Source organism: Streptopelia decaocto (genome assembly GCF_964273445.1).
Source record: "Streptopelia decaocto genome assembly, chromosome: 5".
Taxonomy (NCBI): domain Eukaryota; kingdom Metazoa; phylum Chordata; class Aves; order Columbiformes; family Columbidae; genus Streptopelia; species Streptopelia decaocto.
The window spans coordinates 72,553,626-72,668,287 of NC_138659.1; the positions used below are offsets into that span (position 1 = coordinate 72,553,626).

Here is a 114,662-nt window from a genome sequence, read left to right on the forward strand (position 1 = left end):
AATATATAGCAATGCCATCCTGGATACAGATATATAGCATACTATATAGCACATATATTAGCGGTTTCACTTTGTTACTCCTATAATCCCTTCTTTCTATGTAATATTAAGGATTGAATGTGAAGTTCTTAGCTAGGTTTGGGTGTAACTTTCCAGAATTTTGTAAACTGTTTTGTCCGTCTTTTGTTACTGTTCTATGGTGCCAAGTATTCTATATTGAAACTATAACAACACGGGAGAATAAAATAATAGTCTGCTTCAGGTAGCACCAGTAATGGGCACAGACTGTATTTGTACAGTGTTAAAGGAAAAAGGACTGTACATTTTCCTGGTTAGTAGCTCAGTGCAGCCTACAATATAATCTCGTTACAAACATTTTTCTCCCGCCACTAAATACAACATTAAAAGCTGATTAGGGAGTCTGTTGATGAAACACAAATGTATGTTTTATTGATTTAATTTAGAACACTACAGAGTTCATGGACTGCGTGATGGCATTAGATTGATGCTTGATTTTGATATAAATCACTACCATTTAAAATTACTCGGTGTCCGCTTGCAGAGCGTGTTCTCAGCAGCGGGCTCTGGTGTGTGCCCAGCCCGCTGCCCGGGGCGCCGCGGCTCCGCGGCGTCACCGCGCCGCAGCCACACGCGGCTCTGTGTAAGCGAACGCGACTCACGGCAACGTCCAAGGCCTTCAGAAGTGAGTACTCCGGTTCTCAAGCAATAAAACTGATCATGGTGAATACGGCTGTGTCTGTCCCTTTAATTTGGGCATTGGGGATTGTGGGGAAATTAGTAAATGGTCACATTTCTTATTAATGAGTTGCCTTTTAATGTCCTGCCAATTAACAGGGTTATTATTTTTCCCATGAAAACCTGTATAATAGAACGCAGTCCTGGTGTTGGTCAAAACACGGTACGAAGCGAGGAGGAGGCGGCCAGGAGCTCTCAGAGCGTGGTGCACAGAGGAGGCACCTTCATGGGCCGCTCCCGAGGTGCCGCTCGCCGGCCGTTCGGTCAGTGTGCACCGTGAGCTGCTCCGCGATTACCTCCGGTTCAAAAATAAAACATACAATAAAAACACAACTGCTGCCTTCTCAGCCTCTGGCTGAAGCCTCGTTTGTAGATGAATTCACCCGAGCTATGAACTGCAAGACCGTAAATAGCCCTAATCCATCTCGAGGCGTTAGTTACACAGGTGACCTGACAAGGCAAATTGTTGAAAGTCTCAAATTTAACCCGCAGAGGTTCAAGAGACGCATGTAAACAAGAGCCCGGAGGCGTTTTGTGGGGCAGGTGCTGTGCCCGGGACGTTTCCCGTCCGCAGGGCCCGGCCCGGGAGCGGCTCCGCCCGTTCGGGCTGCCGGACCCATCGCCGAGCCCGGACCCACCATCTGCCGGACCCATCGCCGAGCCCGGACCCACCATCTGCCGGACCCATCGCCGAGCCCGGACCCACCATCTGCCGGACCCATCGCCGAGCCGGCGGCGGCTCCGGGTGCGGGGGCAGCGGCCGCGGCCCCGCGCTGTTCGCCGCCCGGGCGCATCACAAAGCGCCCTGTGCTGTAAAGATATCGCTGAATACAGAGCTCCGAGTTCCTTGGGGCGCGTTTCGTTTAAAGATACACGGGAAGGAGCAGGTGTGACTAATCCGGCTTTCAGGTGCGGGTATTTTCCCTTAGGAGGCAGGAAACTGCCTCCGCTTCTTCATGCGGTTCCAGCGCCCTGTATCAGTGTGTTCAAAGCCGAGGCGAAGATTAGTTTCTAAACTTGATTTACTCCGTCTGTAACCCTGATACAACTCGAGTGAGGTCTCGCCAACCCACCGCTTTCAGTGAGTAAAAATGTGCGGGACCCCCTCCCTTCCCTGCAATCAGGCGAGGAGATGCCGAGATCCGAGTGAAACGGAGCGAAGGGGCGGCCCGGAGCGGCGGCACCTGCAGCCCGGGGGGAGCGGGGCTCGGCGGCCGCCAGCGGCACAGCCGGGCCGGGCGGCTCCGCGGCGCGGCGGGAACACTCAGAGCCACAACCGGGCCCGGGGCGGCTCCGCGGCCCGTTCCCGCAGCGGGAGCGGCACCGGCGCGGACGAGGGACAGCGCCGGGTCCAGCGCTTGGCCGGTGAGCGCTGGGCGGGCGGCTCCGCGGGCCTGGAGCGGCCGCGGCCGCAGCTGCTGCTCCGCGGGGCCGGGCGGGCGGGGGCGGCGCATCCGTGCTCGGCGCGGGGAGCCCGGGAGCCCCGTCCCGGCGCTGCGGAGAGCGGGTGCCGGGCGGCGCGGCTGCGAAACGGGAGGCAGTTGCATTTGCTCGGGCTGCGAAGCAGGAGTTAAGACATGGAAAGAAAATAATGTCTCAGTCGTTTGAAAAAAACGGCAAAAAAAGCAGCTTGCCGACGAGGCTGGCTTACACCACCGGGCCTCCAGTGTGCAGGGAGGAGAAGAGCAAAGCCTTGGGCAGCTGCGAGGCAGCTCGACGGCTGCTTGATTACCTGGGTCTCGTTGTGGGTGAACACGACCTGCAGGTGCACGGACGCTGCTGTGTGTGCGGGCAGAGGCGCATCTTCCCAGGAGCTCGGTAGGAAGGAGAGGGAAGGCAGATCGCGCTTGTTCCACCGCTAAGCTCAGCGACTTCGTATTCGGGTGTTTTGCAGCGGCCGCGTCCGGGTAGCGCAGTGGGACGTGTCCAGCGCCTGTCCCCCCCCGCCCCGGAGCAGATCACGTAACCTGCCGGTGGCTTTTCCGTGCCAGGACCCGGTGCGGTCTCGGTCCGCCAGCGGCTCCTTCTCCCCGGGCGGAGCGGCGGGGCCGGGCTCCGGGCTGCCCGCGCCGGCCGGGGAAGCGGAGGCCGCGGGCCCCGAGGCTGCGGCCCGGCCGGGCGGTTGCGGGCCCGGACAACCGAACCTCGGCCCGACCCGGCGGCGCCGCGGGGAAACGGCCGAGGCGAGGGCAGGCGCTGGCCGAGCGGCTCTGGAGAGAGCGGCCCCGGAGAGAGCGGCCCCAAAAATGAGGGCCCGGACTAGTAAAGCGAAAGTCAGAAATTGCCTTGCGACAGGCTCGCTGGAGCCCGAGCCCTGCGCTCCCCTGGCCCGTGTTCCCCCGGCCACATCCCGCAGAGCGAGGGCGAAGCCGCCCCCGAGGGCTCCGCAGGACGGCGACCCGAAAACCGGTAACGCGGAAAAAAGCTTGCTCAAGAGAAGCTTGTTAAATAATTTATTGGTTTATACAAAGTCTCTCCAGCGCGTGTGGAGACATTATTTGATCCCAATGTAAAATCAAGTGTCCATTTTTCTCTCGTGCTTTTTTGGGTTGTTTTCTCTTCTGATATTATTAAGCATAAAAATCTAGAGGCAGGAGAAATCAAACCGCCAAAACACTGAGTAGAGGGAAGGAGTAAAAGAAAACAGCCGTTTTTACACTAGAAATATACATCACAAAATCTGAAATTTACTATATACAAAGTGGCTGAGCTTGGATTTGGCGACCCATACGAAACAACAAAATCTGATTGTTAGGAGCAGGAAATCGGCAAGAAGGATAAAGGAAAGGGCGGGCAAACCTTAAAGCGACACAAAACTAAAACCAAAAAGTTGGAAAAATTCCTCTGAAATTTACATCGATGAGAAGGAAAATAATTTCATAACTTATTCTGTAAAAAATATATACATTCCACATACATCTTAGGCTGTACAACACACCACTTTAAACACCCAGTTACAATTCGTTGCAGCCGCCGGTGCCCTCACAAGGTGTCCGAGCTGGTGCTGCAGGGGCTGACGAGGGACAGGTTCGTGGATTTGTGCTTTTTCAATAGCCTCGTGATTTTTTCGTCGTCCGAGTTGGGGTCCAGGGGTTTGTTGTATTCGTCATCGTCCTCATTGTCCGAGCTCTCCTTCAGCTTCTCCGTCTCCGAGTCGTGTTTCTTCTTGGCCGACGCCATCTCTGCCGCGTGCCGCTTCCGCCACTTGGTCCGTCTGTTCTGGAACCAGACCTGGACCCGGCCCGGGCTCGGCTCAGCTCGGCTCGGCCCGGGCTCGGCTCGGCCGCGCCGCCCCCGCCCGCCCCTTCCCTTCGCTTGCCCAGCGGGGGCTCCGGCAGCCCCGGTGCGGGGCCGCGCCGCCCCGGACAGCCCGGGGGGATCGCGGGGACGTGCTCGGGTCACCCCGGCTGCTCCGGGACGGCACCGGGCAGGGCCGGGCAACAACAAAAGCAGCGCTTTTGCAGAATAATCACCTGTTGGAAATTGAACGTGGTGGCCAGAAAAATCAGTATCTCTGGCTCCCCGTGCACGTCAACGCCTCAATGCGCCTGAAGACTTCGGTACAAAATTTGCGTGACTGTGCAAAGTGAAGTCGTGTCAATTGGCCTCGGCTGGAAACCGACGCACTGAAAGCAATCGCTTGCGGGGAGCTTTTTGGTTTGGGGGCTGTTTTATTGTGGTGTTTGGCGTGTTTGTTTTTTTTTTTTTTAATGTGTGCGTAGGATTTTGTTCTATGTTTTTTATTTGGTGGTTTTGTTGTTGCCGTTGGGTTTTTGTGCGCTTTTATATTTTTTTTTTCTTAAATCGTTTGCAGCACAAAGAACTCCAAGCACAAAATCAGTTACGTAGAGGTTGGCCTAAAATCCGTCCAATATCCAAACGTAATTTTAATTATAATGGACTTTAAAGATATCCCTGTAGGATTGTAGAGATTCAACGGTCGCTGAAAATTACCGCAAAAACACAAGGTTACGGTGCTGCCTCGGCAGCGAGCGGGAGGTGGCGGCCCCGACAGCCCGTGCCCAGCCCGGGACCCGCGGGGACAGACCGACCTACCTTCACCTGGCTCTCGGTCATCCCCAGCGAGTAGGCGAGCCGAGCTCTCTCCGGTCCTGCCAAGTATTTCGTCTGTTCGAAGGTTTTCTCCAAAGCAAAAATCTGCTGCCCAGAGAAAGTTGGTCGCGAGTGTTTCTTCTTGCCGTCCTTGTCCAAAACCATCCCCGTCTGAGCTAAAAGCGGAGGAGAAACAGCTCCGTCAGAGACCGGGTCTGCACCGGCGCGGAGAGGGGCGCGGGCAGCCGCGGGGCTGCTGGGGTGGCCGCCGCCGCTCGGCGCCGCTGGCTCCGGAGCACGGTTTGGTCCGGGGACATCTCGGGGCGCCGCGGCGGGCACAGGTGACCGGCACCGACCCGCCTTCGGGGCGCCGCGCTCTCCTCCGGGCCGTCCGCCCCGTCTACCGCGCTCTCCCGCCGGCCGACCGGGCGAGGGGCCGCCCTGGCTGCAGGGTCGGCCGCCCGGACGGGAACCCACGACTCCGGCCGGGCGGGACCCCGGCCGGTTGCCCGGGAGGCACTGCGGGCCGCACTCTCCGCCGGAACCGGCCGCACTTACCGGGACAGGCGAGCCGCGGGTCTCTCCAGGGAGATCCCTGCACCACTCCCGGCCAGAAAATGGGGGGCCGCCCCGGCAGCTCCGCCAGCGGCTTCGGGTAGCGGGAGACGGCGGCGGGGTTGAAGTACATCCCCGCCGATGCCGCCAGTCCGTTGATGCGGGGCAGCCCGCCCAGGAGGTTGCTGGCGGTGCCCACGGGCCGCCCCAGGATGTCGCTTATTCCGTGCGGCGTCCCCAAGGGGAGCTGCGTGTTGAGTCCGCCCAGGGCCGGCGCCTTGAAGCCGGAGGGATTCTGCAGGGTGTAGGGGAAGAGGGAGGTCTTCATCTCGGCCATGTTGTGCAGCGCGGCCAGCGGCGTACTGCTGAGGACGAACGCGCTCTGGCGGTTAGCATCCATTTGCCCCACCGCTAACATTTGTGGTCATCAGCGAGCGCGGATCCTTCTCCAACCGCGCCGGCAGCCGCTGTGACCCCGCGCCCGGAGCGCCGGCCGGGCGGGGCGGCCTCTTCTCCGCTGCAGGTTCACAGCGCCAGCAAGTACCAAAGTTCGCTGAAGTAGGAAAATCCCGGCGTTTCTCCACCCGGCCCCGCAGCTCGGCGGCGCGCACCGCGAACTTCCCGGCGGGAGCGCGGAGAAAGACAAGTCGGGGCAGAGTAGCGGAGAGGGATCCTGGGGAGAACAGGCCCCGGCAGCTGCGGGGTCCGGCGGGAGGGGGCCGGGCAGCGCTGGGCTCGCACCTCGCCCGGGCCCGAGTCCCGGCGGCAGCAGCGGGGACGCTCCGCGCCGCGCCCCGGGGCGCAGATAACCGCGCGGGCACCTGCGGGCTCCGCGCCCATTGGGCGGCCGCCTCCCCGCGCCGGCGCCGCGGCCCAATCGGCGGGCGGCGAGCGCCCCCACCCCGATACGTCACCGCCGGACCGGGCGGCCCCGGGCGCCGTGGGAGCGCGCTGGCCCGCACGTGGCCGCGCCACGGCCGACGGGACCCCCGCGCGCGCCCCGCCCGCCGCGCCAGCGCGGGGCCAGCGCCGCCGGGGCCGCCCGGACCCGTCCCGTCCCGGGGCCGCGGCGGGACCTCCGCTCCGAGTCCGAAGAGCTCGGCCCCGGGAGAGCGGCCCGCGGCAGGGACCGGGAGGGCCGCCGAGCGGGGGGACGGCGGCTCCGCTGCCCCGGGGCTGCCGAGCGGGCGAGGTGCGCGTTCCCTCCCGACCCGCTGCCCTTCGGTCGGCGGTTCGCCTCCCTCTCCGGTTGCGCTGCAGCCGTTCCCCTTGCGTTAGAATCGAACGTTAAAGCACAGCTGTAAGACTGATCTAATGTCCGGGGAACAACTGTTTCGCTCAACCTCTTTGTGGTCGGTTTTGCAACCGGCGTCCGAGCGCTCCCCCGTTCCAGCCCGGCGGGGAGGGCTCACCCCGGGCTTTAAGAGGAAAAAGAAAGGCTGTTACATCATCGCGGAACGAAGCTCGTTCGTACAAATACAATTACCACTGATACTCTTCTTAATCTTCTTAATCGAAAACATGCTTACTTGACAAGAAAATAAGAATACGGATTTTAGCTTTTTATAGAAAATAATTTCGGAAACGGGATTTATTGTGCGTTCTTCGCCTTACAACTGCCTTCTATGGTTTTGATGCATTGTTAACCAAGGAAAATATTAACCACAGTACGTGGGGCAGCAAAACTTTTCAAAGTGTTCACAAAGTAAACACGAGTCGACTTCATCATATCAAAACAATTATTAAAAGGCGCGTTCGTTTGGATGTGGTTATGTCTGTCGTCAGAACCGTTTGCAGGTGAGTAAGGTTTCATTTAACCCTAAACAACAGCTTTAATGTCAAAGGAAGTTTGGGAAGCAATTACTCGGGCTCGATCAATGATATTTATTTTCGGTTGCTCTAACAGTCTGTGTGTTATTATATGCATCCTCGTAAATAGCTTAACGTATAAACGTGGAATTAAAAATCATGCAGCCCTTAAAGAAGCTTAATAAACGCCTCCGTTGCTTTTTCTGTGTTTTGAGCAGCAGCATTCTTGCGAGCAGGAGCGGGTTCGTGGAGCTCCCTTGACTAAGCTCCACCAGCTCTCTGTCCGCTCTCATTTCTGCAGCGCCCGCGAATCCCGGGAGGAGCTGGCGAGCGCCGTCTGCTCTCCCGTCCTGCGGCGCGGCGCAGCCTCCCCGGGCCGCGGGAGGAGGCCGAGGGCGGCAGGCGGGGGCGCGACCCCCCGCCCGAAATCCGCGGACCCTCTCGGCGCTTCCGGGGCGCGGGGGCGGCCCATCCCGGGCGGGCAGGAGCCGCCGCCCCGCCCGAGGGTTGTCTTGGTCTCTGCCGGTGCCTCCCCCGGTCGCACACCGCTGGGATTTCGCCCCGGCCTTCCCCGGTGCCGCCGCCCTCCCCGCCCCCGGTGCCGGTGCTCGGGGCAGTGGAACACAAGCCGGGGTAGCTGCGCGTCTTCCCGCCGAGCTCCCCGCACCGCCCGCGCCTTTTCCGCCTCTGGATGCGAACTCTCCCGCACTGACCGCTCCGGCTCGGCTATCGGGCGGGAAGCCTCTCCGTCCCGCTCGGGCGGGGGCCGGGCGCTCATCCACACACCGCACACAGCTGCCGTTCCCCGGGCACCAAGCCCCGCCGAGACTCCGCACCCTTGTACAGGACCGGTGGAACAGGGTAAGAGCGCGGCCTCCGACACCCGCGCGTCGGCGGGGGAGGATCGGCTGCCTCCGTCCCCGCGTGGGCTGTTCGGCTCCCGGTGTCCCGGAGCCCCGGTCAATGAGTCCCGAGGGGCAGGTCTAAGCTCCCGTCCTCTGGGTTAAAATTCGCGCTACAACAGCGCTCTGAGGCTGGCCGATAATTTATATCTGCCATCGGGGACGCTTGCTGCACATTAATGGTACGTTTGTCCTGTCCATTGACTTTCCTGCAATCTGGTACCCCGATTTTTCCAGGTGGAAATACGTGTGGTTTATTTCTGTAGACCTCGCAGCGCGGTAAAACCGCTTTTGCGTAATTTCTTCCAGCTCGCTCCGGGAACCCCGAGCAGACACCGCCCGTGCGGCCGCGCTGCCGGCTCCCCGCCCCCGGGCAGGTCGCGCGTCCCCTCCCGTCCCACCGCTCCCTGATGCCCCGGGGTCCCCTCCTCTCGGACGGACTGCCCTACCTGCAGGGACCCCCAGAGTGCAGCCCCAGACGGCTGCCCCCGGTGCAAGCACTCCCTAAGTCGTAAGCAAACCCGTTTTCGGCTGCAAAGGCCGTGGCGCTCGGGGACGGCGCAGCTGCAGGGCAGCCCCCGCGACGGCTGCGGGCGACAGCACCGTGCGCTCCGCCGGTCCCGGCCCGCTGCCTGTCCGCCTTTCGCGCCCGGCCCAGAGCCCGGAAACGCGCCCGGCAGCCGCTGGTCTTCGGTAATCTCGACGAAACAAACCAGGGCTTCGCGCCTGGGAAACGGGCCGTCCCGCGGATCCCGCTGCCCGGCGGGGTGCCGGAACGCCGGAGCTCACTGCTGCCGGGCATCACTATCCGAGGAGCCGGCTGCCTGCGGTCGAAACCGTTTTGGCAGGGGACTTGGTAGAGTGGAAATAAAACGGTCTGAGACGTCTCCGATTACCCGTACATTCCACTGCAGGTAAGGGGCCTCGGCCGATGAGTGTGGGAGCGCTAAAGCCCGCTCTGGCGTTCGCTGTACAAGACGTCGCTTCCCGGAGGCTAATTTCGGGGACAAAACCCGCCACGGGCCGCGGGCATCGGCGGTTACCTGGCCGGGCCGGCCCTCCAGCCGGGCCGCTCCGCCGCGCTTCCGCCACGAGCGACGGGCCGCTCCCGGGGCGCGGTTCCCCCTGCAGCGGGGCGCACGGAGCGGCGGGGCGCGGGGGGTGACCCTCCCGCGGGGGTCGTGACCGCCCCGCCGGCCCGGCCCGGCCTCGCCACGGGCTGGCGGCGCCCCCTGGCGGCTGCCGGGGTGAGGGGCCGTCCCCAGCCCAGCGCTCCCGGGCCCGCCGCTCCGTGCATCGCTCCCGCCGCTCTCGCACGGCGGGCGGGAGGCACAGCCGCGGCGCCGCCTCTCTCGGCCCGGTTGCCGCTGCTCTCCGGGAGCGGGCGCGTTGTGGCGGGCGGCGGGACGGGCCGCCGGGCCCTCGGTGCGAAGGGCTCCGGGCGGGGACTGGCGCCGAGGTCGGGCAGACCGCGGAGGAGCCTCCGGGCGGGGAGCCTCGCACAGCGTGGCTGCGGGGAAACGGAGCGTCCGCCGGTGGGAAACCGGAATGGGTTTGAGTGCGCTGTTTTGACAGGACGGCGTGTTGTGAACATGTTTGGGTGGAGCTCCAGGGTGGGCAGGGGATTAATTTCCACAGCGTAAAATTAATGAGCGCTTTGTTTTGCCCCTGACATGAGTAACCTTTCTAACAAAGACATGGAAGCAAAACTGAGATTAGTAACCTCAAATTCGTCTCAGATTTACAGATCCCAACATATTCAGAGTGGAGTATTGTAATGCATTGTCCAGTATTAAATACTACATGACAGATGATAACTTCAGATAAGTTCTGTTTAAGCTTCCGATACTTTTGGTCATGCGTACGGCTAAAGTACCTTTCCTTGTAGCTTTTGTGCAGCTGAAAATCAGAGAGGCTATGTACTGAAAGAAAACAAACCACAAATAAGAATAATATGTGTTTTACATCCATTGGGTGTAAATACGAGTTTTTCGCCTCACTTTATGGACGAAAGAGAAGTCAGCTGTGCGGTGCATGAAAACATACCCCGCTGTGTTGTGCGTTTTTGCAAGTGCAGCTGTAAATATCCATGTCGGAACAGAGGGGCTGGGGAGGGGGAACGCAGGGCAGCGCTGCACAGGCTTCCTTCTCTGAGCTATTCTGCTGCTGCAGGTGGGAGCAGAGCCACGTAGGAGACCGAAATACGATATCGTTGAACGAAGTTACTTAGCGTGTTAGTGCTAAGAGCAGGAAAATCCATGTCAAAGGTCTGTAACCACAGTTGTCCCTGCGCGTGGACAGCGTGGATGCTGCTCCTTCACAGCATACCTGACGAGATCCTCGTGTTTAAAAATGAGGGATGTTTTGGCTAATAACGCAGTCACTAGAAAACAAAGTCATTTTAGACTGGATGACCTCTGCTGAAGATCCTCACAGGATGATATATGTTCTGGGAAAGGCCATATTTAATATTTTTCATTATGATCCTTGGCACAAAAAGTAGGAATATGCTAATGGTGCAGAGCCGAGAGTCCTCATCAGTATAGAGCAGAATACAAGACAAACTGGATGACCTTCAGAACAGTGTAACAGAGATGTGAAGAAACATAAAAATGCAACAAAATGAAGTTATTGCCTTGTCGTATATTGTTATTACAGTATTGTACTGAGGGCAAATACAACCCAAAATCTCATACAGCTGTGGCAGAATTTAGGCTCTCACATTTAGGAGAGATATTTGCAGATTTTTTTTCCCATGGGCTTGAAGTTGCAGAGAGTATGTCTGCGATCTATGCCGCTATGAACAAAGCTGTATTACGTACTGCTTGTCTGGTCGTCTGGTAGTCTGTATTTTTATAGCTTTCTAATACAGTGCTCCTAATTACGTCCTTAAATTGGAGTATTGTGTTACAAGGTTGTATAAAGCCAACTGAGCACTCATTTATATGTAGACTTCAATTTGTTCTAACACTACATTTATTTTTGTAAGGCTGGAAGGAATCTTTTCCTAAATCTTATATCATTCTTCTTCTTAACAGTAAATTATTACAGAGTCTCCGTGCCAAAAGCTAGTTATCTTCAGTGGTGTTTAAGCCCAGAATTCCTGGTTAGCAAGTTTGTAGTCTGGCGTCCTTTGCCAGTGGTATTTGAGAATTAGCTGTATTGCATTAAGAAACTCATGTGCCAGCTGTCTCGCAGCTGAGGGACGCGAACCCGTGCGCAGGGTCCAGTCTCGCCCTGAGCTGCTGGGGTGGCTGCCGCTGGTGGCACCCGGAGCAGCGGTTTGGGGGCAAGGCCAAGGGAGATTGTTTAGCTCCAAACAAAGAAAAGCTTTCCCGTGGGCTGTTCTGTCTGCAGTGCATGTGAAGTAGACAGCATGTTTAGTTATTTTGCCACCTAGGCACCTGAGTTTTATCACGCTTTAAGAAAGCCACGGAATTCACAGATCTCCTGCCTTTTGAGCGTCCTCCCCTCCGGAAGGTGAGCGTTCGTGCCGCCGCGGCAGCGGGGGGGTGGGATTCACAGATCTGCCTTTTGAGCGTCCTCCCCTCCGGAAGGTGAGCGTTCGTGCCGCCGCGGCAGCGGGGGGGCGGGCCGGCGGGAGCAGCAGCCGCTGGGCGCAGCAGCGGATGAGCCCCCGAGCGCTGCAGATCAGCTGCACCGCGGTTTCCTCCGGGCTGTCACCCCGGGCGAAGAAACCTCAGCCGGGTTACCCTGGCACTGCGGTGCCTACAGCAGAGCCAGCCCGTTCACCAAACTCCTGCTGTGAGGAATCTCTTCTTTTTCCAGGCTCACTGTACATCCCATGGATAGGTTACGGGAACAGGTAGAATTCGGGAAGATGATAATCCGGGGGCTGGCTGTGCCCAAAAGCTGCAAGAAGGAGCACGATGCAATGGAGAAGGACCGCTTTTGTGTCCCGTCTTTGGTTTGACCTTCCTAAATAAGAGATTAATTCCTGAAATCACAAGCAAGAGTTTCTTGTCATACTGTTTCCCTTTTCCTGGCAAGTTTCAGGGGCTTTTTATGGTTTGCCTATTGCAAGGAACGGCTGTGGCTGTGTGAAGAAGTTATTTGCCCAAGTTTTCATCGCTTAACAAAAGAGCTCAATATAAAGCTGTCAAACCAGATTTTTTTCAAGCTCCTCTAGGCACATTTTGGCCTAAAAGTTGGATCTACCTTTTCTGTTTCTAGCCCAAGCCTCCTTAGGAAGCCAGTTAACCTCAGCTGGCAAGCACATAGATTAGATGCCTTTTAGTACTTTCTAGAAAGAAGAAGAGCAAAAGGCTCAGTATATATTGCAACCTTGTGCCTTTGTTGGTGTTACTCTATTTTTAAGCCTTTAAGCTCCTCTTTGAGAATTATTGGGCTGCAGTTCTCAGGCCTATGATTATTAACAATATATTGTTAATAATATATACTATATAATTATTAACATATATATTCTGTCTGTAAACCCTGTTCTGCCTGTTTTGTTTTTCTTCTGCCAATGGCCATTCTCAGCACTGAGAGCATTGCCTTCTCAGCTCAGGTCAGACCCGACTGACCAGCCTCTCCCCTTCCTTCATTCTACCAACATTGTTTTTTTCCCACTTGTCCCCACTCTAATGGTTTATCCTTTTAATGATAGAAGGCTACAAGTTATTCTTTCTAAGTGAGATAAGCCCTTGTGAGCTCTATTTTATCTAACCAAGACTGGGAAATCGTTTGCCCTTATTTGTATTAAACAGATGTATATACTTTACCGCAAGTCATTAGTGCTATAAAGAGATTGCCTTCCTATTGATAGCCTAGATGGGGGAATTCAGGAGTAAATTGCCAATAAATAAAGAGTGTGCTTGTAAGCACTATTGATTCTCTCTGAGCCACAGAGAAGTGTTTTGTTAGTAAAACTCTTCCTGAATGTGCAAGTGAGGTTTTAAAGAAAAAGCAATTAGTGATTACTGAAAGCAGGGTGAGGGGAGTGGGGATGGCTTCGGTGAGCAGCTCACATTGCTTGTCTTTGAGGGGTACAGTTTGTAAAGGCAGCTGCTAAAGAGGTAACCGCAATTCTTGTGGCCGCCCTCGAATCCTGCAGGCAAGCATCAGAAAACTGGAGGCCCAGCACAGCGCTTCTCATCACACATGACTGCAGAGGGGTAGGAGAGTTTCCCAGAGCACCCTGGAAGTGTCATTTGCATGGGAGATCACAGTCGGGTGGGATCCAAGTCCCTTTTGTCCTGTTTGTGTTTTGGAACATGCTGGAAATGACTTTCCTGAGCTGTTCGGGGATGATCTGACGTGCGCTGGTGCTCGGTGTGTCTGACCGAGGACAGCCCGGGGAGCGGGCCAGGCCCGCGCTGCCCTGGCCGTGCTCCTCGCTCCGTCCTGTTCCCTCGGCGCTGGGATCGGCGCTGTTCACAGAGCCGTCTGTCCAGAAGAGACAGCAGGACAGACCGGCCGGGTGGCGGGACGAGGCTGCGCTGCAGCGTCCTCTGCCCACGCCACTTCCGCGGTACCATTCCCACCATCTCCCGTGCACATGTTCCCTGACACAATTGATACGTGTAAGCTGACGGGCCAGTCCTTTAAGAGAATAACACTGATTATAATCTTACAGTATCTTTGGCAAACCTTTTAATTGTGGTCAATTAGAGGATGCTCCTGGTGATATGTCAATCTTCCTCACATTTATTTAAAGACAACATAAAACAGTGGTAAATGCTGGACATACAGCAACCATTTAGTTATATGATACATAATACTGGAATTACCCTGAATGTGGAGAAGTAGAGCAGCTAAATAAAATTCATTATACGTGGCTACTCTTTGTAAGAAATAAAATTGCCTGGACTGATGCGTATTAGAGATGTCCTGTGTCTTCAGCAAACTGATTTCCTCAGACTGAATTTCTTCTGCAAGGGTGGAAATGTTATTCATCACTAAAGATTGAACACCAGGAATATATTTTTGGTAACGATGACCTTTGGAAGGCTCATTAAAAATGACACTATGAATTCAAAAACTTTCAGGTTATACAACAGATTTACCACATACTGGTTTATTTATGCATTTTTTCCTCACCACTAAGCCATATTACATGTGAGTGTATTGAAGAAAAGATACACTATGTGTTGGTTTGGGGGTTTGTGGTTTTGCTTGTTTGTTTTTAAACACATATCTTGGCTTTTGTTCTGAAAAGCTCTGACAGAATTCACTACCTCTTCTCTCTTCTGATTTTATCTTCTTTTCTAGATCTCTTTCCTTCCCTCCATCTTTGTTCCTACAATCAGTGACGATGTCATTTTTTTCTTTGAGACATTTGTTAGATTCTTCCACGGGTATTTAAAAATGAGCAAAGAATGCTTTATAAAAACGATGAGTTTTCAGAACACTCAAGAAGAGCCGTCCTCGGAAACAAAGGTGCTTGTGCTGTGCTTTGCCTTGCCGTGTAACTTTCTTCCATATTCATCCAGCCTGCTGAAAATCAGTATTATTTACAACCTGTCTTTTTAGAAAAGAGGCAATGGACAGAGTTGAACTTCACCACCTGAGGGCACTGTAATACTACTGCAGGCTAATGAAAAATACAGAAGAGCAGTGCTTGAAATAGCCTCCTTTTTTCTTTCTCTTATGGTTACCATCAACTTCTAGAACAAGTGTAGCACTGAAATAAATGAAAAACATTTAAAAAAATAGATATGTTGTTGTAGGCAAGTATCTTGGAAACAAGGCCATCCTTCTCTCCCGTCACTAAAGTTTCCCTGTGCTTACTGTAGGATGATGGTAATTTCGAACACAATGCTATTGTTATTTCAAATGATGTTACTAGTGCGGCAGTGATCCTGTTTGCCTGGTTGTGCCGCAGGTTTAGCTGTGTACATTTGCTGCCCCGGTGTGTACCCAGAACTTAACTAGCATGTGTCAAAGTGAGAAAGGACAGAAGTAAGCAGCTCCCTACATGGACACTCCTGATTTGTCGTACTTTCTCAGTCTTGCTGGGTTTACCTTCTCTCATCTCGTCCTACACTGTCATCTTTCTCTTTTCCTTCTGCTTTACTCTCGTCCTTTCTCTGTCTCCTTTCTAGCCATGTCACCACCCTGTTGTGACCCAGCACAGTTCAGACGAGAAGGGCCGTGCAGGACCAGGATTTCTGTGCCAGGACGGGCTCCCAGACCCGGCAGCCCCAGTGCTGCCCGGTGTCCTCCCGTCTGGCTGCGCAGTGGCTGAGCTCTGCTCATATAACCCGTTTACGGGCACATCCTAGAGCTGTCTGCTCTGTTGGCTCAGCACGGAACACGGCGGAACTGCCGTGTCAGAAGCCATCCAGTACCAAGCCCAGAATGAGTGAGCGCAGCCAAGGGGACGCTGGGCTGCAAGGGCATCACAGCAGACAAGTCGTGATCCCATCAGCTCAGCATTTGTCAGGCCACACCTGGAATCCCGCGGTCGGTTTTGGTCCCCACTATACAAAGGTGTGGACGGGCCGGGTCATGGCCACAGAGCCGATCCAAGGACAGGGCAGCCGCCACGTGGGGAAAGGTTGAGAGAACGGGGCTTATTCAGCTGTGAGAAAGGAAGGCTGAGGGCAGAGCTCAGCACCACGCTCCGGTGCTTAAAGAGTGGCTACAAAGCAGATGGAGATCGCCTTGTACAGGGAATCCCACAGAAAAGATGGGGGTGATGAGTACAAGTTACTCCTGGGGAGATTCCGATGGGACACAAGAGGGAAAATTTTCCCGATGAGAACAATCAGCTGCTGGAATAACCTCCCCGGGCAGTGGGGGTCCCAGCGCTGGACACTTTCAGATTCAGCTGAACAGGTGCTGGGCAGGCGGGACCAGGGGATCATTGTGATCCCTTCAAGCTGGGATTCTATGATTCTATGAATCCGATCTTGTTAGAATAAGAACCACATGTGCTCCCATCAGAAAAACAAACAAAAATCCAAAACCAACAAAACAAAAACCTCAAGCCTGTTTGCTGCACTCATGTGGGAGGAAAAGGCCATCGAATGTGTCCTCATTCACATTGGCTTTTTAAAATATGCGTCCAGTTCCACGACAGAGATGCTTGTGGGATTTCTGTGCATTGAGACGTCACGTTAGAGCGTGGCGACCCTAAGTGCCTGTTCAGGAGCGAGTCACCAGGCAGTGTCAGTCAGTTGGTTCCAGTTCTATTCTAGGGACTGCCCGAGCTAGTTAACACAGTCTCGTGATGTCAACAACACTGTATTTTTTTTTAGTTTGGTTGTTTTAGTGTTCCGGAAGTACATTCAGCAATAGTTCTACAGATAATATATTCGTCAATTAACCAATTAGACTGGATCAAATAATTACTTTCACTTGTCCATGCTAATCGGGCCGGAAGCGAGCGGCCCGGCCGCGCCCCCACCACGGGGTTTCCTGGCAGCAAATCACAGGGGTCAGTGGGCAGCACCGCCCCCGGCACCGGAACTGCGCTCAGGATCCACTGACTGACAGCGCCATCGGCCAATGAAACGCAGCGGTTGAGAGAAGTTTCCAGACCGCTACCACAAAAGGGCGGAGCTGGGCTTCCGGCGGGTGTGAAGGCGCCGGCGGTTCGGGGCTGCCGGGCGGGCTCCGCGCCTCGCACCGGGACACCGGCGGAGGGGCCTGCGGGAGCACCGGGACACCGGCGGAGGGGCCTGCGGGAGCACCGGGACACCGGCGGAGGGGCCTGCGGGAGCACCGGGACACCGGCGGAGGGGCCTGCGGGAGCACCGGGACACCGGCGGAGGGGCCTGCGGGAGCACCGGGACACCCCGCCTGGTTGGTGAGTGGTTGTGTGTTCTGGCGAGCTCTGGGAGGCCTCGCCGCGTGTGGGTGCGGAGGGACGCGTTTAGGGTCACGTTCTGGAGGTTCGGGGTCCCGGCTCTGAGCTGTGTGGTGACCGAACTCCCGTCCCCCGGCTGAACGAGCCTGTGTGTTGTCGGAGTGCTGAATGATTTCGGATAAACCTCGTTTCTAGTTGGTTCTCTGCCAAACAGTTCTGGTTAGAATCAAGTCTGTTGGGAGCTTATTACCTTCTGTGATGGATAAAGTACTTTTAAACATACACTGGAATGACATATATTGAGGAATTACCCTGTATTAAAAAACATGGAGTAATTAAAGGAGTTTAAAAGTTGCATATTTAAACAGAACTTTGCCTTTAAAAGTGATGGTGTGAACCTTGTATTAGGGACAAGAATAGATATGTAGTTATTTAACAGATCTAAGATCTTCCAGTAAACCAGAAAAAGCCAAGAATATCTTGTGTAAGTGGTCATGTTGATGCTGTGCTTAAAGTTGTCTTTGTAGATGCTTCTTGCGGAGGCTTTCCTTTTTGGAAACCTGGTCAGGCCAGGATGTTATTTTCTCACGTTAAGGTCATCAATAAGGGACAGATGTCTTTGGCGTACCTGGAGCGTGGTCTGTGTCTCTCAGTTCCTCTGCCGAAATGCTGGGCTGTGGAGAAATTGAAAAGCTGGAAGGCTGAGGAGATGATCCAGTGCATTTTGAGGATCTCTGTGCCATCTAGAAAGTTGTGTATTTTATCTTAGGGGCCTGAAATGGAGCTCACAGGTGAGAAGTCCCTTGGCATAAGGTTTGCTAGTAGTTAAGTGGCTTTAGTTTTGGCTTTAATTTTTAAATTTTTAGCTTTGAGGTTTTGATGCTTTAGTTTTTAGTTTTGGCTCAGTGTAGTTGGAAATCGCATTATAGTATTTATGGGTTTAAATATAGAAATAAACTAAAACTGCAAGCCAAGGATACACTTGTCAAAATCACATGGAAGACATGGAGAGAACATAATCACAGAAGATTTAACTCCTTATAACAGGAAGAAAATAGCCAGGCACATTCTTCTGTGCTTTCTAAAAAAAACCCTTCAGCTTTTCCTAAGCAGGTGTCTGTTGATACAGTGGTAGGTGTCGATACAAATGACAGATCCAGAGCCTTTTGCAAAACTCTAGAGAATAGCAGTTGAGAATGGGAAACATGAAGGTAAAAATACAGCAATATAAAGGTCCTGTCTCCTTTAATCTTATTTCTTAGCTCCAAAAAAGCATTTATGAGGAAGCACTCTGCGTTCTGTAGCAAGTATTTATTGAATGAAATAGATGTTAATGCAGTCCTAGCAGATTTTCCCATATGTGATATTAGAAAACACTTTTTTTCTATATGCACATTCTCTATGTAAAATCACAAGGCTTTACTTCACTTTGACACAATCTAATGTCCACTTGCTGTCCTCCCTCATGCCACATGACCAATGCCTCTTTTTTTTTTTTCTTGCTCGCATTAATTTTTGCTTATTTGACATCCAATTTGCCCAATGAATGATGACAGTAATCCTTTCTTCTGTATTGTTGCTTCACCTTGTTCCATGTTATGTATTCAGGTTTTCTGGGGTCATTACCCCTTCCTGCTGCCCCTTGTTTTGTGTTCTGTAAAGATGAAATATTTGATTTATTTGTATTGATCAAAATACTTCTAAACAGTTTTACATTCATTTATGTTCAGATAAGCTGAATTACAAATATTAAATGTATCTTGTAACCTTTTATGCAGAATATAAGACTCTTTAATTGTCAATGGTGCAGAAAAACTTTATTAACTGTTTGGAAGGAACAAAATGACTAACAACATCTCACTAGAACGGGTTAAAATACTTCAGAAGCAGTAGTTATAAGAAGAAATGGAAAGAAGCGTTCAAAAGGACCTTCTCAGAGGAATAAAAGGTGGTTGAAAGATTTTATTATATTTTATTTCCAAAGACAAACATTTAGAAATGGCTACTTCAATATGAAAGGTATTTAGAATGGCAAATTAGACATCTGTAAACGTGAGGAAGGAAAAAAAACTACATGCATTTTGAAGAAAAACTTTTTCTGTAAAAACAATATTTCTCTTCAAATACATGAGATAATGTCCTAATTTATCCACAGAACAGTATGAAGTGGAAGGTGACAGTTAATTCTCCTGGTTAGTGTGTGCCTGTTTATGCAGTTAACACAGAAAATGAGGTGTCTTACTAAGTGCGTGCTCACCGAGCATCTGTAGCAGAGAAACTTATACTATCTACAAGCCCAGCAGTCTACCCAGGCCAGTCCCAAGCTAGAAGTCACATAACTGTGTTAATACTAAATCAGATTAGTGAGATCTGCTTAGTAGTAATTTATCAAGTTGCATAATGTGGTGAGTTTTTTCTGTGAGTTAAGGAGCTTACGGTATGCTGGATCTCTGTCTTAGCCTGACTGTTCTGAGTGGACATTTGTTTGTGGTCATGGCAGCCTGTGGTTTTTGCATCTCCCTTTGGTCATACAGAGATGATGTGCTGGGGTTCAACACTTGTGACAGAAAACTCAACAAGATTGGGCAGTTAGCTTTGTATGCTGCCTTTAATGGTGGCAGATTCACTGTTAGTTCACGGTGCATTCTTGCAGAAGAAAGGGTCATCTCTCTCAACATGTGTTCTTTGCTTTTTTCACCAAAGCAGCCATTAATAGAGGTGTGGTGGGGGTGGGGTGTCATGCATGGGGTCCCAGGGTCCGAGTTTGCCCACAGGCTCAGTCCTTGCCACGATTGCTGTCTAGAACCTGCAGGACTGCTTAGCGCACTCCATCGGCAGTTTCCCCGTCTGACTCCTCCAGGCTGGGCCAGGCTTCCAGAGCTCCTGGCAGTCCCTTCCAAGCAGCATCCTTCATGTGGTGGTACAGCCTGTGTCACTCCACAGCAAAACAAAGACATGGTGGCAGTGGTTCTTTGGTATATTTTTACCAATTCCCTGCATCCCATTTTCTCTGTTAAAGCCCTGGATTAATGGGACAATTTTAGTGAAGTAATTTAATGACATTTGGATCAGTCTAAGCCTTCCTTTTTATGGGCTGTAAGGGACGCTAACTTTTTATTTAGGGCTGCAGTAAATATCCTGGATTAAAAAAACTTAACCCAGAACAATCTCATGCATACAAGAATATACATCTGGGCAGAAAGTTATACTGGGAAGAAGAGAGTCACTGAACTGCCAGGTGATTGTTCTGTCTTCATGGAGCTCTACGTGTGCCACACAAGTGACATATCGTCTGGTTTTTATTGTACATAAACTCAGCAAAGCAGGTTGTTTTTCTCTTAAAGTGATATCTCAGAACATTCAACGTTATTCTCGTAAGTTCTCAGCAATAAGTGCTCTTTATATTCCAGTGTAACTACAAAAATAAAATTTATTAGCTAAACCCTAATTCAGATGGACAAGAGAGTACATAAAAGATGCTATGCCATCAGAAAACTCCAATCATAGGCTAAATGGAACATGGGTAAACTAAATGTGATTGACTAGTACTCTGGAAATACCTGCTTCAGCTTAAATGTAATACAGTGCATGGATTCAGTACATCACACAATCAGATCCTAATACATCATCCATCATGGATGTTGATTTGCATTTAAAGGGAGACAGGAAGCCAGTGGGTGTACGTAAGTAATGAATTCGGGTTTAAAAAAAACAGAGACAAAAAAATTGTAGAATGTGGTCTTCAACAAGAATTCTGTTAGGTGACTGCTGGCAGACCTGCTACAAGCTGTTAGTTCCAAGTGTTATTAGTCCTTAGTGTTATTAGTGTTATTAGTATGAAGAGATGCATCAATGTTTGCGACCATTTGTGTTCAAATGGGTGCTGACAAAAGCAAACATGGAGTTGGTATTTTTCTATAAATCAAGTCTCACTATTGGAATATTCTTAAAGAGGACAGTTAAAATTGACATAGTTGTTGTTTGGAGAAAAGTGCTGTTTTTTCTTTTTTAAAATCGACAGTGAAGGTTAAAAGCAGCTTCTGCTGTGCACCCTTTCCTTCCAAATATAATGAGCTTTGTTTTTACTCCCTTGCAGCCTGAGTATTTCCCTTTATAAAGTGTAGTGGTATACACAGTTATGTTTTGACTTTTGGAAACTATTACATGAAGTGGAAGGTTTGGCGAACAGGTCACATTAGTTTTGTATTGTGAAATTAAGTTTACTAAAATATTCTTGAAGATCTATGTGTGAGGTGGTAGTTTGTTAGAACTGTAAACTGCCAGCACTGAGTGGTACCTTTTTACTTAAAAATACAAATGCATGCGATTGAAGAACAAGACAGACATTGCATAGCTTTATCTGGCTTGCAAGAGATGTTGATTGTACCATGTCATATTATAAAATAATCAGATAAAAGCAGGCAAGCAAACCACTTTATTTCACATTATTTGTTCCTCCTCTATAATCCTATCATAAATTCTTTAAAAAAAAAAAAATCTGCAACTACTTCATGTGGTATGAAAAGAAATCTTCTCTAAGAATTCAGAGGCTGTAGTCACAGATGGTGTGGAACTTCAGCTTCCCGAGAGTCAAACTCCTGCTGAAGCTGCAAAGAATGGAAACTGCGGCACAGCCAGCAAGGCCCCTGAGCATCCCTGGTACCTAGGGACTCAGTCCTGCTGCCTTCTGGAGTTGATGTCTGGAGTCTTTTTGTTCGTATGTGTCTCATCCTCAGTTTTGCAGTTATTGCCACATGTAGGTAATGTCTGAACTTAATTTGTGCACTGTAATGAGTAGATTGAAAGAGAAATGATGGCTCATGGTGTCATTGCTGCACAGTAGCTGTCCATGTTCACTATGTTACTAGAAGCATGCAGTGGACTCTTTCCTGAGAGGTAAATTTCACATGACTCATATCAACTAAAGGATAAAACATGCATATTTTAGATACAGAACTGTGTCCTTTTGTTCAAATATGCAACTTCAGTAGTGTCACTGAGGTAGGCCTACTCACTGTAATCAATATAAGCATTTGCCTCAGCATTTGCAGGATCAAACCAGTAGGTTCTGATTCAAAAGGAAGGACTTCTAGCGGATTTAAGATCAGTTTTGTTTCAGGGAGTTGTATCTAACAGTTCAAAAGGGTCAGTCCCAATGGGCTGTTTGTGCAAGGAGTTCCAGGGGTGTAGAGGGACTCCTTTTATTATTGTGGAATACACCTGAAAGGATCTGTTTGCAGAATAGGAGCCATTCTGGTGTAATCAAACCTTTTTCGGCAAAGGTAGTGGTGCATTCAACTGTGTGAGCTCTTCCAGGCCTTGCCCTGGTAGCCGGAGAGCGTTGGCAGCAGCAGTGCCGGCCACCAGCTGCCCCCTCTGCCGTGCGCCCTGTCACATCTGCTGCCACTCGGAGAGAGCACTGCTCCGTAGCTTCTGCCAAAATAACCAGTCTTAGAGAGCTGGGTTTTGTTCAGTCAGTGCACGCTTAACTTTCAAAAGCTCTCATGATCGTTATTCATTGCAGCTTGTAAGAAAGCATTGCTGTGAACCTAAAAGTCAAGGCTTTGTTTAACATTATTTATGACACTAAGTGTGTTCACAGCATTATGATATAGTTTGCTTAGAGCATTTTGTGGTAATTTTGCCTGCATTGGGAAGAAGCGTAAAATTAAGGACCACTTTTTCGTGTTGGAAAATTAACTAGTGCTGAGCACTTTAAAGGCATTAAATTCAGAGGGGGGATTTTTTTCCTAATTATACTATGAATCAGAAGTACAAAGGAGAACAAAATTCTTATCAGTTCCTCATGCCAAGGGTTTACTTCAGAAGGCCAGGAATCCCTGCACAGTTGTGTATTCATGCTTCAAGGTTTTGGTGACTTAGTGTTGCCGGAGTTAACCCTCCTCTTGCTTCCCCGTGTGTGCTGTCTGTACACTGTGTGCCGCTGAGCTCCATCTCCATGGTCTGGCTGCATGTTGGGCCTCTCTCCTGGCTCTGTGCTGTCAGACCCTTCTCAGGGACACTGTTGTGGTACAATGATAGAAACTGCTTGCTGTATTTCTTATTAGTATTATTTGTATGGTTCAAGTGAGTTGTATCTAAACATGGTGTATCTGGGGACAAAGTGAAGTTGCTCCAGTGGACTTTTTTTCTGTGTTTGTCAACCCATCCTTCACAGCAAGTCAGCCAAGCTGAGAAAGGAAAGCAAGCAGTGTCATGTTTATCACTGATACTCCCTCATGGCTTAAAACTCAGATCCTTTAAGTTAAAAAATCTTGGGGAGCTTGTGACTGCAGATCGAGGCTGCTTTGCTGGTCCTGTAACTATTGATCTCTTCCTAACTCCTGCAGAGAAGGACTTTGTCGTTTGAATAAGCACAATTTCTTTGGCTTTGCCAGTGTTTTCTTTTAATATATTTTGCTGTATTACTGTGGCTAGTTGAAAAAATAAGTTGGTTTTGTTTCTATAATTTTCCTCTGGGTGGGAATGTTATGAGTCATTGTCGCGGTTGAGATGGACGAAAGATGAAAGTAATAGGTGCCATTTATTGCTACAGGTGCATTTTTATACAATTCTACCAGTTCATATGTCTTTTCACTATTGGTTACAAGTTACAGCACTAACATCTCATTGGTTAATTTTGCTATCATCCATGTTATTCTTCTATCCCCTCCTCTCTCACGGGTACAACTCCATACCTCCGGATACTCCTTTACTCCCATCCTTCTCAAGGGTAAATCTTAATATCTTCAAGGCTGATCTCTACTCCCATATTTTCTGTCAAGGATTCCACAGACCCGCTGCAGTTTCCCACAATTCATGCTTAGTTTAATGCATACATGGACCATTTTCTTGCACATTCTCCAGGGACTGAGGAATGTGTTATCTTCAAATAGTTAAAGTAATAACCTGTTGTTTTTAGGCTGTGGGACATGTGCCTGGTGATGATTCAGGGTTGTGTCACAGTCTTGTATTATTTGGAGAGGAAAAAAAACCTATGTGGTGCTTGGTGACAGAATGGATTCCCAATGCACAAAACCAGCCTGTGTGCTCACCACACAAAAGATAGGTTAGGACTGCTCCTCCTTGTACCTTACTCCAAAATGTCTTCAGTTACTGAGAATGTCAGTGGACTATGTCCCTCAGAACTACCCAAGGAAAGCAGTCATTTCCAACAAGCTAAAAGCTGGGGTGATTTAAAGTGTTTCTCCCCTGCAGAGTGAGTAAGGCCGCCAGCGTTGGTACAGAGGGCGGTGTGGGAGCGCTGGGCCCGGAGGGCGCGGTGTGGCTGCGGGATGCGCCCGCCTGGGGCCCTGAGTGGCCACCTGGACACTGGCCAAGACTGGGGAAAACCAGGCTGGTGACAGTCAATGGAATGCTTCTGTTGGTCTTCATGGGACTTGACTGGAGTCTTAACTATTCACTGTTACACTCTGTAGGGACGTCTCGAACCTTTTGTTCTGCTCTCCTATATTTCCTCTGAGACTTCTTCCCAACAAGAGATTATTTTCTTAAAACCTGTTACCTGGCTTCTTGTATGATGTTTGAGTAGCATTTTGTCTGTGAAAATCTGCTTTAAAGATAACTTGAAATTTCTTTCACTTAAATTGTGTTTACAATGAAAAGGAAGCTTATGGAAATGTGAGGAACTCCTTGTTCCTGAGGATAAATGCTCCATGATAGACAGATATATAGATGTGATGTTTTGTCAAATGGCAGATGGGGATTTAGTGTTTTTTACTTTTTCCTTGGGAATCTCTCCGGTATGTGCTAACACTTATAACACCATCAATCTCATAATGAAATTTAGCCATGAGAGAATACCTGACTTGGCCCCAAACAAGTATAAATAAATCTGAGTAGAAGGCAAGGTCATGGTATGTTTGATTTATATCATACTAATGAGATACCATTGGCTGGCTAGTGACTGATTTTGTTTCATCAGAGAATTGCTTTGGAAAACTGAGGAGCTGGAGACAGTCCTAAGGCTCAAACCTGAATCCAGAGTCTACTGAAGTGCATAAATACTGTAGTGTAGGGTTTGAGTAGAAAATGAGAGATGGCCCCTATTTCTTAACCATAGGTAGTTGTGTACATGTAGTTAAACAAATGGACATAACCAAGTGCATAGGCCAGTGGTGTATAGTATTTTTAGTGTAATTGTCTATTTTTAGAAATTGCAAGTACAAAAATGTTTCCCTTACTTCAGTTTCATGCTTCCAGCCAGGATGACAGATACCACAAAGAAAGGAGCATGGCATAGATCTGCACCAAGCGTCTATGCACTCGGGACCCTGGCCGTCCTCAGGACCCGTTAGCAGACTGCTGCGTGGAAGAAGTCGGTATTGTGAACTGTGTGTCTAAGTCTGAGGCCTGGCATGGGGCTGAAGGGTGGGGCTCCTGCTCAGCGCTGTGGGCACAGCCCTGTGCCACAGTGAGCACTTTTAATATGGGCAGCAGACAGGGCTTTCAGCAAACATCCTTCGTTCAAAGAACTTCAGCTTTCATGGATATTGGGACTTAGAGTCAAATACCCTGGTGTAGACTCATTTCTAAAGGAACTACAAATGAAGTTCCCGGGGCTGGTGCTAGTCTGGTGCAAACTGCAGCTGTGAATGGTGCTGACAGCCTGGGCTGTCCTCAGCTGCAGTGAGAATGTTAATGGGTTCGTATGGACTGCACATCTGTTTAGTTTGGCAAATGGAGCAGATCGCAGTTCACAGGGCCTTTGTAAGTGTTGAAAAACTGTATTTATGTGAATGAACAGAAGGTATTTGGGTTTTGGGTTCTTTCTGGGATTTTTACTCAGTTTTTATTGGGCACCTAATTGATCAATGAACTTGTGAGCTAAACACTTCGGAGCCTGCAGGGACTTGTCTGCTAAGTCTTTGTGTGATGTAGGACTGATGGCAGTGCTCACATAAATCCTAAAGAATTTAAAATCTTCTGTCTCTTACTGTTTTCCTTGAACAGGCAGTAACAGAAGGAAATGAATGTGTCTGTCTCCTACCAGGAGTGTGCAGCTGAAGAGATGTTGCCTCTGCTAGAAGCAGAGTGAAAGTCATCTTATGACCTGCTGCTGTTTGACTTGTAAGCATGATGAAAAATAGACTTTGCTTTAAAAATTAAGTTGAATGTTGTAGAAAGAGTTTGTAATGATTATGGGAGAAACAGAGAATGGTTTGGGTTTTTCGTTCTGCTTTGTGTGTAGAGGCTTTTTCTTGCTGCTGTTAATTGTTCAGTGCAGAGCCAGCTCAGGCTTTCCCAAGGGCACAGAAGGACTGACTGCTGCTGTGGCAGGAGTGGAGACAGTTTGGTACCACTTCCACAGTCTCCAAATTCCCAGCCAAAACTGGTCCCAAAGGCCTTTCTCCTGTGTCAGTCCAGGTGTGCCTGCTCCATCCAGAGGCTGGTCATACTGATGGCACCGCACAGCCAAGGGCAGGACTGCACTGGGCACCCTGCTGTTCGTCCCCATGGTCACCTCACCGCCCTTGGGCCCACCAGCGCGTGGGAGGACGAGATGGGGCCCATCCCTGGCCAGGCAGCAGGCCTGGATGTCACCTGTGCTGACGTGACTGTTCTGCATCACAGTCTCTCTTGTGACTATGATGCAGAAATTATCTTATTAGTGATTAAATGTCTGACAGCTAGGGTTACAGAAATTAAAAAAAATCTAGAAAACTTTTACATATAATCACTCTTGAAAAGATGATGGTGAGGGTCTAGTTGAATATTGACTTTAGGCTCTGATTAAACTAGTCATGGACAACATGTCAGCTTTTTTATGTTTACCGTAAATGTAACACAAATATCTTCATTTGTATAACTGTTTTTTTAACAAAGCTGCAAATTGTATTCTTACCTTAATTTCTTCAAATATTTGGTCTCAATCTAATGCCAAGTTTAGGGCAAATGCCACTGTCTTCAAGGACTGCAAAATAGAAGACATGTATTTAATATATTTAATAACAAACTTTAAAAAATAATGGTTAAGACTAAGGATTCACATGTACATAATCTCCCTCAGGATAGGATTTCTTGCATGATTAATTCCTCTCTCTTCTGAATGAGGATTTTATAATAGGAAACTTCTCTTAACTAAGAAATATCATGTGAACAGTTGTTTTTACATTGAGCTGCCGGGTGAATGTACTGGATAACAATTCACACTGATCTTTTGGGGAATACGCAATTTTTGGGGAAAACACACACAGCTGAAGGGTTCTTTTGGTAATTATAATCGCATGCCTCTTTCAGTGCATATTAACTTCATTGCTTATTGTTAAAACAATGATGTATTTTACTGAAGTGTTAACGGATTAGTATCATGTGAAAGCAAGTAGAGGAAAAGCTCAAACCTGTGGAAAAGCGTTCATAGCAACAGCAAAATAGTTCCAGTCAGAATCAATAAAAATATGAAAGCATTGCCTTTCACTCAGCTGCTTCTGTGTAATGCCCGGGGAGCTGGGTTTAACTGTGCTTTGCAAAGCACTGTGCTATCATAAATTAAACAGTCTTACCTGCTCAGGTGAGGCCCCAGACTGCAAGATGTTAACATGTCTTAAGTAAATACAGCCTGATAACACATTATTTCCTTTTCTGATGCTTAGTATGTGCCTTTATGAAATTTGAATTAGTTTCTTATTCATAGTTAATAGTGTGTTGTGTTTAGCTGCCAGCTTTGTTAAATATTGCTGGTTACTGAAATTCCTGCAACTATGCCGGTATCTTTCCCAGTGTAAAACGCCTCTTTTGTACACAGCTTTTATCTTTTGACAAAAGGAAATCTCTACTCCCGTTCTTTTAATGAGCAGGAGAGCAAAATAATTCTGCCAAGTCACTCAAAAGGGCAAGGACAAATTTTTCCATTATGATAGTTGTATTTTCTGAGACTTAGATGTGGAATTGCTGACTTTCAATAACTGTGAGAAAATAAAACTGCAGCTAAAAAAAAGGGTGGAGGAAATATTTTTAAAAAACAGGTGCCAGCACCTGGAGAACTTTCTCTACAGACACTCGCAAACTGACCACCTGGAGATGAGTGTGTCGGTGGCACAGCCTGATCTGTTGGAAAAGCCCGCTTCACTCACGATTTTTTGCATTGGCTCTTGGATGTTTGGGCTGTTTGTTAGATAAAGTGTTTTCCCACAGAAGCTTCTGAATGGGTTATATGAAGGTGCTTTACAATATCCTTATAACGTGGTACTGCACAGGAGTAACCGCTCCCCTGCTCCACTCCTGATGTGACACTCAGAATGGTTTTGGTTTAGTCAGGCCGCAGGTGAAGAATATTTGTCTAAATTACCAGAAGTTTCACTGAATAGAAAACCTGTTTCCTACATTCAAGTTTCAACAGATTCTAGAAGAGTGTGGGGCTGATACTGAGAGTAGATGTTAATGAGATTAATCACTGCAGTCCTCTAAGGGGGTTCTCAAGTAAAGTCTATTAGGTTTTGCAAGTGCTTTCTGCGAACTTTCCCAGGCATAAAAAGGTTAAATGTAACCCATAATAAACCAGATTTATAACTCTTACAATTAATGTGGAACAGTGACTAGTTTTTTACTCTTAGATTTAAAAAGAGTTTTTACAGGAAGGGTTGTGAAGCACAGGTTGCCCTGAGAAGTTGTGCAGTGTTCATCAATGGAGACATTGGACGTGTGCCTGGACAGGATCCTGGACAGCCTGTGGGGGCTGCCCGGCCAGCCTCAGCCCGTCGTGTTTGTGATTCACTGGGTCAGCTAAAGCATGTTCGCGTACATGTTCTGAGAGCTGTTGCTCCTAGATTTGTCATGTAATCTGTAATAGTCTCTATGCATGAATCATAATTTCTGCTTAATTTCTAATTGGAATGAAATGCTCATACACTCTCTTCAGCTTTTCCTGCCCTGCTACTGTGGCAGCCACCCCAGGCAGTGCAGCCAGTGTCCCTGGAGGGCCTGCCAGGAGCTTCCTCTGGATGGCCAGACCTGGGGGCTGCTCTCCGGTGCTGCCGCCTCCCCGGTCACACAGGCACGTCCCAGCACGCCTCCCTGCAGGAAGGCTTGTGCCGGAGCCCTGGTTTCAGGCTGGTTTGACACAATCTGCAGCACTGTCTGGCGAAGGAGAAGCACCAGCTGCAGCCCAGGTCCTGGCCCAGAGGCTCACTGCTCTGAAGGGCTGAAGTATTCGTGTCTGATGGAAGCAGTCTTGGGGGCTGTTGGTTCAGCACCATTTGCTCACAGAAATGGGAAGTGCCTGAATCCCTGGTTGGATTTTTTTTTTTAATCTTCAAAATATGTTAACTTATGGGGTGGCCAGGTCTGTCACTGAGATGGGCACTCAGTTTGGTTGTACCAAAGGTAGGATCCTTCACTTCAGATTTCCGCAAAACATCTGTATAGCAGAAAATGCTGTTTGCTCTAATTAAGTGTGACTAAACCAAATAATAATTGGGGATGAAGCAAATCTTTCACAATCCCTTACAGGAGCAGAGGCCACTGCTGTCAGTAGATGGCAGCATCTTGGGAGTGACTAGGATATGCTCAAAAGCTAAGAGAACCAATTCAAGTGCACCACTTGAAACATCGTACTGACTTCCTAGCTTGTTTCTCTGCTTGTGTCTCGTGGGAATGGTAAATTTGGGGCTAGATCACTAACTGCCACATACGATTTCAGGCATGAGATTTGATCTCAGCACAGTTCTTGTCATCCTGATTTTGTTGAGCAGCTGAGATTACTGTAGCCATATTACACAAGCGCTATTAATGACGTGTCCTCTTCACCTCACTGACTGTATGTTCCCTGCTCCAACCAGCAGCGGTTTAACCGTAGCCTGAGGCTGTTTTGTTGTCTTCCAGCTTACCTCTTGATATGAAGTGCTGATAGGAACACCTTGCTAAGAAGGCAAGTCCCGCCTCAATTCTGGCCAAGAAAAGGAAGACTGCAGTGGCTCAGATGTCCAACAGGCACTCCTCTGTTTGCATGTGCTCCAAGTTTATCAAAAAACCTTCAGAATATGGAAGTCTGGGAAGAGGAATTTGGCACTAATGGAAAACAAGACCTTAACAAAAGCAGCTGAAGATCTTGTGAGGTAAGGCTGCAGAACAGCTGTCTCTGAATGGAGGCTGCAGACCTGAGATGCTCCTGCTCTCCCTGTGCTCATAAGGCAATGATTTATCTTTCTGAATTTATCTGGTATTGATTTCAGAAACAAGTCTCACAACAAAATTGCCAAAATAAAATCCTTGTCTGTATTATTTGCACCAAAAAAAAGGCCTGTACTGCAAGAGGGGTAGCAGATGCGGAGCAAAGTACCAAATGCAAACCCGTGATGCTAGAAGAAGTGCAACTGCTGTAAGTTGCAATAAGAAAGTATGTCACAGAGAATCACATTCAGTGATAAAGTTGACCTGTTGAAGAGGAAAAACAGGGCAAACAGGCAACCAAGACAGTATAGGAATGTTTTTGAAGGATTCTGAACAAAGAGGCAGCACAAGGTAAAGCATAGAGAATGCATTTACACTGTAAACAAAGTCATAACTCATACAAACAACTTGAACAATGTGACAGTATAAAACAACAAAATAACTAGAAACAATCGTTATCCATTCTTTAAGGAGATTTCAGTGTACAGTTAGAAGATTTGTACCTTGGAGAAGTCCAGGTACTGCTTTCTCTGCTATATGCTAAATTCAGCATTCTAGTTTAATTCTGACATCCTCAAGAATTTAAAATCATATATCATTTCAAACATAATATTCAAACTTGGTTTTAAACTTGTAGTCCGGATATTCCGCTGCAGTATGTGGGCAGTGAAACTGTGCTGGATCATGCCATACAGGGACTGGCTGGAGGCATTTTGATGCTTCTGTGTGGTGATCATTTTTTACTTAGGACACTTAGAATTTTTTAATATTCTTGTTGAATGAATGTTATTTTGTGAGTATTTTTACTAGAATTGAACTACTTAAGCACTGTTTCTTTTCAGTTGACTATATATCCTAGCCATTGAGTAGGAGTTATCTTTTTTTAGTTCAAAATATTGTGAAATTTTCTGATGCCTAACTCTGCCCGTGTCCAGAAGCCCTTCTGATTCCATTCCTGCACGTGGAAAGATCTGAACCCATGTTAACAAAGCGTTTCATTTACAAACAAAAGCAGATATAAACTCAAGGGAAGGGATGTACAGGCAGCGTTACTCATTCTCGCTCTCACTCCAGTTCTGGTTTGTTTATTTGTGTGTGGTATATGGTGTGTGTCCAAAGTGTGAACTTTCCAAGATGAACTGGATTGCTTTTGTATTTTTGACTCTGGTTAATATGCTGGGGCTCTGGTTACCAGTTACGATCCCCAGTGATTACCTCACAACACAGCTGAATGATTTCCACATTCTTGAGATATCCAGCTTAATATGTGGAATAATGACTGACAGCCCTTCAGAGTGAGAGTACTGGAATATCTGTCGCAGAATTGGCTCATTGGGGTGCAGAGGTGACCGAGCTACTTGTCGTGGGAAACAAACACAACTAACCCCGGCTGCTAATGATTATTAAAGAGTTTAGATACATCCAGTCATTTTTATCAGAATTATGTGACTAGCTATTAATTTTCCCACTGTCTATTGTCATGCTGTACTGATTTTTATTTCTTTTCAGGTATTTACAAGTTCTATCTTTAAAATATTTTTGTGCATCTTTGAGTTTTTAGTGCTAAAGCTGCAGTTACACTGATAATGTCTTCATCAGGGATAATGGTTATGCTATCTCCGATAGAAACTCAAGTTCCACTGAAAAAGTAGGAAAATTACTTAATTTGGAGCTTAAGTGGTGAGGCGTGAGCTGCCCGAGGTGCGGGCAGGGCTCGTATTTGTGGCGTGGTCTCCCTGCCCAGCTGAAGCTGCGGCGGTAGCCCAGTGTCAGTTATGCAGGGCTGCCCCTTTGCAAGGGAACGAGTCAGGCGGGAGCTCCCCTGGCTGTGCTCCCAGCAGCACAGGGTGTGAGGGAGATTTTAACAAGGGGAAAGCTTCATTTTTAGTGCTAAGGTCAGGGAGGGATCCACGCAAACGCTTCCTTTTACCTCACAGAGCAGGAGTGATCTGAGGGATATTTCAGCACTGCTGTTGGTTGCTGCGGCTTCTGTGGTTGGGTTTTATTATAGACGAAGACACCACTGCAGGAGACTTCTGACAGAGAGGGACGGAAGTTGTTCTAAGAGATTATCTCGCTCATCCCTGTCCCGCATTCGCTGCACAGCACGAAACTTGCCTCTGACCAAAACTGTGGACTGTTGCTGGGAAGCAGGAGCACGGAGAGTTTGCTCACACTTCTGTTGGAGGCAGCAAAATTCTCCCTTTAATCCTGAATATTACTTATAAATTGGAAACAGTATTATACAATTTTGTTTTTGCCAGTGAGAGGAGAAGAAATGGATGTGTTCAGAGCACCCGAAAATGAGTCGCTGTTGTCCAGTCCCTCTGGTCCAGGCAGATGGGATCCCTTCCGTGGTCCCTTGGACTCCATCCCGCCCTGGCACTTCCGGCTTCTGGCAGCGCTCATGTTGGTGGTGACCTCCCTGTCGCTTGCTGAGAACCTGGCTGTCATCCTGGTAACTTCTAAGTTCAAGCAATTGAGACAACCTGTCAATTACGTTATAGTCAACTTGTCTGTGGCTGATTTCCTGGTTTCACTGACTGGTGGCACCATCAGCTTTTTAACCAATCTAAAAGGTTATTTTTATATGGGATACTGGGCTTGTGTACTGGAAGGATTTGCTGTCACATTTTTTGGTAAGCTGGATTGTCTGTGGTTGTGTATTCTTTTCACTTCTTTCTACTGTTCTAGTAGCTATCCTGCGGCCTCCCCTGTCACTGACTTTGCATGCCTTGGAACTCACTGGTTCTTCCCCCAGTTACATATATTGTGTAGTGGACCTGGCGTGTGAGTGAATAACATGTATTGCTATCTCTGTCATATGTCAGTGGTTTGTTGCGCGTGTACTGATCACTGAATATGTTTAATGAGAAAAAGCTGGTTAATAAGTGTTGCAGGGGTTTTGGTTAAATGATGTGAAAAAGCCCCCCTCCCTATGTGTAACTGTCTTCAAGGTTTGTGTTCAGGTGTGTGCATATGTGGATAGGTAAGAGAATGAGAGTGGCTGCTGTTAAACTGCGAAAACCATCAGGGCACAGAAACATGTTAGCTACCCTGCAGTGGTTCGGAGGAACGGTGACACACCTGTGGCACCTACATCTTTTTGTGATTCTTTTTCTTGGCTTTGTTTTATTAACTGCAGAAAGAGTATTGAAATTGCTCTAAAAAGGAAAATCCTCACCACATAGTTCCCTGTCTAAATACAAATCTGCAGAATAAATGGGAAATTAGGTTAAAATGGGACATCCATGTACTTGAGGGTGACGTTCATTCCTGCCTCCCTGTTCCTGAAGCTGCACAGTAAAGCCAGCCTGGTAACTGTCAGTGCTCTAAACACACGCTGTGCTCATCCTCAGCCTCGACAGGAGTCCCGCAGTTGCTCTCAACCTGTTTAAGCTGCAGAGAGGGAATACTGGTGAGGGACAATGCTACTAGATCAGTTTGTGACATGTAAGCCATGTCCCGTGGAGAAAGATCTGGCTGTTTCAAGACTTTGGTTGCCAGCCAGTTTATTGGTGCCCAATAAACTCATAATTTTGTGTTGTGGGCAGCTGTCTGTAGGTTGAAGTTTTATGACAGTCTGAAACACGACATTTCTTGTAAAGATACTGTTTTGAAGAAGTAGTTTGTTAATTTGGAAGCTACACAGAATTTGCGGGTTTTTTTAGAGCAAAATGAAAAAAGAGGTCACTGTCAGTTAAATGGCCTGATCAGCTTCTTGGCTTTGTAGTCATTGTAGTATAGAGTGACAGACTAGACAAATATGAAAATCTTGTGCTCTTAACAAATATTAGAACAATGCACATAAATTGCACATCCTTTCACAGCTTGGGTGGATGGAGAAGGTGCCTGATACGGTGGGCAAACACTGGAACAGGTTGCCTAGAGTGGCAACTCGTGTGGAGTTTCTATCTGTGGAAGTACTCAAAACAGAACTTGGTCCTGGACAACCTGCTGTATGGCCCGTGCTTGAGTGTGAGGGGTTATTGAACTCGAAAACCTTAGAGTTGCCTTTCAACCGAAACGGTTCTGTAAGTGTGGGTGGTGTCTGCTTCTCAGTGCATCTCCTCAGTTGCTGATGCTGTGTTTCTTCCTACAGGCATCGTTGCTCTCTGGTCTCTTGCTCTGTTGGCTTTCGAGCGGTATATCGTGATCTGCCGCCCACTGGGAAACGTGCGCTTGAGGGGAAAGCACGCAGCCCTGGGTATTGCCTTTGTCTGGGTCTTTTCATTCCTTTGGACCATTCCACCAACAATGGGTTGGAGCAGTTACACAACCAGTAAGATCGGAACTACTTGTGAGCCTAACTGGTAAGGCCACCCTTGCAGAGCATGGTAAAGAAATGAAACTTGCAGCTCAGGATGTCTCAGGGGTGGGAATTTTAAGGAAAGGTTTGAAGATTATGTCAATCTCTGCAAAAATGAATGTAAAGGAACTTGTAACAAAACTGAGAAGAAACTGCCAAGAACAGATAAAAAAATCTAAAAAGAGTAGGTTCCATCTCTAATGAGAATAGTCATCTTGTACCTTGTGCTTTTTGTCAGGGTCCACAGAGGCAGATTTTTCAGCAGACTGCCCCGAGCAGCCTGGTCTGACCCCACAGCTGACGCACCTGAGCGCGAGGCGGGACACAGGCGGTGCCCAGCCGACTGTCCCACAGCTCTGGTGGCCGTGGTGCTGTGCTCGCGGTCCCAGGATCCCAGCCCAGGCTGGGGACGTGGCTCAGGGCTCCATCTGCTGATACGATTGGAGATGGCTTTGGACAAAAATAGTAGTGACAGCTTTGAAGAGCAAAATCAATACTTCAAGAAAATAATAAACACATAATAGTAATACATACACAATGTATTCTGTGTTTTATACAGGTACTCAGGAGCTTATACTGACCATACATACATTATTGCATTCTTCACCAGCTGTTTCATAGTGCCTTTATCGGTGATTTTGGTATCCTATGGAAAACTGATGCAGAAGCTAAGGGAGGTAAGATGAAGCACTTATAAGTAAACTTTGAAAAAGTGTATGTTTGCAAACATTTGCAATTTTTGTTTGATTTTCTATAAAGATCAGACATAAGCAGATTAAATTTCCAGGCAGCAAATGCACTCTGTTACCAGTTCTTGTTATATAATTATCCTTACAAACAGGAATTTATGCTCTGGTCAGAAATGATTTTCAAAGTGTGCAGTTTGCATCACTTACCAGTACATCTCATTAGCCAGGTGTTGCAAAGAGAATGTCTGCCTCATGAGCTGGGTGACCCAGAATTGGTTTATTTACAATTATACTTCCATTCAGTGATGTTTAAGGCTCAAATCAGATAAGTCAGAATTTAGCTTAAAATTACTGCATTTGTAAATGTTAGGAGTGCTGGCTAATACTCTGTAACACCTACATGCAGAAAAACATGTAGCATTTGTAAATACTCCAATGCTGTTGAGTAAATAACATGCTCGATTGTCCAGGAACATTTAAAAGACTTGAGAAAAGCTTTTGAGTTTTACTTAATGATTGTTATCTGACTGCAGTTTGATTTCCACACAGATTGCCCTAGTAATTGCTTTTTGCTCTCACTTTGACAATAAAAATACAAAGATACTTAAGTAAATAAAAAATTGATAATGACAGTATACAGTAATGCCACACCCTGTGGTTCAGTATCAGGATCCTTTTGTGCTGTCACACTCCACAGGAACAGGTCTTCCCTTGTAGATCATTAGCCTGCTCACTGGGTTCAGTGGTTGGAGGCCTTGTTTGTTTTCTGGAATCTTCTGTCTTTTCTTTAAAGGTGTCAGATACACAGGGCAGGCTAGGAACTACAAGGAAACCTGAAAGACAAGTGGCTAGAATGGTGGTTGTTATGATCGTTGCCTTTCTGATCTGCTGGACGCCGTATGCCGCCTTTTCTATCTTAGTCACTGCGTACCCCTCCGTTGAGCTGGATCCTCGCCTGGCAGCAATTCCAGCTTTCTTCTCCAAAACAGCTACCGTTTATAATCCAGTTATTTATGTCTTTATGAACAAACAGGTACTGTATGCTCTCAGTGTCGTTAACATTCATTTTGTTGTTTTGTTTTGTAAAGAATTATTTCTGCTTACCTACATGTTAGTTAAATAGCATTGCAATATCCAACATTTAGAACTTAAGAAGTCACTATGTGTCTGCCTCTTGGAAGATGGTGTAAGCCTCTGTGCATTGTTGAAATATGAACATTAATAATTATTAGGTTTAGATACAATAAAGGAAAATCAGCCCTTAGTTAACATCAGTTTTCCATATGAAGATTCTATTTTCGAGACTTGTCCCAGTACATTTTTACAATTCTTCAGGAATGCCATGGTAGTGAGTTGGTTTTTGAGGTGGGGTGGAATGCTCCAACCACTTGAATTGGTGTCATGCTGGGTTTGTGGCTGTATGTACAGGGAGGGCAGAAGCACTGCACGTGCCTGTGGGACGGGGAGCGTTCGCCTCTGGAATGGGGTGGAGGATCGGACGTAGAGACGGGTTGATGAGTGTGCGTGATAATAAACTTGAATAGATTTATGCGATGAATGTAGCTACTAAGAGTGGTGGCATCAAGCAGAGTATAAGCAAATAGGTGAAAAGAACAAAAATAGTAAAGTGACTGTTGAATGAGAAGTGATGAATGCATGTATTTATGTAGTCCTGCAGGGGAGCTACTGCTTGTATGTCACACGGGCGGTACCCTGACCTCCCAGAGCTTGGCAGATGTGTGCTGGTCCCCCCGTTAGTGGATGTGAATGCCATGGAAGCAAACCAGCTTTGAATAGCTGGGTATTGGCACATGAAAGCCACTCACAAGCCTGGGGAAATGCCCAGTTCTGTCCATTAGTTGTGGTTGGTAATAAGCAGAGGAAAATTATTTTTAGAGCAAGATTTTCAAGTAGTCTGGGTCTTTTTAGCATGTCATTATTTCTCAGAGTTCTTATGGTGCCACAAGCAAATACATTTTATGGGCCTATTTCTTTACATTCCAAACTCACTCATGAGAATTTCCAAAGTTTTAGCTAAGACACAGACTGCTTTATAGAGAATTTCTAAATTCCTTATGTGTTTTGATCTCCTTTTTCTTTCAACTTTCTAGTTCAGAAAGTGTCTGATTCAGATGTTCAGCTGTAGCGCCATAGAAACTGCGGAGTCCAACGTGAACCCGACTTCAGAGAGAGCAATGCTAACCCAGGACAAGAGAGGCAGCGAGATGTCCACCATGGCAGTGCGTAGCACCCTTTCTAAGAGGAAAACTGGAGATCAACACAGAAATTGCCAATCTTTTGCTCAGTTGTCAGCTTTGGAAAATAAAATCTGTCCCTTGTAGGGTGGGAGGTACAATCATTAATGCAGTGCTACAGCATATTTCCTTGTTACCATCTCTTAATAAAAAATGTTGTCAGTGGGGGTGTTACGTTCCTGTGGACACTGGCTTTTGAGATTCCAGGCTCCTGAGTGCATACAGGCGTTTCTTGGCTCCGCAGTTACAGTCAGACACCCTGCCAGAAGGTGGGTCCCTTTCTCTGCTGTGTTGTGTTCCGTGTCCACAGCCTGCTTGCTCCTGAGAGTAACATCAGGAGCTGTGCTGGCACTAGGACAGTAAGGATGGGGAGTTGTGTGCTGATGACAGCTCCTTGGTCAGCTGGACAAAAACATCGTGTCATATGGCTTCAGTGTGCAAATGGATGAATAAATGATAGATGGCACACAGCTGGCTCCATCTCAGCCAGTGGAGGTGCAGGGAAGAACAGGTCTGAGGGATTTTTTTTTTTTGTTAGTTTTGGTATTTTTACTAAAAAAAGAGGCAGAAGCTTCTGCACTTACATCTGTCCTTAAGAACCTCCTCTGGGCTGCTGCCGTCTCCAGCAGCTCGGGTAGGCCATCCAGGCTCCCAAGCACTGTTTTAATGAAACAAGCCCTAACAAGAGCTGGTCATATCCTCTCTTTGCATCCCTCTTTGGCAAGAAAATCTGTGCTTGTGGCAACTTTCAAACTAATTTGGACTAAATGATCATTGTGGGTCTCTTTTAACTGGGCTGTTAACTCAGCTTTAGGAGTCAGTAGGGTCTAGGAAAGTACAACTATGCAAGAATTCTGGAGAAAGGGCCAGCAGCACAGCTTAGAGTTGTGAAGCTAAGCAAAATTCTTTGAGATTTTTTTGAAAGCACAGACACTCGTCTTGCAAAGTGGCTGGTGCTGCGGCTCCCGGCCCTCTGGGCGCTGCCGCCGGCTGCGGAGGCACCGCGCTTAGAGCGCCCGCGTTGTCCTGGCGCGCCAGCTCGCGGCACGGGGCTGCTCTGAGCTCTTCCAGCACAGCACGGAGACAGCGGTGATGTGCGGGGGGTAACTAGGAAGTAGAGGAGTGATGTTATAGTCCTGTGATGCCAGCCACTCGCACATACATATTTGAAAGTTAAGTGGCGTGTTGTAGCTTTAAAGATGTTGTTTCACAGCAAATATTGGTATGTTGTTTCTCTGGTAGAATTACATATTCTCCTGTAGTTACGTAGTATTTAATTTGTCGGGTTTTGTTTTTCTGAAGCGGCATATTTAAAGGAGTTAATTCCAGATAACTGTAGATACTGTACTTTGAAAGATACTATAAATTACCAAGTGTTAATGTATTCATATTGCAGCATAATGATTTCATAAGAGCAGTTGTGTGTAACACTCAACATGAGAGCCTATTTTGCTACCATTTACATGATACAGATTGAGTGGGTCACTAAGTAATCTTGTTTTTATGTTACAGTGCATCATTTGGTCTGCAGAGCTGCCTAGAAAGAAACACAGTATTTCACTAATTCTATACTTTTAATTATTAATACAAGCATTTCCATATAGTGGTTCAGATGGAAGAAGTTTGTTAATTTTGACATTATGAAAGTTTTTCTTGAACAAATGCCAGAGCTTGGTTAAGACTACACACAGCTAATTCTTGACAGAGTTCAGCTTGTAAAGTTACATTTTTAAATGTGTTTTTGGAGGTACTTTCTGTGAGGTTCTTTTTCATGCAATATTTTGTTGAAATCTGAAACTTACCAGCACAATATAATAGACATGTAGCAGTCAGTAATTTTCAATTAAATTTGGGAATGACGCAGCCAGACTCTTAGAATGGGTATTTTATGAGGATGAATAATGGCATAATTTGAGACCTTTATAGTGTTGTGGTGCCATTTTGGCTGTTAACCTGCATTTGAGGAGTTCTTCCCGAGTCAGTATTTGTAGAGCTTCCACATGTCGATGTTGATGTCAGGAAACGCTGCTCCCACCTGTGTCTGGGGTTCTGCCAAGGGACGTCAAGGAGAGGCTGGACTGTAGCTGACTCACACACTAAGAGGAGCAGATCTTGGGTATGAGCACTGTAAGCACGTCATGATAAGTCACGGTAAGCCATTGCTGTAACTGCCTAATGAAATTACACAAGGCCAGTGTGTTGCTTTCTGCTTCACAAATCACCACACGTTTGCTGTGAGGTTTTCTTTCCAAGCATGACAGTTAATTAATTTCAATGGACTGTGTGGATGGGAGGTGGTAGAGCAGGTAGAGGAAGGAAGGAGTCCAGTGCCCAGTTCTTTACAGGTCCTTGGATACGTTTGTACTGCCTGCAGCATAAGAGCTTGTTGCACTTACCATTTTTTTTTTTCTTTGTCACCCTTATGGCCTGTCCTGATACTCGTGTTTCATTTGGCTGATGACTGCAAACGTCTTTGGAACCTCACCAGCAATGCTGCACTTCAGAATGTGTTCAGTCCATCAGGACTGAACACCCTACCAGTACAGAATTTCAATTCAACTCCAAGTGCAAAGGGCTTAAATTCAAAGTCGAGTTTAGATACGTAACCCTTTCTGTTGTCTTCATGACTGTAGTGTTTTATCTCATAAAATCTGCCATGACTGAGCAGTTGGAGATCATGAAGGCCTAAATGCTTCATTTGGTGTCTTGGTGTCAGCACGCTCGGGGAGCTTGCAGGATTTTTTGACTCTTTCCTGGGATGTCCTCTGAAGGTTTGGGTATGGTGGTTTTGGTTTCTGTTTAAATCGTAGTTGTGCCTGGTGACATACAGTGAAATGGCTTCTTTCTGCATGGGCAGAAACAATCCACGTGCCCTCTGGCATTCGTCACTGCGGGGGTATGCTTTAGGAGCCCTCAAGACAAGGACAGGAATGACTGGCCATAGCTTTTCTTAGGAATCTTAGCTGTCTTCAGGAAGCTGTTTATCCTTGCCTCTGGCTAAGTGACTTTGTGCAGGTATGTTTAATATGGAAGTGTGCGTTACATAAAGCCCGACTCACAGCCCCCAGGTCACGCGGTGGGAGAGCGCCCAGGCGCGCTCGTGGCGCAGTAACGACAGTAACGACCCGCGGCCGCGCTCCCCGGAAAGGGCTTTCCCGGCCTCCAGCCGCAGCGCGCGGTGCCGCCCGCGCCCTCCCTCGCGCTGTGTGACGCGGTTGCCATGGTACCCCCGGCGGGGCCTGCGGCTGCGGCGCCGCTTTCGGGCCCGTGACCGGCGGCGGGGGCAGCGCGCGGGTCCCCGGGCCGCTCGGGCGGTACCGGGGAGCGGGGCAACGGGCCCGCCGGCCCGTCCCCGCGGACACGACCCGCCGCCCGCAGCCGGGGCCGCGCGGGGCCGCGTCGGCAGGTGCCGCCGCAGAGCGGTTCGGCGGAGCTGCCGCGCGTCCGCCGAGGCCGCGGAGAGGCGGCCATGGAGCGCTGGGTCCGGGAGCGGCTCCGCGCCGCCCGCCGCCGCCGAGGTGAGCGCTGCCGTGGGGCCCGCCCTCTGAAAAACGGGCGGGTAGGAGTCACGCTTGAACACGGGAACTGCTCGATCTTAACCAGCTCTGTTTCTAAAGAGAAGCTTTTAATTGCTGCTTAACTATGAGAAACAACCGCTATTGTGCTCTTAATTTAATCTGGTTTTCTTCCAGTCAAGTTTACTTCATATAAAGGCGTTAAGGATCGAATCTCAAATTTCCGTGTGAGCAGAAGGTCCCGTCGCGTCCGGGCGCCCCGGGTCGGGCCCTCAGACGGGTCTGTGCGCTGGCACCCGCGGTTGTCAGCGCCGGACAGTTGGTGCTTCACCTTCGAACCGGGCTGACTGCTACAGCAGCAAGGGAGAAACAGCATGAAGTCATGGAGCCACGTCCCTCAGCGCAGCTTGAGCGTGAATTCCCTGTTACCTTCTTTGTTCCTTTTTATTTCAGATGTTCAGGCTTTGAAGGATGCTTATGAGTTGATCAAATCAGCCACTCAAGGAGCATCTGTGCTGGACTCATCCGATAATTTCAGCACTGACTTGTATGTTTTGTGTGCTGAACAAGCATTTGAGGTTTGTAATTTAGGCAGTTTATTCAATAAAAACATTTATATGATGTATTGTATTTACAGGTTAAAGTTACTACTTAAAAATATTCCCAGAAGTACCTGTGAAAAATATTACGCTGTTCTGGTTTTGGAGAACAATTCTCTAAACATGCATTTTCAGTTAAAACCCGGCCTCTAAATTGTCACTTCTTTATAATCAGTTATCAAACCGGCTTGTGAAGTTTGTAATTAGACCAAAACATTCAAGGTATACCATAGTAATATAAAATAGTTTGCCATGCCTGTTTGTTCTTGTTATGGAAAGCTAACATTACCAATTTGGTTGTGACCAAAGAAAATGAGTGTGTGAACAGTCCCTACTGGGCAAAAGAGGAAAAGATGACATTTTAATTATGAGAGACTGTTGCGAGTTGAACTGACTTCTATAAAACGTGGTAGAGGTTCTTAATTTTGAATTATTGTTTAATTTGCAGTCCATGGGTACAGGTGATTGGATTTCAAGCAGATGGACTTTCTGATAAAACATTCTCTTCCCCTCAAGTTCCATCTGTTGTCTGAAAACTGAGATGCAGCACCGACATCCCTCTGAAATCCCGCAGGCTGATATCTGTCCTTCCAAAAAACATCTCTGAGAATTTTGCCTTTATGGTAAAAACTCTGTTAACTGACATTAGAAAGTGAAACTTTTTTGTATACTGTAAGGGGTTATATGACTGAGTGACTAAGGAACCTTTAAAAATAAAGGACCCATTTTTCTACACGTTTGTAATGACAAAAGTCTCGCTTTAAATTTTATTAAATCTTAAGGGGTTTGTACCAGATCTGATAGGCAGCTTTATGGAATATTGTTTGCATACTGCTATGCAGTTAGATGTTACACTTTGAGTAGCCATGTCTTTCTAAAAACTAACAACTCTAATTTAGTTGTTGCATTTTTTAAATGTTGAAATGCTTTTCTTGGTCTTAGCTGGGGCACCTGGAAATGAGCGGTGACTGTCTGCAGATGTATTTTAAAGGAAGATTTCCCGTGAACCAGTTTCTTGGCAGAGCGTATTTGTGCCAAGGCCAGTTGCACACTCCGCTCTCTACGGATAATTTGGTGAGAAATTTTAAAGAGTATTTCTTCCTGGGTTTTAACGTTCTGCTTTCAGCCATTTAAAATACACAAGGGTAATCAGGATTGTGGGAAAGGTCCAAGGGAAATATCTTAATGGGTAGTTTGGGAGGAAACAACACTTACCAGCTGAATTAGACTGAAGTTGCAAATACTTTGGGGAGGAAAAAAAAGGATGCTTGAAAAATTTTTCAGACGGTTGGTCGTTTTAAAGTCAATCTTTTCACTCTTTACATCAAGGTGGCGCTTTCAGATGGAGGTGAAGCGTACCTGGTCGAACAGCTGCGGGCGCTGCGGGACGGCGCCCGAGGGGCGCAGGGCGCGCCCGGGCCCGCGTGTCCAGCGCGGCCGCTCCAGACAGCGCTTGGGGCGGCTCTTTGAAAGGGGACGTGACGCTTTCTGCTCAGCGATGCCGTGTCCGTCCCTGATCAGTTTTCACCTCCTGCTGAATGGGAAATGGAGTGGGATCCGTTTTCTGTTGTCAGCATTTCACTCGTACTGTGGTCAGTCACCTTCACAATTAGTCAGTGAGCTCTGACCCCCTAAAATGCCCTTAACAGATGTTTATATTATTTGTGTTCACAGATTTCCCTGACAGATGTTGCTGTAGTTTCTTTGAATGATGTATTTGAATTAACTTTCAAACTAAAATCTTTTCCCTAGTATGTTATTTCTACTTTCTCTGCCCTCTCTGAGCATATGTGCATAACAACTGGTCAGTGGTCCCTCTAAATTCTGTACACATACAGAAAGTATTTTCTAATGCTCAGTAGCCTTTTATGTTTCTAAATTAAACTGACTCTTCTGTGATGTTTTCTAAATCTCAGCCAATTTTTCCTGTTTTCTTTTTCATTTTTGCTAATGCCTTGGAAGTTAAGAACCATCCCAGGACGTGTTCGGTTCTGACTTGGTTCCCTTGTGGTGTGTGTTGTAATGCGCTTTTCAGACACGCTTTGTATCCGTTGTAAAGTGTTTTCACGGATGTGTTTGTGGATCATGTATGAAAACAGGAGTGGCACAACATTTCATGCAGTGTGGCTGGTAACCATCGTTCGCTTGGAAAAGATAAATGAGTCCTCACTCTGGTTTCCATCCAGGGAGTCCTGGTTAGCTGATTAAGATGCTTGTGTTCCTAAGGCCCAAGTGCAACTTTTCTACTTTAGTACCTGCCGTCTCTCAGACTCTTCATCCTGTTTTTCTCTGTATCTGGGCGGTTGCCCCCACTGTTCTCCTGTGCCAGTCCCAGAGTCCCCTCGGTCAGTCCCAGCTCTCGGAGTTTTTGGCTGTTGTGTCTCGCTGTGAAGAGCCCTCTGGTGTCATCCTCCTCCTGCCCCGCTGGCTCCACATCTGCATCTTAGGCTTTCAAAAATCCCTTTTGATGGACCCGTCCATCTTCTCACCGTCCCTTCGGGTGTTTGTACGCGCCGATGGGATCCCCTCCTCAGCTGACAAACGCTTGTTGGAGCTTTTCTGAAGAAAATAACGCTTCTGGTTTTTTAATGGTACAAACCATTTTTTTCCCTGGCTTTGCCCTTGGACGTTTCTGAGCTTTCTTTGCTGAAAGCTTAAAAAATACACAGCTTTGCCAGTTTGGACATTTTCAGGCCTGATAATTAAAATTTGGCAGAAATAAAAGAAACCAAAAATATAGGTTTAAAATTTGAAATCAGGAAAACACAGCATGTTTTATTTGAGGTTGATCTGAAAATAAAAATCCTGAGATGTGAACATATTGAAATAGGAAAATAACGTACTGATTTATAAAAGCCACATTCAGATTGCATTAACAATGTTTTTGTTCCATTTTAGGAAGAGTTTGAGAAGTTCGTGCTGTGTTTTATGAAGGCAATAGATTTTGCCGCCCAGGATCCAAGGTAGGCCCTGCCTCCCACGGCCCCGGAGGACGTTACCGAGTCAGGCTGTAGCAGTTTCTCCCGCTCTCACCAGGTGGCCTGGCGCTGCGTTCTTTGGGGTGTTTTACTTCCGTGCGCTTTCCTCCCGTTGTGCCGCGGCGCTCGCGCGGCTGCCGCGGGTGCTTCGCGGGCTTCAGCGGCGGGACGGAGCCCGGCTGAGGCTGGTACGCGTCCCAGAGCGCTTCCGCTGCCGCTGTGCTTGCGCCAAGTAGGAGAGCACCATGTCAGCCCATTTTGAGTGGCTACTGGGCAGAGTGTAGTTGCAAGAGTTGCTGTGTTCTTGAGCTGCACTTGTGTTCTCAGTTCTTAGGGCTGGTGCTTATCTGGACACATAGAAAAAGTTCCAGTTCCTGATTCTTAGAAGTGTTTTAAAGTACTCTGTCTGTACTTTTATGTTTATCTAAGTCCGTGAAATAACTAAATTCTTGATTTTTGCTTTTCAGATACTATTTTTTGATATATAATGCCTCGGTTCTTTATTGGCAACTTGTGAGGCCATATCTTCAGCCTGGATTCCGCTATTGTCTTATTCCCAGCCTTTCTCAGATTGTTAATGCGTTAAACCGAACTGAAGAGCAAGACAGCGAATGGAGAGCAGAGCTCATGATGTAAGTGTGTTTTCCGTATGGCCGTTCGGTAGTCTCTTGTACACGTGGCTGCCACCTGAGGTTGTCTTTAATAATGCGTGTTTCATTGGTAACACTGGAGATACGTTTGTTGTGGAAAGCTTAATTTATAGCTTTTTAAAGATACAGAAATGCACGCTTAACGTAAAGGGTCCTTCATTTTAATGTTTACTTTGGGGTTGAAGTGTTAGTGGCAGAGGCCGTGGGTGCGATCTGAAGTATCACAGTTTCGGGTGTAGTACTCGAGTCATTGTTTATGTGCAGCGCTTGTAAGGGGGGAGAAAGACGGGCTCCTGTTTTCTTCAGGTAAAGAAACGTACCCTTTAAACAGATAAACAGAGACCTTTCTGTCGTCCGATCCCTGAAATGAAAGAAACAGCCAATCTGGGAGCGGTACCTTGGATATATAGAGTCTCTTGAAAAAATATCAATAAGAATTATTTCAGAAAGCATTAATAAATGTTTATACAAATTTTGTTTGATCTGCAGAAATTTACTTGAGTGCTTCCTCGATGCTTCAAAACTGAAAGAAGCAAGAGAGTTTTCATCTACGGCAGCTATCTTTATTAAGGAGAATGTTCCAGATAAATACCCTCAGCTATTTTCTCTAATGGTAATGCTGTAAAATATTTTAAACTCTCAGTAAGACAGGAGCTTTCTCTACATTTCATAAGGTGATAGTTATAATTGTTAAATATGTTGTCTCCATTTAAATTCTGAGCTCCCAAACAATACAGTAAATATGCAGATTGTTACCAATCTGTGTATTTTTGATACTAAAAGCTAAAGAGCTCCCTACAGCCACACGTTATTTTAATACAACCTAGTATATAATTACTATTAACACAGAAGATGTAGTGGGTGCAGCTTAACCCACCTTATGCTATTGAGGGTGTATTTAGCATCTGTTGACTTTTCTTATGCTGATGAATACTTAAACAACTCAACTTGAACCCTATAAATAGTTCTGGAAATCAGAGCATATGGCAATAGTTCACATTTCTTGCATGCCCTTAATTTGGGAAACAAGAGGATGAAGACAAATGTGGCAAAAGCAGAAACAGGCAATTAAACTTGGAAGTTGCCTGCAGTCATATTTGCTTTCTTTCTGCGACATTGTCTATTGTCCTCCTCTGTCTGCTCCCAATCACTGCGTTTCGAAAACATACATTTGTAAGATGAAGTTCTCTAACATTTCAATTAAGAGAACCAATATACAGCCTTCCAAAGTGCAGTATTAACGAAGCGATAACATTTAGGCAAGGTCACAAAGCCTTTTGTATTTTTCAGAGGCACTGTTGAGCAAAGCTGTTTGACAGCGGCCTCAGGCAGAAGGAGGAGGCAGCTCTAGAAGGGCCCTTGGGCCGCGTGTGACCCCGGCGCGGGCCCTGGGGACGGGCACGGCAGCCCCGCCGAACTCGCTGCTCGAGCGGCCGCAGCGGCGGCGCTGACTGCGACGGGCGCGTGTTCGGCGCGGAGCTCTGCAGTTAAACTGCAGTAACTGCAGGTTACTGCCATTTCTTCTTAACATTTCTTGCTCTTTGTAATTTAGAGTTACAGATAAATTTAAATAGGGCTCATTACTCTTAGACGGATGAGGTAATTTCAGAATGAGTGTTATCAAAGGATATTATTAAAAATGCATTAATCAGAATTCTAACTCAGCTGTTAGTTCCACATTTAGGTTTCTGCTAATACTTCTGCTCCTCACTATGTGAAGATCGGTGTTAGTATAGCTCTACCAGGTGACCTTGGCAGTATCATCAATGATCATGGGGTCTCACTGCCCTTAAAGTCCATGAGAAAGCCTTCAGTCAACATACCTGCTTCGTTTTGAGCCCTGTGGAATGTCTGTCTTATGTTTGCTTATTTAGTCAATAATTAAATTATTTTGTAGGTATATCACAAACTAATGGATATTTCCCAGCTAGAGAAGGAAATACAAAATTCCATCCATCTTGCAGTTGTTTATAAAATGCAGATGTTAAAATTGTGAGTATTAAAATGTATCCTTCCACTTGTACTTTGCCTGATGTTACAGGGGTGGAGTCAGGTTCTGGTGTCCCATATGTGGGTAGAAAAATCTACTGCAAATATTAGTTTCTTAAAAGGAAAACAATAATGCCAGTTTGGGCAGTGACCTTCGGGCCCGTCTGGAGAGCAGCCTCGGTAAAACGTGGGGGAGTCCCCGGGGACGTGGGGGTGGTGGGTTGTGCGGAACGTGGGGGAGTCCCCGGGGATGTGGGGGTGGTGGGTTGTGCGGAACGTGGGGGAGTCCCCGGGGACGTGGGGGTGGTGGGTTGTGCGGCTCTTCACCGCTGGGAGAACTGAAGAGCTCGAAAGACGTTTTGTTCCCAGCGGATTGCGGTTCCGTGCACCGGCCATGTACGAGAGTGAAGTGGGAGATCACACCTGAAATACAATGCAAGGATGAGACACATAATGCTTGTAAAACTTCTTAAAGGCATAAAACAATTTTGAAAATTGGACTTCATAACAAAATCTCATTTATTTTTTTTAATGTCTCAACACCTCCCCATTTTAAAAGTATTAATTATTTTCTTAGTAACAATGGATTATATTATGTTGACGTTATAGGAAAGGAGTTTTGCATACTATTTTTCTTTGCTTCTGGAATAAAATTTGCTGTCTGAAATATTAATTGTTATGCTGGGATGTTCCTCGTGCTTCACATCTGTCTGTCTCCGGTAACTCACTGGCACGCTGAATGAGGTTTTGTTGACTTGTTTTGTGATTTTTGTCTTTGATATTTCAAAGTATCCCGCTGATGCCGTTGGACTACGAGCCATCCGTTCTAGAGCTAGGAGAATTATTTCAAACTTTTAATGCAATGATATTTCATGTGAAAAATTGTGATCGATTCTCGCTGTATTGCAGGCAGTGGGACACAGGTGAGTTCCCAAGTGATGCCGCCGCAGATCTGAATTCTGTGTATGTGCTTTTGAAGCAATACGATGCGCCTCCAGCAGCTGTTCTCAGCGTCAAGTGAGTGTTACTCGTCGTGTCGGGACAGGTGATGCTGAAGCTGGTGCTGGTTCCGCAGATTCTGATGAATTCCTGTGACGCTGAAGAGAGAGAGCTCAGTTATAGTAGTTTGTGTTGCATTGACGCCTGGGTCATCTTAAAAAAAGACAAAGGTCCTATCAAGCTTTAATAAAGACCCCAAGATTGAATATCTTCTTACATATATTTGTTTGTATAACATGATTAAATCTTTCCATAAACCTTTCTTGTTGATAACAGGAGATTTTAAAAGCCCTTAGAATTGACAAGTGCTTTTCAGACTTCAGTTCATTTTTAGCTTTTCCTGGGGCCCTTCCCAGTTCTTCAGCATCACTTTGAAATGCAGACTATACTGAACTGTCCGTTGCAGTAGTTACATCACAGCCGTGACATATGGCAGTGACACGACATGTTCACTCATGAAGGTCACTCGTCTTTGACGCTCAGGTATCTCAGTACTCCTGTCCCAGACCGCGCTGTGCTCGCTGGGCTATTCCTGGAGATTCAGACACGTAGAACAGTCTCCGACCGTGTGTGTGTTGTGGGTTCTTAGTCCCTAAGTGCCTGACCAGCAGATCTCAGTGGTTTGTGTGCCACTTGGCTGCATTGTATTTACATGATTACCTGCAGTATTTGTTTGCTATTTCATCATCTTTGTGCTGCATACATTTCATTCTGTATTTTTAATTTTCTTCAGGAGCAGTTTGTGCGAGAATACAGTAGAAGTATACTAATTATACTAAGTATTCTAATTATTTTCTGTAAATACAGAAGTTTATCATCTGCTTTTCATGTAGCCAACTTTACTATTTTTCTTTTTTCCTTGTTAACCGAGCATTGCTATTATAGCATAATCACATCCTCTGATATTCAGATGACTTCATAGTTTTCAGATATATTGCACAGATTTACTTTCACATAGTGTTTTTCTAATTCCATACAAGAGCAATATCAGATTCCCTGAAGTGATGTTTTCCTGTTTTTGAAGGATTCCTTTGATTCTGGAGTTAGCTCGTTTTTCTCTGAAAGTTGACTGCATTGAGCTTGCCCGTGACTGTGTCCTTGATTTGAAGAGAGCTGGCATTACCGTAAGTATTAATGTTCATTACAGTTGATTTCCTTTTTTTTTTTACAAACACCCCACCCCCTTGTGATTATACTTTAAAACTGAAACTGATAGTTCTGGGATTTCTGTCCATCTCTGTATTGTTTCAGTATTCCTTAATGTAAATAACTACTTAGATAAGTGATCTATGGAAAGCTAAAGAGAAGGTGTAAGGTTGGAAGGTAGGGTGCAGGTAGAAGAGGGTAATTAACAAGACTAGTTTTGGCCAGTACATGTTAACTGTAAATTTTTGCCCACGTGTTTTCAATGATGCCTGTGGAACAGTTTCATGGGAAGTTAAACGCTGCCTGTTGAGTTCTGAAGATTTAAGCAGTTTACCCATTGAGATTGTGACGGGTCACTAAGATGTAAGCTCTAAAAGCAGCTCACGTTACGTACATGAACGTGGTCGTTATGGATGCAATATCACCCTTGCAGAACTGCATATGCCTTCAAATTTTGATGAGGGAAAACCAGAGCATTTGTCTGGAGCGTTAGTGGGGGACTGGTGGAAGGAGGAGCTCCAAACCTTGCAAAGAAACAAACCCAGACCAAGTTGTTACCTTAAGCAGTGCAGTTCCCATCGGAGCGAGAGACGTAGAGACGTTGTGCCACAAACCACGCTCCCTGATCCTTTCCTTCGTGTGGATCTTTCCTGATAGCCTTTGTTCCTGTACGTGGCCCAGAGTCCTTTAGTAGGAATGATTCATTTCCCAGCAAACTATTGTTTGATTTGTTATTTGCTAACATAATTTTTACACTTCTTTAGTGTTTTCAGTGTAATGTAGGTGTAGCGGTGTTCTTAGATTAAAATTCTGTGCAGTCTCCCTAATAACCGGTCTCTCACTGTGTATGCCCTTTTGGTTCCCACACCCAGCTCTGAGGTCCGTTCTTTCTGTTCCTTCCCTGTTGTGGTGGCCCCGGCTGAGCACCACGCAGCCGCTCACTCAGCACCCTCTCAGCAGGGCGGGCAGGGAACCAGGAGGGTGACAGTGAGAGAAGTACTGGGCTGAGATAAAAACAGCTTCATGATTTAAAGTAATAATAATAATAGGAAAATAAGAGAAAAAAAGATAACAGCCAGAATAAAAGCCAAACAAAGACAAGTGAATCAAGTGAAAACGGTTGCTCACAGCAAACGGCCGAGGCCCAGCCGGGTCCCAAGCACAGCCCCCTCGCAACCTTCCCCCCGCTTTATTTGTGAACAAGATGTCATGGTCGCTGGGGTCACCGTCCTGGGCGCGCCCCCCGCTCCCCGTGCGCCCCCCGCTCCCCGTGCGCCCCCCGCTCCCCGTGCGCCCCCCGCTCCCCGTGCGCCCCCCCCGCTCCCCGTGCGCCCCCCCCGCTCCCCGTGCGCCCCCCCCGCTCCCCGTGCGCCCCCCGCTCCCCGTGCGCCCCCCGCCCGCTGCTGGCGGGCGGCACAACGGCCCCTGGTGCTGGGCAGGGGCTGCTCGGCCACAGCGTCCCTGTGTTCCGGAACAAATCCCAAACAGCCCGCACGAGCTGCCATGAGGGAAACTGACTCTACCTCAGCCAAACGAGTCCACCCACCGAGAAACAGCTGTTTGTCACTGTGTTCAGAAAATCAGTATGTTTTAGATACCAGAATGTATGAAAAAGTGCCTGGTTGTGTTGTGATGATACCCATGAGTAATTTTTTAGTTATTGGAAATATGCGTGTAAGGAAATATTAGTGGCAAATACTGCCAAATTCCAAAACATGTTTCCAGATTTCTATTATAGTGATCTTACTTTGGGTTACTTGTAAATTTCACTTATCCTTACTGAAATAGTTTTATTCCAGGTGGCTGCTTCAGGCCTGTTCTTTCTGAAAATTTCCCGCAAGTCTAAAATCATACCCGGTTCCGCAGCATTGCCCCGAAGATGCGTTTCAGTTCCCCAGATCGAGGGCTCGCGGGGAGTCAGTGTGTGCACGGGCAGAACCGCCAGGATCCCCCCGTACCACCCAGGCCCTGCTGCTGCTCCCCCGCTCCTGCACAGCGCGGGGCGTCCGGCTGACCGTCCCCGGGCGGCGCGGGGCGTCCCGCTGACCGTCCGGCTGACCGTCCCCGGGCGGCGCGGGGCGTCCCGCTGACCATCCCGCTGACCGTCCCCGGGCGGCGCGGGGCGTCCCGCTGACTGTCCCGCTGACCGTCCCCGGGCGGCGCGGGGCGTCCCACTGACCGTCCGGCTGACCGTCCCCGGGCGGCGTGGGGCGTCCGGCTGACCGTCCGGCTGACCGTCCCCGGGCGGTGCGGGGCCTCCGGCTGACCGTCCGGCTGACCGTCCCCGGGCGGCGCGGGGCGTCCCGCTGACCATCCCGCTGACCGTCCCCGGGCGGCGCGGGGCGTCCCGCTGACTGTCCCGCTGACCGTCCCCGGGCGGCGCGGGGCGTCCCGCTGACTGTCCCGCTGACCGTCCCCGGGCGGCGCGGGGCGTCCCGCTGACCATCCCGCTGACCGTCCCCGGGTCCCCTGGCCGCGTTCCACAGAGACCACAGCAAAGGGCAGAAATCCGTCTGGGGTTCCAGTGCCTCGGCTTTGCCGAGTACGGGCAGATTTCTCAGCCATAACACCGATTCCATCTCCCTATGTGTTTGTTGTTACCTGATGGTGGCAGTTGTACATTCGTCTGGGTTTTTCAGTGTCTCATCTGTTTTCCACTCGTGGGGATGTTAAATGAACAGGTCGTGCACAGTGATTTGGCAGCAGTTCATAACGAGTGATGGATGGCGATGCTGTCTGGCTTTCCCTGCTGCCCCACGTGAAACCAAATACAAAGTACCTTAGACGATCCATACGTATGATTTGTATGATTTAATACCCAGATCTTTCCTGAGCTGTTAAAACCTAACCTCTTTTTTTCTCTCACAAGTTACATTACCCATCAAGATGAATCCTTTCTCTCTTGACTAGCTCTTATTTATTCCAAGCATGTACCTTTTTAATAACATTAGTGAGAAAGAATCTACGAGAACTGAAGTCAAAGCACAGTGTAGGAGAAATCAAGTGTACCCTGGCGTCCTTAGTGCGGAGTCTGGCAGTGAATGACTCTGAAAGTCCCGGTAAAGTTATTTTGCAGCTTTGGTTTAGCAAGAAGTTACATCCATTCAACAACAAATTCTCCTCTTCATTGTTTCAGTTAATTACCTTGTACAGTGGGATTTTTAGCAAGAAAGTACGGTGCTGTATTAGTGTAATTGCATGGGTTTAATCTGCCTTGTGTTCCTTTTTAATTATCAAAATTAGCATTTTGTATATTAATTCTTCATAGGAGCAAGGGAAACTTATTGAAATAGAATGCCTGGAATGTGAATATGAAGCAAAAAAAATTGGCACTAAAATTATGACTTACACCAAAGGAGTTGTTGAGGTATGTTCTTTAACATTAACTTTGAGAGAAAAGTACAAGTTTTAATTTGTTAAATGAGGAAAATTGCATTAGGCTTGTGTGTTTTTATTATGTTATACTGATGAGAAATCATGTTAAGCTTTATATTCGTTCTGGTTGGGCTGCCAAGAGGAAAAGGGGCGAATAGAGCACAGTTGCGTGTCCCCTCTCGAGGCGCTGTCCGCCTGTAGAGCTCGCGGTGCGGCCCTCCCGAGGGCGAGCGCCGCGCGTGGGGCAGCGCGCCGGCCCTCCCGGGCTCACGCCGGCCCTCCCGGGCTCACGCCGGCCCTCCCGGGCTCACGCCGGCCCTCCCGGGCTCACGCCGGCCCTCCCGGGCTCACACCGCGCGTGGGCCGGGCGCACCGGCCCTCCCGGGCTCACACCGCGCGTTCACGGGAGGTTTCCATGGAATGGCTGCGGTTGGAATGGACCCATAGGGACCGCGGAGTCAACTCTGCTGTTGTTGTGTGTTATGGGCAATCTCGTACAAATTTCTGTGTCAGAGAAATGCAGGTTGTTCCTGATAAATTGTCACACTGGGGAGGATCTTCTCTCGTTTCTCTAGTCAGCTGACTCAGTTATAGTTGAGCCCATCGAAAGCAGAAGCCTAAGTGGTCAATATTATCAATGGGATTAGACAGATGCCATGAACAATTGAGAACAGCTGCTGGGACAATTAAAGTTCCTAAAACAGAAAGTATGAACATGCGTCAGGGAAGCTGATAGTGCATAAACCTACTCCTGTCTCTGACTGTTCTTATTTTAGGATTCAGAAATTTCATTCACCTTTTGAAAAAAATAAATTATTAATTCTTCATAATATGAAACACTACTAGTACTGTTTAAATAAGAAATAGGATTTTTAGATACTTAGGTATTTCTAAATACACCTACCACAGTGTACACAGAGAGCTTTTTGGTGTGATTTTTAAATTTTAGTTAGTTATTTAGTTCGTTATTTTAATCAAGTAACCTGTAAAAGAACTGGGCAATCAGTGATTATCTGTATTGCAGGTAAGGATTTGCTTTGAGATTTGATAGGAACCGAATTTAATTGGCAGCATGGCAAATGCCATTAATATTTCATTTTTTCCTGTGCTACACTGCATTTGTAATTTAGTGTTAAAGAGAAGATCCAACCCTTCTGAATTCACAGATACTGCAGTTACCGGTTTCTGTTGGTCACAAGGAAGGGGAGCAGCTGACAGACTGCTGCCTGGAATCCGTAGTAGCAGCACCTGAGAGAAATACCACATAATTATCAATGCCTGTTAAAATAGAAAAGGTTTTAATAAATCATTTTAAAATGGAGCTTCTGAAGCTGGCTGGCTGAGGGGCTGCTTTCCATTGCATAGAGGCTGAAGGTTGAAATTGGAGGATCGTGTAAGAAGTTGTAATCATGCGTTCATTCGCGATGTGTGCTAATTAGTGTTTCATTTGTGTAGACGCAGCTGGCGTTGGTGCGGAGGCTGGAGGCGACGCTGCGGCGCGCGGCGGCCGCGGGCGACCCGGCGGCGCTGCAGGCGGCCTGCTGCAGCCAGTGGAACGTGTGCCTGCCCCTGCTGCAGCGCGGGCTGCGGCGCCGCCTGCGCCACCCGCTGCGCTCGGTCGCCGCCGTCCTGGAGGAGGTGGACAGGTCGGTGCCCGTGCGCTGCGCCTGCGTGTTTGCCGCTCCGAGAGGCCGGGTGGTGGGCGTCGGAGCTCGGAGAGCTCACGCTCTGTGCTGTTAAATGCTTTGGAAAATTCTCTGCTAGCTTGTAACAAGTGAACATCTGTATATTGCTTACATTTCCTCATTAATCATTTAAATATATGTTTCTTTCAGGCAAAGTCTTATGCCATTTAGTGGCCTGTAGCAAATATTGAAATCTGTTAGGAAATGAAAATAGTTAATCATGTGAGAAAATTCCAAAGCGGCAGTTAGAGTAAATGTGTCGGAATGGGGTTTAGACTATTGTATTAACGTAACTTCTATTTGTTAAAAACATACAATTTAAAAATTATTTTTAAAAACCATCATGGCTGGGGCAGAGGGTACCAGGGGTCCCTGGGGCTGGGGCAGAGGGTACCGGGGCTTAGAGGTGCTGGGGCAGAGGGTACGGAAGGTCAGAGGTGCTGGGGCAGAGGGTACCGAGGCTCAGAGGTGCTGGGGCAGAGGGTACCGGGGCTCAGAGGTGCTGGGGCAGAGGGTACCGGGGCTCAGAGGTGCTGGGGCAGAGGGTACGGAAGGTCAGAGGTGCTGGGGCAGAGGGTACCGGGGCTCAGAGGTGCTGGGGCAGAGGGTACCGGGGCTCAGAGGTGCTGGGGCAGAGGGTACCGGGGCTCAGAGGTGCTGGGGCAGAGGGTACCGGGGCTCAGAGGTGCTGGGGCAGAGGGTACCGGGGCTCAGAGGTGCTGGGGCAGAGGGTACCGGGGCTCAGAGGTGCTGGGGCAGAGGGTACCGGGGCTCAGAGGTGCTGGGGCAGAGGGTACCGGGGCTCAGAGGTGCTGGGGCAGAGGGTACCGGGGGTCCCCGGGGCAGCTGCTGCTGCAGCGAGCGTGTGCGAGCGTGTTCACCGCTGAGCCGGGACAGCCGGGCTCCGTGTTACAATTTGCTTCTACTTAAACCTCACGAACTTTTAGCAAAAGTGGCCACTCTCCAGTACATCCTGGTCTCTCTGAGGGTTAATAAATACCTGATTTGCATTCCTAAGTCTTAACTTGAGTGTGGTACTGGAAAAGAATTCTGCTAATACACAAAGATGAGTTAGTTTACAAGATGTGGTGCTTCCTCATGGCTGTGTTTTCTCATGCAGGGTTAATGGAAGCAAAATGCAGTTGTATTTTCTAAGTAATTTCATTTAAAAAGTCAGGGTAGTGAAAATGAGAGTTAAAAAGGGAATATGTTTTCATACTGGAGTAGCTTTTAGTTATTGAGTTTCACTTCGCAGTAATTTTTAGGTCTAATTTTAGTTTGCCTCATTTTAATGGTTTACATTTAATTTCATATTCCTCAGCATGTTGGTTTTGTTGCGTTGCCAAGTTCACATGGAAATAGCTCGTATTGAAGAGGATGGCGACAGAATAGAGGCTGCCGTGGAACATTTGCAAAAAGCTTTACATCTAAACAACGGCGGGCAGTATGAAGAATATTTAAAGTTGTCTTTGAAACGTCTTCAGTTATGCACCATGCTGTATAAGTCGCCTGAGCGTCTAGAGGATCGGGCAGCGTTGCTGATTGAACAGGTAACCGTGCAGAATGAGGTCGGCAGCCGGGGCAGGTTTGCTGCGGAGCCGCCGTGCGCGGGGCCCGCGGGGCAGGTTTGTTGCGGAGCATTGGCAGTGCAGGGCAGGTTTGCTGCGGAGCCGCTGTGCACGGGGCCCGCGGGGCAGGTTTGTTGCGGAGCATTGGCAGAGCGGGGCAGGTTTGCTGCGGAGCCGCTGTGCACGGGGCCCGCGGGGCAGGTTTGTTGCGGAGCATTGGCAGTGCAGGGCAGGTTTGCTGCGGAGCCGCTGTGCACGGGGCCCGCGGGGCAGGTTTGTTGCGGAGCATTGGCAGTGCAGGGCAGGTTTGCTGCGGAGCCGCCGTGCGCGGGGCCCGCGGGGCAGGTTTGCTGCGGAGCCGCCGTGCGCGGGGCCCGCGGGGCAGGTTTGCTGCGGAGCCGCCGTGCGTGGGGCCCGCGGGGCAGGTTTACTGCGGAGCATTGGCAGTGCGGGGCAGGTTTGCTGCGGAGCCGCCGTGCGCGGGGCCCGCGGCCCCGGCTGCCGCACGCCCGCCCTGGCGGCCCCGAGATGGCCCAGGCTGTCGTGGTCCCGCCGCTTCCCGCGCTGCCGGTCACGACAGAGGAGTGCTCCCTGTTGCGTTCAAAGCTTATTTCTGGAGGAGGGGAGGTTATTTGTGTAATTAAAAGAGTTAAGATTTTATTGCATGGAACAATGTTTTAATTAATGAGAGCAACAGTGGCCAAATAGCTCAACATCCCAGCTGGCTTTGAAATATTAATAAATCAGTATTACATCACGCTTACAAGTGACACTAAATAATACAGTCTAAATTCCCAGTGTAGTCATTGCCAAGAGTTACTGCATCTAATTCTGTTATGGTGCCTCAGCACCTGAACAAAAATCATGTTGGCAACTGATTGTTAGCTGGCCAAAAGACATTCCGGCTACACACCATTTTGGGATATTCACAGAAATCAAGGTTTGTTCACGGAACCTAAAATCAGTTCTGGAAAGCCACTGGTGAGTTTATGTCTGTTATTAAGACAAAGAAAATTGAAGCTTTGTTGTCTAATTTGGATGCTTTTCCATGCAAGTTTACTCCGTTTAAATGTCGTTTCTAAACAAATTAGATAGATAGATAGATAGATCAACACAAGTATAATAAAAGTGAACCTTATAACCGTTCTTTTCTTTCCGTAGGCTAAAAGGGGAAAGCAGGAGGATGATGTGAGGAAAAAGAGGGCCCTTCTGATAAATGCAGGTCTTGCACTAGCTCCTGATTCATTTAAAGTAGTCCTTGACAGTGAAAACGAAGCTAAAGGTAACGTACATATGTGTGACTAAAATGTACTGTGCTTGACTTTGACTGCTTTGCGCAGCCTCGAAGGCCGGACGTGACGTGGAAGGGGACGGGGAGCGCTGCGGTGCAGGGGACACGGCGACACAGGGCGAGGGACAGCTCTGCTCGGTTCTGTGGCAGAGCGCCTGTTGATTTCAGTAGGGGTCTAAGATTTATATCGTGATCCTGGAAGAGCAATTATTATCATTTTCCCCTCTGAATTAATCTGAATCAACTCCTGAATGTTCTTACTTAAGGTCAATTTTAAGTGGTATTCTCGGTTTTCACCCCATAATATTCTGTGTTAATTACATACAATGGTGGTTATTCGTTCCATATTGTAATTGTCTTTCTATTTGAAATCTTGCTTTTGAGAGACCGAGTTTTGCACAGAGATCTAGTCATGAAATCTGCATTTACTTTGTAAAACATGGGTCGCAAATAGGCACGTTCCATGTGCCACAGGCAGCCCTGGGGCTGCACAGCTGGTTGTTGAGGAGCGGACAGGAGCAGGTTTTCCAGGATGCTCGAGCTGTTTTGTCTCGTCGCTGACTGAACGTTCCGCACGCCAGCGGGGGTTCCGCGGGCTCCCGCCGCCTGGCTCCCTGCTCCGCCGGGGCGCGGGGCTCCGCTCGCGCGTCCGCATCCCAGACCCGGTCAGCTCACGGCACGCAAGTCGGTGTTACTTACACAGGCAGCAGCCCCGCTTCGCGCAGGACGGTTCAGTGTGTGAAAATGGTTTGGTTGGAAAACATTTTCATGCATGACTTAAGCTGATAAAATGCATCGTATTTGCGCAATGAAGGGAAGCAAAAGTGTGCGTGTTTCTAGTTGCTCTTCAATTTTGAGGCGATAACTGTAAAATTATATCCAAACTTCCTCAGAATAAACCTCGCTACACATGAACTTTCTAAGATAAACCACTAAAATGAGTGAGATTATCACTATATTGCAATTATTACAGTACTTCCTATCATTTGATCCCATTTCTTGTGAAACGGTTTGGAGATATTCCCGCTCTTCCTGAGGCTGTCATCCAAAGAGCGAGCGTTTTGCGTTTTCCATGATGCATTACCACAAACTTAAACATGGTTATTGAAGGAGGAAGAAAATATATATGCAACTGTGTCATTAAAATATACATGGGACAGGACACTAGATTTGTAGGGTTATTTTGTTTCTTTTAAGTTACTAAATAACTGTGCATCTTGGTGCATGTGTTGGCCTAATTTAGTGAGAGCTGTACCCGTAGATCCAGAGGACAACACCATTATTTACCCCCCAGCCTCCATGATATAGCTGCCGTTATGTATTACCCTGTCAGCGTCTGTGCGCCGCTGGGTAACGCAGCGTCGCCATACGCTGGGTAATGCGTTGCAAGAGGTTTGTACCAGGAGTGGTGGGCCGTTCACTTCCTCTTCTTATTGTGACTGAAGGGAAGTGAACCTGCTTGTGTACTTTTTTTAAAGCCAGACAGACTTTATATGTATTTCTTGCTGTTATTTGGCAATGTTTTTGAGGATCAAATGGATACCTGGTCTGCATTCCATTAGGGGCCGTTGCTTGGGTTCAGGTGAATGTACGAACTCATCAGATTTCCCAGTCACAGTCAAGTTACCTGTATTCTAATGCAAAACATCTCCTCTGCATCGCTGCGCTGCAGAAATGATCCCTGCTGGGTCTATGGGTACCGCTGGGGAATTTTCTATCTGGGGGGCACTTTGTTCCTCCTTTGCATCATTTTTTTGTGTTGGTTATTTCTTTGTTTTTGCCCAATATATAACAAAATAGCCAACTTTAATATAGATTGAAAAATGTATTTGATTAGATAAGTGTTCTTAAAATTTGGCGTGATTGTGAACTTTATGTATTGCATCATCCATTTACTGTTGAGTGAGGCTAATGTAATGAGAGCAGTGCATGTCCGGTCAGAAAAGAGGTGTACGTGAGAGATTTGGGGCTCAACAAGCATAAATCAGTCTTGTGTGAGACAGCGGTATCTGAAGATACAGGAAAACCAGAATTAGATGCTTGGTAGACTGGGCTTTTCCTTGTTGGTTAGTTGGGTTTGGAAATACTTAAGGGCCTGAAAAAAGGGCTGGGTTTTGTGTGTTTCAGACAGTAGATACAAATCAAGTTGCATACGCTTCATGTGGCTTTTTAATACTTAAACATTGCCTGAAACTGTTTTTTTCTTTGCGAAGTTTTCTCGGGTGACAGTAGGAGCCAAGCAAGCGAGCTCTGTGCCAAAGCACAGCATCATTGGAACAGCGTGGAGAGAGCTCATGAGGATTCGAAACACCTACAAGGAGATGACAGAGAGAGGTAATTACCATGGGCAAGAAGCATCTTTTGGTCTCGCGTGGGAGTCTCCAGTGGCAAAGTTTCTCGCTGCAGTGGTTATTTGATGATACCGTGTAAGACTTATTTTGCAATTCTCGAGATGAGTTTTGAAGTACTTAGTTTATTTTATTAGATGGTTAGGGATGTCACACACATTTTGGCATTTCTGTATAGTTACTATCCAAAGCAAAACTTCAGTACCAGCCTCGATATGCTGAGGGGATTGTTTGCTTAAATTAAAGCAACAGTGTTATCTTCGCTACTGATGGGAAGCCTTCATTTTATTAGGTTTAAAATTTAAGTTTCGATGACCATTATTATTGACATGATTTTTTTAGCATTTCCTGCTTATCAGGTAATGTTATGTGTGTTTTTTCTTGGCTAGAGTGATACTTTGGGCAGATTTGGCCAGAGCTGCGCGCGCACACGGAGTCTGGGATGTCTGCCGCGCAGCGTGCAGGTTCTGTCTCTTGTACGATGATGCTTGGTTTAGGAAGGCGAAAAAACCGAGAGAAAGTAAGTGAACGCTTTTTGTGAATGTCGTAAGAACTCTTTCCTCTTTCATGAGAGTTACGTGAAGGAGTAGCCAGTTTTATTTTCTTCCTTCCCATCCCCAGAGTTCCCGAGCTCTTGTCTGTCCCTGTGTCTTGGCACACATGGAACATTCTTTGTACCTCTGGATCTAGAAGTGGGTCAGTCCGTTTTTCTGTTGACACCATATTCTGCCTTCAGGAGCGCTCCAGCAGTGCTGGAGAGGCTCGATGAAATGTATCTGCCTGAGAAAACTGCTTCATTCCCTGGTGCTCACCTAGGTCCATGTTATCCATTACCTGGGAAGCAGAAGGAAGGTGGACCATGGGTCACTCTGTACGGGGCTCACGTGGTGCCGTTGTTCACGCGTGCTCCGTGTGAGCGGCCCTGCGAGGTCTCCAGCGCTGCTCCCAGAGGCTCTGCCGCGAACGTGTTCTCGGTCCAGGGAGAGTGCGTCCGAACCCCGGGCTGTTTCACTTCTGCCCGTCTCTGTTAAAGTGGTTTTTGCCCGGGGGCTGAAAAACTCACCTTTAAGAATAAATGGACACCCCTCTGGCTGTTTTTTTTTTCTCTAGCCAATGTTTATTGAACCTATTCCACATTTTTCCTCTAGATTTTTTCCAAGGTCCCCTTAACAGATAAATTGATGCCCTATTTTTTCTTCCATGAGTTTTTCATCTTTAGACGAGCCATATTTCATCTTTCATCTCTTTTCCAAACCAAAGGGAAAAAGAAATACTTACCAGAAACTTGGGGCAATCACGCACCAAAGGCATCATTAATAGGAACTGGTATGTTGTGTTTCTCTTTCACAAGTTTTGCATCTCCAAGGTAACGGTGTCTTTCTCATGCTCTGAATGCTTACGGGACTTTATAATTCTGTCTGTGTCAGCCTCAGCCCTTTTCCTGGGCAGGCGGGAGACGGAGACACTTCACCGCTTTCAGACGTGTTTCCTGTGGTCCAGTGGCAGTCACGGGGTTGCGGAAGGTGGCCGATGCTGCTCCCTATGAGCGGAGCGGTTCTGTGGCACTGAGGTCCGTCCTGCGGGGGCCTCCCGCTCCCCAGCCGCGGGCGTGTCCGGCGCAGGAGCCGCGGCGCCGGAGCCGCGGGAGCCCGTGCGGCAGCGCGCGGCGGGAGCGCTGCCCGCGGGTGGTGGAGCCGGAGGACAGAGCGCGGCTGGCCGGAGTTCTCGAGAGCTGCTGGCGCTGTTCATTTCCATGCCCTGTTTGATTTTTCTTTATGACTACTGATTGAGGATCAAAGGTGAGAAAAAGGAAAGGTTGTCTTTATATATGTCAGATTGAGGATAGAGCAAAGATAATTGTAGAGCGATGACCCCCTACAGAGGCTTGCTGGCTTGTGAGGCCTGAATAAGGGCAGATGATTCAAGGCATTCTAGAGTTACAGAAAAAAACCCAAACATTCCAGTTCCTCTTAATGATGCTTTTGGTGCGTGGTTGCCCTGACGTTCTGGTACGTATTTCTTTTTCTCTTTAGTTAGAGAAGAGATGAAATGTGAAACGTGGCTAGACTGGAGAAAGTAAACGTGTGACTGATCCGGGAGCCAGGAACGGTCCAGTCAGTGTCACGAGCTTTATCAAAACAAAGATATTACTTTTTATCAGAAATTCAAAAGTTCTTTTTGAATATCTAAGTATGGTTTAGAAAATTAGACACAGACTAATAAGTTAGATTTTATTTAAGAGGGTTGAACCTCTGGTTCACGAGATTCTTGGGTGCAGATTCTGGAAAACTGAGGGTCCCAGGAGCAGTAGCCTCATGCACCGTGTTTCCATGCCCCTCCTGGAGCACCCGCTGTTGGCCGCTGGTGCAGAAGGAGCCCGCGGGACAGCTGCCGTGCCCGCTCTTTGTGTTCGTCTTTCTCTTCATTACTAACCCAAAGGAAAATCGTGCTGTTTCCTCTCCATTGACGTGTGTGTTGCCAGAAAGTCACCCGCTGTGTGACTGAAACACGCCGGGATTTTAGCCAGTGCATGGCGCCTGGAACTCCGCTTCTGCTGCAGCAGTGACATTGAACTGGAGGCCATGGGTTATATTCATATCAATGTAATTTCAGTATGCACGTTATGACTGAAGCAAGTTATTTGTTGCAAATATTGAGGTTTATGCGCAGGTGCAGCAAAATTGCAGGTAACCAAGCCCTCAGCACTGCTCAAGAAGAAGAGGCGCTGAGTGCAATGAATTGTACTGATGAAAAAGAAGTAAAATAATTGTAAGTCTGTACTTGATAACTTTCTCGTGGATTTAAGAATGTGTAGGGATTTTTAAATTTCAAAATGAAAGTGATTTTTTTCTTATTTGCATGGCAATAGGGGATTTATGTCTCTATTTATTTAGTTGTAGCACAGAAGAAGAAAGCTGGTGCGACTCTGAAGGATGAGGAAGGTGACAGCTCTCCAAGACAACCGCTACTGCCCGATAAATCCTTCTCTTTTGAAAGGGATTTACTCAGAATATTAGCAGAAATAAGATTCATTAATGGAGAGGTAAATAAATTACACAGCTGTCAATAATATTTGTTTAATTTGGTTTTGGTTTATGTATAATTTTATAAATCTTAAAGCACTGGAATTTTGAGTTCAATTATTGTCTGTCTGCAGAGGAACTAAAGGAAGAAGTAGTTTCATGAAGCATCTGAACCAAAATCTGTGTGACTGAAACTGTAGCAATAGTTTCACTAGAGGTGGTGCTAACACTTTTACAAGGGATTCTATAGTAAATATTTGACATGTGACATTGTGTTTCTGGATCCTTGAAATTCCAATATGATTAAAAAAAAACCCTAATTTTTTCTTTTCTCAATGAAATTATTTAGTAAAATTAGCTGCATCCAATTGCAGTATTATGGACTATTTTACATGGTGTTTCATGTAGTTGTACAACATTTGGAAAAGCATTTTGTGCTTTTTAACTTCTGAAGAGGTAGCAGCGCTAGTACTGAGTTCTCACAGTTACAGCGGGTGGCGGGTTGACTTCCCTGTCTCTGCAGGCGACGGTGCAGCTGCTGCGGCTGCAGGGCGCCGAGCTGAACGGCCGCGCTGAGCCTCCAGGGGGCGGGAGGCAGGGTCCACGTCTTCCTGAAAGTGATGCAGAGTGGAACACATACAGGTGCTTCTCCTTAATGTCTAACAGAGTGTTATTACCATGCCGATGATAATTGCTGAAGTTATTTCTAGTTACTAAAATTCATTGTCACCAGATGCTTCATATTTTTAGATATTCATGGTGGTGGGAAAAGGAAAAGAATATTAAAAAGTAGTTTGAAATATTTTTTTTTTAGTTTGCTTTCATTCTGGGGTGTGTATTTTATTTTTCATTTAACGTTTAATTCTCTGAAATCTAGAAGGTAATAGCCCAGCCTTAAAAACTATTAAATCCGTGTTATATTGACATTTAGACCATGAAATTCTATATTTAAAAATACATTTCCCCGAATCAGAAAACTCTTTGTCTTGCATTATGGCTCCTATAACTATAATGATATCTGAGTACCTGAATACATACAATGAATTATGTCAGTTTGCAACACTAATCTGTTCCATCAAATCAACTGAAATTAATAAGGGAGATTGGAACACAGCAAGTATCTTTTTTCCTGGTCTCACAATCATTTCTTGCGAAGGAGAGGATGGGGAGAGTTCCGAAGCTGGTGTTTAAACTCTCCTCTGTTGGCGTTCATGCGGGTACTGGCCGTGGCTGGGACAGCAGGGCGTCCGTGCTGCGTCCCCACGGCCGCCCGCCCTCTGATCATTGAGTGATGCTTTCTCACCATCCACAAATGTTCAGTAAAATGGGAAAGCCGTGAACTGATCAGAACCGAGGGACAAAGGACATGAGGACATTGCTCCAAAATTTGCTACTAAGCCGTTTTTGAATTTACCCAATTAGATAAAAAACTCCCAGGAAAGAGCCCTTTGGTCTCTGCTGACGTGGAATTACCCGTGTCCACTTGTGGTTTTGTGACAGCCGCGGCCGCTCTGGGTGGTCACTCAAGACCCTGTTGTTAATATTGTTTTTTTCAAGTAATGGTACATCTTGATAGCTAAGGACAAAAAAGAAATAAAGTCATTGAAAAAAGTGATTGTCTAGACTATGAGAAAGATGATGTTCTGCTAAAACCGAGCGATTCAGGCCACCCGGAGCTCGCTGAGAGCAGGAACGCGAGCGGTTGGAGGTGGAAAAGCCGGCTCCTCTGCTCTTGAGCGGATGTCTCGTGTCTGTTCCAGCAGAGCCCTGTCGCGGCACCATGATCTGCAGCGCCGGTGCGTGGAGCCACACACCCGCTTTAAACAAACGTGGGGATGAAGCGTGACCTATAGCCACTATTTTTAAGCTAATAGCGCTCGAGTGTCAGAGGCTATTCATTTCATGTTGGTGCTAATTCCTTCCCTGAGTCATCTCCTCATCCAAGTAAAATACAAGTTAATGGGTGAAGACTTAATAAATGCAACTGAAAAGTAGTTAAAATGTTGGTGTTGTTGATTGAGATCTGCTACTGCATATTTAACCTTATGATACAATTCCTTCTAGTGTCAAAGTTTTGGAATAACAGCTCCTTTATATTAATTCTGTAGTTTATGGATAGACCACTTATCTCGGTATGCTATGGAGAACTTCCAGCGTGCAGCTGAAATAGGAGAAGAGCTGAAGGAAGCCTGGATCGTGCACAACGCTGCGGTGTACGTCCTGAACTACAGCAGACACCTCATCTCCGCAGGAAGGCAGCGGGACATCCTGGCGGATCTGCAGGCTCTGCTGGGAGCCATCAGGAGTGTGGGACAGAACGGGTGAGTTTACGGGTTTGGTTATCAGCGTGCTCTTTTCTTCTAAAACAGAAAAACATTTGTGCTGTGAAAGACTTTCACTGCTACCTTTTATTAGTAGTAGAAGGACTTTGGTACATACAGAGTCGTTCAGAAGATTAATTTTGTGGTGTGAAATGACTTTTCAGTAATTTCTATTTGTTTTTTGTTACTATTCACATAATCTATATAAATTTTGGACCGAGCAGTACTGATTTCTCTTTGTGCAACAGTGACGTGTGTACGTGAAAGCAGCGTTTTGTAAAGCTAGTCAGGTAGAATCAGGGAGATTTTCTTTGAGTTTGTAGGACAGCTCAAGATGCGTTTGCTTGCGTCAGTTGCTCTGAAGTGGAATTATGTTGTAAATATAGTTCACTGTAAGTCTTTCTAATCAGAATTCTGAAATACAAGAGAAAAGAACAAAGGGAACGTGCAGAACAATAGACTGCAAATGGGAACATGGATTCGAGAGTGGTTTGGAGGAATCCTGTAAATGCAATGGGAGAGACTGACGGAGGGGACGCTCAAGTCAAATCTGACTGTGGGGCAGAATCCTAGAGATTTTAGCACATTCTTGATGTGGCTTCGGCACCGGGCAAACGGTGCGGCCGGCAGCAGCACGCTGGAGAGCGAGGCCTGAAGTGCCGCTCGTGCGCTTACTAATTCTGATACGTATATTACCATGTAGCCGCAATAGCCTCTCAGTCATAACAGCTCATGTTTTCACAAAAAAAAGGGTAACTCCAGCTCAGGGGTTGGTTGGTTGACAATAATACAGTGTAATAAATAAATGGGTTTATGGAAGAGGTTTTGCTTAGATTAATTTTTTAGGAAATAGTTAGTATTTTCGTGCATAGCAGCCCACTAGTAAAAAATACATTTTAAATGTGTTTGTCTGACATAAAAATGATTTTTCTGTGAGGAAACAGAAGCTTCAATTGTAGAAAGAGCTGAAAAAATAGAATGTAAACTGTAAAAGTGGTTGTGGTTTTTGTGTGTTTAACCATTTTAACAGTTTTTCCAATAGGAGATCTTTTGTAACATCCATAACTTTTCTTTCTAAAAAAAAAAAAAATCTGTACTTTCAAGTATCATTTATTACTCAAAAGTAATGAACCTTATTGCTTCCTCTCCTTTTGATCTGATGCAGTGTGCACTTGTCATTTTTGTTTTCCTCTACAGAAGCGCTGTGGTTCTGTTGATGCTGTGCAATGCTGTGGCTCGGGGCCTAATTCTGCGTTGGATTCCAAAGCCAGAACCTGCTGAGGAGAAAGAAGAAGCTGCAGACAGAAGCAGAAAAGCTTTGGAAAAGAACCATGAAAGAGCAGATATCATCCAGTCGTTTTCAGTGGATCCCCGTGGACTTCCTGATATCAAAGCTGCCTTAGAGGTACAAGCCCCTCGGTTTCGGTGTCTTTCTTGGTCTGCTGTCATATATTACAGTTCATATAAATTAAATCATAGAAATTTTTGCCAAAAGAAAAGCTCCCTTGGTTGACGGTTGCTGCCGCCGCAGGTCGCGCTGCGGCTCGGCGCTGGAGCTCGCGTTTGCCCTGCGGGTTGGCACCAGGCTTGGAGGTGCATGTCTGGTGACTTTAGAAGAACGAATCGATGGCACGTTCCATCCAAAGAGCTTTTCATGTTTCTCCCTTCTCGGTGCTCAGATCTGTGAGTTTGCCCTGGCCGTGGCGGACGGCGCCGCAGCCGGTGACGCGGCCCCGATCGCCGCTCGACAGCAGATCGTCGCTGCCTGGGTGAAGGCAAAACAGCTGCTGCAGCAGCCGCTCGGGGCCAAGCCCGGGACGGAGCAGGAGGTACTGTCGCTCAGAAACCCTGCAGAACCGTGAAACCTGCCTTTGAAAAACGGAAATTAAATTCATACATTCCTTTAATAATGACTGAAATTATCAACATGTATTTTCTTCTGTGTATTTGGATACAATGTGACAATAAATTCTGGCTGTAGTTCCCATAAATCTTTATGGAATACAGCAGACTTTCCACTTCAGGCATAGCTGTGAGTTTGCATTTCTTAACTCTATCGTGTGTTTTTAGTTATGATGACTGTATAACATATTTAGTTTTGAATTCATACATTTAAAATGATTAAATGGCTACACTAAGAATGTTAAGACAAATCAGCCCTATTTATATCAACATGTAATATTGTCTGTATATAGAATATGGACCTAGTAAGTTGGAAATTAATATTTTATTCCTATATTTTTATTTTAGTATGTCTATAAAGCCATTAATCTCTCAGTGATATATTAAATTTACATTCATTGTATTCTTGCTATGTTTTTTCTAATGTTGAAACTGTAGTAGTTCAGAGTTCACAATGTTAATTAAAAATAAATTATTACATAAAATCCTCCATTTGAAGGGCACGATAAGGAGTGGAAGACTTGCTTAATGGAAATCGGGGTTTTCAAACGTAGTTGTTGTTATGATTACCTCACCATCTCAATTAATGTCCTTGATAATGTTTACATGCAGACCAAAAAAAACACTGTTTATGTGATTTTTTTGTTTCTGCTTAGAATAATGATGAAGCACAAGATGCTACAGCAAGACTTCTCGTTGGTCTGGAAATGTATTCATGTAACGGCTTGGGTCTCAAGGACTTCGCTGTTCCCAGCTTATCTCAGGTATGTAGTTTTGGTTTATTAGCTCTCAGGTTTTAAGAAATCTCATAGTATAAGTGTAATTTCAGTTTCAATGTGGATAGAGGGAAACTTCAGTTTGATGTTTTCATTGTACCATTAATTCTTGAAAACTTTCCAGGAGGTTAAATAGTTACGAGAGGAGGTAGAAGGTATTTGTGACTGAATATTTTCATTTACCCAGGAGACAGGCAGCATTAGAACGCCCGTGTTAGGGTGACCCGTGTTGCTCTAACAGATTATTTCCATAACTGTTAAGGAGATTTCTTCTCCCGAGGTTTTTTGTAGCAGAGACTCAGACACGGATTCTAGAAATTCTTCTTGGATAATTCACAGGACACCCCACAGAGCAGCTCGAGCTCTCACCGCGTCCCCTTGTTCCTGTTCTCACCGCAGAGCTGGGCCAGCCTCCCGCTCTCACCATGTCCCTTCGTTTGTGTTGGCAGCCCGTCCATCAAAGTCCAGTTTCTATTTTGCACTTGCAGCTGGAGAAAAATAAGTTATTGACAGTGGCCAAAGCATTCTTCTGTTTCTTATCTTCTGTTAGATGCTGTTCTGTTCATTTACTTATCTGCAGGGATGGAAGGGTCTGAGGCCATTTTATTTAACGGATCAGAAAGTTCACAGGTTTAGAGCTTGCACAAGTTATTCTAAGCAAACTTACTTATACCGAGCATGTTGTAGATAAGCAGTTTCTAGATACGTTCTATAAGAAGCAGTATAATTCGATAAGCTAAGGCAGTCTATTCCCTAACAATAACATCAAACGAACATAATGGGTTCAGGTGAATTCTGTACAGAACTGTACTTCTGACCATTCGTGTTTTGTGGAGAAAACTTTATAGAATCACAGAGTGATTTTGGTTGGAAAAGCCCCTCAGGATCATCGAGTCCACCCATAACCCACCCCTGTCCCTGCCCCATGTCCTGAGAACCTCCTGTCCGTCTGTCCAGCCCTCCAGGGATGGTGACTCCAGCACTGCCCTGGGCAGCCTGTTCAATGCCCCACAGCCCTTTGGGGAAGAAATTGTTCCCAGATCCAACCTCAACCTCCCCTGGCGCAACTTGAGGCCGTTTCCTCTGCTCCTGGCGCTTGTTCCTGGGGAGCAGAGCCCGACCCCCCTGGCTCCAAGCTCCTTTCAGGCAGTTCAGAGAGGTGTATTTTAGGGTCTATATTGGAAGCATTATGGAATTTGAACAGAAAACTTCATGTTATAATGCAATTACTCTTGGCAGCTTTAGCTATTACTTCAGTGGCTTAGTTTTATAGAGCAGTATTTTAGTATCCTCATTTATGACTAATTCATTAACGATTCTCATTATCTTAAAAAGATGGAACTTTCTGACTGATGCATGCAAAAGCAAGGAAGATGTTTAGATCCTACAATGAAACTCAATATGAAACACTCTTGTTGTAAAACTAGTTCTGTCTCCCGTTCTTACCTTTGACTTAACTAAAATGGGCTCTAAGTTCAGAAGTCCCGTTCCACTGATTTTCAGGAGAGGACTGAGGACATGTAGTCCTGACAGACACTGCTGCTCCAAACGCATGCACACTTGCACCTGCATTTATAATACTTACTACAGGCTGAACGATGCTTCTCTGTTGTATATTTTGATTGTTCTTGTAACTCTTTGGTTTTCTAGCTTGTTTTACCACACACTTGTTCCGTGTCCGGGGGGCTGTACAGAAAGTGCTATAGAAAAGAGAATGATGAACCCCTGAGATTTAAACTTGTTTTGTCTGGTGTGTTTCCTTTCCTCCCCAGTTAGTGAAACTGGCTCTGGAGTGCAGCTGGTCGGATTCCCTGGTGGAGCTGCAGACGCTGACGCGACTGGTGTATTTCGGGTACGTGTCCCGGGACCACGAGGCGGTGATGACTTGTTCCCGAAGGATGTTGCAGTCAGATGAGTGCTTCCACAACAGAGATGCTAAGAAACATGAGATGTAAGTACGTGGAATTTTGCATGATACTGGGGTGTATCTGAACTAAGTTTTGAAGATAAAGTATATAGGGTAAATGCATCTGATCACATAATCAAAAGTGAAAGAATCTCTGTTACAAAGAAACTCTGCTGTTGGAGGTGAAAGCAAGTTTTTCCTGCTTCTGCTGACTCGGTCCTTACCAGTGACTAAAGTGCTACGGGGGATGTTTTAACTCTGCAGTGCAGCCTGAGCAAAAGGCAGCGTGAGATCAGACCGCAGCCTTCTGTTCGGGAAGATACATGGGTTTAGTTATCCAGGTGAGTCATATCTACAGGCATTTGAGTGTCTTCCTGGGGAGCAGGAAATGGCCCCTGGCAATCATGGTCTTGTCACACTTTCAGAATTTCCGAGCAGAAGGTGGCCTGTTGGAGCCCTGCTGCTGCTGCCAAGGGCGCCCGGGGGGCGCCGGCTCTGGGCGGGGGGCTGCCTGTGGGGCTTTACCTCCCACGTAAAGCACGACCTCAGCTCAACGAGGGGTTAAATATCTGTTTTCCACTTGGTTGTTACCTTGTCCTGTCAGACCCTGGTGTCCCCTCCTGGCCACAGGTCACACGCACCAGGGTTCTCCCCACAGAGCGGCTGCAGCAGCCGCCAGCCTGTGCGTTTATGTGATTGCACACTGCAGCTAAGACATTAAAAGTTTTTGCAACATGTATCACTACTTTTCTTACAAAATCACTATTAAGCAAAGATATCGAATTGATTTACTTTTTTACTTTTTAACTCATTAACTGCTGGGACTGAAGTCTAAATTCTTTTCTTTTCAATGTAGTGGCATATGGTCCAAATGAATTTCTCCAGAGCGCTGAGCATCCTTGACCAGACATGAGAGACTTTTCAAAAGACAGTATCAAAGATTGTCTCATTTTCCCTATTTTTGTTTTTAATTACTTGCCATGTAGGTTTAACTTAAGACTAATACTTGCTCTGATGTACAGTAGCGAGTAATGGTGAGAAAACCCCAAATCTGTTTTCTCCTCTTTCTAACTGTAGATAACAATTTTAAAAACATGATTTTGCGATTATTTTAATTAGAGCTACGAAAAAGATATTTTCAGTTTTTAAAAGAAAAGTCAGCGGAAGCATTTGTAAATTCCAAAGCTGGGGACATCTCTTCAGCAGCAACTTGGAAGCACCATTAGCAGGAACCGGTGTGTTCTCGGGCTGCCAGACCCGCGCTGTTGGAACTGTCTGCCTTTCCGCAGGCCTGGTCACAGGGCGAGACAGGAGATGCTGAGCGCTGCTGCCTGTATACAAGGAAAGAGCATCATGCAGAATTGGCGTGGAAGAAAACGTTTGCGTGTAGCAGCAGCAAAAGCCTTTGTTCAGAGTGCCAGGTATGTTTTATTTGGAGAGAAGACTAATATAAAAGAGACCTAAAATTCGGTTTACAGGTTTAGGGAGGACCATGTTCTCTCCCAGGACTGACAAAAATAAAAATGGTTGTGAGTTGAGATGGTTAACAAGGGATTTGACAGATTTTTACAGTTCAGTAGATCCATCCAGCGCCGCACCTCGTCCTGTCACGGGGTGGCGGGGAGTCTGGTCGAAGGGACGGGGGTGACGCGGCCGCTGGGAGCGGGGCGGCCCAGCACGGCCGCCTTCTGCCGCTGTCCGCTCCGCCCCATCGGTGCTGCGGCCCGCGGGGAAGGTGGCTTTACACAGTCAGTAGGCACGAGGAGGTGATGTGTGACTTCGGTATGAATTCTGTGCTATCTGGAAGAAATAAACTAATGAGCAAAAGTAGCAATTAGAACTCTTAGAAGATGAAGGTGCGGTGGCTGATGTGAGGTTGTTGATGTTGTAACACTTTGTTCCTTCTATTATTAAAAAGAGAGTGATGAGTGAGGTTAGGCTAGCCGGTGTAACGGATCTCTAAGACGGTGTCGACTTGCAGATGAATCTGTATTTTCTAAACTTTGCATGGTACGACAAGGGCTTTTTCAGGAAGGGCTAAGCATACATTTAATATATAGCTCAACACATTCCAAAAGGGAGACAACAAGTGGTGAGCAAAAGCTGGGCCTTAACAAGTCTAGTGTTGAGACAAGGTGCGTGAGCATATGGACCCCAAAAACCATGGAACTGTGCCAGAAAGTGGCAAAGGCTGCCAGATTGAAAACCTGCTCTTTTAAAAGCAGTAAGATTGTTCAATGTGTGGCTGTGTAATACCAGTCCATAATTTTTAGATAAATTCTAAAGCTTTAGCCCACTCATGAGAGCACCGTAATGCAATCTGGAGAATTATTAAATTTATTAACTCAAAGTAACATTTACATGGAATATACTCAAAATAATTTGAATGCAGCTAGAGGCGTTCAGGGTATATTCTTGTGTTACAGTGGTACCGCACTATGCAAAATCCATGGCATTTTAATAACTGTTTTGTTCTATTTTTTAATGGTTTTAGAATGAGGAATAAACATAATAGGAAGCCAAAAATGTAGATTATTCCAATGATAACATCTTGAGTAGATTTCTGCTCTTCTTTGTGAAGGCTCTTGAGCTAAGATTGCACAGAGATAGAGTAAACCCATCAATATGGTAACTGATTATTGCTACTTCTGCTAAATGTGTGAAGGTGTTTTGTATATAAAAATGGAAAGTAACTCTTGTATGAAGCTCATATGCTAATACCTCCTTGCTGCGATTATACGCGGTGGTGCCCAGGTCAGGTAACATGGATGTTTCTAGAAGTAAAAGCCTTTATTGTACCTGGAGTATAGTTGTTTTCGTTCATAAAGCTGTACTTCACTTTCTTCAGGTACGCGGGTGAAGCTGGAAATTACTCCCTGGCAATGTTTGCGGCCAGACACTTCTGGAACACGTGCGTACCTTTGCTCGGCTCTCCGCGGGACAGAGAGCAGCTTGAAGAGCCGACGGACACAATCCTTAAGAATATCATTAAAGCACAATCTAAAAATGAGCAAGTAAGAATATCCACTAGGTATTGTTCATTTCGCTTGTGTTTAGTGGTCGGTGCTGATGATAAAGAAACGTTTTGGTTTGCTCCGAAGCTCTGGGTGCGTACTTCAGGATGCCTTTCCTGAGAGGGGAAGGTGACTTACTTGTTGTAAACACGTGTGGTTTCCTACCTGCATTCCCATAGTGCACATACACACAGAACCACCCGTCTGAAAATGTCAGCGATTCTTCTGAGTTACGCTATATAGTAACGGTATTGTATTTACTATACACTGTATAGTAGTGTATTCAGTGGTCAGTATATCAGTAGAACTGTGTATGAATCTGCTTTTGAAACAAGAGAGTTAGATGATCTTTGAAGTTGCCTCAGCCCATCTGGAGTTCTCTGGCAGTTCACGTCGAGATGTCGTGTTCTTCAGTCGGTGTAGCTGGTTGGATGTTAGTCTGGTTATTTCCGTGTTGGTTTGTGTTACAGAGCTCACTCTGGAGGCGGGGCTGTGGTTTTCATCCCCAGCACAAGTAGCTGTCTAAGTAACATGTTAATAGTTCACACTAACCATATGAAATGGTTTACAAATTAAACAGAAGTACAGTAATACTTAAAGACGTATGTTAACCGAAAGATAAAAGGCTTTTTTTTTGTCTTCTTTTTTGTCTTTTTAGGAGAAGGGAGATATGTTGCCTTTGCATCAGTGGATCACAAAGGATTTTCAGAGTATTGGGTTATCGCCTGGATGCGTTCTCCCAGGTGTGTTCTTCCTTCTTTTGATCTGGTAATAAAGAAAACCACCAGTATTTTGTGATATCATTATTCTAATTTTGCAGTATATTAATAAATCATTTGAACGTACTTCAAAGGTGCTGAGGAAGATCTGTCGTTAAGAACCTCCTTATATGGGTTATTATTCCATATATATGCGGATAAAGCTGACTGGGAGGCAGCACTGAGAGTCCTGGATGAAGCTATTGAAGTTTTGCCTCAGGCAAGACACAGGCTGTAAGTTGGTTGACTTACGGTTATTAAAACAAGCATCCTGATTCTTGAGAACTGTAAAACTCTGGGTTTTTTATTTTGCATTGGGAAAATACTATGATTACTTTTTGTCACCCTGACATTTCTTATAACAGAAAACACTGTTGTGTCTTTTGGATGAAGAAGACATACATTGGTAGTGCTTCCAGTCATTAATCTGTTCATAATATTTGTAAATTTCATTTTTTAAAACTTGTACATAAGTGGTATCTTAAGTTTTCAAGAAGGTAGACACATGGAATGTGGCTACAGAGCAGAAAGTTTCCTGGCTGTAAATCCATTTACATTAAATGGAAACTAAACTATTTAGGGAACTGTTTACTTAGTCTTATCCAAGTTCAAAGATTTATGCCCTTTTCTCTCAGTTTGTGAACTTTATGTCTCTGTACTATACTGACATGAACTAGTGTATCTGTCCTACTCATAAAGTTTCTTTACAGGTACAAATGCAAATAATTTGCAATTGCTTTTGGTCTTTTTCCAGCCTGATCTTTAAACACATGGCTACAGTGAAGGCCGGACTGGGAGACAGGGTTGCGATGGACATCCAGAAATTCGGAGGTGTAGGTGAAGACTGTTTGTCACGCATGTGGCGTCACTTGGTACCAGTCTCCAGAAGCGCTGTTGCACAGTTAAGCTGTTTTCAAAATGCCATCATGACTCTACAGGTTTGTCAGTTTTTGCTGTATGTTCAAGTGCTGGTAGAATGGTGTTCCTCGAGGGGCTGAGGGGATCGCAGGTATACAGTGAACTGCTGCAGGGGCCAGGGACCTGACCGTTACTTGTTATCACTTGGAAATTACTCTTCAGGTGGAAAACTGTGTATGGACGAACCCTGGTATCCAGCAACAGTTCAGTTGAGTCCTGTCAAAGAAGAATGTCTAAGAGTAACCAATTGCAAGAAGTTTTGATAAAGCAAAGAATTAAGGGGTAGAGTTTTCTGCTACATTCCCTTTAGCATAACTCTGATTATGTGATGCCAATAAAACTACTCACTGTCAAATTATTTTTTCTTGTGTTAAGACTATATTGGACTTTTGAATATAATTTCAATGGTTTCCATCGCTAAATATAAACAAACTCTTCCTTTATTACTTTTATAGAAACAAGAAAATGACTGGCAGAAAATTGATTATCTGATGGAGTTTGCTGAATGGTTATATTGTAACCAGTTTCCTCTCCCTGATGTTATTAAACCTCTGGACTGGGTGGTAGATCTCTTGCTACATATGGAATTTTCTGTGCAATCCTCACAAGAAGGTATGTAAAACATGTATATCTTTCAGAAGAATTTCTCAGCAGCAAATGAAGGGACATGTTTAACTGACAACTTAGTCAGCACAAGGAGTGTGAGCAGCGTGGCTGTGCCTTGTCCCGCGGGCGCTGTCGCTGGCTCGGTGCCGCGTGTCCGTGTCCGTCCGCGGGGCGTGTGACGGGTCTGCCTCACCGCGCTCTGGTTTGGGTTGTGGAGCAGCAGTTTGGTGTTGAAAGAACTGTGGCTTTATAGTACTTCACTTCAAGCTGCAAATCTCCTGAATTACTTGGTTTTGAGCTGAGTTTCGAGTAGAGTTGCAGTTTCTATAAAACATCAGTGTTTACTGAAAAATTACTAGAATTACACAGCACAAAAGAGAGGGTTGAGTAGCACGGTGTCTGCTGTCGCTGCCATGAAGAGCCATTAAGAGATCGCATTAAAACACGGGGATGAGCTTGGGCTGTTTTCTCGATTCAGGTGACGTGGGCCCAGCTGTATTTGGATCACCGCCTGCTCCTGTTGTGGAAACGAGTGCTGGCCAAACACGCTGCTTGCCGGCTCAGACCCGCCGGGACGTGGTCCCTGGCCACCGCAGACCAGGGTCAAGAGGGTTTCTGATCTGACTGCAGCGCAGCTTGGGTGCCCGAAACAAAGAAGGGAGACTGTCTGTCCCACAGATTTGTTTTCAAGAAGACATAGCTGAAGCGTGCTTGCAATGGATTTCTGTGTCAGATTGCATTGTTTAATATATGTAACCGTTACATTACTCATCGAAAACATGGTACAAGTAGCATTGTATCACTATAAGAACATCTTCAGTAGATAGATTTCCATTTCTCTGGTTTTGCTTTATGAATATTTTCATTTTCAAGTCAGAAATGTAAACTTCTGAATGCTTTTTTAAAATACCATCGCTGCAAGCATGTTTGTTTTTCAACAGGAAAAAATCATATACCAGAATTTTCGCCTAGAGAAAATGTGAAGATCGACATTGGAGCAAATGATACCAGGCGCCAGATTAATCTGGAAGATCTGAGTAACATTAGGCAATTGGAAGCTTTGTTCAGAGCGCAGACTTTGCTGGCTGTGGTTGCTGGTCAGAGCTCTCCTCTTCACCCGCGGTGCTGTTTGGTGGCCTACGCTTGTATCGTCCGTGTCTGGCAGGTGAGATTCTGTGAGATTTGTTATATCATAACGTGGCCAGTATATTTCAAGTTACCTTGTGTGATTATGGTGCCAGCTATTCCCGTGATGTTTTACCTACATCTTCAGAATTTCCAGTTTTATGGTATAGTTAGAATATTTTCTCTGTTTTAAGGATTAAACAAGAAAATTGTTTAGCTCGGGACAATAAAGAAGAGACATTAAGAATAAAAGTAGCGGTCCATCATTTCTTTGGTGTTCACTCATTTGTTTCGTGTAAAAGTTTATCAAATTTTGTATTTCCTATCTGTTAAAGACACTCAGTAGTGGCAGAACACAGGCTGCAGGCGTTGCTGGAAGCTCCGAGGGCGGTAATTAATTACAGAGGGACCTGCCCTTGGGTTGGATCAAAAGGGTTGTCATTTGAAAGGAATTGTGTGACAGAATTAAATTAAATTAAATGTTGATTTCGTTGTCAAGTTTTAAGAAAAAGTATAGACAGGCGGTGTTCACTGATTGTTGTTCTCTAATCATTTTTAAATTGTTACAGCATTTCAAATCAAACAAATCTCTTTCATTTCTCATTGATATGAATGCCTAATTTAAATCAGAATCATAGCAAAAAGCATAAAAAACAATTATACCTTAAATATGAGTAAATCTTTGCAGGCCCTAAATCTCTGCTTGATAATAGTAATGCTGGAAATCATTCCAGAAACGATCTTAGAGCTGTAGGGGGTCAGGTCGACTGGATTGGAAAGCCATAGCTTGTGCAGAATTTTATTCCAATTAGCTGTAAAAACCTGCAAATAGTTACTCCTGTGGTAATTATGATCAAGTTTTCATTCTGGAATCAGTTTAGACTCTAATATTTGATGGAAGACAGGAAATTGAAAAATAAAAATCGAATATTGATGTTTTCAGATTTTACATAAGCATAATATTTAATATCCTGAAGTTGACTATCTGAGTGTCCTAGTAGAGAAAAAATACCTGGAAGGAGTATCGCTGTTTGAATAAGCTATTAACAATTTAAAAATGAAGAGTTAATGCAGCTGTCAGTGCCGGTTTGAGGCCAATGGCAGTAATTCACAGTCACAGCTGAACAGCACCGTGGAAGAACAGCCACGTGGGCCTGGAGGAACACGAGTCCCACGGGACAGGACAGCTGAGCTGAGCCTCAAGAACAGCCACGTGGGCCTGGAGGAACACGAGTCCCACAGGACAGCTGAGCTGAGCCTCAAGAACAGCCACGTGGGCCTGGAGGAACACAAGTCCCATGGGACAGGACAGCTGAGCTGAGCCTCAAGAACAGCCACGTGGGCCTGGAGGAACACGAGTCCCACGGGACAGGACAGGACGGGACAGCTGAGCTGAGCCTCAAGAAACAGCCACGTGGGCCTGGAGGAACACGAGTCCCATGGGACAGGACAGGACAGCTGAGCTGAGCCTCAAGAACAGCCACATGGGCCTGGAGGAACACGAGTCCCACAGGACAGGACAGGACGGGACAGCTGAGCTGAGCCTCAAGAACAGCCACGTGGGCCTGGAGGAACACGAGTCCCACAGGACAGGACGGGACAGCTGAGCTGAGCCTCAAGAACAGCCACGTGGGCCTGGAGGAACACGAGTCCCACAGGACAGGACGGGACAGCTGAGCTGAGCCTCAAGAACAGCCACGTGGGCCCGGAGGAACACGAGTCCCACAGGACAGGACAGGACAGCTGAGCTGAGCCTCAAGAACAGCCACGTGGGCCCGGAGGAACACGAGTCCCACAGGACAGGATGGGACAGCTGAGCTGAGCCTCAAGAACAGCCACGTGGGCCTGGAGGAACACGAGTCCCACAGGACAGGACGGGACAGCTGAGCTGAGCCTCAAGAACAGCCCCGTGGGCCTGGAGGAACACGAGTCCCACAGGACAGGACAGGACAGCTGAGCTGAGCCTCAAGAACAGCCCCGTGGGCCTGGAGGAACACGAGTCCCACAGGACAGGACAGCTGAGCTGAGCCTCAAGAAACAGCCACGTGGGCCTGGAGGAACACGAGTCCCACGGGACAGGACGGGACAGCTGAGCTGAGCTGAGCCTCGTGTGCAGGGCAGCGCCGAGCTGAGGGTTCTGCAGCCGGCTCTCAGGTGCTGGGACTCCATCAACAACTCCCTGGAAGACATTAAAATGTTCTCTGAACACCTCAACAGCACCAGCCAAATCAGCCGCTTCTGACTTCGTTAGACACGTGTTACCTTTGATTTGAAATGTTTACAAGTTGTGCAGCATCCAGCATTACTCTTTGGTCGTCTTGTGTGTTCTACTCTTGATCCCTCCAGCAAAATGTGTTCGTATTCTCAGTTGGTTTTTTTTTTTAATTAATTTTAGGTAAGATCGGCAGCTGTGCTATTGCACGTTCAGAGACATTTTCAATGGATACTTTCATATGTTTAAATATTTACAAATTTCTTTTATAGGACATTGATGAGTGCCCTTATTGAAGTCTGATCCGGAAGGTCTTCCAGATCACTTTGATATGAAATTCATCCCTTGTAGAAGATAACAAATCTAGACAAGCTTTTCGGTTTGGGGTTTTTTAAATGAACTCACAACCATAAGGTTGGAAGGGCAGCAGTATCATGCTGTGTCATCTTTTGACAGTTCAGCTGCTCAGGTGCATGGTCTCCGTCACCCTAAGTGCTTGTACAGATAATGCAAACACCTAAGAATCTTTGAAATTTTAATTTTCTGAAGAAATTGCTTATGCAAACATAACAGGGTATGTGACCATTGTTAATAGCTGTGGATAGCGACTTACAGTGAATAGTCAGTATCACTAGAAATCGACATTATTATTGAAAGTTGAAAATCATTAACTGTAATTATTTTATTATCTAGGTATCATTGTCAGCAGCACGATCTATTATAAAGGTATCATCGAAGTCTTCACAACTTACAGCTCCTCAGAAGGTGGAGTCAATAATTGCTCCTGAGAAGGACGAAAAGAAGAAAGAGAAGGACAAAAAGAAAGACAAACAAGTAAGAACAGCCTCGTGGAATGAGAACAATCATCTCTTCCTGAGAGCTGGTTCCCTGGGCTCATCTGTTAAATAATTCAGTTGCTTTCCTGTAGAGTCTCTTGTAACTTGTGAAGAGTTCGTCTGTGAGTCTGTAGATCACACATTCATTCTCGATCACATGGACCTGACAGGTCACACATTTACAGATATTTTTCTTCAGTTGTTAAAATACTGCTGTTCTGTAAAATGTGCAGTCTGGAGGTAAAACAGAAACAAAAGACAAAACTTCAAAGGATATTAAGAAAATACCTTTTTTAAAAATGTTAGCTGAATATTTAATACCAACAAGAATGTTAATTTGCCTCCTAAATGTCCCTGTTTTTTTTCTAGGTTGAAGTCTCTGTTGTGAAAGAGAAGCCAAGAGGGACAGGGTGGGGTGACACCGTACCAGTGAGTGTGGAAGAGTGGGCTCGTTACGACTGTCCCAGTGCAATCAGAGATGCTTTTAAACAGAAGACAAATAGTTACGGTATTAACTGGGATAATTTCCCCAAACCCGTAAGTATACTCCTCAGAATTCTAGAGCATTAGTTATTTAGGGAAAAAGCGAGTAGCAGAGAACTTTGTTGTGTTTCAGTTTCTGTGTCTGTGCGATAATGCTCAGAGAGCTGTCGGAAGTGCCTCCTGTCGTAACGGTCAGTAATGCTCCAGAAGTGTTGGTCTGTCCTCTGCATTCTGAAGTGAACTGAGCTTTCGGAATAACTCACAGCCTTTCCGTGTACCGAGCTGCCGCTCCAACTGGAAACTTTGGTTGTTTATGAGCAGTAGCGCTTGGAACAGAACATGTAGTCATCAGTTTAAAATGTATTCTCTACAAAATGATGTTTATACTAATTGAATTTAAAAAATTTCTTTTCAGACTTGCACCTTGTATTTTATGGACCTTTTATCTAATGAACTAGAGAAAATGTTTTGCCCCCACTTGATTCTTCCCGTCTTCCAGCTGGCTGAAGTTATTGCTAATGACGTTGTGGAATGTGCGAGTCTGTCTGGACTCTACCACCTTCGGTTTGTATCAAAGAAAAGAGAAACTGAATGCAGTGGGCCGTCCATTAATATTTCACTAAATAGTAACAAAGCTTTTTGTGACTTGTTGATTTATATTTTTAATGGGTTTTATTTATTTTCATTCCTTTTTTATAAGTTTAATAGAGTTTGATGAATTGGTTTGCTTGCGGCATTATTGTTTGTCACTGCACCAGGAAAGGTGTGCAGGACTGGGCGCTTGAGCCACAGTTACGTGAATAATTTTGGTAATGCCTTTTTGTCACCTACCTGAAAAAAAAGCAAAGTAAAATAAAAAGTTAATAAAAGTGTTATATTTTAGGTGTTTATCTTGTTTTAAAAATATAACATCTTGTGTTAAAAATATATTTGCTTTAGCTTAAGAGTGCAAGTAAGTACCCCAAATAAACACATTCTCTTTTATATAATTTGCCTTTGTGACCAAAATTCTGTTATTTTTATGGATGATTAGCCCTAAAAGTTTTGATTCAAAATATTTAATATGCATGCAATGACAAATTATTGCTGTCTTTGTTAAAACATTGCATCATGCTTTTTTGAAATGCATAAATGTTTGCTTAATCATTAACAGTTATAAGATAAAATTGTTTGCGTAATTCCCAATAGTTTGTGAAATGCCAAATAATGTATTTTTAGAATGCCTTGAACTGATCCCACGTAACAGAACAGATAAATATCCACGTATACAAAAGTGTGTTTATCTGGATTGCCAACTGATACTGAGTCGCTGTCTCACACAACTAACATTGATTTAGTAACAGGAAATCGATTTGCAGCCAGGCTTTGCCAGATGGGATTTTTGATTGACTCCTCAAGATTTGTTTTTATTTGGTGGCATTTTATTTATATCTGTGACCTGATTTTTGCATATGGTCAGCTATGTGTACCTGCCAGATCCTGTCACTCGGTGTAGAGGGGCGGGCCGCACACACACACGCACGGGGTTCGCTGCCGCAGGGGAGCGCACCGGAGCCGTGTTTGTGCTCTCCCGTGCCCTGTGCCGCTCCCCGGGCGGGCTGGGCCGCTGGCCGGACCGTGTCCGCTCCCCGGGAGGGCTGGGTTCGCTGGCCGGACCGTGTGCCGCTCCCCGGGCGGGCTGGGTTCGCTGGCCGGACCCTGTGCCGCTCCCGGGCGGGCTGGGCCGCTGGCCGGAGCCTGTGCCGCTCCCGGGAGGGCTGGGCCGCTGGCCGGACCGTGTGCCGCTCCCGGGAGGGCTGGGCCGCTGGCCGGACCGTGTGCCGCTCCCCGGGCGGGCTGGGTTCGCTGGCCGGACCGTGTGCCGCTCCCGGGAGGGCTGGGTTCGCTGGCCGGACCGTGTGCCGCTCCCGGGAGGGCTGGGTTCGCTGGCCGGACCGTGTGCCGCTCCCGGGAGGGCTGGGTTCGCTGGCCGGACCGTGTGCCGCTCCCGGGCGGGCTGGGTTCGCTGGCCGGACCGTGTGCCGCTCCCGGGCGGGCTGGGTTCGCTGGCCGGACCGTGTGCCGCTCCCGGGCGGGCTGGGTTCGCTGGCCGGACCGTGTGCCGCTCCCGGGAGGGCTGGGTTCGCTGGCCGGACCGTGTGCCGCTCCCGGGAGGGCTGGGTTCGCTGGCCGGACCGTGTGCCGCTCCCGGGAGGGCTGGGCCGCTGGCCGGACCCTGTGCCGCTCCCGGGAGGGCTGGGTTCGCTGGCCGGACCCGCGGCAGTGGCGGGTGCCCGTCCCTCCGTGTCCCAGGCTGGGGGACGTGTCCCTGCCCATGGGCGGGTTGGGCCGGATGATCTTCGACCCCTCTGTGGGTCTGTGACCTCTGTCCATGTGTAATCTCAGCTACTGCATTTCCCTCTTTTTTAATTCAATTTTTTTGTAATTGCCATAAGGTGGCAGGACTGAGAAACGTGGAATGTGTGCTCTTTATATATGACGTGTTTATATGAAGCAACATATGAAAGATTCTGATTGTTTCTTAAACGTTTCTTCTTTTTATTCGTAGAATTGCCCTGATATGTTCAGACCTAAAACTGAGCCAGGCATCTTTGTATCATGAGAAAGCTGCTGGGGAAGCACACATTAGTGGATTAGAACAAGCAATGTATGTATTTTCACTATAGAAGCTGCATTTAGTTGAGTTTTTTGCCTACAATTGATAAGTGGTGTTGGGAAAAAGTATTTAAAAACATGATCTCCTAACATAGATTTGGTGTATTTGTTGTCCCCTAAAATTCTGTGCCATGGTTGTTTTGTGCCTGCCCACAGAGTGAGCGTATGTTGAATACACCTAATGCAGTAATACATTTTGTTACACTAATTACGAAATACTTTTACAATATTCTTGAATTTACTTCTTTCTCGTGATTCAGGTGTAGGCAAGAGATTGCACTGAAAAAAGAAAAGGAAGTACATACTAGAGCAGAAGAAAGAAAACCGTGTTTTGAGAATGCCCAGCTGAATGGTAGCAGGGTGGAGAATGTCCTTGCTTCGAGTGCAAAGGTTTTTCTTTCTACTCCAGTTTCTTTCATAAATTACTCTTCACTTTGTGTTTTAATCTACTTGCTAGTTTGTTTTTAAATACTTCTATACTTGAGAAGTACATGAACACAAAAAATCTTTTAAAATGTGTACTACTTAAATTTTGCTGGCCGGCATAAGCTGGATGTGAGCTGGGTTTGCCTGGCATGTTACTCATTTTTGTATTGTGGAACAACAAGAATTGAGTCTGTATTCATGCATAGTGAAAGTGCCTTTCTACAAGGGGAATTCGTGACTAAGGCAGATGAGTGGAGAAGACAGTGAGACGCTGGTGTCTGAGCCCCTGGCCCCGTTTGTCACCTCGCTCTCTCCGTCGCAGCGCTGCACTCTGAGACCTTGTTTTGAAGGCAGGCAGATATTCCAGCGCTGGCTTTTCTGTGTGGTTTTAGTAAGGTCATTGCCTTACTGATACTCTCAAAGCTCACCTCTGTTTTCTTTTTATGGCAATCCTGCCCTTGTTTTCGTCACATCATTCAGCTGTCTTTGTGTATTTTTCCATTCTTGTGCTTGTAAAATATCTTTTTTTTTATTCATAATGCCTCTCAAGTCACCTCTTCTGGCTCTTGCAAATAGTTTTTAATTGTTTTAGTTATTACCAGGAATCAACTTATTCGCAACAGTAGCAGATCTGAAGTATTTAATCTGTTCTAAAATTAGTTTTAGTAGTATATACTTATTAGTTGAATGCCTGTTGAGGATTACAAAGTCCACATCTCACAGTAAACCTGTTTTTCCCTTAATATAGTGTTGAATTTTGAAGTTAGAAAATTGAGCTGGGTTGTGGGATTTCTCAAGAAGTGAATATGATAGTTAATAACAATTTGTATTCCATCCGGTTTAGTTTTGAAATCTATGAAGGTGTAATATTTTGTTATTTTTTCAGGGTTTTGAGCTAAATGCAGTAACAGGAAAAGGACTGAGTGCCCTTTCGTTCCCTTATTTGTGGACAGAAAAAGCTCAAGTGCTGATTCAGCTAGGCTTGTATCAGCCAGCGAGACTTCTGCTTTCAGAGGCACATGCGGCAGCTCAGGTACCTCAGAAACAAAATAGAAAACGAGAAATTAGTAGAATGTGTATGAAAAATGTTCATTTTGATGCAATTGTTCCTCAAAATAATGATCAAATTACAAAACCAAACCTTACCCCTGCCCACCCCAAATCTGTGTCATTTGAGTTTCAACATGAAGTGTACATTTAAATATATTGCACTTAAGTCCGACTTAATGGGAATTGTCTGAAAATGATTTCAACTTGTGGAGCAGTGTCAGTGTCTCTGTGTGCTTTTGGTGACCGTGGAGCCTCCTCTTGGTGGGTGAGGGAAAGGCCGTTCATGTTGTTTACCTGGACTTTAGTAAAGCCTCTTACACTGTTTCCCACAGTGAAATGCTGTCCTGGAGAAGCCCGCAGGTGGTGGCCTGGACGGGTAGAGGACCGGCTGGATGGCCAGGTCCAAAGAGTTGTGGTCAATGGAGTCAAATCCACTTGGTGTCCGGTCGTGAGTGGTGTTCTCCAGGGCTTAGTATTGGGGCCAGTTCTGTTTAATCTCTTTATCAATGGCCTGGGAGGGGGATCAAGTGCACCCTCAGTCACTTTGCAGATGACACCAAGTTGGGTGGAAGTGTTGATCTGCTGGAGGGTATGATGGCCATACAGAGGGATCTGGATCAATGGGCTGAGTCCAGTTGTCTGAGGTTTAACAAGGCCAATGCCGGGTCCTGCACTTTGGTCACAACAACCCCGTGAGCGCTCCAGGCTGGGGAAGAGCTGCTGGAAAGGGACCTGGGGGTGTTGGTGACAGCGGCTGAACATGAGCCAGCGTGTGCCCGGGGCCAAGAGGCCACAGCATCCTGGCTGGTCCCAGCACTGGGGTGGCCAGCAGGCCCAGGGCAGCGACCGTCCCTGTGCTGGGACCTGGGGAGGACAAACCCCAAACCCTGGGGCAGTTCTGGGCCCCTCGGGCCAAGAAAGGCCTTGAGGTGCTGGAGCGAGTGGAGAGAAGGGAACGGAGCTGGTGAGGGGCTGGAGCACAATGTGATGGAGCGGCTGAGGGACCTGGGGGGTTCAGCTGGAGAACAGGAGCTGAGGGGAGACCTTCTGATCTCTGAACTGCCTGAAAGGAGCTTGGAGCCAGGGGGGTCGGTCTCTGCTCCCCAGGAACAAGCGCCAGGAGCAGAGGAAACGGCCTCAAGTTGCCCAGGGGAGGTTGAGGTTGGATGTGGGAACAGTTTCTTCCCCAAAGGGCTGTGGGGCATTGAACAGGCTGCCCAGGGCAGTGCTGGAGTCACCATCCCTGGGGGGATGGACAGACGTGTGGGTGTGGTGCTTAGGGACATGGGTTAGTGGTGGACTTGGCAGTGCTGGGTTAATGGCTGGACTTGATCTTAAAGGTGTTTTCCAACCTGAATGATCCCATGATTCTAAGATGTATGTATATGCAAACCTTGTTTGTTAAAATAGTTTAGGGACATTCAAGATTTGCCTGTAAGAGAGAGAGAGCATGTAGCTCCATCCTTTCAACATTTGTTCACTTGAATGTCTAGTTATATGATTTTGATTTTCATTACAGTTTCACTGCTAACTGTGTTTTGATAAGCAGCCACTGACACTGAAACGATGGCTTAGAATTCTGGCAGGTCTGAAATAAGTGTCTGTGTGTTCCATCAAACAAATCCACATCATCTTATTATCATGAAGGGTTTACATTGAAGATATTCTTCCTCTGCCTAATCTTCTCCATTGTAGCTCTCGTCTTGGTTATATGGGTTACTGAATCATAACTATTGCAATAAATCCTTTCCCTTTAAAGAAATGTAATTGTTATCCTATTATTTCGCATAATAATTTTTCTCATCTAAGTAAAAACTGCCTATGTATATTTAGCTTGGATCATGAATACTTTGAATAATAATATATTAATAATATATTCATTAATAAAATATGTCTCTTATTAACACATTAATTTAGTATTGTACATTGAGAAAAGTTCAAAAGACATTAGGGAGGACAGTAATTCTAATGATGTAATTTCTCAGTAGTATCCTGTATGTATGCTAATGTACTATCTATACTGTACACTGTATTTGTCTCTTGTATATACTAGTATATAATTCAACTAGCATAAAATAGCACTGTAAATTTACTGGAGATCTTGAGTATCAAATCCCAGCTCACTAAAAAAATTTTCGTCACCACATTTTTTTCATCAGATACTGAAAAATGACAGCAGATATACATATCATAGTAAATAATGGCAGAAAAATAGCCTATTTGACTTGTGGGTTAGAAGATAAGTGAATATAAAGGTCTATAAGGTATATTTGAAGTTCTTGATATGAGGTAGACAGTTCATGTTTTTAAAAAAAATGAAAGTAATGTAAGTAGTAACTCAGAAATTCTACGGATAACTGGGGCAGTAACATTCACTACTTATTTCTGTGCCTGTTCCTAAGTTCAATCTGAACTATGAACACCAGTGAATGTGAATGGCGGATCTTGTCTCTTGCAGGAGCGGGGCGCGGCGCGGGACGCGGCGCTGGCGGATCAGTGTCTGCAGCCGCGCGTCTCTTGTCTCTTGCAGGAGCGGGGCGCGGCGCGGGGCGCGGCGCTGGCGGATCAGTGTCTGCAGCCGCGCGTCTCTTGTCTCTTGCAGGAGCGGGGCGCGGCGCGGGGCGCGGCGCTGGCGGATCAGTGTCTGCAGCCGCGCGTCTCTTGTCTCTTGCAGGAGCGGGGCGCGGCGCGGGACGCGGCGCGGTGCCTGCAGGCGCTGGCGGCGCTGGCGGCGCGGGAGCAGCACCACGGGCAGGCGCGCGCGCTCCTGCGGGCGGCGCGGCGCCGCGGCGGCCACGCGCGCTTCTGGGCCGAGAGCGGGCGCGCCCTGGCCGAGGCGGCGCTGGAGCGGGGCGGGCCGGGAGCGCCCGGCGCGGTAAGGGCGGGGCTGCGCGTGCGCCTCTCTCCGTGAGAGCCTTGGCACTTCAGGAACAGCAACAGTAGTGCTGGACGCGGCTCGTGTTGTTTTCTCTGTTGTGCATTCAACAAACATTAATTGCAGATTCCGAACAGATGTAGGCCCGTAGGAATGGGGTTTTATCTGCAGAAGTTTAGGGTGTTTTTATCATAAGCTGTATATCTTTCTACTGAAAGAAGAGCAGTTGTAATCTACTGTAACTAAATCCCATTCCTCCATTTATCTGACCAACATGACTGCAGCAACAATTTTTTTAAAAAGGACAAATCTGTAGATGAGGTTTTGAGCATCATCTAAGGGCTTTTTCATTCAACACTATCAACTGGGGCCTTCTTTTACACGCCCCAGTGGCAACTATAGCAGTGTAAGGTTTACTTGTGGGTTAATATGCTGGTCAGGAAGGATGCAGGAATCTGCCCCTAGGAGGATGCCTGTGAAATACAGAATCCAGTCACTATTTGAGTTTGAGGTCGTCTGGTCTGAGCCCAGGTGAAACGGGCAGTTTCTGACCGTACCATTGACTCACGTTGCTCTGGGCCATATGCGGCCACTTCTCAAATACCCCCAAGAATGGAGATTCCACGGCCTTGTAACCCAAGACAAAAGACAAAAGTGACCATGAAGGCCGAACACTGGAACATCTCTTTAGGTTTCCCCTTTTTTCAGGTTGAATGTGCTACCTGTGGTTGTTTTGCTGTGTTCCTCTGAGTCTGGCTTCATCTCTCCATGTGTCTATGTGCTCCATCCACTTGTCATATCAAAATATCTAAATATGCTCGTAACTCGTACTTCTTAGACCCCTATTTACAGTTGTCAAGGATCAGTCCTCTTGGTGAATATTAGGGAAAGATACTTAACATGTTCTGCACAAAATTTAAGCTTTCTCAATGAATGTTCAGTATTATACGCAGACATCTAAAATAGAGTGATGAAATTTCTGATATTACCTGCAGGCTTGTGCGATCCTGGAACGCACGGTCGGCGTGCTCAGATCTGCTCTCCTGAAGAGGCCGAACAGGCAGCCGGAGCTGGGGTTTATAATCGCATCCCTTGAAGCCAGGTAACTGGTTTATGCCCATCCTCTATGCAGCCACATTGCAAATACATGGTGATTTTTGCTGTTCATCTTTATATTAGTATGGTGCATTCTGTGGATTCTCAAATATTTTCAGTAATTGATGTTGCTTTTTTAAAATGTAAATTTCCGATGTCCTCGTTCTGGTGTGCAGCCCGGCCACCCGGTGGGCGCGCGAGCGGCTCTGCGGGGTTCGTGCCGTGGGCTTCCCAAAGCGTGGGGCGCGTTGGCCTCTGCGGAGATGCCCACAGCAGTGCTGCAGCCGGCAGTGCCGACCCACTTGACGCCGTGGGCCCTTTTATGGTGAAACTAAAGTTGCTTTGGTCACGTTGAAATCCGAGCACAGACAGGTTCAGCTGCGTTGGTGAAAGGAGAGAAGTAGAGGGTGTTTAAAAAGATGGACCCGATTTGAACTCACTGCATCTCTGAAACTGGGTCTGTCTTTTGAAGCACTCTGTTTATCACATTTACGCTTCCTTCTCTTTCCTGGATTAGAGGGGGAAGACCAACAGTCTTCTCAGTTTGGCTACATTTAGAAGACTGATTAGGCCTAGACAGTTTGAGTAATTAGATACATGGAACAAGTCACACTTCAGTTCTAATCTGAAAATGTAATATTTTGATTTTTTTCAGGACCTAGTATAATTTGTAGGGCACAGATTTGAAGAACGAAGAGGCTTTTTCTAGATTTCTTGCAATTTAAAGGAGAGCAGAGAAATAAGGCTGTTTTCAAACACAGGCTGTGCTTTCTGACTGCTATCTTGTACTTCATTTTTATTCCTAGGAAAACGCTTCTTCAGATACGTTTTGCCCAAGATTGTATGACGATTAATGCAGAGTCTTGTCAGTTACCAGATATGCTGCAAGGATACTACAATAAATTGGTTCAAATTGAGAAGGACTTTGTTCGCTATGGGCACAAAAGCTGCAGCGCAGGGATTCTGCTAGAATGTGCAAATATTCACAGGTAAGAGTACACCTTTGATGAAAACTTTATTCAACTAGTCCACAAAGTGTATTGTTTACATTTCTGTAGTCTAATTGAAGATGGCAAAGAGCAGATAATTTTGCCAGGTTTTATATCTTGGTGTTACAGGTCTATTTGTATTCTTCCTGTGTTCTGTATCAGAACAGTACTGTAGAATCAGAAATTCTTTTCGCTGAAGGCAGAGTTAATCTTACATGGTACTAGTGATTTTCGTGCTGGCTTGGAGGTCAGAACACAGTGTCAGGTCTCTAAGTCAGCTTTTTAGGAATGGGAAGACAAAGGCATTTTGCCTTTTACAATTGTTACTTTTGAAATGGTTCTCTGGAAACCGCTGTAGGAGCAGAAGTGCACAGTACCCTGCGCCGTGGCCCCAGCTGGTTCCAGGATGTCCCACCGACAGGACAGATGCGCTTGGTGGCCGACTGCTCTGCCGCGTCGTCCTGGTGGACGCTCCTCTAGAGCCCTGTTCGCCTGTCTCCTCCCTGTGTCTCGGCATTTTGCCTTGCAGCAGTACAGGTCCGAGAATAATGTGTGAGCGTTCGCTTTTCCTGTTTGAACGCTGAGGAGACACATGTACAGAATTAATCTATTTCATCTATGAATCTAATCTATTAATCTCATTATTTTATTATATATGTTCAATAGTTTTGACACCATAAAAATAAACACTTTCCTACATTGGCTCCTTTGGGCTTATGGCGGTTGGTTTTCGTTTTATTTCAGGGGGATTGCCAAGCAGGGAAGAAACGAAGAAGCAAAACACAGTCGATATCTAGATGCCTATAACTTAGCTCAGAGGGCAGTATCTGAGACGGAGGAAGTGTTTCGTGATGTTAGTAGCTTATTTGCAGCTAATGAGGTATGGAGATTATATATACATATCTACTCATGGAAAATAAATTTAGTTGTATTATTCATTCATTCTTGGATAATTCCTGGAAGCCCCAGATGACACTGTCTTCCTGTAATAATAGGCATTGTTTGAACATAGAAGGAAAAGTTGCATTCCAATAGATTTTATAGTTTAAAAAGGGCAGAAGATAAGCAGAAATTAGAGGATTTTTTCGTCTTTGTCAGTTGTATTTAATTCTGAAGTTTATCTAATAGCTACAAAAGTCTAAACTTGCAGATATTTTTGACTCCCTAAATACCTGGGCAGTCTAAAATTCTCCACAATGGAGCGTTTTGCGCAGAGCGCTGTGTAAGTGAAGGGGCCTGTGTTGGGCAGTGGGGGCTCGCAGCCTGCTCCGGGTGAGCTCCAGCATCCGGCTCTGTGTTCTGCTTTACCTGTTGAAAAGAGCCGGTATTTTGTGCAGCTTCCAAACCCATTAATGTTAAATTTCTGGTTTTATGTACGCATTTGTGACTCCTTTGGAACTAGATATTTCTACCAGGTACATAAAACATGAAAAGCAAAACCCCATCTGCTCTTTTTCTATGCAGCTACTTTGATTGCTTTGTAATATGTTTCACATTGAACTTCATCATTTAAATTACTTAAATATCTTCACAGCAATATCTCTGGTATACCGAGGTGATATTGTTAAAATGTTTGCTTCCTTGGTTAAAAGAAATACAACATTCTAACTTCTTACCAGGTAAATTTGCAAAAATATTTGAAATCAGAATTCTGCTTTCTTTTGTATTTCAGACTGCAGATATTAGTATCCCGTTAATGAGGCAGCTAGCTAACAGGAAACTAAATCTTGTAGAAATTCTCTTGGATATTTTTCATCTTGTTATTACTGAGAAAAAGCTTAAAGAAGAGAGCGAAGCGTCATCCCATGGCGTTGTGGAGGCTTTCCTCAGAGCAGCTGCTGGAGATGCTGCAGCACAGCAGGTAGTACAAAATATTTAGTCCTATGATTTACATACAAAAGTCTGACGAGGTTTCCCAGGGATATTTTCCATGGCAGAACTTCTTCCACTTGTGAGGAAAAGGGTCCCTGGACCATGCATGTAGTTTTGCAGCAAAGAAAGTTCAAGTGCGTGGGCTTTGTCCTGGAGAAGGTTTGGGTTTCGGTTGGTTGTTGTTGTGTTTGTTTATTTTCTGGTTTTGTGTTCTCATAAAGATTTTGTTTCTCAGATGCAGAGACTTAAAAACCGCTGAGAACAGCAGGGAAATTACTGGGGGATCATAACTGATGTGGAGGTTTTTTTGCAGTACTGTGTCTCCTTTTGAAAGCAGCTGGAGCTGAGCAGAGCTGTGAAGGAGAGCACAGCCGAGCCTCTGTCCCGCAGCAGGAGAGGCTGTCACAGCCCAGCACAGTGCGACACTGCTCCGCGTCGCCTCCCCCCATCCCGTGTTGGCCTCAGCACTGGCTGTTCTTTGTTAGTCAGTTGTTAATTAATCTGTATATCTAGGAAAGACAGCTTGTTTGTAGTCAATAGTGTAATCACATTTAAGAGATGTGTTTGTATGTAAATATTTGTGTTACATTTTTTTAAGTATGTTTCTGGGCGGGGGACGTATATGAGTGAATAAACGTAAGTATGTATTTTACCAGGACTGGAAGCGCATGGAGCGCACCGTGGGCCATATCGCGCTGGCTCAGTTGGCAAACGTGCAGAGCCTTTGCAAAGGCTGTCCCGACACGACATCCAAATGCCTCTATCTCACTGGAAAAACTCTTCACTTACTGGCCATTAGCACTGATCCTGTACATTCAGATGTTTACTGGAAGCCAAATGCTATGGTATGCATTCTTTTTGCCTTTACATTTGCTCCTATGTGTAAAGCTTGTCTGCCAGGATATCTTGTCCGTATACTACACTTTCTGTAGGGCTAGGTTTTGCTTATTGCATACAAACTATCATAAAAATTAATACTGAACCAAGTAATTTCAGAAAAATGCTTCTGCTTGCATGCCATTGTCATGTAGATAATTTTTTATTTGTTCCTGAGATATGCTAAATACAGTATTTTCGAATGAGATAGAAAATTATCCTTGAATGCCTTAAAGGGCCAGATAGGCTGGTCTCTGAATCCACACAAACAAGTCATGACTTGTAAATGAAAAGCTCAGCCTTGTCAGTAGCTTTTGTGTTGTAGTAAGAACACCATGTAAGAAAAGGAAAGCTGAGTCATAAATTCAGTGATGAATTACAGCGTTCAGAAGAAATAAGTTGAGGACAAATACCAGAAAATCAAAATCTTAGAGATTGTATTGGGTCTTTCTAGTTTCTATTAGTCATATTGTCATACATACTAAGAAATTTTGATGCCTGATAATATTGCTAAATCTCTCACCATCAAGGGATTCAGATAGTGAGGTAATTTGAGTTCCATTTTCTCCTAGATTCACAGAAAAAATTAAGCCAGACATATTTAATGGGATGATTAATTATTTTTTATGCTGTGGCGAGTAGGAAGAAGCTGAATCAGACATGGCAAGAGCTGCCCTGGCTCCGGCAGCACGCAGTGGGCAGGAGGTGACACGCAGCAGTTCACCGGCCCATCAGTGCCAGGACGATAAGTACCGGAGGAAAATACAGGACTTAAAGGTATGTTAGCATATGTGCTCGTATTAGAATTCGTATGCTTCCTTTCGATGGAGTAATAGTCACCTCACCTTATCTGTTCTGTTTGAACTGATAATAGAAATGTCTGTAACATAAACTGATCTGTCAAAGATCGGATCTCCAGAACGCCCCGAACCCGTCGCTGTCCTGCCCCGCGGCCCCTGCAGCGGGAGCTCCCGGCCGAGCGTTTCCAGGCGCTCCCACGAGCAACTGGCGTCTGCGGAGCAGGGCCAGCGGGGCAGGGCGCGCAGGGAGCGCCGCGGGGCCGGAGCAGGGGCAGGGAGCTGCCGGGGCAGGGGCAGGGAGCTGCCGGGGCAGGGGCAGGGAGCTGCCGGGGCAGGGGCAGGGAGCTGCCGGAGCAGGGGCAGGGAGCTGCCGGGGCAGGGGCAGGGAGCCGCAGGGGCAGGGAGCTGCCGGAGCAGGGGCAGGGAGCTGCCGGAGCAGGGGCAGGGAGCTGCCGGGGCAGGGGCAGGGAGCCGCCGGAGCAGGGGCAGGGAGCCGCCGGAGCAGGGGCAGGGAGCTGCCGGGGCAGGGGCAGGGAGCCGCAGGGGCAGGGAGCTGCCGGAGCAGGGGCAGGGAGCTGCCGGAGCAGGGGCAGGGAGCTGCCGGGGCAGGGAGCTGCCGGGGCAGGGGCAGGGAGCTGCAGGGGCAGGGAGCTGCCGGAGCAGAGGCAGGGAGCCGCCGGAGCAGGGGCAGGGAGCCGCCGGAGCAGGGGCAGGGAGCCGCCGGAGCAGGGGCAGGGAGCCGCCGGAGCAGGGGCAGGGAGCTGCAGGGGCAGGGGCAGGGAGCTGCAGGGGCAGGGAGCCGCCGGAGCAGGGGCAGGGAGCTGCAGAGGCAGGGAGCTGCAGGGGCAGGGAGCTGCCGGAGCAGGGGCAGGGAGCTGCAGAGGCAGGGAGCTGCAGAGGCAGGGAGCTGCAGGGGCAGGGAGCTGCCGGAGCAGGTCAGGGAGCTGCTGCCGCAGCACAGCTCCGAAATCCTTACGAATAAAGCTGTGCTGTGTGGTCAGCTGATCTTATTAACTGCTGCAGGTCGAAGCGCAGGCCTTGGGAATGTACCGTTTGTGGTGTTACTATCATCAGCAAATACCTGAGATAAGAGATTCATGGGCTTATTTGTATTAAATATAGTGGAAACAACTGTACTGAAAGCTGACAGAAAATTCCTTTGTTCTAAATGGCTCATATTGCCTAGAATTTAAACACTGTTCTGCTAAGTACACGCTTTATATTAAAGAAAGTATATTATTAAAATATTTATTCTTTGATGTATAATGAATGTTGGTGTCTGCTAAACAATTTATATTGGAATATTTTGATCATACATTAAGTAAATGCCTTAAAAAGGAGAAAAAGCATTAAAATCAGTCATGAAAAGGGAATACTTATATTTTCTAAAACACTAGTAATCTCTATGCGTGTAAAAATATTTAATATTAATACATATTTGAATATAAACCTTGTTATTTTTATCATCTAGAAGGAACATAGGCTGGCTGAGAAATACCTTTGTCAGTGCAGCGAAGCGTTGCTGCGGTGCGTGAATGTTGCGTTCAGGCACAACGTTACCGACGTCCTGGCTCCTGCCAGTTTGGAAATGGTCGAATGCTTCCAACAATTCGATCCTGTTTCAACTAGCCAGTTCTTGGCACTTCATCAGGTAACGCAGCTAGTGTGTTGTGATTCTGTCCACTATAAAAAGGGTCTTTTAAGTTACATAAACAAAAATGTCTGTTCATGTAGCCTGAAAACTGGTTATATGAAACACGGTGTACACATACATATAAGAACTAGTGAGTAATACAGGTAATCAAATACATATGTTTGTTGATTTCAAGATGTTTGATCAGTAGCTTTTTAACAATCCTAGTATCTGTTGTGTTCGACTTGATGTTATCATTGACGATTGCATACATGGAACTATTTTAATATTAATAAATACCTATAATGTGATTAACTAGGATAAGCATTACCACGAAATACAGTTTCTTCCTTCCCTGACAAATAATTTTAAAAATTTTTCTCTGGACTCGTTCATTCGTTATATTGAAGTAGAGGGGAAGGGTTTACATTCAGTTTGTCAAATCAACACCTACACACGTGGTCCCATAGGTGGCTTGAAGGCGTGTGAATCGTTCATGTCTGCGCCTTCATCACAGAGATGACAGGTGACTATAAGGCTTATGTTCCCTATATCGGGAACAAGTCATACACGCTTCCTACACCATCATCTCCATTGTGGAAATACAGAAATGCACCTTGTACTGATTTCCCTCTTGCCACGTCAAGGCAGCCACAGGTCAGGACGCGCTGTGGGCAGCTGCCTGTGTGTCAGCGCTGAGGTTTGCACCCCCCTCTGCCCGGGGGTGGCCTGGGGGGTCTTCTGATAAATCAGGGAACAGGTAGCGCTGGTTTCCGTGGTTCAGTCCTTTATTCCTGTACTCCTGCAGCACACCATGTTATTTGTAGTTTGCTGTCCTACTCATTAGTGAACAAGCTAAGTAGAGTGTGTATCAAGGCACCAAAAACACCACCAGTCCTGTCTTCTACTGGGCAAACAATTCTGCTGGTTCAGTTACTGTGCTGCCCAGAAAGGTTTGTATATACAAAAATGTCACTCCATGTTAATATTAGGCCTCCCTCTGGATTATTAGGTCAACCCAAATTGCATTTTTTAATGTGACATCTGCATTAAAAGAAAAAAAAAGATGCCTTAGCTCTTAGCAAGCATTGGTTCAAAGGACAGGATTGGTGCGTTTGCTGCAATAAAAGGATGTGAAGTCTTACCCTTTATCTCTCTGTGCAGGAAGTCTGTTGAAGTGATGCGCTGGCTGTGCAGTCGAAGGCACAGGAGCACAGAAAAGACTCAGCTTACTCGAAAAGCTCAGCTCAGAACACTGGCAGTTACCTTTCCATGTAGACCTTAGATGACTAAATGCAGCAACATAGGTGATAGATGTGGTCAAAGAGGTTAATTCTAGCTATTCGTATTTAAGAAATCTTCATTAGTTATTGCCAGCCTGTCTACATTAGATTGTAAACACATATAGCAGATAGGCTTTGGCTAATCTGTCTCGCTTTGCAACCAAGAGACTTTAACATGTATACGTTATAACACATATAGAGTATATACATATGTATGTTATTTTGGGGAGGGAAAATAAATAGATACAACAATTTTACAGAGCTGTTGTGTGTCTCTGAGCATGAAGAGCGTCCTCCTAGCAGCCGCCTCTGACCCCAGCAGCTCCCAGCTGGCCGCGCTGCTGCACCTGCAGAGGCAGCTGACGCGCACCAGGAGCACCAGTGACCTTCTGGCCCGAGTGGAACAGCGCCTGATGGCTACTTCAGTGGTAACTCTTTCAGATATGCTGCTTGTTAGTGGTTTGTTTGTATTTTATATACAGAGACACATATATACCTAGGCATACCTTTAGATATACACAAGTATTTGTAATTTCGCTGGTTTCTGGAATTAAATAATATTTCATCTGTTTTATTTAAACTCTATTAAACTTTTTTCCCCTTATTTGAGTAATGGGTTGACTTGATCATGCTTAGAAATACTTTTTTATTAGTATGGTATGTACTATCCTGTGGTTTTATTCCTGCCAGGTTAACTGTGTGGCATGAGCTATGTAATTTAAGTCAGAAGTCAAAATTTAAGGATGCAGTTCCAGTTTGTCTTATAGTTAGAATTTGGTATAGCTGGATGTCAGAGTTCTGCATGCTTAAATCCTTAATTCCGTGTGAGTCTCACCCAGTCCAGCTGCAGACGTTACTGTAAAAGACCCTGCAACAGAGACTCTTGTCCCTGTCTGGACAGTCATCCTGTTTGAGATACTCAGGTCCCCATGCAGGTGTTACCCTGTCAAGACAGCCCGATATCCTTTCATTCGTTCGTAGGAACACTTTACCTGTGAGTCTGGGCGCGGGCCGAGCTGCGGCGCTGCAGGAGGCTCAAGTTCTCTCCTTTGCGGTGCCGGAGCCCGGCCCGGCTGCCCAGGGGCTGTGGAGTCTCCTCTGCAGCGTCAGCGCAGACCTCGGGAGGCCCAGCCTGCTCCAGCAGGCCCCCTGCAGCCAGGTGGCTCGTCGGTAGCTCCACAGCTGCCCGGGGCAGCCGCCCCGGTGGAGCAGCGTTCCCCGCTGTTCGCGCGGAGCCTCCTGTCGTGGCACAGCTGCCGGCTGCTCGCTTCTCTTCTTTCTTTTTAATGTCAGCACTGTCTTCCCTAGAACTATTATCAATTTTCTGATGAAAGAACTGGGACCGGTGATTATAAAATGTATGAAAATAATGCTACTTTGGAATTATTGTACAGGCATGGAGAAATCTCTGTATTCCTGTTGAGCATTTTAATATAATGGATGAATTGCCGTCTAATTTCTACATAATGATTCTCCAACATTCAGAAGACAGGTATAAAATGTCATCATTTTGGTTTAGCATTCTGTTTGTTAAAAGTGTAATCTGATTATTTACAGGTTAAAAAAGTATTTTGGTTGTTTATTTTACTTCTAATTTTGCTGGGCTTGAATTCTATGATAGTGAACAGATTGATGTATAAACAGAGCTGCCTGCAGCTCAAGCTGCGCGTTTCCCTGTACTTTGATTTCCCTGGTTATCTCTTTAATCTCCAGGGGTCACTTGAAAGGTTTCAGGCCAGATTTGGTATCCTTCTAAATTCTGTTAGTAGTTCCCAGCTCTTGTTGCTTGTGCTCTTCAAAATGTCAGGAGGGATCCTATTTAGCTGTATGAAGCCACAAATGATCTCATTACTACAGCCTAATTAGCGACTGCTCATAAATTCAGCTATAGCAACTGACCATGGGTATCCTCACCAATTGTGAAAAGTCGTAAATAGTTGTCATGGAACAGATACAAATCTACCTTGCCGGAAACGTAGTAATGAGAGAACGCTAGAGGATAATAATTACTCATCTGATAAATTTGCATCATATAAACAGGCTGAAGAGTCAGATAATCTGCTCGTTTTCTGTGTTCCACAGGTCCCATCTGTACAGTTCGCTGATTGGGAAGCCAGGAGCAGCCGCTGCGCAGCAGAAGGGGAGACCCGCTGGGCCGGGGGGTGAGTGCTCGGACACCCCAGGGGCGAGAACAGCGCCCGAGGCTGCGGGGGGCTCGTGTCCGCCACCGACACTGTGAAATAGTTGTGGCTCTTATTAATGCCAGAGGAACGTTAATACCTGAATACATGATTCCATTATCAGATATCGTGTATCTGGTCACAATTTACAGGAGTTTTGTTTATATTTAAAGGCTAAGGTTGTTATAGATAAGTAATTGTAGACTTTTTTTTTTTCATTGTACATCTCTCTTTGTATTTGGTGCTAAATATATAAAGTTATTTAATTTTCAAAGAATGCCATGTCTTTAGAAAGTGATGTTCTCTGTACAGTCATTTCTTAAAGTACAAATGTGATTTCTCAAAAAGAGTCTTAAGTTGGTGTCATCCTCCTTTCAACAGTGCGAGCTAAAGTGTCTCGATTTCCTGTGAACCCTGATACCTTGTGCGTGTTGTTGGAAAAAGTGCATCTTTACAAGCAGCAACAGATGCAGAGTCAGCTTAAACAGACTGTCATTCAAAACTTGCAAGAGTGCACCTTCAGAACGGATGTGGTAATGTATTTGATTACTTTATATTTAAAAAAGGATGAAAAACGGGCACTAAAAAGCCATTATAAACACTCTTTGTGCAGAATTTTCAGTTTATTCCAAGTGTAACACCCAGTCTTCACAGTTACCAAATGCTGTATACTCTGCTTCAAAAGTTAATCTTACTGTGCTATCTTGTCACTGTTTTCAGTGTCATTCGGCAGTTTTGAAATGTTGAGTAGTTTATCAGAATTGAAATTGATGCAGTTGAGATCAATGTACTTTAAAATGAGCTGAAAAGATCTGCATTTACAAATGTGCATTGGCTTTCACGTCACAGGAAAGACCCAGCTGTCCCAAGGGAAAAAAGGGATCTCAGATCTAACCCTTTACTCAAAACTATCTCAGCCAGAGATTATTACTGATTTCCAACCCAGAAAAACTTCCAGAACACACGTTATCCTTTGCACTGTGGCTGTTTGTCTGAATGCAGTTGATCCAAGTCTGTTAAGTCACAGTTTTGCTTCAAGGACACATTTCCTTGGAATTCCAAGTTTGTAGCTATGAATACTTAAAATGTAGATGATAAAAGTTTCGTGTTGCTGCGAGAAGGCTCAGTTCTGTAAGGACATTGCTCTTCGCAAACAGCGAAGCAAGTCGTGCAGTGTCACGTCACACTGGAAAAGCCTGTGACTCCCACATCAGCTTTCAATCTGCAGGGTGACAGTTCTGCTCGTGGGGTGTGCAAGTCTGCATCCACTCTAATTCACTTCAGTTTTGGCTCCATTAGATAAAATCTAGGGTTTTCAATATAAATCAAAATTCACTGTTAAATATAGCATATTAACCAAAGCTGCTGTAGACCTATTTCCATTATTAATGTAAGGGTGTAAATATAGATAATATTGAATTTTCTGTACAGTTTTTCATTATTTTAATCACACAATTTTAAGACATCTGGTTCATGAACTGGAATTCTGTACTGTTGATCATGTTAGCTTCTTGCAGTTAAAACACTTGATTATTGCTTGATCCCTTTTCCTCTTGCCCCTGGCCGGCCTTTGTTGTGATGGCAACTTAAGTGGAGGTTGCTGTGGTTGTGTAAGTAAAGACAAAGGTGAAAAGCCCGAAGAAGGTAGAACAGACCGAAAACAAGTGGCTTAGGTTTTTTGAATGCGTGTGATGGCAGCTTCGCTGCCAGCAGCTGGGCAGGGCCCCTCCCTAACACCTGCACCCTTCGCCGTGTCACTGAACTCTTTCCCAGCTGGTGTTTTTGTGTCCATGTCTATTGGCTTTTAGAAGCTTCATGTTTTAGTGTCATCTTCTCCTACATTATTTTATTATCTCCTTATCTATTTTCTTCATTCTGTTTAGGTTTTCTTTACCAAACTTGCTCCATTGGTCTCTCCATACACTTCCATTTGCTGCTTCCACATTCATCTTGCAGTTTCTGTTTCCTTCTCAAAGTTGTTATTTGATGCATCGCGTTATCTTTTCTTGCTGCTGGGCTATCCTCACTAAAATTGCAGAAATACATTAATTGCTCAAATAATAAATATTGAAATCTTGTACTGATTCCCATGTTAGAATGTTTTGCTGGTAGGAGTGATGTTTTGAAGCAAAGTAGTTTAGAAACTCGGTTTCTGTATTTATGTTTTCCGTTTTATGGTGTTTCAGCTTATTTGACTTAGCCTCTGATTGATTTAACAGATAATACACACTCCATCCTTATTAAATAATATTTTGTAAGCATTCTGTTTTTGGTTGCAATGTGCGTGATAGACTCCACCAGAGAAAATACACGATAATGGACACGATTTGACATCGGATTTCTCTGAAATATTAGAAATTATGGAAGACTATCTGAAACCAGTGCTGTCACAGGTCGATTTTTCTGATACGAGGTAAGACATTTATACTTGTTCTGTCATCGTTTGTGAAAACAGAATGGTGACTCAGGTCCTGCGAATACAGGAAGGGGTTTAGCAAGAAGAGACCCTGTTGAATGAACTTCTTACATCCTGAGAGACAGGTTCAGCCATATGATAGACGGAGTTATACAGCAGTGAGCTCAGGATGAAACGTTGTAATTTAACTAGTCAAGGCTGGGATTTCCAAAGGAAAGGAACTCCAGAGGGAGCACATCCTTGGCGGTGTAAAACGTCATTGAGATTGAAGCAGTTTTGTCCTTGTGTTTGGTGTGAGAACCTTTCCTCACACAAGTATTGGTGCTGGCAATGTTTTCACTGCGGTTCCTCTGCGCAGAGAACAGGACACATCGGCTTCAGCAGCTGGATCGGGGAAAGCAAAAGTGAAAGACAAGGACCCCAGGCAGACTCGGATGCAGGGTACGTGCGCTCAAGTTGTGTGTGTGTACGAGTACACAGAAATCCCGTCCCTTTTGTTTCCATTTTTTCGATACTGGGGAGAAGAAGATGGCTTCAGCAGTGGGCCTGTTTCTGTTCCATATCAAGTATTTTAGTGTACTTCCAAAGAGACTATTGATACGTGGGATGGACCTGTCCTTGTGCATGGATTTAGAGTCTTCTAAACTATGTGTGCTCTAGACAGCTAATTAAATGCCTTTTTTACAAACCAGACTTTTCGGGAGAAAAGCCAAAAGAGTGAACTTTCTTAAGTCTCTTCACGTGTTTTTGTTTTGTCTTTTTGTGCTTTTTACGTTACGGCATCTCCCGGGTTGTTTGCGTTAATGCAAGCCTGCTGGTGGAGCACGGCCCTGAGCGTGTGCCGGGAGAAGCGCCGGTCGGGCCCACGGCTCGCCTGGGGACGCTGGGGAACAGTGAAGTTTCTCAGTTAAAAACTACTAAAAATAAAGAGGCATTTGCATTTGCTTTTACTTAGAAGAGTTTCTTTCTGCAGTCTGGCAGCTGGTTGCTTCTGTTGTTCTGCAAAGACTGAATAACTTGTCTTCGTGTGTTCATTGTCTTTCTGTAGAACAGGAGAGTGTTGTCATAATGATACTCAGTACTTTTTTCCTAAAAACAAGCACAAAGGTTTCCTGCAGAAAGACACAGTTAGTATTGGATAAGAGCTCCTTACAACTCTATACTGTTTGGCCAAACTCCACTAAGGCAATTTTGCATTTCCAGAAATCATTTTCGTGAATACCTGTACCTGGACTTCATCTGAGCTGGCTGGTTATTGACACGTGGGCAGTTTTCCCTCTGAAGAATCAGTGCTCACAAGTGCATGTGCACAGAAGCTTGACGGCATCTTAGAAGTGACAGTATCAAAAGAAATAATTTTACATAATGCACTTAATCCACAGTAAAATGGAGTTCGGGTGTCACACAATAGAGGAAATGTAGATTTTTACATCTAACTTGAATTATTTACATGTATACCGAGAACTACTAAATCTCAGTCATGTTCTGTAGGTGCAGCCGCGGACTTTGGATTGTGTGTGGTATTGCTGGGAGATACATCTCTGATGGAATTGCCTTTGGAAGCTCTCGGGATCTTTAAAGCAGAAGGAATAAGTTCTGTATCCAGAGATTTTTCTCTTCAAATTCTCTACAATCGAATACATATGGCTGAATCAGGTACTATTAGACATTCTTTGTATTAGTGTAATGATGCAGCAAACAAGGTACTTAGAATTTAAGTAATATGAATGGCGAACCATTCTGTGGTTCTGTGACTCTGTGTATCGTATTTTACTGGAAGACTGCCGCATACAGCAGGTTTCCGGTATTTTAGATGGAATAGATAGTACAGTAGACTTTTTGCACTGATGAACAGGCTGACTATAGCTGCAGTGCTAGCTAATTTAAAATGACCTCTATATATGAAAGAATTATGTAAAACTCAATGGAATCCAAAATGGCTTGCAAAGATATACAGGTATGATCCTAAACCCTGTACAGCTGTTTTCAGCTGCACGGAGGGAAATGGACTAAGATTGTGGTGAGCAGTGGGATCCGCGGGCTCTGCCGACCTCCCTCGTGCTGCCGCGGGCTCTGCGCTGAGATGGGTGTGAGACAGGTGGTTGGACAGTTGGGAAACTTGTCCTTACGGCATCTTGAAACTCATTTATTCTAAAAGTGAGGAATAAATGCAGACACTAAGCAGCTTTTTTGTATAAATCAAAGATACCTTTTGTTACTGAAGTTAAAAAATTGGAAGTCACAATAGGGCAAAAGGGAGATATAAAAGCATATTTTAACTCAGATTGGATTATTAAGACTATAAAGTAGGCTGAGTTTAGAAATCTTGCTGCGTACCATGGAACTATTCTGTTCCAGAGCGGCTCTTGTGTTCGTGTTCATATCTGTGATATTTAGCGCCTTCAGTGTCACCTGTCTTGTGTTTTTCCATTTCACGCCTCCTTTCTAAAGGGAAAGGACTGTGAATAATCCAAGATTAGAACATTTTTAGCCTACAGACACATGCATGTACCGTTACAGGTCTGTTAGGAGCAGGGGTTTTAGAACATAGGGTTTTTCCATTTCTGTTTTTCCCTTTTTTAACATGAAACTTCTTGTAGCTGCATCATTTTAGAAGCAGATAAATGAGAGGAAGCATAGTTGAAAAGTCTGTTAGTGCAATTATTGCTTTTAATTTCTGCTTAGAAAGTGCTTTGGTAACCACTGTTCAACTCTGTCCTAAACCTGCAATGTAACGAAGCATTTGCATGTCCAAGAATCACTTCTCTTGCTTGTTTTCCACTTTGAAACCATGACTTTTAGGCAGGAAGGTTTGGGGAATGTTCTTGCCTTGCTGTGGTGTGGAATTCATTTTTATTGTTGCAGTTTAATCTGATATTATTATGACATCAGAACAAAGACAAGTCATCCTTCAGGAAAGCTGTGTTTTCTAGAACTGCCTGTATTTTACAAAATGTTCTTTTCAATTCCACAGAGACTGATGTTAAAACGAATGTTGAAAAGCCTAAAGAAAATAAACCAAAAGCTCATCAGAAAAAGAATGGCAAAAAGGTGAATTTTCCACATTTTAAAAATGAACTCAATAGCAGTAGTCTTCTTTTTGTGTAAAAATGTTAAAGAACAACAAGTAGCCGATATAGCAGCTCATTATACGTGCTGTAATACTGAAGTGAAATAAATATCATGTAAGTCTTTTGCCAAGAAAGGTTGGGCCCGCTGGTCCCTGTGGTCCCTTCCAGCCCGGGCTCTGCGGTTCTGTCGTGCGTCCGTAGGAATTTTGTTTCTTGCTGATTTTGCAATAGTGACAGAGTAGCTGTTTCTTTGGAAATCACGGTCCCTGTGTGACAGGCTTAACAACCCACCACGGAGCTGCTCCGAGTCACTAAAATACTTCCCAAACAATAGAGTATATTGTATATTGTGGATGCACATATTTTTATAAATATATGTATGTATGTACATGTGCTTGTGCGCATGTGTGTATATATTTGTATGTAATGTATGTATATGCATCGTAGGTGATGCGGAATAGCTTGTGCTTTTACTTTCCGTTGACAGTTGAGTGTCGTGCTGCTTTTAATCCCGACGTGTTTTCGATAGCTCTTTGACACAAAAAATGCAATACTGTTAATATTTGATTGAGACTCCTGTATGCAATAGAATATGTATTGTTTTTACTTGTAGGCACCAGTTAACCGTGATTTACCCTCTAACTGCTTGTCTGTTGATACTCGTCATTTAAAATGTATCCTTTTGCGAATTATTAGTTAAGTCTATCAGTTAAACTTACCTTTTTTGTTCTTTACATTGTGTTGTTTACACTTAACTTTTTATTAGATATTGTGGATCCCTATAATGAAGGAAGAGAGGCAGGTAATGTATATTAAATAATGATTTCACCATAAACTAGCCATTGAATTTAGAAGTTTTTGTAACAGAAAATGCGGCCATGACATCAGGATGCTGACAGAAAAGTCTGGTTGTTCATTGGAACAGCAGCTGCTCATCGCCTGTCAGATGGCGCATCAGGGAAACGATAGAGCCTGGTTTACATTCAGGAAAGAAACGACTTTGTCTTACTATGTCTTTCATATCACTTAAGATTGACCTAATATTGCCAAGAAAATAATGACTTGACTAATCTTTCTTACGATGCAAGCCAATTAAAAACACATGCTTACTTTGAGGAACTCGTTATAGCGTTTCTAGTTTTCAGATAGATGCTGTTATGATACAGTGTCCCTGTGTAGGTTAACGGGAAGGCTGTGATGCTTTGTATGATCTTTGCTATACAAGAAATGTGCTTGAAAGCCGTGAGAGGGCTTGGAAGAAAAGGTGTTGAGTGGAACGGGCTGGGACAGGACAGCGGGACTCACCAGCAGTTCTCAGAATGAACACTGCACAAAAAGCGAGTGTAACGTGGGGTTTTTACAGCCCTTTGAAAGGTGAAGGGCACTGTGATAGACACAGAGCCTACAAGCGTATTTGAGAGAGTCATCACGTCCTTTTGGGTTGTGTTTGTCAAGGCAGTAGGCGTTTACTGTGTCAGTAGAATAGACTGTGAATAGAGCAGACGGTTCGGTTGGAAGGGACACAGCGGTCACTCGGTCCAGCGGCCTGGCCCCTCGGGCTGAGCCGAAGCCGAAGCGAGTCGCTGGGCCTTGTCCCGCGGCCTCTTGGGCACCGACGGCCCCGGCGCCTCTCGGGCAGCCTGTGCCGGGCCCGGGCAGCCCCTGGGTGCAGAGGCGGCTCCTGGTGTCCCGCCTGGGCCTCGCTGGTGCAGCTCCGGCCGTTCCCAGGGCCCTGTCCCCGGACAGCGCTCAGCACCCCCTCCCCACGTCCCTCCTGAAGCTGCCAAGCCGGGGCCACCCCACAGCCCCCTCCAAACCAGACAGACCCCGTGTGCTCCCCCAGCGCCTTCCAGCGCCTCCCCGGCTCCGCGGCCTCCTCTGCATGCACTAACTTGGTTTGACAAACACCGTAATAGTGCAGTTCTACCTCGCTGCTTCTGCCTGTGTGTGAGAATTTAACTGCTTCGCATTCGTTAATGAGCTCACATGTATATCAAATGCTGAAAATTGATTTAATGAAGGTTTTTATTTGATATAGTTATTAAACCTAAATGCAAAAGAAGCTACTGAACAATCAGTAGCATAAGACAGGATTATGTTTGCGTTTTCTCATTTACAGCAGATTAAACTACACCACTGTTTACCATGTGCTCATATCTGACTGTAGAGTGTATCTGCATTTTACAGTGGTAGCAAAATGTACTCAAAAAAGAGAAAAGGAATTATCATTAAGTGTGCAGTGTCCGTGCAGAGCAGAGGTGGGTTTGGACTCTTGCTTTCTGAGGTCGGGGCTCTGGAAACTCGGTTATTTCCGTCTCTGAGCCCCTGGAACCCACCTCTGTGATCAGTCCTCGTGTCTTCCACTCTTCACACTTTCCTCAGGGTATCTAGAATTTTTTCTTTGTCTTTTTAAAGTCTTTAACCTGTCTACTGAATAATCCTTGTCAGTCATAAAATATACCTTTCAAATGGGAATTGCAAACAATTTTACCCAGAAAATAGCACGACTACTACAGTTTTAAAAGCCAGACTTAGGTTTCAAAAACTTAAGGCCTAATGATGGCCTGAAAAACCCTAGATGTTATATTGTCATTTGTAAATAGTTGAAATTAAGATTCCCCAACATCCTTTGTAGCATATTAAGCTTGTGACGATTAAATTCTGTTGTTACAGGAGCTTTAAGTCCTTCCCAAAAGCTGAAGGAAGTCCTGGCAAAGCACGGTGAGCTGCAGTGGCGAGGGGTGACGGGCAGCGAGCGCCTCCCCAGGTTTGTCACGCTCCCCCCGCTTCACGTTCTGTTGCAGAGCTGCGCCCGTTCCCAGCGGCTTCAGACATAAAATAGGATCACATTTTTTCTGAGCTGGTAAACATGTAGCTAACCACTGCCTTTGTTTCAAATACATATTTAGATTTGTAGACAGGATATTTTAAGAATCTGAAATAAGGTGATTTAGCCAGATTGATTGCATCAGTTGCCTTATATGTAGACCATGTCATTTTGGCAGAAAGTCTACTGGTGCAGTCTTAGATTAATATGATATGTCAGCTTAAATGTAATTTCTGGCTGTGCTTGTAACTGTTTTTAAATCCAAATGTAAAAAGCTGTAGCACCCCCTGCACATTGAGCCAGCTCTGAGACTGGTGCACTGATTGCAGACATGAAGCGGTGAAGGTACATCTCACAGGCTACCACTTCAAACACCTCATTGTGAAACGATACCATTCAACGGAGTTCATTCACAAACAGACTTCATTCTTCATAGGAGTGCCTTTAAGATCATTGAAACAGAGGGATAAAAGGGATCTTGGTAGGTTGAGTGCCGCCAAGTCCTGTGAGTCGGCACGGCCGCCACTGGACCTTCCGTTGTAACCGCCAGGTTAACCAGCGCTTTGAGATCTTCCTTACGTGGGTAAAATCGCTGTGTGGGTGCTCTAGTGTTTCTTCACAACGGTCACAAGGATTGTGACCTGATAGGCATTTGCACGGGTTTGCTGCTAGTTAGGCTGGTTATTTGCATCTCCTTTCAAACCCTAATTTCCACATATCTTGGTGGCTGCATATGCGAATACTGTTGAAAGTCAGACTAAATACTGTTATTTCAAGGCTGTACAATACACACATTGATGATATTTGTTTGTTTAATATGAGATGTTACTAAACTAAGTACCCCTCTGTATTAAAATAATAATTATTAATAGTCCATGTGAGTTATTACACTTTTCATAGAATTCTGCAGTCTTATCTCCTTGCTTTCCATGCTGACGTCTCTTACAAATATTTCTGGAGTAGATAAGGCCGCGGTGTGTGCTCTGGGTACTTTCTGTAGAGTGTTCTTGTGAAGCAGTGGCCCGGCGGTGACGTCCCTCCGTGCTCCTTGCAGCCAGGCCGAATGGGAGCAGCTGCTGGCGAACTGCGGCGCGTTCCTGTTCTACGGGACGGAGAGGTTCCTGTCTCACGTTGTACTCGACAGGCTGGTCGCCATGAACCTCCCACGTGAGATAACTCAAAAATCCTTTCTAATGACGCCACCTTTTGTTCCCAGTTGTGTTTATTCCATGCTGTGTCATTATCACAGTATTGACGTTGCCCGTTAAGGGCTTTTTTTGGGATTTTATTCGCTGCACAGCTTTCTTGTTATTCCTCACAAGTCAGTCCTTCTCCACTTCCAAATGTTGGAATTTCTGAAGTACCAAAAACTGAGTCATAATCTGATGGTTTTCCCAGTAACTCCTCTCCCTTTTTATGGAATTCAGCATTTGGTAGCAAAGTCTGTTTTCTTGTATGTAGCTGGTCCTGACTTGTGGGTCGGAGCTGCAGTAGGTGACATCTCCACACCGTTTGGCAGGAGTTTGTAACTACACAACCGAGTCGTACAGGTTAGCCGGTAGTAGGGTGCCGTGTGGATTCCATTGTTAGTTATACTGTGGTAGCACAGGAAAAACCCTGCAAGACACTGTGGAAAAGTGTAGCAAAGTTACGTCAAATACTGTTAGGGTGACTTTATTAGTGTTCTTTTGCTTAATATTTGACTATTTTGGCTCAAATATATCACATTTATATTAGTTGTTTGGACTGTGTTCAAGAAGTCATTAACTTAAGAAAGGCCTGATTTACTTACATTTATTATGTATGCATTAGTATTAGTGCAAACACCATTGCTGTAACATATTTGTTTTCCAGAATGCCATCTGATGATACTTCTGGATCTGGTGCGAACAAAGGAAAGTTATCACAGAATTACAAACTCCGATATCCACAAAAGGTAGGATAAAGTTTGTTTTGGTAAAGTCCACATTAAAGCAGATTATTTTTATTCCAAAGCAAAGTTAAAATTCTGAATTATAAATATTCTTATTTTCTTCTGCAAGTAGAAGTGCTCGTATTTGCACCGAAGGGAGAAGTTTGGTTCTGTATCTTGTAGCTTCATCCTCTGCATAGGACCTAAATAAGTCTATTGAAGGCAATGGTCAGAAAATGTGACACAGAAACACATAAACCTTCCAGTTCTGAGTTCAGGATTCTCAGAATGTTCGAACTAGATAGATAAAGCTTCCCTTTAACAAATAAACTGTTAAGAGTCTGTCTAAAGTTTCATACACCAAAGAGTTTAACAACCAGCCATTTTTGAATTTAAATAAATTATTATGGCATGTTAAATAACCTGTTCAGAATCTTTAACACTATTTATCAGAGCATTTTTAGCCTTAAAAGCGTTTTGGTGTTTCCGTTGCTGTTACGCTGGGAGGTGGAATGTTCGCACACTCACACCGTGTGCCGTGAATTCCCGCAGGCGGCACGTGGCTGATCGCTCGGTGCCGTCCCGTCCTGCCCTTGTCACAGAGACCATAGCAAAGTGTACTTCATCCCTGTCATTTTTGGGACTACCATAGTTCTGCAGCCAGTCAAATCTTAAATCCAGTCCTGTTAGGGCTGCATAAACACCTCTTGACTTTTCTGATTATTCATTCCATGAAAAATAAATAGAAAAAGTGCTTCTCTAAAAATACTGTTTAATCAATGCAACAATGTGTAAGTTAAAATTACGTTTGTGTGAGACAGGTTATACACACATCTGAGTGCCTGAACAACCTCCTTTTTATTTTTAATATCCTTTTTACCTCCCCCGAACAGCCGTTTCCTAAACAGAAACAAAATACGGTTCCTTTCCAACTCTGAACTTCGAAGTCTCATTCTAATAGATGGTAAATTTATCAACATGTTTAAGCCTAAAAGCTTCCAGCAAACTTAGAGTAACATTCAGTTAAAACTGAGTCACGTAACCACATAGATGATCAGCATCTCCCGAGAGATTACAGAAAACTGTAATCAGCATCTTCTGATGAGGTTACCGTGAAAAGCAGTGGCTAATAAAACCAAAACAGCTTTCAGTTTACCGCAGTTCCAACACTAGAGTATCGCCCCCTCCCATCACAGGAACAATATACCAAAGATACTTACTTAAATATTCAGCAATAACATATCTAATCCTACTATACAAGTTATTTGATTTTAAGCCTCCAAATTAATGCCACGCTTATCACAAAGAGCAGGCATTCCATTCCTGCAATATTTTATGTTTCCCTTTAGCAACTTAAGCAGAAATGAACAGGTCTTTTCACCTGATTCCCAACATTTTGACCACCTTTTAAAGGGTATTCTGCAGTATTTTGTAAAAGTCAGTGTGCTACCCCTTTCACATTTCCCGAGGTGCCCAGGATGGTGCGACGATGGAAGAATCCGCATTGTCAAATTGCATCATGAAAAGATGTAGAGGGGAAGTTACGTACGTTCTTTGAATTAAATTGAAGGTGCTGTATGAACACTAGATATCACTTTATGCTCAGCATACGTGAAAACGCAGTCTGCCATTCCTTTTCGCCTTCTATTAGAAAGCATTGTATATGTAGTTATATTTTTGGTGTGTTGTGTACGTTTTAGTTGGTGGCTCTCACAGTCTGATTTCCGCAGCGGTGCCCCGGCTGCGCTGCAGAGCCCCGCGGGGAGCGCCGCGCTGCTCAGCCTGGCCGGCGTGCGCGCCGTGGTGGCCAACCAGTGGTACACGACCCTGCGGGACAACGCCGAGAGGCTGGACGCTCTGGCCGAGAGTGAGTGTTGCGTTCGCGTTTCCTTCGCTTGCGTGTGTTATTTCAGACAGTAGTGCGTGTGCTCTCATGGGGTGTTTGTGCCCCTTGTCTCCCGTCTCTCCTCTCCCTCTGCGCCTCCCCGAGTTCTGCAGCGGTTTCCGCGGCGGTGGCTGCGGAGCCGCCGCGCAGCACAGCAGCCGGCTTAGAGCAGCCCCAGCGGGCCCGTGTCGGTCAGGATGTGATCTCTGCGGTGAGGAGCGCTGCCCGAGGACCTGGCAGTCCGGAGTTCCAAAAACTGCGGGAGAAACAGAGGCTGGAAATAACTCAGGTCTTCAGAGGCACAGAACTAAATCTGTAAAGGAATCTGTTTTCATCAGCTTTGAAATGGGAGGACACCGGGCTGTATGGCTGATGCTTTCTTATTTTTCAAAACTTTAATTAAAAACTAACAGCAATTAACGTTTCTTTCCAGATTTGTTGAGCTTTGGTAGAACAACTGGGCAGATAGTCCGTATTCTTCAAAAGAGGAAGATTCACAGGGAAACGGATTCCATTAAAAGTAAGAATTAAAAAGTGTAGAACAAAAGACTGGCAGCTTTAACAGGAACCCGGTAGACCCGTGGGTGGTTCAGAGGTATAAATTAAATCTTTCAGATGAGCTCTGACAAATTTTTGTGACACTTCTTACAAGAATGGAGAGTGGGAAGGCCACTGATGCGGTTCTATAATTGGAGTAGCTGTATTTTGCACGTATAAAATTTTGGGGGAGGCTTTGTCGTAACTGACCAAAAGCTGACGTTTTCTCTCCATTGAACTGTTGTAAAATGAAGTAGTGTGACTGAAAAGTTACTCGAGGAGCATGACATGAACAATATGAATGGTATGGATTGTATGGATTATGCAAAAAGATAAGTTGAGTCCACAGGGTTCGAACAGTCTGCATTGCAAAGGGCACACTGTATACACAGAATTCCACCTGGCGTCTTGTTAGAGAGGGGAGAAGGATTTTTGAGTAAAACAACTCTTAATATGCTGTTTGTGAAATTATATAGATATTTTTCATTGTATGGGAGTTACCTCTTAAGGGTCAATAAAATAAATTTTAATTATAACTTACGCTGTTGTAGAATTGAAAAGAGTGCACATCAGAAACTTTGCCTTGTTTTTTCAGAAATGCTTCGTAGATATAGTGGCAGTTGTTAATATTATTAAAAGAATGTAAAATAACCACAAATATTAGTCAAAGAGAAGATGTGATAAATTACTGCATCTGCAGCATTCTTATATTCAGCTGTGTTCAAAATAGCGATGTTTACAATGTTCTTACAGCGGAAGCGGATTCTGGCCGTCGTGCTGAGGACGGAGCAGCCGGGGCTGCTCGCGGCCCCGCGGACCCGCGGGATTTCGGCTGCGTGCTGTTCGGGCTGCCCAGCCTGGCGCTGGCGTAGCCGCCGTCACCGACCTGCGCGCGGGACACGCGGCGTCTCGGGAGGCGTAAAACCGACGTTGAGCCGACGGGCTGATTCCTGCTTCGGGTGCAGAGAGTCCGATGTTAGACTGAGTGTCGGGAATGTACCAAAAACTGTATTTCAGAGATTTCAGGCAGTACGCCAAGGTTTTCTGAACGCGGTGAACACCTCAGAAGAATTTGGTGAGTACAAACACAGCTTTAAGGAAGGTAGGCTATTATGTTTTGGGAGTCAGAATTGGAATGTGTCATTGTCCGTACCTCCGTTTGGAAAGACTTTTCCTCGGTGTATTTTATTTTTACGTGGCAGATTTTTCAGGAGCTTTGCTGAAAAATGCACCAAGTCACCGTATTCTGAGTGAATTGATGTTTAACTGTTTATTTAGTGGTAGTTGTGGTTTAATTAGAAAACGAGGCAGTATTAAATAAAATGTTTAATAAGTTTTGCTTTCTTTATTTCCCTGTAGTTTTCCTGAATAACATATTAACACATATTAAATTATTCAAAAATCCCAAATAAGATTATAACACGTGTGGATTTTGTGGCATGGTCTGTTAATCAGCAATGCATTTTTAAAATACAGACTTTAAAACTTTTATTTGTAGTGATAACAGTAGAAGTAAATGTAAAATAATTAGCACTTATGGAAAACACAAAGCTTTCACCATTATTGCCATTAAACCCATTTTTCCCCAATAATGTTTGTTTCCTGTGACACATTTTTTGTGTTCCTGATAGAGCATTAAAATGGCACTGAAAAGATACTGTTCTAGTGCTAGAGTTAATTACAACCGGACAAGAGTTATAGGGCTATATAGACCATAATTACAAAATCATGACATGCAAAATACTTTCAAATGCACACAATAGAGTATAAATTTGTGCTTCCTTCCCATTATTTAGGCATAGGACATGTTTTTAATGGAGTGTATCTGGGCATTTGGTAACAATACAAATTAACCACGAGGCCGTAGGCTGTGTTTAAGTTAAGGATTCCGTGTAAAATCTTCTCGAGTCTCTGAACTTGCCGTGTTTCACCAGACATGGCCGGGGGTCCTTTTCCTTAAGTTCTCGCATTTTACTTACGTACTTTTAAGTCCTGCCAGGTACCTTTTCCGTGCATCACTCTTAGGCAGCTGCTTCCTTAAGATCCCGTGCATGGTATTTGGGAACCTCAAGTATTTCTGAGTTTGAAGAAGCAATTTCTCTTGGAAGAAGCAGAGGTCCACGCTTGTTCAGTGTAGCAAATGTCCACTATATCATTAATTCCTTTATTTCCAAGATTAATTTCCACATTATTCTCCAACACATTCGTTGCTATGAAATTGTATTTCCCTCCTGTTGATGGCATTTTCTACCTGGAATGGCATCTTTCTGGTGCTGTCTCTCTTCCTGTAACATAAAAGGCTTTGAAAAAAGTGTATTTAATGGGAATCGTGAAGCCTCATCTGCCTTGCTACGTGACAGTTTCCGTGAATTTGTATTACCTTCCACCTTTTTGAAATAAGTTTCATAAGTAGTGAAGTACGAGAAGGACAGTGTTGTTCTTCAGAAATGACAGTGTCATTCTTTGAGAATAATCCAGGATCAAACTGCAAGATTGCAAAGGTTAGAAAAACCATGGATATGCAGGTACAATGGGCTCATTCAATAGCTTAATACTGTGGTTTATTTATGAAACTGATGGAAATAACTTCATCTACCAAAGTGCTTTTCTCCCAAAATGTTCCCATTGGTATTTGATACCTCAGCCCTAACTCCATTGCAGCAGGCTCTGTCGGGAGGATGGATGAGTGTGACCAGAAGTGTCCTTACGGTCTGACAGCACTGCTTCATCAGAGGGCATTGATAAAGAGCTGATAAGGAGCAATGGCCTTGTCCAGGAAACTTCGGACCAGTAGCTTTACTTGTTGAGAGTAAGATACTGGAAATGCTAATCAGAGCAAACCTTCAAATGGCCCTGCGTGCTGGGTACGTACGGTGGAAGCGGCCGGGTGCACAGCGGCAGCGTGTCTGGTCGTGTTTCTGGGGCACCAGCACACAACCCAAGTGCCGGGTATCCGCGGTGCTCTCCGTAGCGCTGCGCCGAGTCCGGTCAGGAAATCGCTGCTGGCAGGAGGGGAGAGCAGCAGCTGCCAAACCGCACCTGAGGGGGCAGGGGTTGTACATTCAGTGACACGGGAGGGAGGTCATCTAGTTCATCCCTTCAGGAATTAGTACCAGAAATAATACCCGCTTTTCTATTATGTGTTTGTACAGAAGAGTCACTTCAGGAAAAGATATATGGTGAAATTTGGAATAATTTAAAAAGAAAATGAGCACAGACAAATTAACATCTCTAATATTTTAAATTTACAATGGCAATTTAACAACGGAAAAGAAGCTGCTGCTTACACAGAGGCAGGATTCAGCAGCTCAGCTGATACAGGTTTCGAGCTCAGAATGCTTGTCTGTAAGCGACAGTAAATGTGAGTGGAACTGAGCAGAGCTTGAGAAGAAATGCTGTAGAAAAATGATGTTTCACAACCTGATTTTAATAAGCAACTAAAAGCTTAAAATCATCTGATATTCTTCAGATTGTCATTGAAAGTTTAGGCAGGAGTCCTCTGTGAGGACAAAGCTACTTTTAATTGGGAAACATAAAAAGGCCCAATTTACAGTTAATGATAAATGCACTGTAGTATGCCTAACGAGTCTCAGCACTTAAGATGCTAAATAAGTCCTAAGTTTACAGCTTTGTCACACGCACAAACACCTGCCGCCATTTAGAAGCATTTGCAGCAATGTGGTTGTTCTCACTTAAGAACTTTGGGGTCAGCCAACTCTGTTCCGAGAAACGGGGCACGACAGACGGCTCGGGGCACGCGCACCAGACCCAGTGCAGATGTTCCCCTTTGTTGTTGTCATTTTGCCGCCAGCTGAGACTCGCAAGGCAGCAGCTGCTCCTGTGGAGTGTGGAACTGGGGGCGAGAGCGGGAGTGAAAAAATGGAAAATAGGGAGGTTCCCAGGTGTTTTCTGCGGTCATGGGATGACAAGCATGTCAAGTTCCCAACAGGCCACGTGAAGGTCTGGGTAAACATCATCTCTGTTCAAGTCCAGGTTCAAAGAACAGAAAGGTGAGGTGCTGTCACAGCAGGTCATCTGGACTAAGAGCAGCGGGCTTTGTCCCCAGAGTGAGCCAGCAGACGGCAGCGAAAGCAAAACGATCTCCTGTGCGCAGCACAGAAGGAGCGAAGAGGGTACGTTTGTCCTGTGGCAGCCTGATGTACGAGACCGCCAAGAGCATCCTCGGCTTCGGATTGTTTGGGGAACTAAATAGGAGTATAGTCATACAAGGTGCCACACTAAAGGTCTTCATTGGGTAGGAAATGGGTGGACCAAGATTTTCAGCTACTGATACAAAAGCAGAATTAAGACTGTTAATTTCATACAAGATTTTGTACAGGAAGAGTACTCCCTAATAACTGCAACGGAAATAGTCATGGTGAAATGGTGATGCGATTATTTTAAACTGTTCATTGAGTATGTACAAAGAGCAAATTCAAAAAGGTAAGTCCTGGTACTAATATTGTGTAAATAAAATCATAGACTCACAGAATGGTTTGGGTTGGAAAGCGCACTTTGACGACCATTTGGTCCACCCGCAGCCACGGGCCGGGACACCTCCCGCCAGCCCAGGCGCCCAGAGCCCGTCCAGCCGGGGCTCTCAGGGCCTCCATCCTCTTGACAGACCCTTTCTGTACTGAAAGGCCGCACCCAGGTCTCCCCGGAGCTTCTCTTCTCCAGCTGAACACCCCAACCCCGGGCCTGTCCCGGCAGAGCTGCTCCAGCACCGGGGCGGTTCCGCGGCTGCTCCAGCACCGGGGCGGTTCCGCGGCTGCTCCAGCACCGGGGCGGTTCCGCAGCTGCTCCGGCACCGGGGCGGTTCCGCAGCTGCTCCAGCACCGGGGCGGTTCCGCGGCTGCTCCGGCACCGGGGCGGTTCCGCGGCTGCTCCAGCACCGGGGCGGTTCCGCGGCTGCTCCAGCACCGGGGCGGTTCCGCAGCTGCTCCAGCACCGGGGCGGTTCTGCGGCTGCTCCAGCACCGGGGCGGTTCCGCGGCTGCTCCAGCACCGGGGCGGTTCCGCAGCT

At 46.0% G+C, this 114,662-nt stretch overlaps 4 protein-coding genes across 5 annotated transcripts in view; 3 read left to right on the forward strand and 1 right to left on the reverse strand.

Moving 5' to 3' along the window:
* INPP5A (inositol polyphosphate-5-phosphatase A) overlaps positions 1-746 on the forward strand; it is a 219,139-nt gene extending 218,393 nt beyond the window's left edge. Inside the window, exon 16 of the mRNA XM_082054376.1 lies at positions 1-746. This exon is cut by the window's left edge and continues 761 nt beyond it. The gene's annotated coding sequence lies outside the window, so the exon portion shown is untranslated.
* Positions 747-3,738: 2,992 nt separating this feature from the next.
* Positions 3,739-5,782, reverse strand: NKX6-2 (NK6 homeobox 2; the record flags this gene model as incomplete). Its single annotated transcript, XM_082052230.1, has 3 exons — positions 3,739-3,987; positions 4,813-4,985; positions 5,368-5,782. The coding sequence occupies 3 exons, from the start codon at positions 5,780-5,782 to the stop codon at positions 3,739-3,741; spliced, it is 837 nt and encodes a 278-aa protein (XP_081908356.1).
* Positions 5,783-29,709: 23,927 nt separating this feature from the next.
* On the forward strand, positions 29,710-37,954 carry LOC309440398 (vertebrate ancient opsin-like). 2 transcript variants are annotated; one of them, XM_082054003.1, is made up of 6 exons: positions 29,710-29,924; positions 32,302-32,618; positions 34,082-34,292; positions 34,848-34,965; positions 35,771-36,010; positions 37,089-37,953. In XM_082054003.1, the coding sequence occupies exons 1-6, from the start codon at positions 29,881-29,883 to the stop codon at positions 37,317-37,319; spliced, it is 1,161 nt and encodes a 386-aa protein (XP_081910129.1). In that variant the 5' UTR covers positions 29,710-29,880; the 3' UTR covers positions 37,320-37,953. The 2 variants fall into 2 exon arrangements, with proteins under 2 accessions (XP_081910129.1, XP_081910128.1); XM_082054002.1 differs by having other exon boundaries at positions 29,889-29,924; positions 32,250-32,618; positions 37,089-37,954.
* CFAP46 (cilia and flagella associated protein 46) lies at positions 37,386-111,232 on the forward strand (the record flags this gene model as incomplete). Its single annotated transcript, XM_082054212.1, has 60 exons — positions 37,386-37,394; positions 37,477-37,501; positions 41,201-41,325; positions 42,289-42,420; positions 44,245-44,309; positions 44,792-44,956; positions 45,464-45,587; positions 46,872-46,966; positions 47,873-47,980; positions 48,987-49,086; positions 52,377-52,475; positions 53,939-54,129; positions 55,490-55,718; positions 56,898-57,018; positions 59,241-59,361; positions 59,765-59,895; positions 62,270-62,418; positions 62,922-63,040; positions 64,507-64,719; positions 65,917-66,016; positions 66,399-66,548; positions 67,278-67,385; positions 69,170-69,348; positions 70,593-70,724; positions 72,152-72,317; positions 72,976-73,060; positions 73,171-73,309; positions 73,830-74,013; positions 74,449-74,605; positions 75,541-75,764; positions 78,630-78,770; positions 79,142-79,309; positions 79,671-79,819; positions 81,804-81,902; positions 82,171-82,300; positions 83,223-83,525; positions 85,845-86,261; positions 87,257-87,363; positions 88,163-88,345; positions 89,090-89,225; positions 90,018-90,206; positions 90,874-91,062; positions 91,736-91,870; positions 93,365-93,544; positions 95,070-95,237; positions 96,204-96,301; positions 96,892-96,971; positions 97,371-97,522; positions 99,281-99,402; positions 99,764-99,846; positions 100,897-101,061; positions 102,380-102,456; positions 103,090-103,150; positions 103,243-103,278; positions 105,150-105,243; positions 106,358-106,470; positions 107,158-107,239; positions 108,946-109,082; positions 109,534-109,620; positions 110,391-111,232. The coding sequence occupies 60 exons, from the start codon at positions 37,386-37,388 to the stop codon at positions 110,507-110,509; spliced, it is 8,145 nt and encodes a 2,714-aa protein (XP_081910338.1). The 3' UTR covers positions 110,510-111,232.
* Positions 111,233-114,662: the final 3,430 nt, after the last annotated feature.

Bases quoted from the DNA above. Each gene is read 5' to 3' on its own strand.
- LOC309440398 (XM_082054003.1), top strand. From the start codon at position 29,881: ATGGAAAACAAGACCTTAACAAAAGCAGCTGAAGATCTTGTGAG. The intron at 29,925-32,301 runs GTAAGGCTGCAG...GCTGTTGTCCAG, and splicing joins GCAGCTGAAGATCTTGTGAG to TCCCTCTGGTCCAGGCAGAT. The intron at 34,966-35,770 runs GTAAGATGAAGC...TTTTCTTTAAAG, and splicing joins TGATGCAGAAGCTAAGGGAG to GTGTCAGATACACAGGGCAG.